Here is a 144,179-nt window from a genome sequence, read left to right on the forward strand (position 1 = left end):
CAACAACTTAACACGAGCAAAATGTACTTATCCTGAGAACTTAAAATAATATTTACATTATGCGGGGAAATGGACGATACAATTAACTAAATTTTGAACACCAATCTTAGTGGAAAAAGATTTCCTTTTCAGAAATCCATTAAATTTAACAAAATCAACAAACAAGATGAAACAAATTAAATTAGAGTTTACTAAACTAATGCTTTGCAAAGAACATATTCAAAAAACATTCTACAAGTACATTATTATAAACCATTAAAAATATAATTATTGATTAAAACGCAAAAAAAACTGGCAAGGTGATTTGGTTATGGACTAAAGTTATTCTTTGAGGTGAGAACTGAGTTGGGATTTGGAAGAGCTACGCTGCCATTCTAAACAAGACTGTCCCATGTGACTTTTGGGTCATTTTTACTTTTTTGCTGGAAACACTCTTTTTTAGTGTTAAGTTTCGAATAAAAACACAAACAAGTATACTTTGTTCTGAACTAATACGAAATTTTCATCAAGGTGGTTGTCTCTATGTTGATGTTTCTACGCAAGAATGTCACACTAGAGAAAATTCTATTAAAAATGCAAATTTCATCAAAAAATTCTCTTAAGATAAGTTAAAACTGTTGAATATAATGTTATCCACTGAAAAAAAAAACACTAAAATTGAGGGCGGAGGAGGAGCGAGAAGCCTTGAGTGTTTTATTCAGAGAAATTTTCACAAACATTTTTCGGTAGGCACTACTTAAAGGATCCATTCTCAACTATACATTTTTATAAACAAAGAGGAACGTATTTCCCAAATTAAGGCTTAACTTGAGTTTTTAGGAAAAAAATGAATTATGCGAGCTTTTAAAATGATAGAAAAATTGTAGCCGTGTGACAGTTTTTCGTAGAACTAGCATCGGCATGTGCTCTGATTCTACGCAAAAGTGTCACACGGGGCGTTTTTGGCTCTAATTTGCTGTTTTTTGTAGGAAATGTTATTTTCTTTTGTCAGAAAACATTGGAAACTGATTAACTTGAACTGTTCACTAAGAAAAAACTTACGGTGAATTGTTAGTTTGAGAGAAAAATTTAAAATATAGCTGAAATTTCAATCGCGTTTTTCTCGTTTGCACGTTTATTCACATGTGACAATCTTGCCTAGAACGGCAGTACGGTTGTTAGTTCTTTTTAAGACTTCTGGAAGACTGATGTAGGATAATGGTCCAACGTAGGAGATTCTGCGTTGACCGGAAAGATGTTGAACAGTGACTTGGATGTAAATGATGTGCCTTACGAGTAATTTTAGAGCAAATAGCGGCGCTTTACATTTAATTTTGGATTTTAGCTGTGGAGTTCAAATTAACGAACACGTACATTAATGTATGCAAGCTGCACAACTTAGATGAAGGCAAACATTATAAGATGTATTTAAATAAAGTAAGAAAGTTTGATAGAGGAAAGGTAATTTAAAAATAATTCTAAAAATAGACAAGAAGAGACAGAGATGCCTCCCCCACACTGCGATAAGGTAGTTAAACTGGGAGTGAATGAATGCAAAGTTAAATTTCATAAGAACATGACGCGATACAAAGTTCCTAATTCTCCAAAAAAAGCCGCTTAAGAACGATGTTTTTTTTTTATCCTGTTGTTGATATGAACCCCATCAACAACATAATCAACCCCAAGTATTTAAAGTTGTCAACTTTTTCTATTGTAGAATTTGCAAAAGAAAGGTGACTACTGCTAGAGACAACACTTCTGGACGAGCGAAAGATCATGTACTTAGTTTTCGACAAGTTTATAGTAAGAAGCATACTATTGAAATATTTCTGAAGAATTTCTGAATCTATTTCCATTTTAATATTTGGCCAATTTTCAGGATAAGCGAAGCAGTGTTATCCGCAAACAGTCTGTGAATGCCGTTTAATGGCAGATTGTTTAAATCGCTTATGTATAATGAGAACTACAATGGCCTAACATTACTGCCTTGTGGTACATCCACATCGAGGGGTTCTAAGAAGCTTTCTGTTTGATCAACGGAAGTGAATTGTCTAAGCAAAACTTCGTATACCATAACGATCAAGTTTTTTGAGCAGGACTTCGTGATTAAAAGTATCAATGGTTTTTTAAATTCTAAAAAAAAATCCTCCAACGAGTATTTTCGTGTCAATATGTTTTATGGCAGAATTAATCATTTCACACATAGCAATAGCAGCCGACTTTGAAGGCGTATTCCAAGTTATATAAAATATTATTTTCATTTATTGATTGGTTTAGTCTGCTCATTAGAAACAATTAATTTACATTATCATTTTACTAAATACGCTAAGCATTGAATTTGGACAGTAATTGCTGATATATGTGGTATCAAATGATTTAAAGAAGGGACCAACTTTTACTATTTTTAATATTTCTGGATAAATTTCCGTTTCCAGAATATCATTGAATGCTCAGAATGTATACTTGAAAATTCTAAAATATTAGATTTCAGCTGGCTGCTAGGTATTTTATCAGCACCACTTTTCTTCTTATTTTTTAAAGATTAGTTTATGAGAACAACTTCGTTACTACTTGCAGGACGCATAGCGATGGTGTTTGTAATTCTAATTATAAATGACAAAATATCAAAAGATGGATCGACTTAAATACTATTGGCCAGATTCTTTCCTATGTTTGTAAAGAAGGAATTAAAGTGTTGACAAATAGCTTTTTTATTGATTGTTCATATTCAAGTTCATATTCAAGGTCTCGTGTTTTCCTTAGAAGTTCCCAAAAGAGTGTTTGTATTTCTTCATAGTTTGGCATGTCGTCATAATCTTTCTTAGCTTTTTTCTTGCAAATTTCGACCTGCTTAGAAGGTCAAAGGACATTCGAGGACAACATTTTCCTTCAAAAGTAACAATTTTATTATTTTTTTCTTGAACATTTAAGTAGAAGAGAGTGCAATGAACAGAGGAAATATTTTCTTAACAGGAATTTGAATCGCTTACTGCGCGTTTACTGATGCCCAATGGGTAATAACCTAATTAAATTTTATCAATCTTACGGTACTTTTTTCCCATGTGTTACTTCCGTTTGGGTGCATTTTTTTCCTTTCTTTTTTTCCGCCGATCGACTTTCTGATTGACTGACGAGCACGCTCATTGTGGAAGACCAAGTGCGTGTTTTCATTCACTTCATTCACACAGAATGGTCGAAAAATCCATTTGAATCTTCGTTGAGTAGAGAAACGTCATGCTTCGGAATCTAAAGGCCAATTTAAATATCATAGTTATACTCAATAAGTCCTTGTTTTTTCTCCCACAACTGCAATGGATCTTTGATCATGACTTAAATAGCTACCTGCCGACAAACGCCTCAACTGAAGCCGAAATTTCTCTAACTGAAATGCTTTTTTCCGCTGGCTTGCATCAAATATGCTCCATACCAAACAACAATATGCGCCTGTTGGACCTTGCTTTCTGCAATGATCCTGGTAATGTGATAATGTTCGAATCTCCGGTCTCGATTATTCCTACCGACCGTCATCACAAGCCGTACGTATTATGTGTGGAAGTTCACTCCAATTCTTCGCCGACCGATTGCACAGGAAGATTTGACTTCGTCTTAGACTACAGTAAATGTAACTTCGGCCTGATTGCTGCTGCGTTTGACTCCACAAACTGGGAATTCATCGGTGCTAACGACAACGTCAATGTTGCAGTCGATGCATTCTACAGAAAACTCCACTCCGTTTTGAAACAATACGTTCCTTTGAAGAGCTCTCCGAGACCCCAGTCATTTAAACACGCATGGTGGAACTCTGATCTCAAACGATTACGGAACCATCTTCGTAAGGCCCGCAAGTGTTATACTAAGAATCGTACCGAAGATCAAAGACGCCGTTTGAGGTCTTTGGAACGAGATTTTAAAGAACTGAACGACAATCTTTATCGTCAACACATCAGCCGCCTTCAACAGAACCTGAAACGCGATCCTTCGTCGTTTTGAAAACACTTTAAAAGCAAGAGAAGACATGCAACTATTCCTGTGGACATCAGTTTTAATGGCGTAGCTGCAAGTAACTTGACGGAATCTACGAATATGTTTGCTGACTTTTTTCAAAGCGTTTTTAGTTCTGCCGACTATGAAACAGATAGCAACTATCTAGCCTCTATACAATCTCACGACGTCAACTTACCTATGCCATCCCTCACTGAACAGGAAGTTTTCGAAAGATTATCGACAGTCGACCCATCTAAAGGTACTGGACCAGACGATATACCTCCATCAGTACTAAAAAATTGCGCTGCATCTCTAGCTGCACCGATTTGTCACCTGTTTAATCGCTCACTCAGAGAAAGGACATTTCCTAACGCCTGGCGTATTGCGGCTATCACTCCGATTTACAAATCAGGAAACGCACATTGTGTAGAAAACTACAGACCGATTTCGATACTCTGTGCAATTTCCATAATCTTCGAAGTTTTGATGCATGAACGTATGTATGCTGCCATCAAATCCTTCATCGCTGACTCGCAACATGGTTTCGTTAAAAAAAGGTCAACTGTCACCAACTTAATGTGCTACGTGAGCTCGCTGAACAACAATTTGGAAAAAGGATGTCAAATAGATTCGGTTTACATCGACCTTGCGAAGGCTTTTGATCGGGTCCCGCACAAAATACTGATTGCAAAGATGGATAGACTTGGCTTTCCATCCTGGTCGCTTGAATGGACTGCGTCGTATCTTGCTAACCGTCAGGCGTACACAAAAATAAAAAATTCACGCTCGAGGAAATTTGACACGCCGTCTGGAGTACCGCAAGGTAGTCACCTTGGACCTTTATTATTTATTATTTTTGTAAATGACTTGTGTGCAACGCTTCAATCTGACACGCTTATGTATGCCGACGATCTGAAACTCTATAGGAAAGTGATTAGCGAATTTGATTGCCTCGCCCTACAAACTGACATCGCCAAACTAGAGGACTGGTGCCACTCAAATGGAATGGCGGCGAACGCAAAAAAATGTAAAGTGGTTAATTTCTCACGTTCACGTAATATTGTTCATTACAACTATCAACTTTCTGGAGTGAGCTTGGAGAACGTGAAGTCTATTGTTGATTTAGGTGTTAAAGTGGATAGCCGACTCACATTTTCTGAGCACATTGCGCTTACTGCTGCAAAAGGTTTCGCAGCTCTTGGATTTTTGCGCCGAAACACTTCTGATTTCGACGATATCTATGCCCTTAAAGCCATCTGTAGGATAAATATGTTGAGTAAAATTGAGTATCTCAGAGTCAAAGAAAAAATTCGTTTAGAGTAAACTATGCTTGATAATGAGTATTCTTGGCAAAGCATGTAAATATCGTGTGTAGAGATTTTGGAAAAGCAACCGAAACGAAAAACGATATAAACCGTTTTCAGGCAGTCTATTAGCGAATTTTGGCGGTAACTGACGCGAGTGTTTGGATCTAATGGATTATCCGGAAGATTCCAACTAAAAATACGACATTGGCGCAGTCGTGATCCCTCTGATCACTTCAATGTTTCCGGATAAATCAAAGTAAGCAAAGTGATAAGTGTGAGAAGTGCAATTATTAATTCGGTCTCTGGAAAGTGTTTGTTTCTGCAGAATACGATGTAAATGTGCAATGAAAATTCTAACAAAATGGTGGAATCTAAGAAGCCTATTTCGTTGTAAAGAAGGACTTCGATGAGAAGGCGAAGATCCTTATTGAGTAAATGAGTTTTAAAAATTTATGTTATTGGGGCTTCGATGGGAAGGCGAAGCTCCAAGAAAAGTAATTTGTATGCAAAAAAAAAAAAAAAAATTAAAAAAAATACAAAAGAAAAGAAACATTGGGAATAAAATTGAATGGACTTCGATGGGAAGGCGAAGCTCCGATAAAAGTTGTTTGTATGCAAAAAAAAAATAACTAAATATAAAACAAAAAGAAAACATTGAAAATATAATTGAATGGACTTCGATGGGAAGGCGGAGTTCAAAGTAAAAAAAAAGAAAAAAAAACTTCGATGAGAAGGCGAAGTTGATTTATTAAATAAAATTAGAATTTCGATGAGAAGGCGAAGTTCTTGTAAAACGAAATAAATATTTGGAATAAAAAAAAAATCAGCATTCAAGATAAAAAAAAATGAAAGGCTTCTTAGGTTTCACAAAATAACCAAAGAAACGAAATTAAGAAATTAAACTTGGATATAAAACACTTAAATGTTTGAAATTAATCTAGTTTTCTCAGAAACAGATATTTGTTTTAATTTAAATTGAAATGAAATACAGGCGAGCAAAATTTAAAAAAAATCATACAATCATTGAAAATCGAAAAAAGTTCAGAACATTCTTGAAAAAATGTGAAAAAAGATCTTATTAAATTTCTTAACAAAATGGAAGAAATAGAAAGTTAAAGGAAGAACCATTGATTATCTAAACTGATTTTTTATAATTATTTCAACATTTTTTTTTCTATTTCTGAAGAAAAGTTTGGTTAGGTAGTTAAAAAGGCAAGCTTTATAATAATGAGTTGCGGTATTTTACGTGGAAAAGTGTTAACATAGAACTCATGATTGTATTAATTGAACCATTTAAAAGAATGGAAAGAGGGTCCTGTGAGATAACGTTCCATTTGAATTAAAAAAAAAAAAAAAGATTGGAAAAGAATTTTTTTAAGGTAAATAAAGATTATAACTGAGCTTAGTAAGCTTTGTGATCGAAAAATTGAAATAGTATTTAATAAATGGGATTCTAGTGTTCTTAACAACATATTCGAGGTTTCTAAAACCAAAGAAAACTAAAACTAAAGAAAAAAACAATTAAAAAAATTTAAAAAAATAGGACATCGGTTCCGGCAACATTTCTGTTCAAAAACTTTTGGAACTTGCTTCATGGCAAAAAAAAAGCAAAGAATTAATGAAATCATTTTTTTCAGAATTTATTATATCATTTAGCGGATGTCTTAATCAAAGTGGAAAATGATTCAAGTATAATAATTTTAAAACTTTGATTAGAGTTTGTTGAATGTTGGTTCGTTATTTAGAGTATCGTGGAACTTGTCAAAAGATTAATAGAAACTCATGGTTTCCGAAGCATCATTTCAATGATTTATCTTAAGAAAATCGTATAAAAAAGAATTTACTCTGTCAAGCCATGTGTTTTGAACGGCGATTGTTTCATATATAAAATAACATTAAAAAGAGTCGATTAAAATAAACTATAGGTATTTTTGAAGTTCTGATATTTGAATTCCAAAAAAAAAAACGACCTAGAGAGTAGAGGAGGAGGAGATTGTAGGATAAATATGTTGAGTAAAATTGAGTATCTCAGAGTCAAAGAAAAAATTCGTTTAGAGTAAACTATGCTTGATAATGAGTATTCTTGGCAAAGCATGTAAATATCGTGTGTAGAGATTTTAGAAAAGCAACCGAAACGAAAAACGATATAAACCGTTTTCAGGCAGTCTATTAGCGAATTTTGGCGGTAACTGACGCGAGTGTTTGGATCTAATGGATTATCCAGAAGATTCCAACTAAAAATACGACACCATCTACTGCTCTTCAGTGCGTAGCATCATGGAGTACGCTGTGCAGGTTTGGGCTCCTTCTCAGAACACCCAATCCTACCGCCTCGAACGAGTTCAGCGAAGTTTCGTTAGATACGCTTTACGACAGCTTCCTTGGAATGATCCACATCGACTACCACCGTACGAACAAAGATGCAGCCTGATGAATTTAGCGACACTCGAAAAGCGTCGAGCCGAGTTGCAGCAAACTTTAACTTTCGATACCCTAACCTGCCGAATTGATTCATCATATATTCTCCAACGTGTCAACATGTACGTCTCGACCCGAACACTTCGACAACGCCAGTTTCTCTGGATCCCCTATCACCGTACTGCATATGGCCGAAATCACCCGTTGGATAAATGTTGTGAACGTTTCAATTCTGTATACCATCTGTTTGATTTTAACATGTGTAAACGTAGTTTTAAAATAGCTATAAGTAGTGTTCCTTAATCTTAAGATACAAAGTCTGTAAGGTCCATTCACCAAAGACAAATCAATAAACAATAACTTTTTTTTTATTTTTTTTTAATTTTTTTTTTTTTATGTTTCCTTTGGAGGCGAAGCCGAATTTCGTTTCTGAAGTCAGGGTACAGGTTTTCTACACAATGTTGGCAAACTTTCTGATGGTTAAAGATTATTTCGGTATCGAATTCAAATTCGCCGTATTCAAATACGGCAAATGTGCCGTCATCACTGTTTTGAGAAAAACGCGTTCAGAGTTAGACAGTTTCGTAAGCTCCCAGCGGAAAACTTATTTTGTTTTCCTTATTTTTCTAGCGTTATTCAGTTAGCGTTGTAAAATCAAAATGTAGGTTTCCGTACATACCTTATCATCCAGCTCATGACTCCATTTGTTTACATTTGGCGTATTGGCCCTATTAAAAAATCTCCATCGATTTCTTATTTAGAACAGTAAAAACTTGTTGAGAATAATTCAAATCATTAACACGGGAATGCGTACTACCCAGCAAACATGAAATCCGCCATGTTTGTGAATTTTGAGATGATTTTGCTCTCGCGCGGGCTTCAAGTGAGAAAACCATCGTCATGTTCTCTCTGCAACCGGCATAATCTTGCGCTCTCTTGCATTCTTCCAAAAGGTACGAATAAAGTGTCGGTTAACGCCCAATTGATATATTTTTTTGTTTTTTTTTGTTTATAAAATTATTTTGAATTTGTTTATTTTTGTCTCTTTGGTTTTTTGTTTATCATATTTGTTTTTTCATCATTTTTTAATTTTAATCATTTAAGAAAATGTATGATATTTTTGACATTGTGTAAATTGTGTAATTTCTGTCATTTCTGTCATTTTTGTCATTTTTGTCATTTTTGTCAGTTTTGTCATTTTTGTCATTTTTGTCATTTTTGTCATTTTTGTCATTTTTGTCATTTTTGTCATTTTTGTCATTTTTGTCATTTTTGTCATTTTTGTCATTGTTGTCATTTTTGTCATTTTTGTCATTTTTGTCATTTTTGTCATTTTTGTCATTTCTGTCATTTTTGTCATTTTTGTCTTTTTGTCATTTTTGTCATTTTTGTCATTTTTGTCATTTTTGTCATTTTTGTCATTTTTGTCATTTTTGTCATTTTTGTCATTTTTGTCATTTTTGTCATTTTTGTCATTTTTGTCATTTTTGTTATTTTTGTCATTTTTGTCATTTTTGTCATTTTTGTCATTTTTGTCATTTTTGTCATTTTTGTCATTTTTGTCATTTTTGTCATTTTTGTCATTTTTGTCATTTTTGTCATTTTTGTCATTTTTGTCATTTTTGTCATTTTTGTCATTTTTGTCATTTTTGTCATTTTTGTCATTTTTGTCATTTTTGTCATTTTTGTCATTTTTGTCATTTTTGTCATTCTTGTCATTTTTGTCATTTTTGTCATTTTTGTCATTTTTGTCATTTTTGTCATTTTTGTCATTTTTGTCATTTTTGTCATTTTTGTCATTTTTGTCATTTTTGTCATTTTTGTCATTTTTGTCATTTTTGTCATTTTTGTCATTTTTGTCATTTTTGTCATTTTTGTCATTTTTGTCATTTTTGTCATTTTTGACATTTTTGTCATTTTTGTCATTTTTGTCATTTTTGTCATTTTTGTCATTTTTGACATTTTTGACATTTTTGTCATTTTTGTCATTTTTGTCATTTTTGTCATTTTTGTCATTTTTGTCATTTTTGTCATTTTTGTCATTTTTGTCATTTTTGTCATTTTTGTCATTTTTGTCATTTTTGTCATTTTTGTCATTTTTGTCATTTTTGTCATTTTTGTCATTTTTGTCATTTTTGTCATTTTTGTCATTTTTGTCATTTTTGTCATTTTTGTCATTTTTGTCATTTTTGTCATTTTTGTCATTTTTGTCATTTTTGTCATTTTTGTCATTTTTGTCATTTTTGTCATTTTTGTCATTTTTGTCATTTTTGTCATTTTTGTCAATTTTGGCATTTTTGTCATTGTTGTCATTTTTGTCATTTTTGTCATTTTTGTCATTTTTGTCATTTTTGTCATTTTTGTCATTTTTGTCATTTTTGTCATTTTTGTCATTTTTGTCATTTTTGTCATTTTTGTCATTTTTGTCATTTTTGTCATTTTCGTCATTTTTGTCATTTTTGTTATTTTTGTCATTTTTGTTATTTTTGTCATTTTTGTCATTTTCGTCATTTTTGTCATTTTTGTCATTTTTGTCATTTTTGTCATTTTTGTCATTTTTGTCTTTTTGTCATTTTTGTCATTTTTGTCATTTTTGTCATTTTTGTCATTTTTGTCATTTTTTTTTATTTTTGTCATTTTGGTTTATTTTTTCATTTTTGTTATCTTTTCGTTTTTGTTATTTTTGAAGAACAGTCGATGAGATTAGTGAATGATGTTTCTTTTGTTGGAAGGGTATGGTTGAAAATTCCGCGGCATTTGACTAAATGATACACATTGCATAATACGATGGTTTTGCAAGTCATTCAGGATTTAGAATAAATTTTCCAAAATTTATTTCGCTGACCACATTTATTTTAATGCGCTGTCAATCTTCGCAGTTGAAACCGAAGTTTATCATCATCATCATCAATGTGAAAGCAGCTTTCGAATCGTAAACCCAAAATTAATTTATACAAGCCCCCACACAGTTGCGGTTCGACTAGAATAGTGAAGAGAAAGACAGAACCGTCCGGTGGAAGTAAAACCACAAATTGCGGCAGGACCAGGTTCGGTGATGACTCCTCGGGGCGTGACGTGTGCCTCAGCGCTGAATGGAATCGAAAATGGTGCCTCTCGCGAGCCGCCGCCGGGCGATTCACAAGGGCGTAACAAAAACCTCGCGGCAGGCAGTCAAGCATCTTCGATGAACGGCGGCCATCGCGGGATCGTCGAAGCAATTGATTCCTTTTTAATGGCCCTGCAGCAGCTTTTGGCTTTTCCCATGAAACTCGCGCTTTTCCCGTCGAGTGCTTCCTCTCGCTGCTGGAGTGGCAATCGAGGCGGAAAATTTAGCTTCTTGCCCTCGGCTGCCTGGCGGAGAGAAGTGAGGTTAGGTCCTGTAGGAGGTTCTTTCTGTTGCCGCCGCTGAGAATAATAATATTTCGATTCTGGTAATAAATCGTGCATGACAAGATTTCCATCTGCGGGTGGTGGTTTCGCTGGCTTGTTTTCTGAGCGGCTTGTGGCTCCTACGAATAAATGTGGGAGGGCCAGGCCCCCCTCCTCGTGACAAGTATTCAAATAGGACAACTTCATTATGAAAGGGACAGCCTTTTGAGAGCAGAGAAGTGAATTCAATTTCTACGGTTTCCATTTTGTGAGCAGCGTTTTGATATGAAAAATATGGGTCGTCATTATACTGATGAGATTATGCCGGAACGTAGTCGTTTGGTTTTGCTTGAATTAAGCATTTTTGTTTCCACTTGATATTCAAATTTAACCGCGCAATCGAATGTATTCCATTCCAAGGAAAACATAATTGCTATGATTTAGCGAAGCTCGTCAAGCTTGATTTGTGAAATGATCTTGAAATCAAAAAAAAAAAATTGTTGAATAATATGTCACAATTCGTGGATTTCATGTAGATATTATAGAGATCCTCAAATTGATAAAATAACATCGAGACATAACCAGCAAAACTGTTTTTTGTACCTTTTGCGCTCAGACTAAAAAAAACGCGTTGTTTAACGTGTTTATGCTCGTGTTGCTTTAATGCGAATCGATTTGTTTTTTGCTTTTATCGCCCTCCCAGAGAATATAAATCAAAAATAATTTGCAGTGCTTCAGTGCCCGCCCTCTTATACATGTTATGTTTCAAAATGGGTGCTCAAATCGGGCAACAAATCTTACATCTTATGTGTGTTTACACATTTTATTTTTTAATTCGGTTCGTTTATGACTTCAAAATGCCTTTGATAAAAGTGGGATAAATCGAATTTGAAGGTATGATCACTGCATATTTGAAAATCACAAATAAAGGAGTGGAGTTTGAGTTGTGTTAATAAACTGAGTCAATTTGGGGCCACTTTTTCAACATTACTGTATCAGTCGATAGGAAATTTAAACATTTTAATTTTCATCATCATCACCACCCTAGTGTTATTGTGATTGTAATTGTGAATTTTATGTCGTTTTCACCTGGTAGCCAAGATGATATATTCAATTCGATATTATAAAATAAAGTTGTGTGTATTTAAAAAAAAATACGGGAACTTTATTGTCACCATGTATACCCAAAAACCAATGCAGTTTAAATTTCAGCGTTAGAACAATCTACCTTTAAAAATTCGTCTAAAATTGCTCACTAGAAACACCAATCATTGACATTTTTTAGTCATGATATTTAAAAAAAATCCCTATGTGCAATATAGCTGCAAACTTCAGCTTACTTAGGCAATCAGTTATTTATTTTAAGCATTTTTACTTTGGAAAAACTTAAATTAAGGGTTTATAACTTATTTGATCGACCAATGGGGTTTTCCACATTATATAATAAATATCTAGAAATTTCTGATATTCTTGGTTTTTTTTACAGATTGGCACTTAAAAATGGACGTTTCAAACCTTTATGCCGTTCAACAGAACGCCATGCCAAGACACGAATGCCAAAAACTAGTTAAAGTGTCTATAATTAGAAAAAAAAAAGAATTCTATGTTAATTAGAAAAATGCATTTTTTTTGGGAGCTGAGGTTTGAGAATAAAATTTTATGGGATGCATTGGCTTAAACTTTGACAAATGACAATTTCAAAAATTTTTAATAACAAATTTTGGAAAACCTCGACGAAGCATTGAACCATTCTTTGTCCATAGAAATAAATTTTGAACTTTTTACGATATGGGCGTAACTAAACATTGAATTCAGACCATAATTTGCTTATGAAAGTTTTAAGGGGACCGCAATTTATTTCAGGAGTCAAATTTTGGGTCTTTATTTTGGCAAAATGAGTCGCCTATATCAACCCTCTAGAGTTTAGAAAATTCTTGACGACTTGAAAAAAAGCATAAGTACAGGAGCTAAGCAAGTTGACTTTCAGTACTTTTTTGGTTTCAGTTTTCACATACACTAGCCATTTTTTTTTACAAATTTTGAAACATATCAAGACTGAATTATAGTTATCTATATCTATATATATATATATATAAAAAGCAATTTCTGTATGTTTGTTTGTTTGTTTGTTTGTTTGTTTGTTTGTTTGTTTGTTTGTCCTCTATAGACTCAGCCATCTTAAGTGCTAGAGAGCTAAAATTTGGCATGGATGCTCATTAGAACCAGGAAGGATGAAAAATCTTTTTAGATTTTCGGATGGCCCCTTCTGAAGGGGGTCGTCCATAGAAGACAAATATTGTTTTCGCGATATTGACGTTACTTTTCGTCGGATCGTGTTGGAAATTTGCACATGAATGTTTTGAAAGACGAGCAATCGATTTCTGGTGTTAAATTTTGTGTAAGGGGTCAGCCAAAGGGGTCGTCCATATAAACTGTTCACTGTTTTTTGCGATATTGATGTTATTATACATCGTATTCAGATGAAAATTGGTACACGAGAGTTTTGAGTGACGTGCAATCGATTTGAGGTATCAAATTCAGTGTAAGGGGCCGTCAAAAGGGGTCGCCCATATTAAATTTTCAGTTACTTAGTGATATTGACGTTTTTATACATCCGATTGGGACGAAAATTTGCACATAGGAGTTTTTAGGGACAAACAATTGATTTCACTTATCCAAACTAAAATCAGGGGTCGACCAAATGGGTCGTCCATATTAACTATTCACTGTTGATGCGATATTGTCGCTATTATACCCCGGATTCAGACGAAAATTGATACACGAGAGTTTTGAGAGATGAGCAATGGATTCCAGGTTTTAAATTCACGTACAGGGCCGGCAAAGGGGGTCGTCCATATAAACCTTTTAATATTTTTGCAATATCGTCGTTATTATACATCGGATTGGGATGAAAATTTGCACACGGTAGTTTTCAGGGACGGGCAATCGATTCCAGAATTCAAATGTTTTGCCAGGGGTCCACAAAAGGGGTCGTCCATGTAAATTAATTTTTCACTGTTTTAGCAATATTGACGTTATTATACAATGGATTGCTTTGAAAATTTGCACACAGGAATTTTGAGGGACGGGTAATCGATTTCAGATATCAAAGATTGTATAAGAGGCCACCGAAAGGTGTTTAACTTTTTGGCAATAATTGCGTTGTTATGCAACGATCGAGTTGAAATTCATACACGTGGGTGTTTGGACGGTCAATTGATCCCTGATTTCAAATTTAGTAGCAGACGACAGAAAAAGTTATCTTCAATATTTTTGCAATTATTACTTAACAATGAATTCGGAAGTGCCTCTGGAAAATGCTTGACAAATGACTTTCATAGAAACAGTTCATGACATATTCCAAGTTAAAAGCGAAACGGAGTTCGTATGGGATCAGCTAGTATTTTTATAAAATTATTGTTTAAATTCTTCCACAAATCACTGAGATATTTCAACTTTTATGAAAAATGAACATTGTGCATATTTTTAGTTTGTTGTAGTTGTTTCCTAACCACTTCCTTAGAAGAAGTTTATGTTTCATCTCTCTTACTTTACTGAAGATATTTTTTTTTTCATCTGAAAAAAAAAACAATCCAGAATGTTGGTAACTCTTAGACATAAACTGTCAATAACTTTTCGAGATCGAAAAACACATAGATCAAGGATCTCTAAGGCCACACAATTGTCGATTTTTCGATATTAGCTCCATTTTCAGTTTTCTTATGTTTTTAAGCTTCTTCCAGCTGTAGCTTTTGATAACTACTAGTCGAAAAATTTCATAAGTATGGTTTGTTAGATTAACATGTTTTGAAACATTCTGCCCAAAAAGTTAGTAAAAATTATGGCAATATGTTTCAGGGAATTAAAAAAAGGGGTTATCAATACTAACGTTACCATCCACACGATTGAAATTAAAAATAAAATCGCATGGGAGTTTTGAAGAACGAGCGATTGATTTTAAATGACAAATTTTGGGTCAGCGGTGTTATGTCGGGTATTTCGGGGTATGAAGCACGCACAACTCACTCGGATTGCCGTCGTACAAAACTGAATCTTTAATCGTCTCACACTTGGAACATGGTCAATTGTATAATCAAGGTATGTCAAATGGTTTTACATGATTGTATGAGTCTTCGGGCATAGTGTACGACACTACCAACGGTCGACGATATAATTCAGAAAAAAAACAACGTTCGTGAGAGTTTTGAAGGTCAGAAATTGGTATTAATTATCAAATTTTGAGTTACAGAACGGCCGAAGAGGTATTTCAGGTTAATTATTTAGTGATTTGTGCATTTATTCCGTAGGATTTGATGAGACGATAAATTGATACTTGATAACAATTTTTGTGTAAAGGTCGAGAAAAGCAGTCATCAATGGTTATTCAGAAAAGTCAGCTTAAATTACCGGATGGAGATACAAAATAACATGCACATGCAAACTATTTTGCATGGAAAAACTCCCCGATACCGACACATATTTCAAATATTTTTTCCTAGACATGCCGCTTACCTTTGCTTTTCTTAATTCAGGTTCCGAAAAACGAAGAATTTTGTCAAAAACATAATCACCCTCACTCAACGAGACGCTTTTGAGGGAGTTTCTCATTTGACTCAGTTTGCGTTTAATTTATCAACATGCATAAGTCTCAAACCTGTTTTGGTATACAAACAGAAGTCTGAATCCACTTTTCCATAAGCAACAAGTAAAAGTCTCAATCCTTTTTTACATTAGCTATAAGAAGTCTAATTCCATTTCAGCAAAATCAACAAGCGGAAGTCTCAATCCGTTATTTCATTTTTAACAGACAGAAGTCTCAATCCATTTTTATAATTTTAACAAGTAAAAGTTGTATTTTTATTTTAAAAAGGCTGAAGCCTCAATTAATTTTAAATAGTCTGAAGCCTCAATTCGATATCCAATTTTCAAAAAACAGAAAAAACAGTTACATTCCTCAATCACATTTAAGCAAACAAAAATCTCGATCCGTTAAAAAAAAACAAAAAGTGTAAAGTCACTTTATATAATCAACAAGCACTCAAACCATTGTCACGTTATCAAAAATCAAAAGTCTCAATCCGTTTTTTATATATTCAACAGATAGAAGTCTCAATTCACTTCACCATTTTCAGAATAAAGAATTCTTGCTTCGCTTTTCCATTTTCAACATTTAAGTCGCCGCCGGTCGTGGCCTAGAGGATAGCGTTCCAGTCTTCTAAGCCAGAGTCCATGAGATCGAATCCCGATATAGTACTCTTTCTGTGGTCTGATTGTTTTAGCATTTGTAAGATGCTAGCCATAATTCCTTGAAAAATGTACGCCTTGGAGTTAAGTAAATTAGATCTCTTCAAAGAAACATGAAGTTTCACTGAGATCCTATATGTGTGTGTTCATTTAAAATTAAAAAAAAAAAAGTGGTCACAACTTTTATTCGTAATAGGAAGTCCCATCGCAATCAGCTACAGTTGAGTGTGCGTTTGACGGTATGCATTAGATAGTCCAAAATTAAGGGTATGTTTCGGAATCAAAACCTTCGAAGGCTGAAATCGTTCCTTGGGCTGCAAGAAGGCCTCATGCCATGTTCGGAGGTTCGGATGTTGTTTAGAATCTTGGAAGCGTACCTTTTAATATTCGCAGCTCAAAGCTAAAAATAAAGTTTACTTGTAAGATAAGGAAGGGATAAGATAAGGAATACAAATTTTCTTACATTTGTGTTACACCGAACTATCAGCGCCTTTCCGATTTCGATATAGAAATGATGGTTTAGGAACTGTGGTCTATTTGGAAGCAATTTAAGTTCAAAAATTCAATTCTTGACCACATTTATGTGAAATCTAACCTGTATTCTACGAAGAGATATTCAGCTATTTCTTGGTGTACAGGTGGCGATATTAACTGCGTACTATCTATATTTTTATAAGTATATAAATCAAATAATCTGTGCCAAATATTTTAAGTAATACCTACTTTTTAAGGAGAGATACTATAGTTGTAACAAACTTAACTAAACGTTGTTAGGTATAAGATTTTCCTCGTGGCGCTTTATAATTTCTGCTTAACAATGGTTTCTTCGATTCCGTTTTCGTTCTGCCCAGCTGTCATCGAATTATGAGTCGTTTCCAACGATGACAGGGATGCCAGAACATGCCAAATTCCAGCTCATTTAGTTAGCTCTAAGGGGTCGCTTACAGACCTTCAAGTTTGTATGAATATTTTATTACATCATTTATTCTTGCGAACCTGCAAAATTAACTTTTTTTTTTTGGATCTTACTTGTCTTAAAACTGTTTGACAAGCAATTACCAGTTTCATGGACACTTTTTCTGTTATTGGATTTTTGGTCCAAAAACAAAATAGTTTAGACGATAGCCAGTCAATTTATCCACTGAAGAGGAGCGAATGCCATACCCAAGTAACCAAAAGTTCCATAAAACAGTCTCTTAAAAGCTTACTCAGCCCTGCTTGAGCGCTGTATAGCATTCTATTCAGCTGAAAATTTAAGTTCTTATCCACACTTTTAAGTTCTATAATCAAAGCTGAGTAGAAGGCTATTCAGCCTTTGCAGGAAACCATCAATAAAACAGAAAAGGAAAAAAAATAACGCTTTCATGTATATTTACTTAATTTGGAATCTACCATGTTCTCAAATCTGTGTGTAGGACTATTTTACATACCTCCTCTCTTTAAATGAATTTCATACTTACTTTTACAATGTGTATATGCTAGTAGATTTGAACCTGGACCTTTGTGGTGAGAACTGAACACGCTACCTCTGTACCATGGGCAATGCTTATATTGAAGTGATTTTAAACATCAATTTAAAGTTGATTCATGTTATCACCTTTTCACAGTAGGCACAGTAGGCTCGCACGATTCGAAAACAAACGTAAGTTTTTCAAAGTTTGGTTTTGTTTTTGTGTGATATGTGTGCCTTACTTTTTCCTTAAAATTCTAATTGGAAAAATAATAACTCCAAGCGGTGAATCAACAAGTTCTTTTAAGAAACATCCGACAATGAAGTGCTGCGGAATCTTCAACAAGAGAAAATGAAAGCCAAATTGAGCTCGTGAAAAAGTACGATTTTTTGAAGGAGTTTTATTTTGTACTGCTTCACTAACGATAATTTTGAAAATTTTAGATACTTGATGGGAGCAAACAATCGCAAGTCTTCAAAATGTATCTGAAAAAAAATAAGGACGCATTAATTTCGGTTGCTCTTAGCGGAAACACAAATGCACGAAGAGATTGATGATTTGAGTGTTTCCGGTCGCAAGAAACTACCTTCGGTGCCAACTAGTGACGACCTTACTCTAGGTGCTGGGGAAGCCGTTCTGCTTCTACTGTGTCAGCTCTTCGTCCAAGGAGAAAATCAAAAACAGAATTCTACGCTTTTCACGACAGAAAATTTGCGCATTAAATATTGAGAAAAGTGTCCATAAATGAGTTCCCCTTTGATACCAGCTGTTTGTTGTGTTTAATATATTAGTTGCTGTATGTGTCGATGCGGTTGATGTGAAAGTTGCTTTCATCGAAGAGGAAAATAAGAAAAGTCGGAATTGCTGTGGAAAACGTAAAAACTTTGAAATGTAGTAAGATTGTGAATATAATTTAAATTTATAAGTTATGAAAACAAAATTTATTTTTTTTGTTTGTTTGGCTCAAAAACTAAACTATGGATTATTAATGTTCAAAAACTTTAGAATTGATGGAAAGCTGGTGCAGAAACTTATTTTGGATTTAGTAAAGTTTTCCCTTAGTATCATTTACTTATGTACCTGGACTTTTCCATTCCAATGTTCTTCTCCTAACATCAATTTTGTTCCAATCGCCGACGGAGACAGTAAAACAAGCCATTCTTTTATTTTTTTTTTAAATAATTTATACGTTTGCATTAAAGTTCTTTAGAAGTTCCTCATGGAACCAAAAGGTTCGTAACAAGTTCTGCAACGAACCGAAAAGTTCGTAAGAAGTTCTTCATGGAACCAAAAAATTCGTAAGAAGTTCGTAACGAAGCACGATAGTCCAAATTGAATCCTGGATTTTTAAAGGTACTTGGAACGCACAAAATTGTTCTATGCTACTTTTTTAGACTTTTTATGTTCGTTCAGAAGTCCGATTCAAGCACTTATTTTCAATTCTCTCGAGGACCTTTTACTCAGCCAAATGTGAACTTTTAATGCACAAGATTAAGTATCTATGCGACTTTTGGTTACTTGGGATAGTAGCTCGAAACGTATGGACAACTGGTAATTTGTTTTGATTATTTTTAAAACTCTCCGAAAAACGTCGATTACTTCGAAGTATTTTTCTGTTATTTTAATTGCTGAAGCATAAATAAAAGATGGTATCGGTGGTCTCACACGAGGTTCACTCGTTTGAAAAAAGCACGAAATTATTAGAGCCTTACATGCTGCACGATTGGAAATACCCAAACTTGTGATTTGAACAATAAAAGTAGACTGCTCCACCCAATTTAAGTTTAATTTTGGCAAAAAACTGGCATCTGGTGACTCTGAACTTTTTTATGCAAATGCTATAGATTCTAATCAGGGTTGCTAGCGATTTTTCGAATTGAAATTCCAAAGTTTTTCCCGGTTTTCCCGGTTTTTTCCCGGTTTTTTTCAGTTATAAATGATGATTTTTCCATTTAATACACTGTTTTTTTTTAATATAAAATCATGATGAATTAAAAAAATATTGCAAAGGGTCTCAAATTTCTAACAATTGTATCCCAAAACTTGTATAACGGTTAGAAATCATGACAAATACTTTGGCTTCTTCTAACACGTAGTCTTTTCGTATCAATTTTTTTCTTGATTTTTCAAAACGAATCTAAAGACATTGGCCTCTATTCGTTGTTTTGCTTCTTAATTTCAATAGTTTTGCAAAAAAATGAGGTCAATTGATCTTGAAACCATAATGTAGCACTTTTGAGCCACTGTGAAATTTTCTAGACTGTTTATAGAGTTCTAGAAAAAAAATCGTATAGTTTGAATAAAAATATGTAAAGAAATACATCGAAACATAATATCAAATCAGCTTGTCAACTTGAATGGGGATTTGTCTTATAATACTTAAAATCATTACATTGCAGGAAAATATTTAGTTATTATCTGAATGCGGTTAAATTTTTTGTGCACATCCAAAGACATGTTTAAAAAAAATTGTTTTTTTTTTCTCAATACAAAACAATTAATAACTTTAGTAGTTCCCTAGTCATTTGAACTAAAGATTCGTGAAAATATAGAAAATCGTGTTAAGACAAAACTGAACTTTAATCGTTTGAATGTGAGATATTATTCTGTATCAGGGTAAAGACATTAGATTTCGGCAGGAGCTTGTTTTCGATACAATTTTTACATAAAACATATAAACGGGAAAAAATGTTCAGTTCCTTGGACTCTCACTTATCCAGTTTGACAGTGTTAGTTTTGTCGATAATAGTTTTATTATTAAATTTTCAACATTGGAGTTCTGCTTGTAAGTTTAGCACACTTGCGGAGAGCGAAAAAATTAGATGTTTCATATTGCCCCGCAAATTGTTAAAAAAGCAATTCAAACTTTGTTTGTTTACTAATGAACGAAAATAAGCTTTTATGACATTAATCTATATCAAGACTGCCAAAAACATTCTTAAATTTAGAAATAATTTTTAAAATATTTTTGAAATTCCGAGAAAAAATTTCCAACATGACAATTTTCCCGATGAGGTGCCAAAATTCCCGGTTTTTTCCCGGTTTCCCGGTGACGAGATGAAATTCCAAAGTTTTTCCCGGTTTTCCCGGTTTTCCCGGTTCGCTAGCCACCCTGTCTAATGAAAAAAAAAAAAAATTCTTCAGAACATTTCAAGACTTTAAAATGAATAAGTTTCATGTTTAAATAATATTTCAGTAAATTGGCCAGCAAAATCTTTCAGTGTTGCTAGTTTCTTTTCATAAAAAAATCAAGCTCTGTTTGGGGCGTAATAACTTTTTCCAAGCTACTTGTATCGCTTCGCCGTTTTCGGCAAAGTTCTAGTCAGAGAATTTTCCAGTAAACTCCATAGGTATTTCGGGGGAATATGCACCTGCTAAGGGAAATGACCGAGTGTGCGGAATACATAAGCTAAACACCCGAATATATTGCAACATGTGCCTCGTTTTTCTATCTTCCACTCATATTCTGTCAATAATATTACTTTTTATTGTAAATACTATGAAAATATCCGATTATTTACAAACGCCTTTAAAAGCAACCTTTAAAATCATTGGATGTTAAACACCCCAGTGTAGGCAAATGATGCTCCAAAACTTTGGATCAAAACGACTCAAAAACAACACAATATTCACAGTGAAAATAAATTATTTCTGTTATTTGATTCGGAAAAAAATGGAAAAAATATCTTTTTCCAAGTTTATCTACACATAAAAACAAGTGGTTTGTTAACATTTCTCAGTGAAAAAATGATTAATTTTGAAATTTTTGACTTTATTTTGAACTGTGTCAGTTTCAACCGATTTTTTCTGCTGCTTTTGGCGACCAATTTAGTGAACCGATTCGATTTTCAGTGCAAGTTTTTCACTCAAATCCGATCGAAAGTTATAATTATCATGCATTCTATTGATAATTTAGGACTAAGCAAAGAAGAAGAATGATATATCATTTCGATAATCCGTCTGTATGCATGGAAAACTGCCCTCCAAAATTCAGAATAAAACACGTGGTTTTGTTTAAATCTTACCGAACAGCACCTTGAGAGTAGGGCGATTTGTCCATAAACTCATGGGGGCATTTTGATCGGATATTAAAAATTTAATATATCTTCAGTTTACCATAAAACAAAAATCTACCACAGTTTTTCATCAGTTGATAGTTCAAATATTTTAATTGAACAATTAATAAAATCAATGGTGAGGATGTTTTAAGCAATCATCTTGGTGTAAAAGCCTATTTTATTGATCACTTTTTACAACTTAAGTGCTGGATAGCCACCACAAAATTTAATTTGGTTATTATTCGTGTTTTAATGAATCTGGTAATCATTTTTTTTTAAAAATTACAAGGTATTGGTTTTAAGAACACATTTGTGTAAAAAGAATCCACTAAAAACTTCGCAAATCTCCTAAATTTATCAAAATATAGTCGTTGGCGTTTTACCCCGCAAGGGCATTATGGACAGAAGTACCCTACATTCAAGGAATATTTAAATAAGGTAGTGTCCAAAGCCATATTGGATTTTTTTTGTGACGTCACAAAAACGATTGTATCGAAAATTTATGTGAGAATGGTTGGAATTTCGAAGAAAAACACGTTTTAGAACGAAATCAAATTCCAATTTCATTTTGATTCTGTTGTAAGGCCTCTATTTCACTAAGTCATAAAGTTTTTTGGTCCTGCATTATGTTTTTTTTTCTTAATTTACTTATGAATGCAATGTCACCTTGAAGCTAAAACGTGATAAAATTAAGAATATATCAGCTTCGAGAAGGTCTAGCTGGTAGATAATGAGTGTTCAACTGATGGTAATGATTTTTATCCAACCGGATTACCATATACAAGTATTATTTAGAACAATTAACATCAATTCATGAGTGTTAACTCAGTTTACTAAAATGCCAATGAAAGATTGTGGTTATGTATGAAAACTTGTGTTTTTATCACTTTATTTAAAAAAAACAGCTTAAACTGCACTGACTTGAACATTTTCATGGAGGACTTCGAACTTATTTTAAAGTTTTGCAAATTTCAGTGTTGAAAATCCACAATTTTTTAGAACTTCGAAGGTCTTTTTTAAAGAAGAGTTATTTGAAAATGCAACTTTTTTTGCACCCATCTTGAAGAGTAAGAATCCTTCTACAATAACATGTTTTCAAAGTGGAAAATTTCCAGCAGATTCTTCGAATTATCATCGAAGAAGAAAAGTTTCCTAGTAAATTAACAGATTTTTCGTGATTGTGACGTCTCAGCCTGTACCAATACTAGAAGTTGCATAAAAATAAAAAGTTGCAAAACCACACACCCTGTCCAAAGTTTGTCCTACATGTGTCGTAATAAATTTCGTAGAATCCAATTTTAATTATGTACAATTTCGATTTTTTTTTGTTTTTTTTCCTTCATCCCTATTTATATTTGCAAAAATAATGGCGTGTCTGCAGAGCAAAAATGAAATTTATCCTCAAGTAAAAACCGGATCACAACTAGGACAGGTTAGGAAAGTAGATATAGTTGTTCAAAAATTCATCCAATATTAGAGCCCGACCATCTGTTTCGTCGTTTTTATTCGTGGAAGCTATGCTAGTTAAATTTAGTCCTCGTACGTCAATGTGCTAACATAGTTATTCAGCGGGTTTTATTTTCTTTTGCCTTGAGGTCAGCAATCTTGACTTTAGCCTGGTGGTAGGAGCTTATTTTCGAGTACAGGATAGCAACGTGAAAGTGATACATTTTGTTCATTGCATAAAACTAAAGCCATTTGTTATTTCTCTTCGAAGTCAATTTGAATGCCAGAAAATTTTACAGTTAGTTAATATTGGAATTTTATTTGTAAAGCGTAAGAACGAAATATTCGAGAAAAACCATAAAAGTGATAATCTCCAAACCAATTTTTGCGTATATCCATACAAAATTTCAAATCAGACACTATTTCCTAAACCTCATTCTGAAAATCGGCAAAAATTCTTTCGTTCGTTTTGACAGAAAAAGAAGCTTTTTGAACTGCAGAGTTTTTTAAATCCAAAAAAAAAAAATTGTAACTCTATATACCCTATTGTATACTTCAAACACAGCATTTAAAAACACCAATAAAACCTAATAACTCAAATGACGATCACAGTTTAAAATTTCTGTCTTTAATCTAGTACTTCAATTAAGGTTGCACTTTTGACATTTTAGAACATTTCTACCTGTTTGAAATTAAAAATGAAATCGTTGCTCTTAAATATTTTTCATTTCATCCTAAAATTGATAACTCAATGACAAATTTTGAAGTTCAGAACAGAAAAATATGGCTCACGGTTAGATCTAGTCGAAATTTACCCAAAAGAGTTTTTTATCTTAATTTTCAGAATAATTCCGACAATTAAAAGTGAAAAATATCCTCCAATAAACATTCAGCTGAAGAAAATCGACCCAAGCCTATTGGAAGTCATGAAGAAATTTCCTTTCCCGGCTTCAAATGAAACGGAATGCCAAGTACCGGCCAAGTTGACACGGACAAATGGCCCCTATTTGAACCTCTCCGTAGTAGGTGGGTGGATGGGCTAGATTTTTTTTTCCATCGCTCCACAATGTTGCTGCTGCAAACTTCAGTTTCATTGAAATGTGTTCACTTTTTGTGGACTTTCCTTGGTTCGTTCGTTCATTCGTTGGTTCTCAGCAGATGTAACTTCTGTCCGTTCGAAGTTTGTGTTTTTTTTTTGCTTCCACCCCCACGTTTGACTTCTTCCGGTTGGGGACAAACAAAAGTGTCGAGTGGCCGGCACACAACCACCAAGCGTAATTCATTTCGCTAACAATGTCGATTACATTGAGGGGTGGTGTGGGGGGATGATTGAGGGAGAAAGTGGGGGGAGGTGTCGAGGCTGATAAGTTGAAGAAATAACCAAACGTTGGTCCTTCTGAGGATGGCAATAGCCTTCCGAAGGGTGGGAAAACGTGAGTCGATGGGACTTTGCGCCATACATTGAATAACAGATAGCAGATTCTACTTTAGATAAGAGTTCTTTCGAAGCAGGTGGAAGATGGGCACTTTTCATTGAAAGTCCACTTTTATTCAAACGAAAACAACAACCTGACATCAATTGGTTAGATGTCCTGTTGAATATTGTCTTTGGATGGAATCTGAAATGCATGAATAATTCAACTTTAAATTAAGGTTCAAATTGCTTTAACAAAAATGAATAACAAGTCTCAAAAGTAGATCATCCATTTATCGCATCGATGAAATTCTAACCTTCTAATTAATCAACAAACATAGTCTGGGACCTTTTCTTTCGCCAAATTATTCTCTAGGAATCGCTTTTCAAAACGGTCAACAACTTCTGCGTTAAGCAGATAATAAAAACGACCCGCACCGTTTAAAGGAAGATTTTTTGGAATGAGCAAAAACGAAAAAAAAACAGTCAGAAAACAATTTTCCACTTCCTTCGTTGGTTGTTCGGAATTTAGAAACTTCTTCGGCAGTATTTTCTTTGGTTCCGGAGCTTTTTTTCGCCCCACCTTGGCATTAGTACTTTGCGAAAAATAAAAAGGCGTCCTACCCCAGTGAACTTAATTAATTACGGTTGGGACCAGTTTTTTCTTCCTACTCTGCTGCTAAGCTTCCCTTCTCGACGATGCCATCACACCCAGACTGAATGAGCTGGTTTCGTTTCTTAAAGGCCGCAAATCTTTTGTCTTTGCTTGCCTCCCTGCTGTAGCATTTCATCGGATTTCAGTTGAATGCACGTAAACCTCGCTGCTGGGAGAGATAGAAAAAAAAGTAAACATAATGAAGATCCGCACCCAGCTTTTTTTTTTTAGTTTCTCTTACTGTTATGGTAAACACTAAAGCCACATGGCCTGAGGAATGCGTTAAGTGAACCAACAGTTGAAGGGGGTTGGTCATAGAATGTTACGCGTAGCAAAGTTTTAAAAATGTTTCGTTAAATAAGAGCAAAAAATCTTTTTTCAAGAAACGATGGAATTTTCATTTCGGATATTACTCTCTGGAGCCATCCTATTTTTTTTTTAATTTTGAGGGAAATTTCACTATCAATAAATATAAAAATGAATTTCCGTTTGTCTGTCTGTCTGTTCCCTATAGACTCGAAAACTACTGAACCAATTTGCGTGAAACTTGGCATATGAAGGTATTCAAGGCCGGAAAAGGTTTCTATAATTGTTAGGGTTCCCTTCCTTTTCCTGGAAGGGGAGAGGGGGTCTTTCATATAAAAGTAATAAGTCTTCATAACTTGAGAACTGATAAAGCAAATCAAACCAAACTTGGCATGGGTGGGTACTTGAGTACGAGGAATGTTTCTAAGAATACCTAAGGTACCCCAACCTCCTTCCAGTGGGGGAATTGGAAAGGGGAAGGGGGCCTACCATACATTTTTTTACATAACTGGAGAACTAATCAAGCTAATGGAACCAAATTTGGTATGGGAGAGTAGTGGAATACCAGAAATGGTTCTATTATTATTTCAGACCCCTCCCTCCTTCCAGTGGAGATACAGGAAGGAAAGAGGGGGGGGGGGCTTTTAAACCTATGGCGTGGGAAGGTATTTGACACGAGAAATGTTTCTATGATATTTTGAGAACGCTCCGTTCTTCCAGTTGGAAAACTTTAAACGAAGAGGGTGCTCCATACAATTTTTTCATCATTCGGGAACTTACCCAGAAAACGAAACAAAATTTGGCTTTGGAGGATATTAGAGCACAAGGAATGTTTCTGTGAATATTATGTCCTACTGCCTCCTTCTATTGGGGTGACAGGAAGGGGAGAGTGGGCTCCTTTACATTTTTTTGCATAACTCGAGAACTTATCGAGCAAATGGCAAAAACCTTGGCATGGGAGAGCATTTGGATACGTAAAATATTTATTTGCTGATTTGAGAGTTCTTTCTCCTTCAATTGGGGATACAGTTAAGGAAAACGAGAGCTCACACACGACTGTTAGCATAAGCCAAGAACTTATCTAACAAATGAAACCAAATATGACATGGGAACAATCATTCAATCGAGCAAATGGAACAGAATTTGGCATAGAAGAGTATTTGAATACACGGAATGTTTGATGTTGATCCCCTACTTCCAGGCAGGTGTTGTGGCCATGAAAAGCCATTGGTGGACTGTGGGTGCGGCGCTTGGCAAAACGACCACTGGTGGGACTCATTCCCCTCGTGGGAGCGAGCCTCTCCTAGACAACCCCTGGTGGCTGTCTCACCAGTGGAGGTGGACTGTACCTGGAGGCCAAGGCCGCGTCGATGTGAGCGCTTGGGAAAACAACCACTGATGGCCCGTTCCCCTCGTGGGATTGGACCTTGAGAGACAACCACGCATGGTTGCCCCATCAGTGGAGGCAGGTCCTCTTGACGCTGCCTGGCGGCCAAGGCTCGGGGGGGGATCTCGGTCGCCTAGTTAACCGAGATCCAAACTCTTTCAGATGGAGGGCTCTGAAAAGAGCCGATTGTGGCAGCTGGACCCGGGAGCAAGGCGTCGAAGCGAAGCAACGGAGAAAGGAGGCAATAGTATCGGCTTACACACTATTTATTTCTCTATTTACTTTTCTACTATTTACATTTTATATACAACTCTGCACTATTTACACTTCCGCCGTTCTCGGCGATTTGATTACGACTGACTCGAGGCGCATTGAAGAATGCGCCCTTAAATAGGCTGAAGAGCAAGCACAAAAGCACGTGCTTGCGCTAGATGGAACCGCGTAGAACCTTCTCGACGCCTTCAGCGAGAGCAGCCATCTGGCTCTCTCAGTGTGGTACTCTCGCGCTCTCATTCCAACTTTCAGTCCGCTCGTCGGACTGAACAGCAGGAAGAGGGGCTCCGATACAAATTTTATAGCATAACTTGACAACTAATAAAGCAAACGAGACCAAATTTGGCACGAGAGGGTGTCCGAGCACAAAACATGTTTTTCCGATGGTTTAACACCCCTCCATCCATTCAGTGAAACGATAAAAAGTGGGATGAGGGTCACTCATACAATTTTTTAAATTAAAAAACAAACATTTAAATGATTTTTAAATTGAATTTAAAAATTATGTGCAAATAAATAAAAAGTTGAATAACTTGGAACCACAAATTTAAATAAATATTAGAAGGTGTAGCAAAGCACACCGGGTCAGCTAGTTACTTATAAATCGAAATAAAAAATATTTTGATTTTTACAGATATAAAGTTTGGAGATCATGTGAGGCACTTTCAAATGGAATACAAAATCTGCAAAATATAAATATAATTTTATACCTAGAACAAGTAAAAAAAAATGCATTGATTAGTAGACACTTGATATTTGCGTTAAAATATTAACTGTTAATACCAAATATATTGATCCATATTCACAAAATACAAAATTGACTAAAATTATTGGAGATTAAAAAGTGTTTAAATTACCAATTGAAATGACATAAGTCTCAAAATTTTCGATCGCTCCACTTTTTTGTGATTTATTTTCTGAATTAAAATTTGGCAAAATCAACTGTACAATCAAGTATTGAAAAAGTTTAAAATGTCTACAAATATATTTGTCAGTTTTCCCAGTTCCGCCTTTAGATGGCCATTATATTTTTTCTTTTCTACCTAACCTACGATCATTTTTTTTCTAAACAGAACTATTCCATAATAGTGGTTAGTTTTAGATCTAGCTGCCATTAGCTGTTTTAGATCGGAATTGCATGGACCAAGGATTTCTGACGCTATCGAAATGATAGTTTTTAGAAAAATAAGCCAATTTCCAGTTTCCTCATGTTTTTAGGTGTTAGTTTTGACAACAAACAGTGGCCATGAGTATGAATAGTTATATTTACATAATTTGAAACATTCTGCTTGAAAAAAAAGGTAAAATGATGACATGCTTTGATTTTATGCTCAATTTATCCAACAGGTTGCCAGAATGTCCGGTTTATCCGGGTTTGGCCGGATATTTAATACTAAATTTGGGAACAGTCCGGCCCAGCCCGGTTGCCCGGATTTATTTACTTTATTTGGCAAATTATCAAAAACAAAATTCAATAAACACCTCCCAAACGAATTTTTTTTTTACCAAATTTTATATAAATAATAATGAAAGGTTTTTTGGAAGCTTAAACTACGGTCCAAAATCTATCGATGAGTTTTGATATAAAAATTTTTTTGATAAAATTTGCCCGAATATTGGCCGGATTTATAGTCGTCAATTTGAAATCAAATGCTCAGATTTTGCAAGTTTATGTATAAAAATTGCTCGGTCTGTCCGGCTCAGATACGTGCTGAAAAACTCTGACAACCTTATTTTAGAGGGTTAATTCATTTCAAATTTTTGATGTTTTTTTTCATGAGGTAACAAACTATAAACAGACATGTATAACATGGAAAGGCAATAAAATTTTTCTTCAATTATTTTTCCGTTAATGTTTATCTTTGCCTGTTAAAAATAATTTAAATTGAAAATTTAAAATCTCTGAATTGAAGGGATTCAATTGGTTTTTATTGTTATAATTTTTAAGTAAAGTTAAAGTAAAATAAAAGTAAAAACTTCATGATGCACTTTTGATTTTAAGTACCGATTTTGACAGAAAGCATCTCTAATTCCCACTTTTTTCTTACTAAAAGACAACAAAACTCATTAAACCATTTCAACTAAGAAGATGCATTTAAATTTTAGAATCGCATTACACATTTTCCCGTTTTAAATCTACAATATTTTTTTCGGCAATTGCTCTTATGATCTTGGAGTGATTTTTGACTAACTTGGATTGTCAATATTAAGGTTGCCAACATTTTTTCAACACCTATCCGGGCCGGACAAATCCGGGCTATCTTATCTAAAAATCTGGCAAAATCTGGGTATTTGAATTCAAAATTGACAACTAAAAATCCAGGCAATATTTGGGCAAATTTGGTGTAAAAGATACTCAACAAAAAAGAGGAAAGAGGGGAAAAAATACATCGACAGATTTCAAATCGTATTTTAGGCTTCTAAAAAACTTTCATGTTTTTTTTAATAAAACTTGCTAAAAAATTTCGTTTTGGAGGCAATAATAAAAAACTGGGCAATCTGGCAACCTTATTAGTATTGTTAAAAGGTCATACAGGAATAATTAAAATTTTTAAGACAAATCCAGTTTCAGATTACACAAAAAAAGTTAATTATTTCAATCGTATTAAAAGATTACGATTAACTAGATCAAGATAACAACATTTTCGATGCATATGTTTTAATAAGGAATTTAGAAAGATTTTGGCATCAAATAAACGCATATTTTATCAGATTTTAGTGCTATGGCTAGTGAAAATTTAAAATTTTACCTTTTGTTACTGAAATCAGTCACTGATTGCTGATAAACTAAAAAACTTAAACAAGAACTAAAAACTGATTTGAAACTTTTTTTACTATCGGTTATTTTATGAAGGATACAGATTTTGTCTATACTTCATAGTTTCAGAGAAAGTTTAGAGAATAACTGAAACCCTACATATTTTTTAGAAATTAAAATTTAATAGGTACAACTATTTCTGACATCACAAAAGAGCGCATTAAAGTTTATCATATTGAAGATATAAATTTTTTAACACCTTTGTTGAAGACTGCAGAACATTATTTCGGTTTCAATTTTTTTTGATTTTTTTTCAAATTCCTAGATTTTCGTAGAACAGAAAGAATTCGAATTGAAAACTTATGTAAATTTTTCTGAATTCATAATTTCTCGCTGTCATCGAAAAAGTTTATTTGATTTAATTGAAATCCCTTTTTTCCATACCATTGTTATATTTAATAGTTTTTTTTCAAAAATGTGCACAAATTAATAAAATAAATTTTTACATATTTCCAATTGCTAGTCTTGAACCTGAATCGCTCTCGAATCAGTCAAAATCAAATCTTAAATTTTTTGCACCTCGAAAAAATGTGTTTTTTGCTTTGTGCTAACAGAAATTGATGATTCATTTTATGATTTTTAACTTACATAAGGCAACAAAATTCAATTTTTTCCGAGGCGCAAAGATATATTTAAGAGTAAATTTTAAAAACTTCTGGGGCGCTGCTGATTAGAAATATTTGTTAAGTTTTTTCTATCAGCTCTTGTTTTTGAGATAATGTTTGAAAAAGGTGTAAATGAATTGATTGAATTTGGGAACTTTTCTGAAAAATCTGAATAACACCAATATTTTGAAAATAATTTTTTGACTCAATAATCAACATTTCTGAAGACCGCAAGTTATTTTGTTTACTGAAAAAAATAATTAAAATTCTCGTTAATATTTTCCAAATCTGAAATTCTTAAACCGAATAATTTCTCAGTTTTCAACCAAGTTGTTGAATAATTAAATATCTTCAAATACTCATTTATGAAAGATAAAAGATGTCAGAAAAAATTGTAACCTTATCTTTTTAAATTTTGAAAAATTGCAGAACTTGTTATTTTATAGCATTGCACAATGTGAAAAGTGTGTATAAACCTCGAAAAATTCAATATCTTCCCTTCTACATGAACCACATTCATGAAAATATATTTTTTTAAGTGAAAATGTCCAGAGTATCGATTGGACATAGTTTCAGATGCCGAACGAGTTTACGAACGGATAAATAGTGCCTTTTCAATCCCTAATTCCCTAAAATTTAGTTAACATTCTATAAAAACACTGATTTGAACTAAAAAATTTTGAACATAAATAGACCTATCTTGTGCAATTTTTCCCGACAAATCGAATGAAGACTATTTGAGCCATCGCAAGCCTTGGAAAATGGAGCTTCGGCTGTTTTCACCCACTATTTCCCTACATTTTTTTCAAATAATTCAGAAAAAAAACAAGTTCTGACTTGAAAATTTTGAACCAAATGAGACTTATCTTGTGTGGTTTTTACGAGGAATCAAACGAAGGCTATTTGAGCCACCGCACGCATCGCAAACTGGAGTTATGGCTGTTTTGGAACGATGTGGTACTATCTCGTGTGATTTTATCCGAGGAATCAAATGAAGGCACTATGAGCCATCGCACGCATCGTTAAATGGAGGTATGGCCTAAATATTTCAAAAATTTAGGGGAATTTAGGGTAAAAACGTCCATAACTCCACTTTCAGATGCGTGCGGTTTCTCAAACAGCCTTCATTCGATTTATCGAAAAAAAATCGCATAACATATGTCTCAATTGGTTCAAAATTTTGTATTCCGAACATGCTTTTTCTGAAATATTTGAAAAAATGTTGGGGAATGGAGTTAAAAACAGCCATAACTTCATTTTCCAATGCAGGCGGTGGCTTAAAACAGTCTTCATGCGATTACTCGAAAAAAATTCACACAAGAAAGGACTATTTTTCATAAAAGTTTTCTTGTCCAAATCAGTGTTTTCTTGCATTGTTTACAAAATAAAGGGAATCAGGGGTTAAAAAGGCACTATATATCCTTTCATAAGCTCGTGCGGCGTCTGAAACTATGTCCTATCGATTCTCCGGACATTTTAACTGAAGAACAATATATTTTCATGGATTTGGTTCTTGTAGAAGGGAAGATATTGAATTTCTTCGTGGTTTAGACACTTTTTCCCCATTGTGCGTTGTATTCTGACACAAACTTATCCCGACAAATCTGAATCCTTGATTGAATGAAAGATAGTAATTTGATTTAAAATCAGCTTTGAATTTCATGTAGGTTTTTTAGTTAATCAGTTATCGAAGATGATCCATTTTTACTAAAACTCACCAATTTCAAAATTTCTACACGCCATATCTCCAAAACTAGAGGGTTATAAACAAAATATTAAGTTTTTTAAAGTTGAGGCACAAATTGGAAAACTGTTGCTATTGACCGAGTGGATTTTAGGAATGATGTCCATCAAGTTATGTCTTGAGACGGAAAACTTTGTATATAAAAATAAATAACATGCCTCATTATCAGTTTTTTTTAACAAATTGTTACGTATTCCACCGATAAACCTCCTACTGAAATGGTCAATTTGCTCAACGCAGCCTCTCCCCACGACCTGGAAAATTCCCTGGTGTCTCTGGGCCAGGTCGTTGACGAAAGCTTTGATGCTTTTTTAAGTGAAGTAACGTTACAAATAATTAATTACGGTCAGCCGGCCAGCCAGCAGCCGAGAGCCATACCGGGGAATGGGACATCGAATAATGTCAACGATCAGAAGAACGACCCTTGGGGAGAAAAGAAACATTCCGCCCCGGGAGTCATTCCGGATTCGGGGAATGGGGGGATGCTGCCAAGATTTCTCTGACTCCCACCCTTCTTGAAGCCGCCAGATTTGTCACCCTCACTCGAGCTGCCCTATTTTACAACCGAGCTAATTTGGTTATAATTTGTGAAAGTTTTCCACCATCCTCTGATGGTGGGTGAGTCCACTTTTTCAGGAAAGGTTCCACCAGAAGATTTTTAGCGCTTTTATTTACTTTCTCTCTGTTAGTCTCCGACAACATTTGCGCTCTGCTGATTTCTCGGGAATGACGAAAAATTAAGTATTCCCAAGGATTTACCAGCTGACGGTTTTCGCCAACTTTATTATGCCGTTTTATTTAAAACTTAGCCCAGAACCGATTTACATAACATCTCGGTAGCTGGGTTCTTTGTATTGTAGTAAGACTTTCGGTTTTATTTTTTTGTTAGTGTTCTTTTCTTGATTGGAAAATTTCTAAGATTTTCATAGGTTCTTGAACGTTTCGTTTCGGTTAACAAAAAATGTGTATAAACAAGTTTTTCCATAACCCATGAGACGGGGATTCCTGCGGACCAAATTTTAAGTAAAGTGGTTAAACTAAACTTACAAAAATGGGGTGACTCGGAATAGTTTTCAGCAGGGATGATAACTGTCCGAATGTCATTTGATATTTTCCCAAAGGTTAGAGTGACATTTATCAGTGCGAAAACTACTTTTGCAGTCATGTCCATTTTGGATTTTGTGAATGTCATCGCTAAGAAATTCCCTCGAAAAAATGTCAAATAACATTTAGGATTTTTTTAAAGTTTTATTAGTGACACTTTACCATCCTTATGGCATTCGTGTCGAGACAAACATTTGGTATGAATGTCACAATTTTCATCGAGACTGAGATAGTCATGGAAAAAATGTTATGCTAAGCAGATGAAAACCGGTCGTTACTTCGATGACACTAATATTGGTAAATTTTATGGCGACATTTAACATTTTGGATGTCACAGAATCATATTCGAAACAAAGAGCTTTCTATTCATGTGTCGCAAGTTTAAATCTGATCATTTAAATTTTTCGGATTTAGGAACCAGCCAGATTGGCCGTGGCCAATGAACTTCATGACCATGGATGGCAAAACTCCTCAGATCGGCTTGTCCAGTGAGTGCAATTTTTTTCGTCTGCTCCCCTTAAGCTGTACGGGCAGAGATAACAACACATAAGAGTATTCACATCTGCTGATGAAGAGAGTGCTCTTCTACGAGAAAATCTATTGCGCATTGTGTTGAAGGGAAATCTGAGAGCCAACACAGTATTTTTTGGTGCGTTCACGAGAAAAGACACTGTTCTCCGAACCAGATGTCCCAGAGGTGTCCTGATTTTTCAGGATTTGTCGTGATTTTTTGGTTTTCAAAAACTTTCGAATTGTCCCGTTTCTTGAAAACAAAAAATCTAAATTATAATTGAATGTGTAATTAAATGATGAGAGCATCAAACGATCTGTAATAAAACTCTTAAACCGATGGTTATCTTCTGTTCAGATTATATTCAAACTATGTTTTTCGATATAAGCTGCAAGTCAGCTAGGAAGTTGATCTCTTCTGTTGCAAGAATTAAGGCGTCTTCAGCACCGCTATTTCGCCTTCATTTATGCAATGTAAGAAGAGCTGCATTTTATTTTCATGTATCTACTGGAGTCCTAAAAAATAATATTTTTTTTCATCACGGTATCTTTTTTAACGAAACAATCTGGCAACGCAACAGCCGGGAAAAAATTGTTATTAATTTGTTCTGTGGTAGGGTTCTAAATAAATTTTATTTTCATTTACACTGAGGTGTATGAATAAAACACTAGGGCGCTCTTGGCTAGAATTCTTTTCTCCCACTCAGATGCGAAAGCTCTCATATTTGCCGTCCGAGTCGCTTACAGCAGTTACAGCTCGTGTAAACTCGGATAAAGAGTGGAGGGAGCACGATCAGCGAAAGAGTATTACACTCGAAAGCCTAACGGAAAACAGTGTTGTTTTCTCCCTGCTCTTTGTTGTTTGGGATGAGCCGGGAGGGAACCATGTTCATGACTGTCAAAATCTTGTCATTTTTTTTTTCAATTTTTCCATGACAGTCACGCAATTTAAAATTCAAAAATGTCATTCCGACAGTCAGAGGACCAACAGAATCTTCGACTGTTACAATTAAAAAATGTTATCGAGATGAACAATTCGATGACATTTTTCTGAGCGACTGTCATAGCAAAACTAAGTGACATTTTCTTCAGTCGTTTAGCATTTTTGGATGACCCAATGTGAATGAAATCTTTTTGAATGTCATTGGAAAATGTTATGCGACTGTTACGATCCCGACTGTCTTTTGGATGACATTAGCATAACTGGTTTCCAGACTATTTTCATATCTTTTTAAAAATGTGCTCATTCAGGACAATATGTGTTTTAGAAATTGTAATTTTTTCAACAAGACTAAAGCGGTGTAATAAAAAAAAGAAGTAAGGAATTTTTCTATGAGTTTTTAAACAGCTATTTTTGTTTAACCTGTTGATACTCCGGTTTGTTTCGGAGAAATTCCCGGACCCTATCCTTCGCGGCTTCGTTTGAAAACTAAAACAGATTGTTTTGGTTTTGTTCTCTTTCGTTAATTTGCATATTGAGATCACGCTAACCTTTGGCTACCCCTTAACGAATACTTTTGACCCGTTATCCAATAAGACTGGAAGAACTCCTTTTCTCGGGTAGATCCCCACTACCCTTTACTCAGTGGTACTCAGTGTAATAACGCCTGTAGCGGGTTAAAATTACCCCTTATTCCAAACGCTTGCGTGTGGAGGGAAAATGCTTGAGCTTTCAAAAATTTGTTTGCTTGGTACAAATTAAAACAACATCATAAGTTTTCATTTTATTTATTGAAATTTCAATATGATCTGCAATGATTTTTTTTCAATAATTTTTTGCATTGTTCGTTTAAATTTAGCAGAAGTCTTTCAGTTTTTCGTCGATAATTCATCTCAGGGCTCAATGAGGAATCCGAGAACGGTAATTTGATAAATCCAGTGCATTTAATGTTCCTGAAATAAAATCCAAATTAATATTCAATAGTAATGAAAAATCACGAAACATACCATCCATTATTCCATGCACAGCCATTTTGGTTTTGAGTTGAATCCTCCGGATGTCACTTTCCTTGGATTCATCTGAAACTGGGCTCTGCTGCAGCATAATGCTATGACCTGAATGAAAATAATATTAGATTAATGTATTTAAAGCAATACAAATTTGTATTAATAATCTTACCACAATCTTTCTACAAAACAGTTCGACAAACGCAAAAAATATCAAATGACAATTGTCTTAAGTTCTGAGTGCGATTACCCTTTTTGAAGCGTTCTCTACTTGATCGAAATAAGGGGTAATATTGATCCGTTAAAATGGCCCTTTATTTGGCAGATAATGGAGGTTCTCTATAACGGGTCAATTTTACGCCTACTACGGCTTACGGCTACCCCTTGCCAAAAGTTAGCGTGATCAATAGCGGTTGACGGTTGGTGATGACCAATGATGATGACAACAATACAAATGTTGTCATCATGCACGCTAAACTCAGCCAACACAGCTTGTGGTTATGAATTACCCTGCAGTGTTGGCAGTTTATTCTGGGTGGTTAGCCCAGAATGTGATGGTTATAGAGGAATGATTCAGAGTTTATAATCACTTAGGATAAGCGACAAGATTGAAATCGCTATATCTCAAAGTTAGCTTGTAATGACTTGACAAACTGAAATGAATAAACGGTATCTCCTTTCCTAACCAAATCCTCGTTGATAAATCATTGAATTCAACATAACCATTTATAAAACTTTCCGACATGACTTTTCATTAAAGCAGTGTTTAAAACAACCAATGTCATGGTTTAAAATTTTAAAATTTGCTCACGCAGTTGTCGTGATTTTACGATTCTTATGAATCTCAATACAGAGATTTACTCAAACACGTCTTCCACTCACAAGAGTAGATCAATGACTGATTTTGTTTTGTTTGTTTTGCCTTGTGTTGCCAAAATAACACACGTTGCCATCAAGGATGGAAATATTCATTCACCAACATGAAAGCTAATGATTCTCAATTGTCGCTTCTTCTACGATGGTAGCATCGACGATGCAAATGTTACCACCAGTCGAACACTTATTGGTCGGATTGAAAATCCCGAACGATTGAACTATGACAAGCTTCGGATAAACGAACCGAACACAACACATTCTCCACAGAAAATTGGATCGCTTTTTATTTTCACCACGGACGTTCGAATTGATTCGTAAATGATTTACAAACACAATCACCAAACGATTGCAATCGCGATTGTATTGGCAAATGTTTCGCAAAGGAATTTGGGGTGTGAACTTTTTCCAATTCCGATTGCTTTGATTGGCAGTTTGAACTGAACGAATTCACCACCGAGGGCAAATTGATCGATGCGATTTTTTCCATGCTTGGTTGCCATAGACATTTGTTTTATTTTAATTATCTTTAGTGTTGCCGAATACAACTTTTATTTTATTTAATTTTTCATTAAATTTGATTTATTTTCTGAATATCCTTCATCTCATCCCTACAGCAGTGATTCAAGGCACTTATTAATCTTGAATGAAAATTCTTTTTTATGCAAATCAGTGTTGAAATCAGTATCGAAAAGTACATTCCACGACCTACTGTATCATTCTTTTTCAGTCGTTGACATGGTCACCCACATAATGTATATTGTTGACATGTCCTTCTTTGAAGATTAATTCATAAATTTTCAAGGAAAATTTTTGAATTTGCATAAAATTGTGTAAGGTACACCGGGGTAAGTGTGGACGGATTTTCATATAGTTCAACTTAGAAGAATCATTGAAAATCAGGAATGGATCAATCTTGATAAAATTACGTTCAATGTGATGCAGAACATGTTGTTTAAAAACTCTGAAGAGATGAGTTTGATAGACGCAAAGCGAGAAAAGTTATCATGTAAATTGTTATGGACTGCTGGTCAAGGTTGCCGAAATCACAGAAAAATCTGTAATTTTACAGAACTTTGTGCTAATTTTCATCACAGAATCTGTGTAACAGAACACAGAATTTTAACAATATTCACAGATTTCACAGATTTTTATAATTTTTTACGTGTTTCCAAAATTTCAATTTTTTAAGCAAATATAAATTTCAAATTTCTTACACTCAGAAAAATACTATTATGTATGCCATAAGATTCTCTTATGAAGTGGCGCCATAAGAAAAATTAATGAAATTCATAAGATTGTCTTATGACGCGAATGAATTCTGAAGATGAACGCCTACTTCAAAGAGAGGTTGTTGCTTTTCATAAGAGATTTTTATGGAAACAGTAAATCACTTTCTAATAAGAAAAATTCTCGATATTTCATGCTGAAAACATTCACTTTATTGTTTGCCAAATTTGTTTAAAATTAAATCCTTCATGGTCACTATCAGCAGCGCATCAACAGACAGCTCCATCAAAGTTTTTTTTGCCGCATTTTAATCTTCGAACTTTCGTTTTTTGCCGATCAGCTTGCTGAAAAGTAAACAAATAATGTATTTTAGTTTACTAATATATTCAACGTTCACACCAAAAGCATCAAATCGAACTTACCATTCCGGAGATAACAATAACATTTAACATTGAAGAAAAACTATAATAACTATGAACTGGGGATTGCTTCGTACTGTTAGATAATGAAAAAAAAACTGATGCTATGAATGAATGTGTTCATCATTTTTTCACAATGCCGTTTCTTCTATTTTTCATAAGAACATCGTATGAAAATTGAAAGAATTTCATAAGACTCTTATGAAAAATTAGTTTGGACGCAAAAAAGTGGTTCATAAGATGTATCTTATGAAATTTATAATAAAATTTCCTCTGAGTGTAGTACAGATTGTAAAAAGATTTGTAGGGTAATTGATTATGCTTAACCTAAAATGTAAAAAGAATCCAATTTATCATGAATTTTCAATGAAACTCAAGACAATAGCGTCACAGAAAACCATCACAGAATTTTTGGTAAAATCACAGAAATTCAGATTTTTTTTCGCCGTTTTTCTCGGCAACCTTCAGGTATCAGAAAAGGGGTGGCTCCATAGCGGCACGTTATCCAAACAGACGGGAAAATTGTGCCTGGCCTTTTTATCTTATGGATTTCATCATATAACTGAGAAAAGCAAAACCCATACTAGGTAGACATTTCGAAATAAACATAAAAACTAAAGCAAGGAGCACTATCCACAGAAGGATTTGTGAGCATAAAAGCTTTTTTCCACAATGGGTAGAACTAATATAGCGTATAATGCATAAAGCATAATTCGTTACGAAGAAATTACAATTTGTTTTTATTTATTTTATTTATTTATTTATAGATACATATTTAAATTCATTTAGGACTTCATTTGAACAGCATAATAACTTAAAAACTTCTTTATTCATCCTCAAGGTAATTTTTTTTCATTTATTTTCACTTGCAAAAAGTTTAATGTAAACTCTTCCGAAAGAATAAAATATTTTATTGTTTTGAGTCTCTAGAATTTTTGCCGATTCATTATCGATTGAAAGCACTATCCTTTATTTGCCATTTAGAAGAGGGATGATTTTCTTCACCCTCCAGAATTTTGTATTTATGTTGGATTAATTTAGTTTAGCAATACTTTTCAAGAGAATTTCTGCACCGTTGTGGCTGCCTAAATTCAGGTCATTCGACACTGTCATTAACCCTTTTCGTGGTGGAGACACGGGTGTGTATGGAAGGACACACAGATCGCTAAATCTGCCGCTGCCGATTTTTAGGATGTCCAACGACCGTTTGAGCCAATTTAGGCTTTCCACGTCCGCAGCGTGGAACCATGCAATCCCCGACAATGAGCCACAACTATAGAAACGTGGTTGGTGATGCTCATCAGGAACCTCTTGTTGGTAATTGACGAGAACTGATTTGAGTTCTTCAAAGTAGTCTTCAGGGTTACCTCCAGGTCAACGGAAAGGGCCATCCGCTGCCGTTTGTCGGAATTTTCCGCCGGAGAAATGGCAGACCGTTTCTTTGTTGCCGATGACGGGCTTGACAAGAGGGTGTTCTCCAACTCGGAGTCTGTTAAGTGTAATAGAAAGGGACCAGTGTTTAGTAAATGAAATTTCTTCGAGAAATGAAATTTAACTTACTTTTGATTAATTGAGATTAGAAATAAAAGACAGAAAAAAAGTGAGGTAACTTACCAGAGCTGTTCGCCATTTCGAATATGTTTGGCATATCGAGTTCGTGGTTGTTTGAGGTAAATAGCAAGCGACTACACCGTAACACTAGAACCGAAAAAGTGATTACGTGAGGTCAGTCACCTTTTGATGGTTTCACTTGGATACATCCACTATGAAAAACTAGAACTAAACATATGACTATAACGAAAATTGGCGGGAAGACTGTGACACTGACAGAATAACGTACAACAATTGTAGAGGCCTTTGTATTGGCCCTTTTATGATATTCATTTCCAATATACATATACCTAGTAAAGGCTTTCAGAAATCCAATTTACAGATATGTCTAGTTGTGGTAAATTAAATTAGAAGTACACTACATTTCCATGCATTGTGCACTTGGCTATTTTTGTTTACAATAAACTGCGTTTGTGTTAGCCATTTAGGCTTTAAGCATTAAGCTAGAAAGATGTTTGTGTTGCAGAATCTAGGATTTAGTGTTAGTGCCGTGATGCACTCATATAGCATTTAGCCATACTTACACAAATATTTTAAAAGTATTAGTACAACCGACTTACACATACAATCAGCTTGGACCACTAGGGCAAGTTCAATCTTGCGCGAATATAGATGAGATTATTTTGTTTTGACCACATAAACTTGGGAACGCATATAATTATACTTACACTGACGAGTGTTGGTACTCACTAATCATACAAACCATATAACGCATCACATAATATCATTCAACCAATTAAAACATAAACACAGATATGTCGTACAGGATCAAGGGTATTTCTAAAAGAAATCTACCGTATCCACCGCATTTTTTCCGAGGCATTTAAAATGCAACACCTCAACCGGCTAGGTATCGAATTGAAACCCTTTCATGAACTGCTCGAAAAACAAATAAACTTGTAGTTGTACCGGGACTCATTAAGAATAAAATTTGTAGTACACACACTACGACGAGCCTGGTCCACTAGGACACTGTGATCGTATACTAGAGCATATTTCTAGTCACTCATTCGATCACCATTTAAGCCATTCGCACTATAAACAATTGCATTACTACGAGTAACTTTCACAAGTGCTTGCCATGTCACTGCATATTTCCAGCGACCAGAATCGATATTAGATAGTATTTCTAACGCTTGGATCTTCCATTTCACGATACAATGCAAATTTGCACATCAAACAGTGGAATAAACATAACTTGATGGTCGTTGTGATACGGCACAACGCAAACAGGCACATTTTTTGGGACACTCAATTTGAAAGTGATATCATGCACACAAAAAAGAACGTCGGCTGGACCCACTAACACAAGCGCAACCCGGAATTTCTTGCAGACTTTGCGAATTAAATTATTATTTTCCTCCCCAAATTAATATAAAAGATATAACCATATAACACTTCACGCTGTAAATGGAGTATCGCAAACAGAACTATACTGATAGGGGCTTCTTTTCGGACACTTTTTACAATTTTACCGCTCTGCGACCCGACTTTTTTGTCAATTTAATGAGCTTGTTAAAAGAAGAACGTGTGACCTGCTCGATGTATACGAAAACTCTTCTCAAAACAACCATCAAAGAGTTTTTGGTAAAATCACAGAAATTCAAATTTTTTTTCGCCGTTTTTCTCGGCAACCTTGCTGCTGGTGTCTTCTCTTACCCCACTTTGTGGGATAAGTGTGAACGGTAGATTTTCTTTTTGACTTCTCAGGAAACAAATTGTGTTTTCTTGATTGAATACGTTAATTTATTGCTACGTCCGAAATTTTGAATAATGTTCAAAATACTATTAAATGCATCTTTCAATGATTATTGTGTGTAATTTATGTTGCAACACTCGAGATCCGATTTTATCGAAAATATATACTAATTCCAGAACAAACAAGTACTTTACCCAATTTTTCATGATCCGAATTCAAATTTAGCTAAATTGTATTGGATGAAGGACAAAAAATTGAAAAAAATGTGTAAACATTAACTGCATTTTTCTAACTGTTTGTTTCGAACGTATGTAAGGATTGTTTCAATGTAGAGTTTTTCGTCAAGAGCCAGCTAGTTTACGAGAAATTTGCGATTGAAAAAGATGGACATAAACTCAACATCGTTGTTGAGAATAGAAAATTCCCAAAAAGTCACTTTAAACATCCGCTATTGTCGGAATCGTATCTTTTTCACAGTTATTGGGTAGACTACACGCAAATTTAACATTCTGCATTAAAAATTTGAATGAATGTGTTTTTCAATAGCCATCGTCCACACTTGACCCGGTTCGTCTTATACAAATCGTCGCAAAACTCGATTTTTGCTGCACTCGACGTTATTAACCAACGCGGCAAGCAACGTTGGATAATTTTACAAATCGTGCTGAAAAAATGCACTTTTTGCAATTTGATGCATAAATAACTATTATGCAAAAAGTCTCAAAAAGCGGATTTTTTCAGCACGAGTCGTACATTTATTCAACGAAGCTTGCCGACACTATGATGCTTGTTATTTTTTGTTCCAAAGTTTGGTTTGGAAAAGGCCTACAATAACAATGTCAGAAAGTAGTACCTACTTTCGATACAGTTTTCAAAACAGTGTCGAAAAGTGCTTCTTTTCGACTCTGTTTTGATTTGGAAGGAAAAAACTATAATCTGTTTATTCAGGTTAAAATACTGGGTACTGAAGGGTTTTTTTGTGGTATAGCAAAAAATCGTGTTTGCAACTCGATGCATTTTTTTTCAACTCTCGACTTAATTATCCAATCCATTGGTCGAATACCACTTTTCGTTACATCTCTGGTTAAAACTCAGGTGTATGGTTTTGGGAAAAATTAATTTGGAAAATGGCAGCCAAACCCTTCTTGAAAAAGTTTTTCTTGTGGCTCTGTTTGGCAGTACCTATTAAACTATCTTAAAACTTTAGTTTTAGGCATACAAGAAATAAAAAATTTAAGCTTTCACTTACTGCATCATTGATATTATTGAAGGTTCTGCTTTCCATCAAACAAAAAAAAAATCACCATTAGTATCATCGAATATCGAACGATGAACGATCTTCAGAGTTCTCGTCCACACAAACCAGAAACTTGTTCAGGAAGATGTGCCTCCATCTCATTCATATCCATGGAGGAAGAATTTTTGCTTTTATTATTTTTACTTCTCACAACCTAGTGCCGATTTTCCATTGAAATCGATATCGAAAACCAAAGATTTTCTCCCGGTAGATTCAACCGAAAAACGAAGCCCTGAAAAGAAGTCGAAAATCTCTCCTGGGCGAAGCGTGTGTAAAAGTCGAGGCTTGAAGAATGCCGAGGCTGAATTTTTAATCCATCAATCAAAAGGTTGATACAATATTTACCTTAACTTGCTGGGGGAAAACTGAGCAGGGGAGGTTGAAGTTCCAATAAAAGAATGAGAACAGAAGCACGAAAAATAGGTACTGGAATCGTCTGCCTTCACATATATCTTGGCCAAAGTCAGCCATCACACCGATGCTCATTTGATATTCATATCCAAATATACGACGTCATGAGGGAGTTTGGCTTGAAGTTGTTTTTTTTTTGTTGCTGTTATTGAGCGAAGACTGCTCCAAACTTGCCATTCTGGGAAAAAGGTAAAACAAGCTTCTTGAGACCGCTATTTATGACTCACAAACCCAACCAAAGCTCGCTGAAGGTAAGATAAAAAACGGGTTTAACTGGGTCACAATCGAAATTTAAAATTCATTGGCGATATTTCACAATCATTGAGCACCCACGATTGGGAAAACTTATAAGGATTATGACGTACATGAAGGTTTGAAATCTGCTGATCACAGGTGAACGTAAATGATAAAAATTTAATCCATCTATTTTTGCCATTTTCGTCATCCTCGAGGTACACTGTTCCAATAAATCGCAAGAGAATTTGCGAAACGAGTAGGAACTTCCCTAAGGCCCAAACAGCAACTAAGCATAAACAATATATTTCTATGCTTTATTCGTACCTTTCATGACTAGGTGTTTGACTAGACATCAAGTGTACTTTATAAATATAAAGCCAGCCAGCCGGTCGTGGTGAAATACTCGAAAATATCCTCCTACCAAAAGCCTTAAGTCAAGATAGCTTATTCAAAGACAAGAGAGAAGAAAAAAAAACCGCTGAATAACTATGTTAGCACGTTGACGTACGAGGACTAAATTTAACTAGCATAGCTTCCACGAATAAAAACCACGAAACAGATGGTCGGACTCTAATGTTGGATGAATTTTTGAACAACTATATCTACTTTGCTTCTTGTCCAAGTTGTGATCCGGTTTTTTTTCTTGAGAATAAATATAATTTCTGCCTTGCAGACACGCCATTATTTCTGCAAATAAAAATAGAGAAGGAAGAGAAAATAAAGCACATAAATTTAAAATTATACATAGGTAGTTTAATAGGATTCATACAATGTTTATGTTGTTGTATATTTTGTAGGCCCAACTTTAGTTTATGTTTTTCAAAAGAAGACATCTGACTCTGAATATCTGGTAACCCTAACATGTTTTGCAAATGATAGAGAATTTAGAGAAGATAATTTTATCAGAACAAGTAAATGCTCTACAATCAATAACTTTCATGTTAAAATCATTTTTCTGTAAATTTGACGGAAAATTTATCAGCATTGCTAGTCTCTTTTCATGAAAAAAAACTCTGTTTATAGCGATTTAACTATTTTCTCACAGTTCCCATCGCTTTGCCGTCTTCGGCAAAGTTGAAGCCAAAGAATTTTCCAGTATTACATTTTTTCCAGTAGTATATTGGAATTACACTTGCATTGCGTGAGAACAAAATATTCAAGAGAAACAAAAAAAGTGACATTTTTCGACCGTGACCGAACAAATTTTCGTGTTTTTCCATTCATAATTTCCAATCAAAACCCGGGTACCCAAATTGCTCTTTAAAAATCTCAAAAAGTTTTGTCATTCTTAAAGTAAAAGTAAACATTTAATCTGGGCCGGATTAAGTCAACGTAAGGGCAATTTTTCTTGATTAAAAAAACTACCGATAGATATTAAAACGTTTTTTTTTTTTTTTACCATTGGGAAATATCATTAAGCCTACAGACAAAGAATCTAAAATTAAAAAAAATACAACGAAATTAAATTCAAATTCCATGGAAGAACAAACAGATAAACAGTTCAATTCAAACCTAAAATCGGATTTTATTAATTTTTAACTACAAAATTGAGAATCAAAGTTATAATTAGAATAAAGCAGGAATTGCAAAATATATTGTTCAATTTTAAATGTTTATCTCACATTCATATCTTTGAAACACAAAAAAGTCGTGTTCATGTTATGTGTTGAAATTGTTGAAATGTAATGCGGATAAAAACATTAAATAAAAAATATTAAATTATTTCATAAAAAAAGATGAAGAAGCTTTTGTCAAAATTTTTCTAAAAGTGACAATAGTTGCCATCGAAAACAAAAATTCAGTATGGAAATTAAATGATCATATGAGAGCGTTCTATGATAATAATTTTCGAATGTTCATTTATAAAATGGTATGCTGAATTCAGGTTACTTCCTTTAGTAGAGGATAACTCAAAAAACAGTACATCAAAATCAAAAGTATGACCATTGGACTAATTCAGTTGGAAAACTTTCAATAAGAATTGAGTCAACTACAGATTTTTTTTTCCAAAATTAAAAAAAAGTTTGCTGTGTTTAAATCAACGCAGATTTCAATAGTGATAGGAAAACTAATATTAATTTCGCATAATTCGCCCCATACTCATGTTTATAAAGAAAGGATTCTAGAATTCTTGTTTTTATTAATTGAATTCCCAAAAAAACACGAGAAAACGTTCAATTCAAAAGGATTCAAAATGTTTTAATTCACATTCTCCATTTTTTCGATTTTCTACAATTTTTCCTTCAAAAACAAATGTTTTTTTTTCACAAATCTAAGATAAAATTAATCCACACCCCGGTCAAGCCTTTACAATTTTTTTTTATCGTTGTCATTTTTGTCATTTTGGTCATTTTTGTCATTTTTTTTCATTTTTGTCATTTTTGTCATTTTTGTCATTTTTGTCATTTTTGTCATTTTTGTCATTTTTGTCATTTTTGTCATTTTTGTCATTTTTGTCATTTTTGTCATTTTTGTCATTTTTGTCATTTTTGTCATTTTTGTCATTTTTGTCATTTTTGTCATTTTTGTCATTTTTGTCATTTTTGTCATTTTTGTCATTTTTGTAATTTTTGTCATTTTTGTAATTTTTGTAATTTTTGTAATTTTTGTAATTTTTGTAATTTTTGTAATTTTTGTAATTTTTGTAATTTTTGTAATTTTTGTAATTTTTGTAATTTTTGTAATTTTTGTCATTTTTGTCATTTTTGTCATTTTTGTCATTTTTGTCATTTTTGTCATTTTTGTCATTTTTGTCATTTTTGTCATTTTTGTCATTTTTGTCATTTTTGTCATTTTTGTCATTTTTGTCATTTTTGTCATTTTTGTCATTTTTGTCATTTTTGTCATTTTTGTCATTTTTGTCATTTTTGTCATTTTTGTCATTTTTGTCATTTTTGTCATTTTTGTCATTTTTGTCATTTTTGTCATTTTTGTCATTTTTGTCATTTTTGTCATTTTTGTCATTTTTGTCATTTTTGTCATTTTTGTCATTTTTGTCATTTTTGTCATTTTTGTAATTTTTGTAATTTTTGTAATTTTTGTCATTTTTGTCATTTTTGTCATTTTTGTCATTTTTGTCATTTTTGTCATTTTTGTCATTTTTGTCATTTTTGTCATTTTTGTCATTTTTGTCATTTTTGTCATTTTTGTCATTTTTGTCATTTTTGTCATTTTTGTCATTTTTGTCATTTTTGTCATTTTTGTCATTTTTGTCATTTTTGTCATTTTTGTCATTTTTGTCATTTTTGTCATTTTTGTCATTTTTGTCATTTTTGTCATTTTTGTCATTTTTGTCATTTTTGTCATTTTTGTCATTTTTGTCATTTTTGTCATTTTTGTCATTTTTGTCATTTTTGTCATTTTTGTCATTTTTGTCATTTTTGTCATTTTTGTCATTTTTGTCATTTTTGTCATTTTTGTCATTTTTGTCATTTTTGTCATTTTTGTCATTTTTGTCATTTTTGTCATTTTTGTCATTTTTGTCATTTTTGTCATTTTTGTCATTTTTGTCATTTTTGTCATTTTTGTCATTTTTGTCATTTTTGTCATTTTTGTCATTTTTGTCATTTTTGTCATTTTTGTCATTTTTGTCATTTTTGTCATTTTTGTCATTTTTGTCATTTTTGTCATTTTTGTCATTTTTGTCATTTTTGTCATTTTTGTCATTTTTGTCATTTTTGTCATTTTTGTCATTTTTGTCATTTTTGTCATTTTTGTCATTTTTGTCATTTTTGTCATTTTTGTCATTTTTGTCATTTTTGTCATTTTTGTCATTTTTGTCATTTTTGTCATTTTTGTCATTTTTGTCATTTTTGTCATTTTTGTCATTTTTGTCATTTTTGTCATTTTTGTCATTTTTGTCATTTTTGTCATTTTTGTCATTTTTGTCATTTTTGTCATTTTTGTCATTTTTGTCATTTTTGTCATTTTTGTCATTTTTGTCATTTTTGTCATTTTTGTCATTTTTGTCATTTTTGTCATTTTTGTCATTTTTGTCATTTTTGTCATTTTTGTCATTTTTGTCATTTTTGTCATTTTTGTCATTTTTGTCATTTTTGTCATTTTTGTCATTTTTGTCATTTTTGTCATTTTTGTCATTTTTGTCATTTTTGTCATTTTTGTCATTTTTGTCATTTTTGTCATTTTTGTCATTTTTGTCATTTTTGTCATTTTTGTCATTTTTGTCATTTTTGTCATTTTTGTCATTTTTGTCATTTTTGTCATTTTTGTCATTTTTGTCATTTTTGTCATTTTTGTCATTTTTGTCATTTTTGTCATTTTTGTCATTTTTGTCATTTTTGTCATTTTTGTCATTTTTGTCATTTTTGTCATTTTTGTCATTTTTGTCATTTTTGTCATTTTTGTCATTTTTGTCATTTTTGTCATTTTTGTCATTTTTGTCATTTTTTTTTAACGAATAGTCACCGTTGATTATTATTTTTATGAAAGTTTAATGGCATTGCGGTGAACTTGATACTATGAAAATTCTTGATAGAAGAATTAAAGATTGAAATTAAATGACGGATAGACAAAGCGGATGCTTAATAGAAGAAAATTGAAAGATGTTGAAAATGAGCCAAGAGCATATTTTATGGAAAGCTTCAAAGGTGCGTTCTAGACCCTTTGTCCCACATCAATTGAATGGCTGAGAGAAGTAATAGCGAGAGGCGCAATTACGTTCACCCATACATCCAACCCGATGGATTGGTAAAGCACGTGCTTCCCAATCGGACTTTTTGTCATTTTTGTCATTTTTGTCATTTTTGTCATTTTTGTCATTTTTGTCATTTTTGTCATTTTTGTCATTTTTGTCATTTTTGTCATTTTTGTCATTTTTGTCATTTTTGTCATTTTTGTCATTTTTGTCATTTTTGTCATTTTTGTCATTTTTGTCATTTTTGTCATTTTTGTCATTTTTGTCATTTTTGTCATTTTTGTCATTTTTGTCATTTTTGTCATTTTTGTCATTTTTATCATTTTTGTCATTTTTGTCATTTTTGTCATTTTTGTCATTTTTGTCATTTTTGTCATTTTTGTCATTTTTGTCATTTTTGTCATTTTTGTCATTTTTGTCATTTTTGTCATTTTTGTCATTTTTGTCATTTTTGTCATTTTTGTCATTTTTGTCATGTTTGTCATTTTTGTCATTTTTGTCATTTTTGTCATTTTTGTCATTTTTGTCATTTTTGTCATTTTTGTCATTTTTGTCATTTTTATAATTTTTATAATTTTTGTCATTTTTGTCATTGTTGTCATTTTTGTCATTTTTGTCATTTTTGTCGTTTTTGTCATTTTTGTCATTTTTGTCATTTTTGTCATTTTTGTCATTTTTGTCATTTTTGTCATTTTTGTCATTTTTGTCATTTTTGTCATTTTTGTAATTTTTGTAATTTTTGTAATTTTTGTAATTTTTGTAATTTTTGTAATTTTTGTCATTTTTGTAATTTTTGTAATTTTTGTAATTTTTGTAATTTTTGTAATTTTTGTAATTTTTGTAATTTTTGTAATTTTTGTAATTTTTGTAATTTTTGTAATTTTTGTAATTTTTGTAATTTTTGTAATTTTTGTAATTTTTGTAATTTTTGTAATTTTTGTAATTTTTGTAATTTTTGTAATTTTTGTAATTTTTGTAATTTTTGTAATTTTTGTAATTTTTGTAATTTTTGTAATTTTTGTAATTTTTGTAATTTTTGTAATTTTTGTAATTTTTGTAATTTTTGTCATATTTGTCATATTTGTCATATTTGTCATTTTTGTCATTTTTGTCATTTTTGTCATTTTTGTCATTTTTGTCATTTTTGTCATTTTTGTCATTTTTGTCATTTTTGTCATTTTTGTCATTTTTGTCATTTTTGTCATTTTTGTCATTTTTGTCATTTTTGTCATTTTTGTCATTTTTGTCATTTTTGTCATTTTTGTCATTTTTGTCATTTTTGTCATTTTTGTCATTTTTGTCATTTTTGTCATTTTTGTCATTTTTGTCATTTTTGTCATTTTTGTCATTTTTGTCATTTTTGTCATTTTTGTCATTTTTGTCATTTTTGTCATTTTTGTCATTTTTGTCATTTTTGTCATTTTTGTCATTTTTGTCATTTTTGTCATTTTTGTCATTTTTGTCATTTTTGTCATTTTTGTCATTTTTGTCATTTTTGTCATTTTTGTCATTTTTGTCATTTTTGTCATTTTTGTCATTTTTGTCATTTTTGTCATTTTTGTCATTTTTGTCATTTTTGTCATTTTTGTCATTTTTGTCATTTTTGTCATTTTTGTCATTTTTGTCATTTTTGTCATTTTTGTCATTTTTGTCATTTTTGTCATTTTTGTCATTTTTGTCATTTTTGTCATTTTTGTCATTTTTGTCATTTTTGTCATTTTTGTCATTTTTGTCATTTTTGTCATTTTTGTCATTTTTGTCATTTTTGTCATTTTTGTCATTTTTGTCATTTTTGTCATTTTTGTCATTTTTGTCATTTTTGTCATTTTTGTAATTTTTGTCATTTTTGTCATTTTTGTCATTTTTGTCATTTTTGTCATTTTTGTCATTTTTGTCATTTTTGTCATTTTTGTCATTTTTGTCATTTTTGTCATTTTTGTCATTTTTGTCATTTTTGTCATTTTTGTCATTTTTGTCATTTTTGTCATTTTTGTCATTTTTGTCATTTTTGTCATTTTTGTCATTTTTGTCATTTTTGTCATTTTTGTCATTTTTGTCATTTTTGTCATTTTTGTCATTTTTGTCATTTTTGTCATTTTTGTCATTTTTGTCATTTTTGTCATTTTTGTCATTTTTGTCATTTTTGTCATTTTTGTCATTTTTGTCATTTTTGTCATTTTTGTCATTTTTGTCATTTTTGTCATTTTTGTCATTTTTGTCATTTTTGTCATTTTTGTCATTTTTGTCATTTTTGTCATTTTTGTCATTTTTGTTATTTTTGTCATTTTTGTTATTTTTGTTATTTTTGTTATTTTTGTCATTTTTGTCATTTTTGTCATTTTTGTCATTTTTGTCATTTTTGTCATTTTTGTCATTTTTGTCATTTTTGTCATTTTTGTCATTTTTGTCATTTTTGTCATTTTTGTCATTTTTGTCATTTTTATCATTTTTGTCATTTTTGTCATTTTTGTCATTTTTGTCATTTTTGTCATTTTTGTCATTTTTGTCATTTTTGTCATTTTTGTCATTTTTGTCATTTTTGTCATTTTTGTCATTTTTGTCATTTTTGTCATTTTTGTCATTTTTGTCATTTTTGTCATTTTTGTCATTTTTGTCATTTTTGTCATTTTTGTCATTTTTGTCATTTTTGTCATTTTTGTCATTTTTGTCATTTTTGTCATTTTTGTCATTTTTGTCATTTTTGTCATTTTTGTCATTTTTGTCATTTTTGTCATTTTTGTCATTTTTGTCATTTTTGTCATTTTTGTCATTTTTGTCATTTTTGTCATTTTTGTCATTTTTGTCATTTTTGTCATTTTTGTCATTTTTGTCATTTTTGTCATTTTTGTCATTTTTGTCATTTTTGTCATTTTTGTCATTTTTGTCATTTTTGTCATTTTTGTCATTTTTGTCATTTTTGTCATTTTTGTCATTTTTGTTATTTTTGTCATTTTTGTCATTTTTGTCATTTTTGTTATTTTTGTCATTTTTGTCATTTTTGCCATTTTTGTCATTTTTGCCATTTTTGTCATTTTTGTCTTTTTTTCATTTTTGTCATTTTTGTCATTTTTGTCATTTTTGTCATTTTTGTCATTTTTGTCATTTTTGTCATTTTTGTCATTTTTGTCATTTTTGTCATTTTTGTCATTTTTGTCATTTTTGTGATTTTTGTCATTTTTGTCATTTTTGTCATTTTTGTCATTTTTGTCATTTTTGTCATTTTTGTCATTTTTGTCATTTTTGTCATTTTTGTCATTTTTGTCATTTTTGTCATTTTTGTCATTTTTGTCATTTTTGTCATTTTTGTCATTTTTGTCATTTTTGTCATTTTTGTCATTTTTGTCATTTTTGTCATTTTTGTCATTTTTGTCATTTTTGTCATTTTTGTCATTTTTGTCATTTTTGTCATTTTTGTCATTTTTGTCATTTTTGTCATTTTTGTTATTCAAACCAACCATTTATTCAAATAATAACCTGGACTTAAGGTTTGTACCTCAAGAATTTGTATGTTGAAAATCATTCTTTTTAAATTTATTAATAATTGTGCATTTTAAATCTCAATCTTAAACTTATTGTTCAAAGACTTAAATTGAAGATTAGGTACATTGAAAAGTTTTGCTTTGAGGTAGGATTCAAAGTTTTTACTGTTAAGAATCATAAATTATTCGTGTGTAAGGTAAATACATTTCTTTTGCTCACGCCATTAAAAGAGTCGGATTGAAATGTTATATTTTTACTTAATCTCTTTACGTGATCCAGATTTTGTTTTATTCCTCAACTCTACAAGTAAAATTCATGATTGACATCAACCAAAGTTCAACCAGATAGATATAAAACGATTTATTTCGTATATTTCAACGTGCATCTTAAACCTGTCAAAATATTTCTTTTTAGTTTGTAGTGCCATTCAAAAGACATAGCTTATTTTTACGTCTCCAGAGGTCTACCGATAAGAGTGGCTCCAGAGAGTTGACTTTTCATATAAGGCGTCAGTACATAATATGAACTTGCTCTTTCGAATGACTTGTTTCCCCAACCAAATCATGTAACCAAAATCCCGTGCAGAGATTATACTTTAAAAAAAAATAGATAGATAGACAGATAGACAGAAATTCATTTTTAAACCTAGGTATAGATTTCATATTGGTTTAGATTTTTGATAAAAGTTTTTTTTATCTTCTTTTATAGTTTTAACAAGATTTCAAAACCAAAATGTTAGTTCAAATTTATCCAGTTACTTACTTACTCTTTAATGTCCGGAAAACTCCCTTTTCTACGCCAGAAACAAAACAAGAAAAACTTTTCTCAACCTGTTGCAGAAATCGCTCCTCACTTTCTTTCCTCTCCCACCGCTCTTAAACAAACGAAATTTTCGATTTACTTTTCTTACCCCCCCATCGAAAAACCTCTGGGAAAGAAAACTTTCCACAATCTCTCATTACCGAGCAGCGAAGACACACAATGTTGGCGCACATTCCCGGAAACATTCACACGCACACTTTCTCTACCAGCACACACACACACATAAAACCCAACGCCAAAAAGAAAAGGACTTACAGCTTCCAGACGCAATTTCACTCACGATTTCCTTCGCAAATAGCCTCTTTTTTGTGTCGTCGGCCCTCTAATAAGGTTTTTACGTCGTCGTCGTTGTTGTTGTTTTAAAAACTTTCCGTTCTCTGCTCTCGTGGGGAAAACTATGCGGCAAATAAATATAACTGCGAGGAATTGTTCTTTTACTTTCGGTAGGGACCCACTCATTTTATTACTCCTGAAGGATCTTTGGAAAAGAAGTTTTGTTAAAAGACAAACCACACCGAAAAGTGAGGGAGTATCATTTCTGTTGCTTGTTTGGTAAATTCAGGAGTAATATCGGATCAAAAGTCAGGCAGCAAAAGGACAACAGAATTTTTTTCCGCTTGGTGTTGTAGGATTGAAATGTTAGCAGTAGCTGACTGAAAAAAAAACTTTGAAACAATGTTGTGCTGCCGAGAAATTATTTGAAGTTTTTTTGGCCGTGTGCTTCCAATTTCGAAGGAAGCACGGAAAGTACGAAAAACATGAAAAATGGCTAGTTGAGGTTGATTCATCAGGTGTTAATCCTTACCTCATCAATGCTTCAGATTTAAAATAATACAAAAACGGCACGGGGGAAGCAACGTTTGCTGATTTTCTTAAATATGCCTTATTTAAAAAACGTTTATAAGATTTATAGTGTAAATTCTTTGATCGCTTTGAATAATTTAATCTATCAATTTTTTTTTCAATTTCAGGTAATATTCGTTATATGATCGATGATGTTTCTACGGTACGTTTTTTTGATACATAACGTTTTAATTATTTTTGATTTTTTTTAATTTCCCATGAATCCAATTTAATAAATGTATATTAGACATGTCGCTACTAAAAAAACCCATAAAGTTTAATTTTTAAAATAAATTATTCGAAAATGCCCGTGCATCTAATTTAATATTTTAATGTTCTATGTTTTCAGGCATTTCCTTCAAACCTAGAAAATTTGAATTTTTTTATTGGTATGGACTAGCGATAAAATAAAGGCTTCTCAAACATTCTTTTGAATAAAAATGGAAAGAAATCGGTAGAATAAGACGCATTATATTTCGTTTCTTAAGGATTACAAAAACATTAACAAACTTTTTTTTCAAACCTTATTATAGAGTCAACTTTGAATAGAGTTCAGTCTATACATCTATGAACATTCTTCATTCTTCTGTATTGATTGATTAGCCCAGGGTTCAAACAGTTGGTTCTGTATTTATTCATCGTTCATTTTTTATAATTATCAAAGAAAAGGAAATCAGATGAATTTTCACTTTTACAACCTTTAATTCATAAAAAACAAGAATTTGAAAGACTTATAGATCAGGAGGTGAAACTTGTGGACTTAAAAACATGAAAATAAACCATAATAAAAGCTTTTTAAATAAGTTTTTACTAACTGTGAAATTTTATCAGACCACTCATTTTTGCCATAACATTCTTAGTCATCAACCTTATAATTTTTTTTATTACTTTAAATAGTTTCTAAGTTTTGTATTATATTCGAAGATTGCTATTCGATAGACTTTTTTTCATAATAATCAACACTAGCAATAATTATAACTAAAAAAGAAAGATGTAGGTTTTTTATGTCATCCAAGAACCACGTGCTTGTGCTCCGTGCTACAAACAGTAGAAGGAAAAAAAATCCACATTCCACTTTCAAGTTTATAATTTTCAGCAGGACTTATATGAGAGTTTATATAGGAAAAATTTAATAAGTAGGTTTAATTTATTTTGCACAAGTAAAATGTTAAAAAGACTTAATTTTCAATCAAATTTAAGGAAATAGCGTCACAGAAATCCATGACAGAAATTTTGGGTGAAATCAAAGAAAGTTAATTTTTTTTCGCTTAAACATAGAATTTTTATTCGGATACCTTGGTTCAGAGTAAATTTAAATCCAAAACATGAGAAAGTTTTAAATTGCCAAGCGGCCGTTTTTGATCACCTTACAAGTTTGTTTAATTTAACTCGTCCATTCGTTCTTTGTTTGATTTCAATTTTTTTTTTCGTTCGGTAGTGCTGTTCTGTTTTATCCGGAATTTAAAAGTTTTCCAAAAGCCTAAAATCTTATGATGTGTTTTGATGAAAAAAATATATTTTCAAATGTTTTTTAATTTGTTGTTGTTGAATAATTCCGTGGTTAAGACCAAATTTGTCCGGATTTTGGCGGGTTTTTGGGTTGAAAATTTTGAAATCAGATGACCGAATTTTGCCAGGTTCTTAGATAAAATAGACCGGATTCGCGCGGTCCGGATATGTCTGGAAAATATTCTGGCTACCTTAATTGCTATGAACCAAAAAAAAAAAAATTTATGTTGGCTTATATAAACTTAAAAAAAAATGTTGCAAATTTGGAGGAAAAAAACACCAAAAAAACATTATATGGATGATATTATATTTTCTGTATAGAATCAATGAATTTTAATTGAAGCTAGATTTAGGTTTTTCCAGTGTAAGTCAGTGAAACTTGAGAAAAGCGTCACGTATTCAAATTTTACAGTCGTCATGCTCTTTAAGTAAGGAACCAAAAATGGATGAAAGAGAATAAGAAAAAATAGGAGTTGAATAATATCGAAAAAAGATTTTATAAGAAGCGCTTTCACCAAACATGGAACAACCATTTTGAAGAAGTAGAATAGGAGAGGGTTGAGTCTATCACAAAAATTTTGTCAGAGAAAAAGCGGAACATTTTGAGAAAAAAGCGGGTCATGTCCCGCTTTTGCGGGATGGATGGCAACCCTGCTTTAAGCATTATATTAAATTATATGTCATCATCATTCAGACAATACATTTCAATACAAAACCAAAATAGTAAAAAATCTTTGGAAGAGAACATCCTTATTTCTCGAAGTCGAATTTTAATTGCGATTCTTAAATAAACGATTTAAGACGTTAAGTCGAATTTTAAAAAAAGTTGAAAATTACTAATTATTTTATTTTTACTATTTAAACTCAAAGCGAGAAAAATGTGCTAAACCGTTGATTCAAGTATCGCAATGGACTCATGCAACAGCAAAACGATGAAAATCCGACTATTAAACGATAAAGGAAGATATTCTCTTTCAAAGAGTCTTCAAATGTGTGAACTAGTATTGAAAATTAACAATGGTGGTTAATCTCTTCATAAAACTAACAAACTTTTGATTTTTTTTCTTGAGTTTAAAAAATAACGTAATTTCCGTAATTTCATAATCAAATATTCAATATTTGAACAATGCAATCATTTTTTTTTTCGCACCAATTTGAGAAAAATAATTTTTACTAAAAAATCCCGAACGCCTCTAGATAAAAGTTTTCTCGCTGAGAAAAAAATGTGCGCATTTTAATTTCATACAAATGCTTTGCGTACATTTTCCATGTATAATTCATTCAAAAAAGTTAGAGCCAGAACACTGTTTTTTTTAACAAACCCTAACCTTTCAACATTCAAAAATTCATTACTCGCGTACGAAATGTCACATGTAAGTGGTGAATCACTAAGATTTTTCCAATATTCTCTAAATTTTATAGGTTATTCTGTTATACTTTTCATAAGGAGTGCATTTGAAAAAAAAATGCAACACTTTTTTTTTCTTAGCGTTCCACCACACTCTCCCATACCAAAAAGCTCATTTGAGCCCCCTGGTAATGGGAGCTATCAGTTCTCAGCATGCCTGGGAGCAAACAAGAAAATAACATTAAAAACTCAAACGCGGTCAAACTTTAATCATGCTGAGAACGTAAAAAATAGTATTAACTACGAGGAAGTATGAAAAAACAAAAGAGAATTTTACTCAATGAATCTCAGTGGAAGAATATTCCTTTGAAGAGATCCATTACTTTGTTTTGTGAATAACTTTTGATTTCAGGGATGTAAATTGATGAAATTTTCAGTGAAGTAGTGTAATGCATACGTATGCAAAATTTGGTGACAAGTGGTTTTTGAGATAGCGTCTATTACTGAAGTTATTGACAAATTTTTTAGGGCAGGATGGGCAGAAAAATTCAGAAATATCCCAGTGGAAGACCCAAAAACTGCTGGAAATCAACTATTCGACCAAAATTCATATGGTAAATCGTTTAATTAGTCCTTGAGGACCCTATAGTGAGCTAAAATTTGAATAAAAGTGAAGAATATCGATTCCATGAAGTGAATAGAGTGTGAGAAGTTTTTTCAAGCTCATATGCATAAATATGCATAGAGGAAGTGATAACAATGTCAAGTTTTTCAAAACGGTCGGTCTAGCTGACTTAAAAATAGGCTTGATTTCATTTCTACAAGGTAGAAAAGCTGCCCACCGGTGAAAAAAACAAAATATGGTGGTCAAATTGTGCGCTAAACATTTGGACTGCTGGTGAGGGTATTTTTTGGAAAACTTAATAATTGACAGCAAAACGAACTATTTAGTGGTCACCTGGCTAGTTTCCAATCAAAAACTTTTCGTTAACAAGTCTCGCCTATATATCCCGGAGATAAACAAGGAGAAAAAAATTTCAAATTTAATGTCTAATACTTGAGGAGACAAGCGATTGGCGAAACTGCTAATTACTCATTCATAACTGCAGTTCTGAACTTACTTTTTCATAACGATTGACACGATTAATGATTAAAAATACAAAAAAGACTGTCTCCAATTGCGACCGTTGGAGGCATCCTGCTTCTCTATTTGGACAATTTTTCCAAATGAACCATCTGGTTTTGAACAATCTGGTTGTGTTGCATATCACAGAGAGAACAACAAGGCTGTTTTCTCATTTGAATTCCACGTGGGAGAACAGATTTTCAAACATGGCGGACTTTTTTTTATCATATCCGATTTATACCGACTTAAAGTAACTATTATAACGATCGTTTACTTATTGGGTAGTAATCGCGATTCGCATTAACTTTGTTAACGATTTGAGCTGTCATTTCTAATACGATTTTATGATTGTCATCCGCTGCAATTGTAACACTCCAAGTGTCATTACACTATACATGATCCAGTGACTATCAGTCAAACAGAAGATTGCATACATTGCGTTTGTGCATAAAATAAAAAAAGGGATGTTACCTTCATATTTAACCCAGGATTAACAGTACGAAAATGACATACACAGTCATCACACAAGACGAGCACACGATTTTAGACTGCCAAATTTCAAGAAAGAAATGACAAAAGATCTGTTTTCTACATTGGTTTAAGAATGTACAACACAACTTAATTTTCTTTAAACAATTGAAGATATTCTTTGTAAAGCCAAAGCATTTCAATCGTATATTAATTTTGGAATAGTGTTGAAATCTGGCGTGTTACCAGATAATCTGTACAGTGATGGGCAGACGCGGGAGTTGAAAGACGATCAAGTAATTCAAAAAATTACCAAAAATTTAGAAACAATTATTTTAAGGATAAACTGTCCCTCTCACTTCTTAAAAAGCGTATGGGCTATAGAAAGGACCCCAATAGGCCTGTGGGGCCTTCACAAGCAAACAAATTATAATCCCTTAGTTCAAGAATTTTTTTCAAATATTATATGGGAGCCCCTTCCATTCTCCCCACTGGAAGAAGGGAAGGGTGCTAAACCATCATTAAAACATTCCTCATACCCAAATACATTGTCATACCTAATTTGGTCCATTGGCATGATCAGTTATCTTGTAATGCAAACATGTTACTTTTGTTTGGTGGATCCCATCCCTTCTTTCAGTGAGGTAAAAGTAGCCATAAAGAGAGCCTTCCCCAGCCTTCCATGCCCCCACCAGCCAAGTTTCACGAAATAAATATTTCGTGAAAACATGAGCAATTCAACAGGATGACATTTAGAAGCAAATCAATCAACCAACAGCTTCTCGATTAGTTAATTTTTTCCAATATGTTTTTATTCTAAGACTTTTTCTTAAATAACAAGCTTTCTGTATTGCTGCAGTATCTGCCTTAGACCTCACAGAATCCGTAGTCGGCGTTTTACGGTCTTCATTGTTGCCGTCTGTAGTGTATTTAGCCGCAATGCTCAACGGATTTAACGAGGGTTTCTTCCACCGGAAAATCTGGAAGCAGTAAAACCGCCACTCCTGGGCCCAGAAAATCATCGTCTTCACTTCAAGAACAACCGGGTAGTAGTGTTTCCTTTTTCCCTGTTCGCGTCAAGAGGGGTCCTTCCAACAATGCAGCATTAAATTTGTACTGCTGCTGCTGCTTTGGGTTGGTTAAATCGTTTTGAAAAAGTGGGGTGAAAGCTGATGAAAATTTTCTTCTGCTGGTGCTAAAATAAGGCCAATTTATGGCTTTCTTTCAGGTTGAAAAATTTACGTTGAAAGTTTAGTTAATCACAGTTGCCGCAACTGAAGCGCGTGAATGAATCATAAAACTTTCGAATTGTTGGTAGATTAGTGGTGATTTAGGAATATGAAAGTCACAATTTTTAAGGGATCATGAAAATTATTTGAACAGTTTGCCAAGCTTAAAATTGCTCAGATTTAAGCTGGAGAAAATCGTTCAGAGAAAAAAAACTGTTATTAAACCATCTGCACGTAAGATTGCCGATCAACAAGTCAAGACGTCTTTCATCTTGTTTAACAAATAGGGACGAGTTGTTTGTAAACATACTCTACCGTTGCTCGTTTGTTGGTCTGAGTCTGAAACTCACAAACTGGTGAAAAAGAAAAACAAAATCGAGGCAAAGAAGAGACCGGCTAAGTACTTCTGTACGTTGCTTTCATCACTTGCGGTTTTTGTTGCTCAGTTCGCGTTTGTTTTCGCTCGATGTTTTGCTAATTTTGAGAAGAAAGAAGAAATGTAAGATTTTATTTTCCCGTTCAGGGGCGTTTTTTTGGCGTCGGAGAATCCAAACATGTTAATTAAAATCACTAAATTTTGGACGATGACGATCACTCTGTGGGGGGTATTGCATTTCAATCTTCTCGGAATTGGGAGATGTTGGAAATTTGAACGGTTATTTGTTGACGAGTGTTCAATTTTTCTACCTTCTTGAGTAAGCTAGATGAATTTTCTCTATTCAAATAATTGTAAATTTCTCAATAGAACTCTCAAGTGACATATTAAAAGTCTACAAGATTGATTCAGCACAAACTACTTCCACTTCCAAGTACCTAGATTGAATTTTCTTTCGGAATGGTTTCCGGCTAATGACTAATGGGAGTAGCTTTTGGTTTTGGTATATCGTACAGATTTGGGGATAATTTTCATTGCTTTTTCCCTCAGTTAACGAACCGCAACGAGAGACCAAAAAAGCGCTTCATATTTTATACGTCACTCTACTAAGTAGAGCCCCAGAATACTGACGGGAAAACAAGGACAAGATTGAAATTGGTCCACAATGATGAGATGTGTTCCTTGGGAGATTTTCCCACACAAAACCTTTCGCCCACATTTTGAAATACAAAGATTTGCATGTGGGAGCGCCCTTCATTTGTCAAACCTCAAAAGAAGAGCAAAAAAAAAAATGGAAAGGAGCCCTCGGGATAATGTAGTATTTTTTATTCCTTGCTCACGAATATGTCGTACCTTCTTGGTAGTCGAGGTGTATATTCAAGTAGGAGGACAGGAGGCTTACGTAAATTGAATTCTTCCTGGTTTTGGACAAGATTTACGAAGTGTGGAGGAGTGCGCTTTAAAGTGCTAAGGACGGATGTTTGTGGTTTTAGGCTTCCGGTTCACTCACGAATATTGTTCTGACAGATTTGGAGTGGTATTTTTGTGGTGTTCGATACAGTTGATGTAGAAAAATGTAGGCCCTCAGGGCCAAAGGGGTATAAGTAAGGTTTCAAATTTTTTTTAGCTGATATCTGGACCGGACAAATCCGGGCTATTTTATCTAAAAACCTGGCAAAATACGGATATTTGATTTTAAAATTATCGACAAAAATCCTGACAATATCCGGACAAATTTGGTCGAGATCTAGGAATTACATAAAACAAATCAAGAAAAAAATTAGAAAATATTTTTTATTAAAATTTTGTAGCCGACTTTAAATCTTACGTCAAGGAACCTTCAATGCTTATTTTTATGAAACTTGTTTAACAAAATTTTGTTTTGGACACATATTAAAAAAAATTCTCAACACAATTTGTTTTCTTTTAGTTTGATTTGAGAATGAAACTAAACCCGGGCAAAATGCAGGCTTTTTCAATTCAATCCGGGCAACCAGGCCGGACCGGACTTTTTCCAAACCTTATATTAAATATTCGGGCAAACTTGGATGAAACTGGGAAATCTGGCAAACCAAGGTATAAGTGACAAAATGATCAATTTCGAGTTTATGAAGCCAAACGATTTTCTATAGTTCAAAGTTTATTTGGTTGTTTTTTTAAGATTTTAAGAATTTTATTTAGAAACATACTTTTACGTTCGAATGATCTAAAATATATGGAGAATGGCATAACAGAACGACTTTAAAGTGTGTTCTCTCGAAATAAACTTTCATGTACTTGGCTCCAAGGGCCACAATGCATAGGGGAGAACGAGAATACTCGATCCCCTTTTCTAATTTTCAGCATATCTTTTTGGAAAAATTTATCAACTCGCCGTCTTTTTTATTTTCTGACAGCGTGTAATTTCAAGTTTATATGCTTCAAAAGTTAGAACGATACATGAACCCATAGATGAACTAGAAGTATTTTCGTTAGACGAAAAAAATTGTGATATTTTTTATGTTAAAGGATACTTGATCTTTTACTCAAAGAGACATGATCCTTCATTCAGAGAGCCCTGATCCTAGAAAAAAATTCAGCATAATCCATAGAAAAAAGGCCCGTTGAGAATTTTTTTTCCATATTAGTTCTCATTTAACACTTTGTAGGTATCAGAAGAAGTGAATTATAAAAATTTGTCTACTACCCTAAAGTCATGCATACTTTAAGGTACAATTTTCTAGTTTCCAGATCAATACAGTATTTTGAATACTATTTATTAGATAATTACTGGATAAACATTATGTTCAAGCCAATTAGCATTAGCTTGAAAAATGTAGTAGAAGGCTTCTCTAAAGAACATTCTAGAAATTTCCATCGTTTTATAACTTATGTGCTATGGAATATTCTGGAATTTTCATTCCATTTGATTCTAATATTCTCTTGGAGGGTGTAACGGTCCGTAGTAGGCAAAGTGGTAATGTCCGTAGAATCTCCAATTCATAATTTTAACGTGTATCATTTCAGCCTTAATGAGTGTGGATCTTTGTGTACTGGGATGGAAAATTTCGGTAAAATGGAAATTCCACCCAACAGGACTACAGAATGCAAGGCGGTTAATCTACTGTCTTCATCAAAATTATACCCATTTAATTGTCCACGGAAAAATTACGCGCGGGTCATCTATCGAGTGCCTGGTGAACCTGGAAGATACTGGCCTAGCTAATCGGATCCAAATTGAGCCCCAATTCCGAGGTAGTTTACTGGCGGTAGCTCGTGTGCAGGTGCAAGGACTATTTTATCGGTAAGTTTCCATCTTAGTTACCTTAGGGATATTCTCATTAAGCATTGTGTATGTTCACTTTATGTTGCGGAATTCTACGGATATTACCACGGCGACTAAGTTCGAGTACCAACGCTAAACACCCTCATTTCGCCAACACCACTTTGTGTAGTTTCCTTTGGAAGCCCACCCCTGGGAAGAAAGTCCGGGTTTTAAGCGACTTCAGCACATCAACTTTTATAGTTGTTGGCGCTTAAGTGCTGTAGTTGAGCTACGCAATTTTGCTAAGAAAAATTTCATTTCCTTTAGCACAAAGTGGGATTCAATCCTGGTTAAAATCAGTGGGTGTTGATTTTTCTGGAAGTTTATCGTCTTGTTTCGGCTTCGAATACCGAAGGAAAGCGAGACGGTACATTTGGCGCCCAACGAGTAGGCTTAGTTTGGATTTGTTTTCTTATAAGTAAAGTTTATTTTTTTATAGCGATTCAAATTTGAAATTCCAATAAGATTTGGTTTTTGATTCCGTTTCACATTTTTGCTCTAAAAAGAGCTTTATTTCAGTATCAGCTGTTATAGTGTTGAAGCGGAGAAGCTGAGCGTAAGGCTTCAAATTCTAATTGAGATATTCATTTCGTTCCACATATTACTCAGTTATACCACGAGAATAGTTCCGACATCATAGATCAGAGCTGATCAGGGAGAGTGAGTACCAACATATTGAGGTGGTTCATCGACTGTAAACACCTTCAGTTCAGTTCATTCCTGATCGCGTTCCGGTAAAGTCATCGCTCGACTCGTAGTTGTTAACGTGTTCGGTAAGATCGGTTTGATTGGTGATTATTTTATACGTTGCTGGAAATATTAGTGTATTTTGGAATATATTTTGATGATATCTTCGGTATATGTGATCTAGAAATAATTTTTGGTATTCAAAAGGTGTTTTTTTTAAATGTTGGTGTAGTTTTAGAAAAAAAAAACTGGTGAAAAAGAATTGGAAGAATTGGTGTGTGAGTGTGTGTTGAGGGTGTGTATTTTACAGTAACAAAGGGTGTTATTTTGGAATTTTTCTTTCCAGTTCCTAATTGCAATAATTTAGCTCATTGTTGAATTTTGGACTGTGATTAAAAAAAGTGCAACATTCGGGTACAGATTTATCACATTGGATCTAAACTTGGAGGTTCTGCCTGGTAAGTAATCAAACAAACATTAACTTGCTGTTTTTGCCGGTAGCATTATTCTTCCGACTTTCTTTTTTTTATTCTTCACCCATTGCACAAATACAGTTGAATAAAATCAACATGTCGATGGTGGTTGCAGATTTATTTCCTGAGCAGATCGATTACGAATGCTCTATCAGGAAAATTTCTAAATCGTTTAATGACGGATTGCGAATGAAAATTTTAAACCAAACGCTTATCAAGGAACAAAACGGCGATATAATTACTCCCAAAGCAGAGGATTTTGAGAAAGAAATCTGTATTTTACGTCAATATTTAGAGGATCTGATTCCTTGTTTAGATGAAGCGGTGGTTCTAAAGGATTTTGCGAAAGTTAAACCCTTTGTTTCCCAACTTTACCATTTACAACAGCGCGCTTCTAGAATCCTTTCCGACGACGACGTTTTAGTTCGCGATAGAGAAACGTTGTCCATTCAAATAAGTTGCCTTGCAGAGGACTTAGAACAGAGTTTTCCTGCGGAATTCGGTGCTAGTGCGTTAGATTTGAGTGATTCAGTTACAGTAGCGGACGAAAAGCTAGACAGAACGGTAGGTGATTTGGAAAAGCGCGTTAATCTTTTAATGAATAAATTTAATGATGACATTGTAGTGGAAGATGGTGATGAATTACCTCCTTACGATACTGTTCTCAGAACTCCGCTTCGTAATAATGGTGCTATCAGGAAAACAAGATTCTGTGCCAATTCTACGACATACGATAGAACGAGTGATAAACAAGATCAGGGTAGCTTTTTAACCGATGGATTGCGAGGTAGGAATGCTGCTTTCGTTGGGGGAGAAAATCAATCTCTTGTGACTGGGGAGGTGAGTAGGAACGAAGTCAATTCGCTTACTCAGAACTCGCAACTCCATTAACAACATCGAGAGCTTTCTAAGTCGTGAGGGCAGTCGTCCCCAAAGAAATGACGTTTCGCTGTCAAGTAATTCGGTTTCCTATCAATCGAGGTCTAATGGTAAACCTGTACACCAATGAAAATTGAGTTTTTCCGGAGAAGGGGGGTTAAGCGCAAATGATTTTCTGGACTCCGTTTCCATATTGCAAAATGCAGAAAAAGTCTCTGATCAGGATATGTTGTCCTCAGTTTTCCATCTCTTGCAAGGAGCTGCCTTGAGATGGTATCGCGAGAAATATTATGGTTTTCGTTCGTGGAGAGATTTCCAAAAAAAATTTAGAGATCAATATCTTCCGCCGCACTATGATGAGTTACTCCTCCAAGAAATAGATACGCGATTGCAAGCGAAGAAGAGTCGTTTGCATCATACAATTCGGCAATGTCTTTATTATTTCGGTGGATTTCGGTTCCTTTCAGTGAAGTTCAACAGTTGTTTTACTTGCGCAAAAACCTTAACCAATTTTACTTTGAGAAAGTAGTTACGCATGATCCAAGAACTGTTCAGGAATTGGTAGATCTTTGCAGGAAAATTGAGTCTGCTAAGTTTTTAATGGATAGGCGAAAGTTCGTCCGAAGAATGCCATTTTCGTGTTTACTTGAACCTTCTCTTTCGGCTCCTAGTCGTTCTCGAGCGTTGAATGTACTTGACGAGCATGTCAAAGAAAGTTTGGATGAAGGAAATACAGCAGTTAACTATGAATTAGATTATTTGAGGCATGCAAAGCACACCTCACTTAAGGTCGATAAAGCTACTTCTACTTCGTCAGGTGCCGAACAGCCTTCAGTTAGGATCCGAAATTGCTGGAACTGTGGGTCCAACGAGCACTTTTTGCAGCAATGTCCTCTTCCTCGCGAGTGTCTCATTTGCTACAAATGTGGTCAAAAAGACACTACGGTCAAGAATTGTCCCAATAAAGAACAGCATCGGTCGGACCCGGGAAACGAGCAAGCGAAATTGCAGTAACTGAGGATTGCTGTAGTTTCGCTTGTGAGCCTTTTCCCCACCATAATTCCTCGGATTATCACATTCCAGCTTCTTATTCCGTTGAACAAGTTCCAACTTTTAGCAACTCGCTACCGGTTTCGAAATCAGTTTTCCAGAATACAGATAACGAAAACATCGATTGTGACTTAGACTCATTGAGTGATGATTCCTGTATATCCATTCCCCAATTTTTGTATGAAGTGCCGGATTCTGGAGTATGTTCTATTTCGATTGGGGCAAACGGGGATGAACGTCCGTATTTATCCGTCAAAGTTTTTGGCAAGTCGTTTTTTGGATTGCTTGATTCGGGTGCTAGCGTGACCATAGCAGGTGCACATGAGGACTGGCGTTTGAAACAGCTTGAACTTCAAGAATTTCCATCAAATTTAGTGGTCGCAACAGCGGATGGTACCAAGCATCGGTCTAGTTCGTTTTTGAATGTTCCATTTGAAGTTGATGGTGTTGTAAGAGTCCTTCCTGTCCACTTGGTTCCATCAATAGCAAAGCCGCTTATACTAGGTATCAATTTTTGGAATGCCTTCGGTATCCGACCGTGTTTTTGTGATACTCTGTCCGTGGAAGATCCTATACCACATTCAGTCAAACCGAAGAATATATCAAAACTACAACAAGGAAATTTAGATCTAACTATCGGCCTTTTCCCTTTCACTGTTGAAGGAAAACTGGGTAGAACTACCATAATTGAGCACGAGATCGATACTGGAGATGCCAGACCGATTAAACAAAGGTACTATCCGGTTTCAAATCATCGCCTTAAATTGATGCACCAAGAGCTGGACAGGATGCTTAGCTTAGGTGTTGTTGAAGCTTCGTCTAGTTCCTGGAATAATCCGATTGTTTGTGTGCCTAAGAAAAATGGCAAAGTTCGACTGTGCCTTGACTCACGTAAACTTAATGAAGTGACCAGAAAAGACGCTTTTCCTCTGCCGTATATCGAAGACATTTTCAGTAAGATTGAAGGAACCAAATATCTTTCGACCATTGACCTGAGTGATAGTTTCTGGCAAATACCTTTGAAGGAGTCGGACCGTTGCAAGACAGCCTTTACCATTCCCGGTAGAGGTTTATTCCAATTTAAGGTCATGGCCTTTGGGCTAACCAATGCACCTGCTTGTATGAGCCGTGCTGTTTCGAAAATCTTAGGTCACGACCTGCAGCCGAAAGTTTGGACCTTTTTGGATGATATCCTTATTGCAACAGAAACATTTGAAGATCATATTCAGATGCTTACTGAGGTTGGTAATCGTCTTAAAAACGCAGGAATAACAGTTAATCGAGAAAAATCTGCCTTTTGCGCTCCCAGTGTAAAATATCTCGGTTATGTGTTGGACAAAGAAGGTGTCCATACAAATCCGGATAAGGTGTCAACGGTTGTTAACTATCCTAAGCCGCGTTCTTTAACGGAAGTGAGACGTTTTTTAGGGATGACTGGGTATTACCGTCGTTTTATACCCCAATACGCTACTGTTTGTACGCCACTTACAAACCTCATCAAGAAGTCCCAGAAATTTACATGGACGGCGGAGGCCGATGACGCTTTTTCACTTTTGAAATCCGCCTTAATATCGTCCGCTGTCTTATCTATCCCGGATTACACTAAGCCATTCCGAATTGAATGTGATGCCAGTGGTTTTGCAATAGGTGCCGTTCTTTGCCAAGGTGTTGGCGATGAGGAACGTGCGGTAGCCTTCATGAGCAAAAAATTGACCGGGGCTCAAAAAAATTACAGTGCGTCCGAAAAAGAGTGCTTGGCGGTCATCAAAGCGATAGAGCACTTTAGACACTATGTAGAGGGCTCGCACTTCACTGTCTGTACAGATCATAAAGCCTTAACGTGCTTAAAGAATCTTAGAGATCCATACGGAAGATTGGCTCCCCAGCAAACATTTATGAAGGTATAACGCAGGGACAACAAAATTATTCAAACAAATATACCAGTTAAAAAGATTGTATTAAACTTACCAAAATAGCATATAGCTACAAAAGTGGAGGCGATATATCTACAATGACAAGATTTCAACGATTCGATTTTCCAACAAAAAGCAAAATAAACAAAAAAAAATTTCCTCCACCGAGATTTGAACTCCAGTCCTCCGAGTTCGCAGTCCGGTATCTTACCACGATGCTAACTCATCAGTTGATATGTTACAGGATATAGCTCTATAGGTGAGATTTTCTTTTTACAAACCGGTCAAAGGAAGAGACCGGAGAGAGTGTCAATTGAAGGACCGCCCATTTATCGTAAATCAGTTCACTCAAATCGTAAATGTCGGATAGCATATTCTCAACTTTTTGGAGACATATTTACGAATTGATTAAACTGCTATCCGATTCATTTTTTTTTGGGCAAAGCTTGTCGTAAATGAATGATAGAAAATCACTCAATACCAACGTGTTTGCGATAGTTATTGAAAATGTCCTAATATTCGATTTGGATTATCATTTCTATTACGATTTCATGTTAGCTGGGTCGTTGGGCGTTACGGTTGGCCGCTTTCGATTTCGATATACAGTATCGGAAGGGTTCCCTTAATGTTGTTCCTGATGCCTTATCGCGTATTCCGGGTAAACCTTCATGCGTTGGTGAGGAATTGTCTGTGGATATGGTTGATTTCGATAAGAAGGATGAATGGTATGAGTCACTATTGTTGAAAGTTCAGAGTTCTCCGGATGACTTCCCACAGTATCGTGTTGATAATGGCCATTTACAACGTTACGAGCCGCTCAAGACCCCAGATACCAGTCTAGCTTGGAAGTTAGTAGTACCGGAAACGAATAGGTCTTCCCTTATACAGCTTTTTCACGATACTACGACTGGTTGTCACCTTGGTATTCGTAAAACAGCACAACGATTATGGCAGAATTATTATTGGCCGGGACTGGCACGGGATGTGAAAAACTATGTTAAAAAGTGTGATGATTGCAAACGTTCTAAACCTACCAACCGGAATGAAGTAGCTCCTATGGGCGCTCAGAAACCCTCCGATTACCCGTTCCAAGTGGTTTCGCTGGATTATATAACACATTTTCCACGCTCAAAAGCAGGACATTCGGTTTTACTCGTGGCTAGCGATTGGTTCACCAAATGGGTAATCGCCAAGCCGTATCGTGCAGCAACCGCCGCGAACGTCGTGTCTTTTTTTCGTGAAGAGATATTATTCAAGTTTGGTACTCCGGAAATCACGATAACGGATAACGGTAAACAGTTTATTTCGCAATGCTTCCTCAATCTTTTAGCTCAGTATAAAATCAAACATTGGAAAAATTCATTTTATCACCCGCAGTTTAATCCTACAGAGCGCACAAATCAAATAATTGGGACCTCTATAAGAAGCCTGCTTCAATCAGACCAGCGAGAATGGGATAAATATTTACAAGAAATTGTTTGTGCCATAAACACCTCGACACATGAATCGACTAAGTTCACCCCTTATTATTTAAACTTTGGCTGTGAAATGAGAACAGATAATTCTTTAAATAAATCAACAGATAATTCGGACCCCATCAAAGCATTAGAAAAATTGAATGAAATTAGAGAGATCGTTAAAACTAATATAGCTAAAGCCTACACTACAAATAAAAATCGATATGATCTCAGGGCTCGACCAACATCGTATGCTGAAGGTGACATAGTTTGGCGTAAAAACTTTGCTTTATCGGATGCTGCTAAGGGATATTCATCAAAATTAGGCCCTTCGTTTATCAAATGCGTGGTTATTAAAAAACTGGGGTCGAGCTCGTATAAGCTCAAGGATCTAGAGAGCCAGAAACTTGGAGTATATAGTACCGAACATATGAAGCGTGATTGATTTGTGGTATTCATAATATTTTTTTTTTCCTATTTAGCCTTGCAGATAATTTTTCATTTTAAATGGTGCAGGGTAAATTTAAGAATTAGGAATAAGATTGAATAGTTTTAGGAATCATTTTTAGTTTCCTTGGTCACAGATAAAATTTAAGTACAATAAGCTAGAATAAAGTAAAAAAAAGCAACGTAATCATAAAACTAAGTTAATTAATTAATAGCATTATTAAAGTTTGGTACTGAACCTTTATGCATCTCGCTGGAGACCTGAGTTTTTTAACGCTGACGGTCAGTAGCTTCTGAAGTGAAATTGAGTTGTAGCTTTCGGGCAATGATCAAATATGACCCCGAGGTGCATTAGGGGTTTGGGGGCCTCCTGTTCAGCCGATTTCTATTTGGAACGGGGAATGAAACAATGCTTTTAAAAAAATCACAATCACTTTAATTGCGGATTTTGTACCCGCGGGATGCTTCTTGCACGTGGTAATGGTTTTTTTTGGTAAAACTGTGTGGCACATCTAAGTATCTAGCTTCCTGTTCAGGAGTGGTGTTCCAAAGAATTCTTAATAAATTGGCAAGGCGCATACATTATAAAAACTTTGTTTTTACATTGTAAAAACCTTGTTTTTATCTTGAACGAGGGGGTAGTGTAACGGTCCGTAGTAGGCAAAGTGGTAATGTCCGTAGAATCTCCAATTCATAATTTTAACGTGTATCATTTCAGCCTTAATGAGTGTGGATCTTTGTGTACTGGGATGGAAAATTTCGGTAAAATGGAAATTCCACCCATAAGGACTACAGAATGCAAGGCGGTTAATCTACTGTCTTCATCAAAATTATACCCATTTAATTGTCCACGGAAAAATTACGCGCGGGTCATCTATCGAGTGCCTGGTGAACCTGGAAGATACTGGCCTAGCTAATCGGATCCAAATTGAGCCCCAATTCCGAGGTAGTTTACTGGCGGTAGCTCGTGTGCAGGTGCAAGGACTATTTTATCGGTAAGTTTCCATCTTAGTTACCTTAGGGATATTCTCATTAAGCATTGTGTATGTTCACTTTATGTTGCGGAATTCTACGGATATTACCACGGCGACTAAGTTCGAGTACCAACGCTAAACACCCTCATTTCGCCAACACCACTTTGTGTAGTTTCCTTTGGAAGCCCACCCCTGGGAAGAAAGTCCGGGTTTTAAGCGACTTCAGCACATCAACTTTTATAGTTGTTGGCGCTTAAGTGCTGTAGTTGAGCTACGCAATTTTGCTAAGAAAAATTTCATTTCCTTTAGCACAAAGTGGGATTCAATCCTGGTTAAAATCAGTGGGTGTTGATTTTTCTGGAAGTTTATCGTCTTGTTTCGGCTTCGAATACCGAAGGAAAGCGAGACGGTACAAGGGTTCCAGAACTTTCCTTCTTATGTACTAGCTAGCTTACCAATTCTTTTTTGTTTATTCGAGACACTTTACCATCTTTGTGGCATTCGTGTCTTGAAATCTAGCTTACGAAGAATATTCCAGAATATTCGAGAAGCTTATAAAAAGAGCTTCGCGTTGCGATGCGAGTCAGTTCCATTCAAGAATCGCGCGCGTTATATAGTCTGTTAACCTTCCAAGTAATGTTTAGTTAAATAATATAAATCTTAGAGAAGAAAATAAAGAGAAAACCTTTATTTGAAGTGTTGTGTCATCCTTCAATACGCCGACTCTAAAATAAACATTAGTTATTGGACACAGAATCAGAATCAGAATCAGAATCAGAATCAGAATCAGAATAAAGAAAATTTTTTTTTTGGACTCTAGGGTAAAAGGTTTTTTTAAAAAAAAAAAGATAAAAAAAAAGTTTTTTTTTTCTTGATTTTTGATGAGAAATTCCTAGGTTTTAACTGGATTTGTCTGGATATTGCCCAGATTTTGGTCAACAATTTAAGTGCCCGGATTTCAACAGGTTTTTAGATAAAATAGCCTTTATTTGCCCGGTCCAGACACGTACTGAAAAAATTCTGGCAATCTAATGTTTATTTCAATTCAATATTTCAGTTGCCAGAACCTGTTTCCTTGGCATTTGGCAAACTTTATAAAAGGGTTTCTTAAGCATTTAAAGAAAATCTCTTGGATCCCTTAAAAAACTAGAAAATCTTCTATTTTTTCTAGTGGGCCTGAAAGTTGAAACGGATGGCGTAAAGCAGGGCCGCACAAATCGCTGAATTAATATTCATATCCATTAAAAAAAGAACAGCACTTCCAAATTATTCAACAAAACTTTTTCCTTATTGCATGATCCTAGGGATCCAGAGGTGCAAAGAGATCCCTTTACGCTACATGCAGTGCCGATTCTTACAGCCCGACGTCAGCCACGAAAGAATCATCTTGCAAAGTTGCAAACTGATTCTTTTCCCCTTACGTGCAGAACGTCGAACGTGTCTGCAAGTAAAAGTCAACCGCGCGATGACTGCACGTTCCGAAAATTACAAAGGATTCTCCGAAGTTAGGAACAGTTGCAAACTTGCAAGCCCGAAGATAAAATCCCTTGAGCCGAACAGAAAGAATCATTTCCGAAGATAGCTACAGTCTGCAAGTTGCAGACTTGCAGCGCGCCGATGTACGTTTGCAAACTTGCAAGTTGCAAGTTACAGAACGGTGGACTCGTTCTTGTGCGGATGGATTCGTTCCACTAACCTAAGCTAAGACCGACCGAACCGAATCCACGGAGGAAGAAAGTGATAGGCCGAAGAACCACCGCCACCGACCATCAATTCAGTTGCCGTTCAGCCATCGAAGCGTGCGCGCGTAGCGTATGTACATGGCTATCAGCATAACGCTCGGCGCGCCGTACTACAAAAGTAAGGACATGATGGAGTTGTTGTTGGTGCCTTCGTGCTCGTTTCGTTTCCTTCTAAGACGGATTCGAAAGGAAGTGGTGCCCAAATTTTATGGTCGAAAGCGTGATATGTTTAACCGTGAAACGACCAGCTTTTTATAAGCAGTTGCGTAATATCTGAAATATATACAACTGTAGAGTAAGATTTTTAAAATTAAAGTTTCTACGAAGATTGCAAGTAATTTTGGCTTTGAAGTCAAAGAAATTTTGTTGGTTTTTTCCTTCTGTTGAAACGAAATTCTGATGAAAATTTGTACCAAAATGAATCATAGATATTTTTCAAAGTATAACTTAAAACGCTTTACAGTCTTCAGCAAAGAAGTAAAACATAATATATAGTCAATGATTGATTTATCATAGAACTGTTTTTTAAAAGCCTTATCAGTAAAACTGGATGCGATAGACAAAATCTCACCAAATATTCGAGTTCAGTACGCCAAAATCATTCAAAACCAGTTATAAAACATTGATAGAAGATTTGAATCAAACAGAGTGTGGAGTTTTTGAGTTCAAGGTTGGAATGACGACGAACAAGCACTGAATTTCTATTGAGTTTTGAACTGAGATGTACAAACTTTCTGTAAAAAACCAAATGAGTGTTGCAGACCACAGAAGAAGACATGACTCCCAAGATTACTTGGTAAAGATGACGTGATTCTTATACATGTCTAAGCAAATGAAACTGAATTCTAAATTTGAAATTTACACAATTTAATCTGTGATCCTACTAATCAAGTGATCCTGCCTTCGGAAAATCGATTGAATTTTCGGGACGTAACTTCAAAGAAGTTTTCGGGACGAAACTTCAAAGAATTTTAACGCAGCACTGTTTTAAAACATCATAGATGATTTTTCAACATAGTTTGGATCAGTTTTATTTAACAACTTTGTGTTCATAAATAACTTGTAAGATGACAAAGTTATAATCAAAACTAATTTGCTTGTATTAGCTTTGATGATTTATATCAATCACCCTGGTATGATAATTGAAAACTAAAATAACAGTTGGGCACCACTTCCTTTCGAATCCGTCTTAGAAGAAAACGAAACGAACACGAAGGCACCAACAACAACAACTCCATCATGTCCTTGCTCTTGTTGTACGGCATGCCGCGCGTTATGCGGATAGCCATGTACATACGCTACGCACGCACGCTTCGATGGCTGAACGGCAACTGAATGGATAGTCGACGGCACCTCGGCCTATCACTTTCTTCCTCCATGGATTCGGTTCGGTCGGTCTTAGGTTAGTGGAACGAATCCAACCACACAAGAACGGGTCCACCGTTCTGTAACTTGCAAGTTTGAAAACGTACATCGCACCATCCCGCTGCATGCAAGCAACTTGCAGACTGTAGCTATCTTCGGAAATGATTCTTTCTGTTCGGCTCAAGGGATTTTATCTTCGGGCTTGCAAGTTTGCAACTGTTCCTAACTTCGGAGAATCGTTTGTAATTTTCGGAACGTGCAGTCAAAGGATTTTACCGCGCGGCTGACTTTTACTTGCAGACACGTTCGACGTTCTGCACATAAGGCAGAAAGAATCAGTTTGCAACTTTGCTAGACGATTCTTTCGTGGCTGACGGCGGGCTGTTAGAGTCAGCTAAAAGTCGTGCGCTGCATGCTACATGTAGGGATCTCTTTGCACCTCTGTAGGGATCATATATCAATTTAAGATACGAGATTTAGTGTGATTTAGATTTCCATGATAAAAGAATGGGGATCATAATACAAAATCTATCGGACATAAAAATGATAAGACAATGAAAAATTATAAATCGAAGATTTGGAACCAGAAATCCAATTTTCAACTTACAGTAGGTATACTAAAATTTACTAGCCTTGCATCTACTGACGTATTTAGGTTATAAAAAAGGTTAATTAGCTTAGGCGAAATTTTAAAAATTAAAAAAAAAATGAAATTTCAATTAAATAAGAATATCTGATAACGAAAAAGTCAAAATTAAGAAACGTCTAATGTAGAACAAATAACAGTAAACCAAATTGAGATAAATTATATAAATAATATGAACATTCTACAAAAATGTTGAATTTTTAGAGCTAAATGTTTCGTCTGTTCAAAATCATTGATTTTTAATGCTTGGGCAGTAAGTAGAGCTCTTCCCGGCTGATTTTCACTAAAAATTAAAATATTTGTTCGGTGACCTTACATTCAAGAATATTTTTTAAAGTTCTATTTGAAACCATACAAAAATATTTATTTCAGGGGCATTCTAATTCCAGTGGAGCTGATTCTCTTGATAACCAATTACAATATAATTAAATTGAACTATCTTTTTGGACAGTTTCATGATATCTACGTCTAATGTTCTATTTTCTTTGAAACCTCATGTTTCTCTGATACTCTCCATCATCTTCGAGAATTTGAGTTGAGTTTGAAGTTTTACAAACATAAAAACACAACGATGTCAGCGTAGAATCGCATAATTGTTTTCGTCGTTATAGATTTTTTTTAGAAATGGTCCAAAATTGGAATATGAAATTATTATTTATTTATTGAGTTGATTGTTTTTTTTTGTTCAAGCTGTGTCCATTAAAAGCTTAGTGGAAGAAAGTGTGAAACTATGATATTTGATAAAATTTCGAGTGGTTTATTCAAACAGGGTCGCAAAACTTTCTCCGGAATGGTCCGAGAGTTTTTTGTTCAAGAACGAGGTTAGGAAAATCAGAGCTTATTGCATAATGTTCAGATAAATATTTTGTTTCATTATTATAGCTTTATTTATTTTCAAAAAATATCTGATAAAACAAATATTATTGTTTTTGAGAGTGAAATATGAACCAAGTGAATAAATTTATTATTGAGATGTATTTTATTCAAAATAGTCAAATATAGTGTTCATAAGATCTCTATTTTTTAATAAGTGAAGCACCAAATGAAAGTGGAAGCAATGAAACGAATACGCTAAAATCCCAACTACTCAAGAGTCAATGAGTTTTTTATTTTAATTAGATAGGCACAATATACATTTTTCGACAAAGTTTATAATTGTTCAATTCAAATAAATAGTGTCATGCAATCGAAATGTTACCATTCTTCATAACACAGATTGATTCAATGTCTATTCGTTAATGTATATGTAATAACTTTAAAAGTAGACATCAAGAACACTTAACAGAAAAAAGATTGAAGTATATACTTATGTTAAATGATTAAATATTGTTATCGTCAATGTTTAAATAGAGTTTTACAGAATTCTTGTTAAGAGTATAATTTCTACCCGGATCGTTTTTTTCGTTTCGTATCATTCTTTAAGGTTTTGTCATTGAGTCAAATAATCACTACAGTGTACTACTATTCACAGTCAGGTTTTAGTGAAAATATAATAATACAAGTTTTTTAACAGTGCTTGAAAAATTTCAAATTTTTAGGACTTGATAACAGCGTACGAAAAAAAGGTTAGGATATTGAAGATCACACTAGTTAAAAGTGTCTCCTGATCACATCCTAGCATCCAAACCTCCCACCAAAATTATTTGCTAGGATGCAGAGGTGACCTCGGTCCTAAAGCGCAAATTTTAATTCTTTCAATCCTTTTTTTACATTTTCTCTCTATCCATTGACTACTAGGACGTGGCCAGCGCCGTTATTGATGTTTGAAGAGAGAGCATCAATTTTGTGCACTGTGAATGTTTTGCCAGTCCCAGGCAATGTGGTACAAAGAAGGTGATGAACAAACACGCACACTATTACAGAATTCGTTATTCAAAAAGTAAAAAGGTAAACAAAAGCCTACGTAACTTGCCAGGATGTTTTTGTATCCTAGGCGAGAATTGTAAACAGCAGTTGGCAATGATTTTTTTTTCTTTAGTTTTAACTGGTACAGCGATGATGGTTGTTTGTTTGAAAATGCAACTGACGTCACGAATCCTCTTGGTTACAATGTTTACAAGAAAAATTTTTTACTAACACTTATCACGGGATTTCCATCGCCACCTGAGATATGTATACAGGTTGAGTCCCAGGTACCATTCTTTTGACCTTTGAACAAAATTGATGGCCTCTGTCAATCACGGAGTAGCAACCATTGGCGATTTGGAACTCGTTCCACTTAGCCACGCCTGCGATCATGGAGTTCGAAATGCAAATATAACAACAATGTTATCCAATTTAAAAAAAATTGTACATATAATGTATTTGAAATGAAAAGTAAAATGTACTCATCCACCAAAAATAATTTTGTTTAAATGAATTTAAACATATTTAAATTTTGTATTTTTATAAAATATTTTATTTTTTTAAACGTATTTCGGATTCAATGATTAAAGGTGGATGTGAGTCAATCAAGCTTAGCTAAGCTAAGCTAAAATCACGAGCTAGTATTTTGAGACAATTAAGCAAATGAAGTCACTATTCTGAAGCGAAAATTTTTTTTTGACGGAATGATTTTCATGAGTATTGATAAAAAACTTCACAAGAAGAAAAGTACGTTTCCTTCACTTATTCGAAAATTGATATGTTTTCGTTGAAATCTAAGTAAACCATCATTTGATTCTGCTAGCATAGGCAACCTTCAGCATGTCAGTATTTTTATTTAAGGCAAATGATCAAAGCTTGTCAAGTTATTGAACAACAAATGCCGACTTGATTGAAATTCGAAAAAAATCCGACTTTTGTGCAGCGTTTGAATGGCCGAGCAAAAACTAGAAAATCGATTTTCTTCAAATTTTGTGCAATGTTTCTTCACACATGTCTACCCATTTGGTGAGAAAATGGTGTTGATCCAAAGCGCTCAGTTCAAATGCGAGCTGTTCAAAGTTGTGGATCACCTGTGCTACCATGGTAAGAAAAGAGTTGATACATGGACCGCTATAATCTATTTGATATAAAAAGTAAATCTATTCAAAGACCCCGTTAGATATTGGCAACACCTCCGAACATTTTGTTTAATATATATATTTGTTTTGTTCTACTTATTACTACAAAAAAACAATTATTATTATAATTAACTTAATTTTTCAGAGGCGAACCAGCCTGCGGCTGAAAACCTCTCAAATGAAGATAAAAAAAAACTTAATTTTTAAGTCATTTTTAGGCCATTTATTAATTTTTTCATCATGTTTAAGTATCCATTTTGCATTTTTTTGTTTCGTTTATCAATTATCATTTTTTATCATTTTTTTTATTGGTTTTTGGTGTGCGTTTTTTTTGTTTGATTTTATATAACTTCTCATCTTTTTTTTCCATTTTTGAGTTCTTTATTTTCGTTGTTGTATTTTATCACCACTAAAGAACGTTAAAATATATTTGTGGTAATCTGTATATTAAAATAAATTTCAGTCTTTTTGTCTGTCTGATCCCTATAGACTTGAAAATTCGAATGAAAAAATGAAGCCCCTACTCATTTTCAGCGGGGGGGGGAAAGGGAAAGGGGACTTCTTTACACCGCTTTCTGATAAAATGACTCGAAACATCTAATATTAACCACTTTCCCTTATGTTTTTAGGTGTAAATGTATAATTCCTAATCTAGCAATCTGCCTTGCAACAAAAAAGTTATATAAACCATACTCATTATTTATATTAAAATGACAGATGAATCGATTGGTGTACTCCAATTTTTGTTTTTACAACGACAAGTGGCTCATTTTGCCTCTTTTCCTCTAACCTTTAATATTTAAGAAAAAAAAAGAGTGTAAAATACAACAATTTTTTTTTCAAAAATGATCATTTATGATAAAAAATTGTTGGATTACTCTCTGTTAGACTTTTTTTTCTGGATTTTTAAAGTTTAGGAGAAAAGAGGAAAAATGAGCCACTTTTCGTTGTAAAAACAAAAATTGGAGTACACCAATCGATTCAGCTGTCATTTTAATATAAATAAGTATGGTTTATATGACTTTTTTGTTGCAAGGCAGATTTCTAGATTAAGAATTATACCTTAACACCCAAAAACATAAGGGAAAGTGGCTAAAATTAGATGTTTCGAGATTTATTCATCCTCAAGCTGATTAAGTCACTTTTTTTACAATCAGATAAACAGAAAAGGCTTAAAAGGCGCATCTTTCTAATTTTTTCCTAAAGTCATTCATAAAACCATACAAAATGTACTAAAAAATCGTAGCAACAAATGAGAAAGCATCATAAAAGGTACAAAAACATCTAAAAATCGGTAAAACTTACTGATGAATAAAATATTGGAAACCGCATAGTTTCTGTTGATGAAAAGCAATATATTTAAAAAAAACAATAACTTGTAACATTCGAGAATGCATCAGAAAATGCCTAGAAACAATTGAATCATGCGAAAAACTAATTGCTGAAATGAATGATGTACACAGCTAAACGCTTAGTTGACGGAAAAATATACATTGTTGAATTGATAATTGATATAGGTGTAAACATGATCGAGGTTCTCCTCGTCGGTTCAACAGTAACTTTCAAACCAATCTCGTTCGTTATAAGGACTTTTTATTCTAATATTTCATGAATTTAGGGAAAATGGGGTCGATTGAGGCTCTTCTCATCAATTAAGCGCTGAACGGTACTGCAGTAAGTTTTACTCCTGATTCCATGTTTTCACCCAATGATTTTTTGAAGGAATTGCATGAAAAAGTAGAAATTGGGATGTCTAAGGCTTCTTTCATCAACTAAGCGCAAAACGGTGTTCATCATTCAAGTAAACATTGAGTTTTACCCCTGATTCCATGCAGATGCACAGCTCTCTTGCATTTTCGTTTGTAACAATGATTTTTTAAAGTTATCGTTGGAATTTAGTTGAAAAAGTGACCTTTGAGGCTTCCTTCGTCAACTAAACGTTTGCACTGATATTTTATACAAAATTTGGGAACAGCCCGGTCCGGCCCGATTGCCCGGATTTCATTTGAAAAGCCCGGATTTTGCTCTGGTTTATTTTCATTCTCATTCTCAAATTAAACTTAAAAAAAAAAAAGTTCTGTTGTATTTTTTGTTTTATTTATTCAACCAAAACGAAACTTTTGGAGCAAGTTTCATAAAAATAATCATGGAATGCTTTTTGGAAGCCTAAAATACGATTCAAAATTATTAATGAATGAATTGAGGGGAAATCGAAGGGAAGGACCTTTCTCGTAAACTGAATGTTTTTGTTTACAATCGGAGAATCGGAGTGATTGGGGCATTTTTCGTAAACTGAGCACTATGCAGTGTACACTATTCGATACAGCGACAAATTTTACACCAATTCACTTAGTTTTTGCATTTGATATGAGAACTTCTCGGTTGTATTAGTGAAATGCATGCACAATTTTTTTTAAATAAAGTTAAGAGGATGAATAAATCTACCAAAATTGATTATTTATAAATAAAAATTGTTGGATTACACTTTGTTTGATTGCATTTCTAAGAAAAATATTCAGAAAGTTCAGGGGAAAAGAGGCATAATGAGCCACTTGTCATAGAAAAAAAAAACAAAAATTGGAGTATACCAATTGATTCAGCTGAAATTTTTATATAAATAAATATGAAAGGTAGATTGCTACAAACAGAATTTCACCTTTACAAGCAAAAAAAGGGGAAGTAGGGAAATTGAGGCGTTCAGAGTAATTTTATCCGAAAGTGTTGTACGCCATTTGACTCCTTCCGTTTTTTGCATAAGATATTATACTTTTCCAGAATTTAGTAGGTGCAGTTTGGGCGATCGTCACAGGAATAGGTAGGGGAAAACTGTACAAGACGCACCAGCGAGGTAAGATGGCCCACGTCATTCTTTCTCAAAAATATACTAACCTATGGCTTCGAATGATGTTTTTCTTCACTCATTTTTTAGATGAACAGTTCACAAAAACGACTTTTTTTCTAAGAAACAAAAGGATTAATGGAATCAGCGTCAAAACTGTTATTTTTCATGGTTAACATTTAAGGTTTTATGTAGAGTGTCCATTTCCCGACCATTTTTCCGTTCCCGGGAATCGGGAAATCTGGCGGCCTGGTTCCCGGGAATTCCCGGGATCCCGGGAGATATTCAAAAACATGTAAAATATATGCACTTTGATTCAAATACATCTAATCAAACCATTCGTGCATACAAGCCCCCAACCTATTCAAAATGTACTCTTCATGTTTTTTAAACTTATTTTTAATCAAATTCATCAAACTGCTTTCGACAACGATACATCAAAATCACTCAAATGAACTAAAAAATAACCTGAATAAGAGGTTAAAAAAAATCTTTTAATTTGTTTGATTTATTCAACCTTTTATCAATTTTCTGAACGCTTTACATATTTTCTCTTCATATAAAAAAAAATGTCTTTTCCATTTTTAAGTTCTGAAATTCATCTGGATATCAAAGCCAGAGGGAAACAAGAGCATAAATGTTACTTTCGAAAAAACACAATCTGCCTACCTTCTGCTCGATTTTTCATATATTTTTCGAAATGTTGTGGGTTTGCGTTCAATGAAAACGGTGTGGAAATACATATGTATAATCTTTTTAAACTTATCTATTTGAGAAAAAAAAATTGCATCGAATGGCTGCAAAATGTCTAAAAGAACAATAGAATGGTTCCGGAGGCTATCAGGCTTTTCCAGTGAAAAACATTCATATATGTCGGGAATTCCCGGGAATGAAACTATGATTCCCGGGAATCGGGAATTCCCGAATTTTTCAAATATCCCGGGAATTCCCGACCGGGAAATCCCGGGACGGACACTCTAGTTTTATGATAAACTGGCCTGGACAATCTGATGATACTACAGCTTATCGTGTTTCTACTAGCATGCACTTTCGGAAGACTATGAACATTTGATTGTATTTAACTAACTTCATACAAATTTTTACTAAAATAAATAATTTCAAAATTGGGGCAGAATGCCCACAAGACCACGTGTTTTAGGCTCAAATTTTGAATGCTGTTAACTTTTGAGAAAACCCAAACATCAAAACAAAATGCCAATCCTTTTATTTGCTGAGTCCCAAATTACGATGTAAATGCATAATTATAACGAATTTCGTCCTTGTTCGAGTTAAAAAAGTGCACCCTTATTCTACTCGAAAAAATATCTGCCGCCATGTTTGCCGTGATACCATTCAAGAAATTGAATTTCGTTGCCTACCTGAAGGCGTTTTACCTATAAGGCTATAAAAAAGTGTATTTTGAAATGCTAAGTTTTCGATAAGTTTTGCATTAGTAAATGATTTTTTTCCAAAGTATGATTAGTTTACAAGATTACGATGAACATGTAATTAAACATTATATGTTTCAATCCTAGTGAAGTAGACAATGTGCAACTCGAGACCCCATACACCCAACCTTCGGGTAGTGGTCATATCACCTCTTGTCTGCAACTCCGATTCTCTACCTCCCCGTGGTACTAGCTGGGGTGCGAGCAACCTTAGCGGAGATCGGGTACCCAACCCCGGTGGATGCTTTGGTCGCATGCAGAATGAGTTAGGGGGCTTCGCACGCGTCTGTTCTCCATGTTAGGGGCGGCGTGCGGAGTGCAACAACGTCCTGGTGGTGTTCGGGACTCAAAACAGCAACATCACGACGGTCCTCCTGCGAGATAGTGGGGTTAGCTGCGGGCCTTGCGAGCCTGTGACTACTAAAAAACATAAGCAACGAATAACGAACAACAAATTTCGGATGGAAATCGGCAAAGACCCACGCGACGAAAAGGGACTAGCGATTGGAAACTTGGAACATGGAACTGCCGATCTCTAAATTTTGTGGGCAGTACCCACGTGCTCTCCAACGAATTGAAGAGCCGCAAATTCGACATCGTAGCGCTGCAGGAGGTATGCTGGAAGGGCTCCACGGTACGAACGTACCCAGATGGTCGTGCCATCTACCAGAGCTGCGGCAACACACACGAGCTTGGAACAGCTTTTATAGTGATGGGAAAGATGCAAAAGCGCGTGATCGGGTGGTGGCCGATCAACTCACGAATGTGCCGGTTGAGAATCAAGGGCCGGTTCTTCAACATCAGCATCATCAACGTGCACAGCCCTCACCTCGGAAGTACCGGTGACGACAAAGACGAATTCTACGCGCAGCTGGAGCGTGAATACGACCGTTGCCCAAAACATGATATCAAGATCGTCATCGGGGATTTCAATGCTCAGGTCGGCCAGGAGGAGGAATTTAAACCGACAATTGGAAGGTTCAGCGCGCACCAGCTGACCAACGAAAACGGCCTCAGACTCATTGATTTCGCCGCCTCCAAACGAATGGCCGTACGTAGTACCTTTTTTCAGCACCGCCTCCCACACAAGTACACCTGGAGATCACCGTACCAAACGGAATCACAGATCGACCACGTTTTGATCGACAGCCGGCACTTTTCGGACATCATCGACGTCAGATCCTGTCGGGGCGCCAACATCGAGTCGGATCATTATCTGGTGATGGTGAAGATGCGCCCAAAACTCTCCGTAGTGAACAACACGCGAAACCGGCGCCCGCCTCGGTTAAATATCGCGCGACTGAAGCAACCTGAGGTCGCGGCAGACTACGCGCAATCGGTCGAAGCAGCGCTGCCGGCAGAGGGCGAGCTTGACGAAGCCCCTCTCGAGGACTGTTGGGATACCATCAAAACAGCCATCAACAGTGCTGCGGAGAACGTCATCGGTTATGTGGAGCGATCTCGACGGAACGACTGGTTCGACGAGGAGTGTAGGAGGGTGATGGACGAAGAGAATGCCGCGCGGGCGGCAGTAGTGCAAAGAGGCACCCGTCGAAATGTGGAAAATCACCGACAGCGGAAGAGGCAGCGAGTTCGACTTTTCCAGGAGAAAAAGCGCCGCCTAGAGGAGGAGGAGCTCGAGGAGCTGGAGCAGCTGCATCGTTCCCAAGAAACACGAAAGTTCTATCAGAAACTCAACGCATCCCGCAAAGGCTTCGTGCCGCAAGCCGAAATGTGCCGGGATAAGGACGGGGGTATCCTGACGGACAATCGTGAGGTGATCAAAAGGTGGAAGCAGCACTTCGATGAACACCTGAACGGCGCACATGCAGGAGATCAAGACGGTGGGGGAAGGTACATCGCCGGCGTAGCCAACGACGAAGAGGAGCCACTCCCAACGATGAGTGAAGTTAAGGAAGCCATTCGCCAGCTGAATAGAAACAAGTCGGCTGGGAAGGATGGCATCGCAGCTGAACTCATCAAAATGGGCCCGGACAGGTTGGCCGATTGCCTACACCGGTTGATAATCCGGATCTGGGACATAGAACAGCTACCGGAGGAGTGGAAGGAAGGGGTAATATGCCCCATCTACAAGAAGGGCGACAAATTGGACTGTGAGAACTACCGAGCGATCACTGTCCTCAATGCCGCCTACAAAGTGTTGTCCCGAATCCTACTCCGCCGCCTCACGCCACAAGCAAACAGATTCGTGGGAAGTCATCAGGCCGGCTTCATGGAGGGACGGTCTACGACGGACCAGATATTCACATTGCGGCAAATCCTCCAAAAATGCCGTGAACACCAAGTCCCTACGCATCATCTATTCATCGACTTCAAAGCCGCATACGACACGATCGACCGTAACGAGCTATGGAAAATCATGGACGAGAACGGCTTTTCCGGGAAGCTGATCAGACTGATCAAGGCGACGATGGATGGAACGCAGTGCTGTGTGCGGATTTCGGGTGAATTGTCGAGTTCATTCGAATCGCGCAGGGGGCTTCGACAAGGTGATGGTCTATCCTGCATGATGTTCAACGTGGCGCTAGAAGGTGTTATTCGACGAGCGGTGGGCGAAATGCGGGGCACGATTTTCAACAGATCCAGTCAACTTATCTGCTTTGCCGATGACATTGATATAGTCGGCAGATCATCTGCGGCGGTGGAGGAGATCTACCGCAAACTGAAACGCGAAGCAGGAAGGATTGGGTTGATGATTAATACGTCCAAGACGAAGTACATGCTGGCCTGCGGATCCGAGACCGACCGAACCCGCTTGTCCAGTAATAACAAGGTCACGATCGACGGCGACGAGCTGGAGATAGTCGAAGACTTTGTCTATCTCGGCTCACTGGTGACCGCAGACAATGACACCAGCCGTGAGATCCGGAGGCGAATTATCAGCGGAAGTCGTGCCTACTATGGACTCCACAAGCAACTGCGGTCGAGAAGACTTTGCCCTCGCACGAAGTGTAACCTGTATATGACGCTTATTAGACCGGTTGTTCTCTACGGGCACGAGACATGGATATTGCTCGAGGAGGACCTGCGTACACTCGGGGTATTCGAGCGACGAGTGTTAAGAACCATCTTTGGCGGCGTACAGGAGAACGGAGTGTGGAGGCGAAGGATGAACCACGAGCTCGCGCGACTCTACGGCGAACCCAGTATCCAGAAGGTGGTGAAAGCTGGCCGGATACGCTGGGCGGGACATGTTGCGAGAATGCCGGACGACTGTCCTGCAAAACAGGTGTTCGCTACGAATCCGGTAGGAACAAGACGAGCGGGGGCGCAACGAGCGAGGTGGTTAGACCAAGTGGAGCGTGATCTGGCGAACGTGGGGTGCCCGAGAAATTGGAGAACGGTTGCCATGGACCGAGTGAATTTTAGGAATTATGTTCGTCAAGTTATGTCGTGAGACGGAATACTATGTAAATAAAAAAAATAAAATAAATATGTTTCAATCATTAAATTCCTTATAATCATTGTTTCATTTCTTACCACCTTTTCGATATGGTGCATTCTGTCCACTAGTTTTGGCGTTCTACCCCGCGGTTTGTTTTTTAGCTGTTTCAATTTTTTACAAAAAAATCATTAAAATCATGTTTTTATCATATTTTTTTATTTTTGATAATACGTAAATCTAATCTCTGTATCGTCATAAACTTTCAATTTGGTTCTAAGATGATTGAAAGCGCTGTAAATAGCGATTTTGCTTAACTGGTGCGTCTTATACAGTTCTCCCCTATCTTTTTTGATCAAAAAATCCCCACTTTGCATTGGGGCGATCGAGAGGGGTGTTAGGACTCCCTTTCAAGTTTTATAATAACTCGATAACTAACCAAGCAAATTGAATTAAATTTGGCATGGAATGGAATTTTAATACGAGAAACATTTGAATTTGAAACAATTCCTTCCTGGCAGTAGGAAGGATAGGATTAGGAATGTAGGAAGGAAGGAGAAGGGTTTGCGTACAACTTTTTTGCATAATCTGAAAGTTTATCCTACAAATGTCATAAGTCATATTCGGATATGACTCTATGTTTATTTGACCCACCACCCTTCTTCCAGTAAGTAAAAACATAGGAAGAGGGAGTTTGACCCAATACAATATTGTTAGCACAAGTTCTCAATTTATGCTAACAAAGCCAACAAATGGAATAAAAATGGAATCAAGTATGGCATGGAGAGGTATTTGGGTTCAAGATATGTTTAAACGATTGTTATTTATATGATTTTAAGACTGAGTCGATTTGGAGTCATTTTTGAATTTCTCAAACCCTGAGGCTCGAAAAGTTGAGTTTAGGTTCAAAACTCATCCATGATATTTTGCAGAATTTTAAAGTAACGTTCACATGAGAAAATTCTAACTTTTATGTTTGTAAGGGAAAATGGAATATTTTTTTTCTCGGAAAAATCAAAATCATTTTTGTTTCTTCTGTGGAACCGAGCCTTGAATTGGGTTTTGAGCCAATTTATAAATTCTTTACAGGAAAATTTACGCTAAATAACTTTGTCGAAAACCGTAACCTCGGATCTTTTAAGGCATAAAAGTAATTAGCTTTTAAAGAGGGGTATGTCTTTTGGCATTGAAAATCAATCAATTGAACTGACATTACTGCTTGTGGCTATTTTAGAGCCCCTTAATCGAAGGAAATCACAGTTTTATAGGAGGATGTGATACTTTTCGGAGGAAATTGCATTCAATTTCACTTGAAGCTCATAACTGTACAATAATAATGTGTCCATTCTCCGAACGAATGCTTCTCAATGAATCATTCAATTCGTACCCTTTCTGTAGCCTTAGCCTGCCAAAACAACCACATCGTCATTAACACCCACCGATATGACAGATCGAACAGCAAATCACCATTATCCTGATTGGCAAAAATATGCGTCCGGTCTGTATGTGTGCATATGTTTGTCCGTGTGCCTCTACATTAGCTTCCCTTTCTCACATTTGTTCTTTCGATGCGGTCTTTCGTCTTTCCCCAAGGCGAGGCAACCGGCGCGGCCCAAGAGACCGACATGCATCATCGCATTTGCCTCAACAGGACCCCCAGCTGGTGTCTCCAGGCTGTGGACCACCCGCTGCCAACGGATAAAATTGATTTCCGGAAACCCCACTGTGAGGTTTTCCGGTTCCGTTCATGCCGTTCCTCGATGGCTGCCTTTCCGAGATAAAGTGGTACCTGATCTGATACTTATGATGGCTACATACAACCCGTTTAAATAAATCAGTCCTTTTAAACTTTGTCTTTCTTCCTAAAGTTTCTCAAACATTTAAGTTTCACTCAATTTAATGAATTTCAAAAACGGTTTGAAAAAGAGAAATTCTCGAATCGAAAATTTCAACATTTTCACTGGTTGAATGAATAAAGTTAAAGACACTCTCCTAATAATGATATCAATTTCGGACCCAGTTATTACACAAGCTGTCAACCTCATCGATTTGTATCATCTTTCGGTCGATTTTGGTTTTCCTTCTGTTCGTCTCAATGTCTTGATAAGATATAGTTTGGGTCAGCCGGTCCAACGACCGTCATACATATGATGAGACACAAGGGAAAACGTATCTGGGAGGGATCCCGCAAGATCCTATTAATTAGTTTAATCATAACGGTAGGTTTGATTACATTTCCCTGTCACTGACATAACCGTTAATATATTGTCTAATTATTTTGACAAACAACATCTCGTAATCAGCCAAATTGAACGATGGCATACGGAAAGGGTTTAATTCTAGATATTACCTGTGTATTTTCATAAAAATACGATTTATTTTTCAAATTTACAGCTCCACATAATAACTTTTTAATTTTCTATCTTAATTTAAATTAACTACCAATTGATATTTTTCTCAAATGCGTTTGGAAACCGGACCAGATAGGAGTTGAAATTTTCGTCGAAATAATTGAAACCCTCGAAACCCGTTCCCTGAAAGCAGCGGGAAACTTTGTTTCTAATCGCATTAGAAGCCCGCTTTCGAGTGGGGTTTAATTTTGTGGAATTGTATCTTCCAGATAATTTGATTATGTTCGCGGAGTATGGGCGGAAGCCACGAATAAGATGGAACCATGGCCAGGTGTTCTCGCTGCCAGTGGGCTGGAAATTAATCGTAAATATTCCGCGGAATGCCTTCTAGCGAACTTAGGATGAACGGGTGAAATTGAACGTGAAAATACTTTAAACTTCTTTCGGAATTTCGAAAACGTTCCACAAGTTTGATTGCTTAGCAGAGATTTTCAATTTTAAAACAAATTTTGAAAAACTGATAATGTTTCTGAAAATTTAAAATAATCCTCTCAAAGTCCATATTTTTTGGGAGTTTTTCGTCTGTAGCGAAGACTTTATGAATAGACACATTCCACGCGCTCGTAGGTGATTTTTATCCTTTTTTGATAAAAAAAATACTCAAACTCTTCAAATATTTTTAGCAATGCAAATCACACAAAACCAACGCTGTTTAAAAGAGATAATTATTAAACATATTATTTTCAATTTTGAATATCAAACTTTCGATGGAAAAAGTGTAAATTTTGTCTACTTTTATTAAATAGTTCATTTGAAATAAATGGCAGGGTTAGATTAAGCCCTCGGAGGGGCCGGGGCAATTCGTCTTGGGAAACCGTAAAAAAATTTAAACAATCTAAGAATTAAACTTTCAGAAAGCGCTTATAAGTACACATATATATAAATGCATTTTTGTCTGTCTTGATAGGAGAAGTCTTTTAATGCCGAGGAAGGTTCCTTCCTCCCATACATTTTTTTTTTGCAAAATTCGAGAACTAATAAAGCAAATGGAACCAAATTTTACATGGGTGGTTATTTGGATACGAGAAATGTGTCTACGATTATTTGGGACTCCACCCTCTTAGATTGGAAAGATACAAGGGGTTCTTCTATACAATTCAATGCATTATTCGATAACTAATCATGCAAATGAAAACAAATTTTACATAGGAAGGTATAAGGCTACGAGTCTAGTTTCTACGATGATGGAGACCCATCTGTCCTTCCTCTGGAGAGATAAGAAGGAGGGAGGAGTCTTCCATACAATTTCATGTATTGCTCGAGAACTAATCGAATTTAAAAAACAAATCTATCATGAAAATATGTTCGAGCACGAGATATGTTTTTTTAAATGTTTCGAGACCTCTCCCTCTCTCCAACGGTTCCATGCAATATTTTTGGATCACTCGAGAACTGATTATTCAAATTTAATAGCAGAGGGTATTTCAGTTTAAAAATTCTATAATTTTTTAAGGCTTTTTCCTCCTTTTAATGATTGAATAGGAAGGGGATTTCGAATACCATTATTTTTTTTAAATTCGAGTGCTTATCTAGCAGATGGTAACAAATTGGGAAGAGTGTTTAAATACAAGAAATACTTCTAAGATGATTTGGAAGGTGAGAGGCCTAACGTTTGTTTTAATAAATTGAAGAGTTCATCAAATTAATTTAACCAAATTTTACTGGTGAGGGTATCAGGTCCATGCGAAGGACCCGCCCATGGGGGAAGGGTGGGTTTTCAAAATTTTAATTTAGCTAAAAATAGTAACAATACCAAGAAAAAACAAAAATAAGAAAATTTATTTTCCTACTCTACCATTTTCTTACTCATGAATACCGCACAAACTCTAATAATAATAAACTCTACTGATAAAATTAATCAAAATATTTAAAACAAATCATAATGAAAGTTTTAAATCAATGCTTTTCCGGTAAATCATTGATAAATTTTTCAAAGTGATGTTCCTCATTCTGAACTAGAAATTTTCTTCAAAATAAATTTCAAACAGTCTTATCTTCAAATTTGGAACATACATTTCCAAATCACAGATTAAAACAAATCTGAACTCTAAAGTAAACGTCAGATAACGTTAAAAAATAGTCATGATTAAAATTTGTTAGGGAGATAATTATAACTGTTATTAATTATTCATCTTTTTTTACATTTCTTCATTTTCATTTCAAGGGTTGATTGAAAAATTCCTCTGTAGTATTTTGAGTTTGAAAAAGATATTAATCATGACTTGAAATGGGAATTTTTTATTCAAAAAAAATCCATTTTGAACTAAGAAGGATTTATTCAAAAGTTGATGATTTAATTCAATAGAAATAGAAGAAGGAGTTTAATATTATTCCAAGAGTGCCAGTGATCTAAGTCAGAGATAAAACCTTTTTTTAAATTAAAATTCTTCAAGTCATCAAAATAACAGGCCAAAAATGTTATTTTCGAAGTTCTAAATATTAACTTTATAAATCATGTTCAATTAAACTGACAAAGTACATGTTGGGAAATGGATAAGTTCGTGAATGATCAATAGGAAAAAAATAAAAATAGGGTTGTTTTTTATTGGAAGCACAAAGCAAATACATATTAAATAAGCATTTCACATTCAAACTTAGCTTTAAAGTTGCTACTTCGAATCATTTTTCGATCTTTTCAATGATTTATAAAAAAATCATAATCATTTCAAAAAGCATGGTTTTGTATTACAAAAATAAATAACAAGTTTATAAATTCGCAATCGAAGATTTCAAACTTTCAATTGAAACATTGGGTCCTGGAAAGAACAGAATTAAAGACTATGTTTATTCTTATTCAAAATTTAGCCTTCAAGGCTTAAGTTTCTAGAACAAAAAAAAAACAGAATTTAAAAATGATAATTGATTTGACACTTTTATTTTAAAACGTTATGTTGTTGATTTAAAGTCTTGTGAAAAGGTATGGAAATTTCTAAAATAACTATTTTTATAAGTTATTTCAATAACAAAAGCTGGTAGAAAAATTGCGTATTTAGATTCAGGGCATCTAAGTTAGTAAAAATGCCTTTCAAGTTAATTGCATGACGGAAGAATGAAAATTTTTTGGACTTGTGTAATTCATCCAAAACCAAATTAAACGTGAAATTGAGCATTTAAAAGAACAAGAATTAAAAAATAAAATTGAAACTTAATTGATTTCTTGGAGAATATCTCATATCAGCGTACCATTTGTAATGACATATGCAATTTTTTAATCGAAATTTTTGTAATAAATTAGTGGACATGAGTTAAAAATCTTTTTATTTATTCGGTCTGAATAAGTGCGGAAAAAATTCTGGCATCCTTACTCAAAACACATAAAAAAAGACAAAACAAAATAATTAACTTTAATAAGGAAACAAAATAATAAATACAATTTAAAACGAACAATACAAGATTTTCAAATAAAATAAAATTAACGTTTAATTTTTCAAAGATTGTTGTTGTAGAAATTCTGTTGATGGCAATTGCAATTAGTTGTAAACCGTCCCAAATGCTGAAAAAATATTTTGTCTTATATGGATTAGTGTTCATTTCATATACAAACGAGATGAAAATTATTGAAATGATTACAAAATAAAAGTAAAACTAGGATTGTGGAGATGCGTTTCTTTTTTTTTGTTTATTCACAAATGGCTTTATTAAGGCATGGGTGCGTTTCTTGCACAAACGTTTTTTTTCCGATTATAGTTGTTTTAAAACCTTCATGTAATTCGCGACTTATATCAACGATGCAGTTGGCGGACAGTCATTGAAAAAATTATCCTGTATAACTGTGATCGATGTTTACTCTTGGGCTCGAACTCACGGACATCGGCTCAGGAAGCAACTGACTTGCTAATTGAGCTATATCACAAGCCCCAATGTAATGTCGATCAAGACACAAAATAAGTTTCGCTGGATTTCTGATTTCTGTGTGGAAATACCTCATTTTCATCCACAGATATCTTCAAAAATGATTGACGTCAGAAGCGAAACATTTTTTAGCATTTGTGCTTCCACGGATAATAATTCACTTTTTCATTCTTTCATTTTTTATGAGTACTATTCGTATAGTACTGTTATTGTCCTTGTTTCTTCCTTCAATGGTTCCAGTCGCCTCTGCGTTCAATACTGCGCAGTGGGCCCGGCCTAGATAAGATAAATAGTAAATGTATTTTTACTATTCACCGGAATGCTGACAAGATCTGGCCACGTCATATAAAATTTGACGTTGTATTTTAGATAATCTTGATAAGTGCTTGCTGAATGTTGCAAGAAAGCCAAATTGATACCTTTTTTAGAGGGATCATTTTTAGGGTATGAACTATGAAAAGGGAAAGTTTGAACAATTTTTTACTTTCCCGTTCTTTTACACAAATTCACTGGCACCATCGTAAATTTTTCATGGTGTTATATTTTGTTTATTTTTCCTGCTCTGTCTTTTATTTATTTTACTAGCTGACCCGGCTTTGCTACACCTTGCAAAAATCAATGGAATATGTGAAAATAATTTAAATTTATTTGTACATAATTTTGAATAATATTTTGATATCTTAACAATGATAGCTGAAAGTAGAAATATAAATTGCAATACAAAGAATATCATATTTTTGGATTTTATCTTTTAAAACATTATCAGAAATTTGATTTTTAATCCTCGTTTTAAATCTTAAATTAAAAATTGCTCAATTTGTCTTTTTCCTCCAAAGTGGGGAGAGGAAAATAAATCTCACATTCGGCCCTCTGGATGATAAATTTAAGTTTTGAACAAAAAATGAAGTCCCCTCCCATCTCTACACTGTATGGAATTCATCAAACGAAAAGTTGGGAGCTTTTCTCATACTTGAATACATTTGTCTGTTTAATTTGGTTCCATTTGCGGAACTCCCCTCCCCTTGCTATCTCTCCAGTGAAAGGAAGGAGAAGTCTTAAACAATCATAAATAAAAATATGTAATAAAAACCTTCTGTTAAATTCTGTAAATAAAAAAATTAAGCGGAAAATTATATGGGAGAACCCCTCTTGCCTTCTCATCTTCTCGAAGAAAAGAGGGAAGGATTTAAAATCATCGCGTAAACATTTTTCGTTCCAAAATACTTTCCTATGTCAAATTTGGATTCAATTGCATGATAAGTTATCGAATTAGGCAAAAAATTGTATGGAAGACCCCCTCCCTCCTTTATATCTCTTCAATGGAAGGAAAAGGAGTTCCTAATAATCAAAGAAACATTTCTCGTATATAATAAATCACCCATGTCATACTTGGTTCAATTTGCTTGATAAGTTTTGGGATTGCGCAAAATTGTATGGGAGCCCCTCTCCCTTTTTCTATATCCATTGTCTCAACCTGTCATGTTTTAAGCCAATCGGTTCAATAGTTTCCGAGTCTATAGAGAACTGACAGACACACAGAATTCATTTTTATATATTAAGATTCTATAACGTATATGAAACGTATAACAAAGTTGTTGAAAATTATACTTACAAAAATGTTTGTGGTGTCTCAAATATTAATAATAAATCATTTCTCATGCTCCTATCTTTTTTCATGTGAAATTCGGTCCCATTTTTTTTAAATAAACTTTCGAGTAGGAAAAAATGTATGGGAGCCTCCCTCCTGCCTTCTTTTTTCCCCAATGAAAGAATAGAGGGGTTTCAAGTGATCATATAGCCATGCCAAATTTGGTTCGATTTGCTTGATGAGTTTTGAATTTCGCAAAAAAAAAATCTTTAGAAGCCTCTTCCTTTTTCCTATCTTCCAACTGAAAGGTACCAAATATTAATAGGTACCTTTTTTGTTTATGCAGGATACATTGTATGGAAGTCAACTCCTTTCTTCCTTTCTTCACCATTGAAGAAGAGAGTAGTCTATAAGAATCACAGAAATATTTTTCGTTTTCGTTTTACTCCCACATGCTAAATTTGGTTCCATCATTTTGATTGGTTTTCGAGTTATGTAAAAAAACTTACAGGAGTCCCACTAGGGTCTAACACTTTAAAAAAATCGATTTTTTTATTTTTTATTTTTTTATTGTTAAACATTTCAAGAATGTTGTGTCAAATTTTCGAGTCAATTGAAGCAAAACTGTAGAAGTTATAGGCCTTTATCTCCTCCTATCTAATACTGCAAGAAAGCAAGAACAGAAACTTCAAACGCGTTTTTCTCGAAAGCACATTTTTAAAGTCCGTGGACATCGTCATTTGAATACTACTTATCCGATTCTTTTCAAATTTGGAACATATTTTCTACATATAAAATACCAGGTCCCAACGTTTTTCGTTTTCGATTTTTTTACTTTGGGGAGATTTTACAGGTGAAAAATGGCGGATTTTTAAGTGAAAAATCGTAGTTTTACTTCAAACAGCCACAAAAATTTCATAAAAATATTTTTAAGTTAAATAAAAACGTTGGGGTCCAGAAAAACATCTATTAAAAATATTTTGTTCTGATTTTTTGACTTCAGATGATTCTGTGCTGAGATACAGTGTCCACCGCAAATCCTGTTTTCTAAAAGGCATCCTCGAAAGTGCTCCGTCACCGGCTCATTTTTCAATATTTTTCTACGAAAAAATTACTAAATGTTCTTTTAACAATGCTATGTATAATGCAAAAAATTTGAATACATTTGTTTGAACGATAGCTCTAGAAAAAAATCGTTGAAATTGTGTTTTTTTTTACCCGTTAGACCCTACCCCCCCCCCCCCCCCTTAAACAATCACAGAAATATTTACCAGAATACCCTCCCATGCCAATTTTGGTACCATTTGCTCGATTAGATCTCGAGTTATGCAAACATTAGTTTTCTATTTGAGAGTCCCCCTCCCTTCTGTGACGGGGAAGGGGATTTTTTCCAAACTATAATAGATACCTTCTCCGGCCTCCAATATCTCCACCAGCCAGGATTCATGTAAATCGGTTCCGTAGTTTCCGAGTCTATAGGGAACAGACAGACAGACAAACAGACAGAAATCCAGATTTTATTGAGTTCTATCTTATTCAATATGGTTTTGTTTCGTTTTACCTTTTTTTTTAAATTTGATCTTGTTCAATCCTTTTTTGTTCTGTTTTATCAAGTTTAGTATGTTTTATTTTGTTGAGTGAAGGCACAATTTTCATGTATGTTTAGATAATGTAACGTTATTAAGCTTACCCCCATTTTGATACCTGTGACTTGTTTCATAAAGTTTTATAAAGTTGTATCTTGTTCTTACTAGTTCTATTTTCATTCGCCTTGTTGTGCTTTGTTTTTAATAGTTTGATTTTTTTTATGTTCTACTGCATATGAACTATCTTGTTTTTTTGTTATTCCATATTTAAACACAATTCTGTTTAGATGAATCTTGTTTTTTCGGGATTTTGTTTTATAGTAATTTCTTGAGATTTTTTTTTCAATTATATATACAAGATGTGCCATCAGGATGTATCCGATTTCAACGTCGAATAGCTCCACAATTTTTCATTCGATTATCAAAAGTTAACAAGAATCAGTCAGGGTATTTTTGGCATTTATTCCAAATCATCTTGAGAATTCAACGTTGATTATTTTAATGACCACCTCCTTATTTAGGTTTCATAGTTCGTCATTGTTTTTCAGTTTGCTGGCGTGAATTTTACTTTTTCAATATACCCACTGAAAAAAGTTAAAGGTATCGTTAAATTTGGAGAACGAGGTGACAAGCTAAAATCACCATTTATTGAGACCCACTTCCATCTGTACCGTTGAGCCGTCAACACGTACGCCGGAGCATCGTATCGTTGCTGTGTACCTGCAGGAACATTTTACATTATTTATTTTTTCCTTACCTGTATTTCAATCAGCACTTTTCAGTGCTAAAATTATTTTCATTTTCTTTTATTCATATTTTCTCTTTTCTTTCCAGCATGAGGAAGTCATCGGCCGGCTCAAGGGCCGGAAGAAAACGGATTGCTGAACCTAATCCAGGGCCATCTGCCAAAAAAGTTGAAATTTCCAATTCATTCGATGTCCTTCATAACATCGGTGATGAGGAAATATTCATATTTAATTCTGATAAGAGTACTAAGAAACCTTCTCCTTCTTATACTCTTAAAAACGAAAAGGTTCCACCAATTACGGTCACGATTCCTAACTTCAATGCCTTTCGAAAAGAAATCGTCACTTCCGTCAAGGATGTGAAGATTTCTTTTCAGATCGGTAGAAGGGGAACTGCTCGTATATTGGCGGAATCTTTTAATGATTTTCAAAAATTTTTAACTTATTTGAATAATAAAAAACACCAATTTTTTACGTACGACACTAGAAGTGATCGTCCTTTTAAAGTTGTACTTCGGGGTCTCACCGGCGATCAGACACCGGATGAGATCACAACTGAATTAAATTCTTTGTTAGGTTTTTCTCCGATTCAAGTAATTCAAATGAGGAAAAGAACCAACACGAATAATACCAGTAGTGTTGGTTTTGCTCCTGAACTTTATTTGATCCATTTTAAAAAGGATCAGGTTGATAATTTGCAAATTCTTGAAAAGGCTCGTCTTATGTTTCATTGTCGAGTAAAATTTGAACCTTTTCGTAAAACTACTACCAATTTTTTACAAAATATTACGCAATGTCGTCGTTGTCAAGCTTTTTGTCACGGCACTAAAAATTGTAGAATGAATGCCAGATGCATGTTTTGCGGCTCATTCGATCATGAAAAATCTAAATGCATTTTTGGTGGTGATAAGCCAAAAACAGAATTTTTTAAGTGTGCGAATTGCGCAGGTAATCATTCCTCGAATTCTCTAGACTGTCCCATCAGGGCAAAAATTATTGCTTCTAGGAAAAATCCCAAAGTTTCCAGAAAAGTTTCTTCTCCTCCTTCCTCTTTTTCGTCTTCACACGTCGGGCCGGCAAACAACCTGCCTGTTCGCATTCAGCCTCGGTCTACATTGGAATCACGGCTGGGTAATACCCGAAGTGATTTTAATGTTACCTGTGCTGAATCTGCGCCCCAGACTCGTTGTTTATCGTTCTCAGAGGTGGTTGAAAATGGGTTTCCCTCTTCAGGTTTAACTAATAAAAATGGGAAAAAACCAAGTCTCAACGTTCACGCGAAGGCTTGGGAAAATCCCCGAAATTCAAATACTTGTTCTTCTCCTTCATTTTCTGATCCTAACAATTTTGTTGATTTGGGTGAGATTACTGAGGAAAAATTAAAATTTTTGCATCAAAATTTAATGGAAATGATGCAACTTATGTTGAAAGCAAATTCAATGTTTGAAGCTTTCCAAACTTCTTTTAATTATGCTAACAAAATTATTATGACTTTACGATTCCCTCATGGATCCAAATAGATGTTTAAATATTATGAATTGGAACGCTAGATCTTTGCTGGCTAACCAAGATGAATTCTTTTTATTTTTGAAAACTCAAAACATACATATTGCTGCCATCACTGAAACTTTTTCAAAGCCAGACAATAACTTGAAAAGCAATGCTTCCTTTAAAATTTTACGGAATGATCGACTTGATCGACAAGGTGGGGGTGTAGCTATTGTCATCAATAGTCGTCTCAAATTTAGACTTCTTCCTTCTTTCAATACAAGAGTCTTAGAAACAATTGGAATTGAATTAGAAACTTCTATGGGAAAAATTATAATTGTTGCCGCATACTTGCCTTTTCAGTGCAGCGGTGAACAGAAAAATTTTTTGAAGGGAGATTTACAAAAACTCACCAGAAATAAATCTAATTTTTTTATTATTGGTGACTTTAATGCAAAACACCGATCTTGGAATAATATTTCATCAAATTCTAATGGGAATATTTTGTTTAATGATTGTTCTGCAGGTTATTATACTGTTGAATATCCTAATGGGCATACTTGTTTTTCTTCAATTAGAAATCCCTCCACAATTGATTTGGTTCTAACGCATGGGTGGCCAAACCATGGCCCGCGGGCCACATGTGGCCCGCGACCAACTTTTTGAGGCCCGCGTAGCTTTTTTTTGGAAAGGCCGTGGTCTAAGAATTTAACGTTTTTCTTGGAAAAATATATCTGAATCTAAACTTACTAAATTGAAAACAGAGATTGTTGTTTTAAGCCATTTTCCATACATTTTTCGAATATTTGTCAATTTCTTTTGAACGTAAAAGTATGAGGATATAATTAAAAAAATCTAAAAACTTTACCTAATGTAATTTGAATGATCGAGAATCGTTTGGCATTATGAATTTTGCACTTATACCCCTTTGGCTCTGAGGCCCCTAATTTTACCAAAAAGTATACCGTCACTGAATAAAAAAGCAACTAAAATTACAATTTTCAAATTATCAAAATTGTACGGTATTTGACACATTATCTGTGAATTCCATTACACATTTTCCAATGTTTTCCGATTGGAATTTGTTGACTATATATCATTGGTATGAAGAGCATTCAAGCGGACTCTAGTTTTTATATTGAGAAGTTTGGATAGCCTCAGAAAGGTAGTAAGATCGTATTAAAATCATTGAAAAATCGTAAAAAAAATCACCAAATCATTTCGACATTATAATGTAGGTAACTTTTACAAATATTGTAAAATGTCGAAAGCTTCATGAGAAAATTTTCCCATTTGGTATTATTTGCTAGGTTTTATGAAAATTTAATCAACTCCAAATATATTTTAATTGGCATCTTGCTTTGTATTGCATTGATGAACAAATACATCAATAATGAAAAACTAATCAGAATTAACAGTTGGGTAGTAGAATTCAACTAGATCCGGTTTGGTACTGACAAATCTCCCAAAAGCACGATTTTTTATCAATTTTTTTACCTACAAAAAGTTCTATGATTATCAAAGAATCAAATTTGTATGCGTCTTGTTTTAAGAAAGTTTTCCAAATACACTTGTCAAAGCGAGATACTGGAAAATTTTAAAATAGTTGAATTGAGTTGAGGTTGAGGTCCGTACTTTGAAAAATCAATATTATTTATGATATAACTAGAGTTCGTTGAAAAAGTATTCTTTTAAATGTCAAAAGCATGGGAACGTTACTTTATTTAAAAAATTCCATTCCGCGGTTTTTAAAATTTGTCGATCGAATTTTTCTAAGAAGAACGGTGAACTTGAAATCTTTGAAAAAGGCGATCATTTCTTAAATATTTGAAGACCATAAAATTGACTTAATGTCACGCCATTTAACATTTTTGGGATGAATAAACCAAGGAGGTTTTAATTGCTTTGAAAAGATTTACTGGAACATAAGTTTCGAGGGATAATTTATTTCGTATTGCGTAATATTTTCACTATTTTTCAAATGGAGCAAAACTTCTAAAAATATGCAATAACAAAAATGACTTATTAAGATGAATCTATACTAAGGTTGCAAGAATTTTTTCAGGCCGGACAAATCCGAGCTATTTTATCTAAAAACCTGGCATAGTCCGGGCATCTGATTTTAAAATTGTTTACCAAAAAAACCGGCAAATTTGATCAATACACAGGAACCACTCAACAAAAATCGAGAAAAAAAACTTTTCATGGTTTGTTAAATAAAACTTGCTCAAAAAAATCTCGTTTTGGAGGCATACATAAGAAAAAATTACAATACAATTTTTTTTGTTCGATTCGAAAAAAGGAGAGAAAATCCGGGCATTTTGAAATGAAATTCGGGCAACTGACCGAATCGAACTTTGCCCAAATTTTTTATTAAATATCCGGGAAAACCCGGATTAAATCGGGTAATCAGGCAAGTTTTATCTAAAATTTATGTAATCAAAGCAAAAGTTTTTATTTGTATAGTGTTTTTGAAAAAAAACTTTTATTTTTTGTTATATTTCGAATATTCCAGAAACATGTTTTTTTTGGCCCGCGCGCCAGTCTCATTTCAGAAATTTGGCCCGCCTGTTGAAAATATTGGCCACCCATGTTCTAACGGATTTAGGCGAGCATTGTAGTCAATTAGTTACTCACGCGGACCTCGATTCAGACCACCTTCCAGTAACCTTCTCTTTATCCCAAAGTCCCATTGAAAACCCTTTAAAATCAACTTTTAATTTTCAAAAGGCTAACTGGGAGCGATATATGAATTTTATTGAACGTAATTTAGATGTAAACGTTCCACTGAATTCAATAGAAGATATTGATTTGGCTGTAGAAAATTTGACAACTTCAATAGTCAATGCTAGAGCCGCTTCAATACCTAAAGTTAAACATAAATTTAATCAACCTTTAATTGATGATGATCTTCAGTTTTTGATACGATTATTGAAAAACATTCGTCGACGCCAATATCAACGTACTAGGGATCCTTATTTAAAATTTATTTATTGCGACCTTCAAAAAGAGATCAAACGTCGTTTAAATTTCATTCGTAATGAAAATTTTGCTAAAGCAGTAGAGGACATAAAACCCTACTCAAAGCCATTTTGGAAATTAACTAAAATTCTGAAAAAGCCCCAGAAGCCAATTCCTACTTTGAAAGATGGGGATAAACTTCTTTTAACTAATTCAGAAAAAGCTCAAAAATTAGCCCAACAATTTGAGTCTGCTCATGATTTTAATTTAAACGTTGTTAGTCCTATTGACGCTCAAATTTCCCTAGAATTTGATGATATTCTTTCAAAGCAAAATGTGTTTGAAAGTTCTTGTGAGACAAATATTGATGAACTTAAATTGATTTTCAAAAAATTTAAAAATATGAAAGCTCCGGGGGAAGATGGGATTTTCTATATTCTTATTAAAAAGTTGCCTGAAAGCACTTTAAATTTTTTAGTTAAAATCTTCAACAAATGTTTTCACTTGGCTTATTTTCCCAATAAATGGAAAAATGCCAAAGTAACTCCAATTTTGAAACCTGGAAAAAGTGCTTCAGAGCCTTCAAGTTATCGACCAATTAGTTTGCTTCCTTCTTTAAGTAAACTATTTGAGAGAGTTATTTTGAATAGAATGATGATTCACATTAATCAGAATTCTATTTTCCCTGATGAACAATTTGGTTTCCGTCATGGACATTCTACTACACATCAACTTTTGAGTGTAACTAATATGATTAACGCTAGCAAATCTGAAGGTTATTCAACTGGTGTAGCTCTTCTTGACATTGAAAAAGCTTTTGACAGTGTTTGGCACAAAGGTTTAGTAGCTAAATTAGCTCGATTTGATTTTCCTGTATATCTCATCAAAACTATTCAAAATTATTTGGCTAGCCGAACCTTACAAGTAAGCTATCAAAATTCATGCTCTGAAAGGACACCCATTAGAGCTGGGGTCCCTCAGGGCAGTATACTTGGGCCAATTTTATACAATATTTTTACTTCTGATCTTCCTGATGTCCCAGAAGGAAAAGGTAGAAGATTATTTGCTGACGATACTTTGCTTTCAGCCAAAGGTCGAAATTTACGGGTGGTACGCAGTAGATTGCAACAAAATTTAAATTCCTTTTTGAATTACTTGAAAATGTGGAAAATTTCTCCTAACGCTTCCAAAACTCAACTTATTTTATTTCCCCATAAGCCAAGAGCAAATTTTTTAAAACCTAATGAAAATCATTCCATAACTTTTAATGGGGTTTCATTAGAATGGTCTGATCACGTGAAGTACTTGGGACTCACACTTGATCGGAATCTTACTTTTAAAAATCACATTGAAGATATTCAATCTAAATGTAATAAATACACTAAATCTCTATATTCTCTCATCAACAGGAAATCCAGGTTGTGTCTGCGAAACAAGATGTTAATCTACAAACAGGTCTTTCGACCAGCGATAATGTATGCAGTTCCGATTTGGTCTAGCTGCTGCGCGACGAGGAAGAAAGCCATCCAGAGGATTCAGAACAAGGTTCTGAAAATGATTTTGCGGCTTCCACCTTGGCACAGCACAGAAGATCTTCATCGGATTTCAGGCATAGAATCGATCGAAGAGATGGCCAACAAAATCATCTCCAACTTCAGAGGCAAATCGATGCAGTCTTCCATCGCAGAGATTCGTTCTCTTTACAATTAAGTTAGTTTTTAGGATTTAGGATTAAGTTTATACATCTTTTTTTTTTGCTTAACAGGATATTCTCCTATAAATCAAATTATTTATTGCTAAAGCAAATTTAAATCAAATAAACAATGTTTAAAATTAACTGTATCAAAGAGTTGAACTGATCATAATTGATCTGAACACTTTAATTTAACTTTAATAATGTAACTTAAATGTAATGATTAAAAGACTAATAAAGACATATTAAAAAAAAAAAAAAAAACATTTATTGAGACAGCAGCTTTTACGATAATCACGCACAGTATTCACAACGGAACGATCGTTTCCACTAAAAATTCAGCGCGGATTTTTGATCTGTACTGACTCATTTTTAAAATAGCGTTGAATGACGTTTCGAAACTTTTTCATCTGTCGAAATCGACCAAAAATGGCGGAGTAATTCGACAATCAAATCGAATACATCTTGATGGCGCAACCTGTACAGGTTCCATTTTTTTTTGATGATTTTTAGGCTTCGAGCGCCTTGAGACACCCCTAAAACAATTTATATTAAGTTCAAATTTAGCACAGGCCAGTTTTAAAGGTACACCAACAAAATGTTGTCGAATCGTATGGTTTTCGATATTCGATGTTGCTATTTCCGCAGCAATTCCAATGTATGTACAGTACATACATATGTCAAGCGTTCTTTGAAGGATTTTTTTTTAATTTCAGTTATTTATTTAAAATAACTTTGGAAATATTATACCTTCCCCGGCAGAATAGTAATTGTTTGTCTCCCTGATGGCACATGAATAAATTGATCGATGGGATTTTCAATTATCTGATGAAATATTTTAAACACTTTTCCGACTTTAGAAGAAAGTAATTCAAAGCTCTTCAGAATAGTTTATTCGCAATTCTTAAAATATTCTGTACATTTTCATTAATTTTTATTTTATTCAGTTATTTCGACTGATTCAAATCAAAGTAAAATAGGCATCATTTGAAAAATGATAATTTATTTGATTTCATAACTCATTTTTAAACGTTGAAGCAATTATCCAAAAATACGAAGATTCATCATCAGAAATTACGATATCACCCGCAACCCGACATCTTCCTAATTTCAAACTAACGACTTTAGAAGAACACTCTCTTCCCGGAAAGAGGAAAGTGCTTAACCTCTCTAATTAATATCTTTCACTTCGAGAATGACACTGAAGCATCCTTGTGGCCACTCACTTTTGCCGTCATTGTGAGCTTTCCTTCGGAGGAGGAAAACCCGGAAGAGCACCGCAATTCAACTAAGCTGTTCAACAAAAAGAATTCAGTCACGTCAACAACCCTTTCATCATCACACTCTCTCTCGGAGAATTTCTAGAAAGCAACAGGCGGTCACAGTTTTCCCGCCGGTTAAGAACTTCTAGGGGGAAGGATTCGTCGCCAGCACTGAAAAAGCCTCATCGATCTTCAAAAAGCAGCACAGTAACGGTTTCCTGCCTGGCACGGGTTTCCCATTAAACGATTCTTACTGTAAGGAGCAGCAGGAATCGGAATGACCGAAGGGGGTTGAAGAACAGTATCAAGATTTTATCCTGCAGTCAGACCCGGAGAACCAGGATCAGGAGCAGTTGGGGTGAATCTCGGTGAAAACCATTCATCAGAAGTCTGCCACCACAGTAAGAGGTTTTGTGCTGACATTTTCTTTAGCCGGTCTCTCAGGCTAGGGAAAGCACTTTCGCACATCACAAATTCCGGGCCACCTTCTTGGGCAATCCGGAAGAAAGATCCACACTTTCTTCTCTAGCCTGGAGCGGAGAGAAACCTTCAGTATGATTAATGACCACCCGAAAATGGTAACCAGGAAGCTGGACCCGAAAGATAGTGGGTTCTGAGATAATTTACTGTTAATGGTAAAAGGTTCTCAAAATTTTTGATTGATTGATTAAAGGTCTTAAGTTCACCTTTAAATAAAAATGAGAGCCGAGAAATTTTTGAGAAAATTTTAAAAATTAAACGTTGATTTAATTCAAATTTGGCTATCACTGTGCGAAAACACTGTTTCCATTTGGCGCGAACGTTGGAAGTTATGAATGAAAACAGTGCTGGTGATGCTAGAGATTTCTTCAAGTGGTTCATGTGTTTTTCTATCTTTTCAAAAACAAACGCAAGAGACTGTCTTTGCAGCTCTTAACCCTGTTGACTGTCGCCGGTTCTTGGTCAGGTCATTTGCATTCTCTTTGGCCCTCTGCTCTGCCGTGATATGACAAAGTGACGAACATCCATTTTTGTCGGTTTTCACTTTTTAACGTCATTTTATACAGTTTTCTAAAAGCTTTCAAATGCTCTGAAAAGTTTTTCGATATTCCATATAGTTTTCGAGTAAATTCAGAAAAACGAAGTGACGAATGTGCCATTTTGACGCAGATGTGACTAATATCCATTAATCCATGGGAGAGATACGGAAAACTCTAGAAGTTCTAATAAATTTGAAGCGATTTTCATAAAATTTAGGACATATACCTATCTTGACATGATGACATTTTAAAAGAAAAGACAACCCTCCTACCTTAATAAATAGGGGGGGAGGGGGGGGGGAGGGGGGGTCCCATATAATTTTTTTTTAATTTTTTTTAAGGCGATCATTTTTTCTTTTATCAAATTTCATATGTAAATTTATACAAATTTATATATTTTCAGAAATAGGTTTTTACATTTTTCAGCAAATCAATTTCACGCAGAAATACTTTGAGTGTGAAGTTATTTGATGATGGAATAAAAGAAGGAAATTTGCAAAACTCAATACATGTTTTAAATTTTATTTTCTTAATGAGTTTTTTTTATGGAAAATATAAAATATAGTGAAATGAAGGGTTAAAATTATTCGTTAGTGCGCAATGATCTCATAAGGAAAACATTGTCAGTTTTAAATTAAAATGAAATTGAGTGCATTAATTACGATAAATTTGTTTATTGAATAAAAGACCAATTTTAATCAGTTAAAATTCTTCGAAATACATTCTTTCGTCGAGCATCTCTCAAAATTCTTTGTAGTTAAGTGTAGGACTCATCGCCTTGGCATATTTTTTTCGCGCTTCTGCAGCCTGTTTTATTTTGTTGGTTTAGGTACGTTCGCAGCTGGTGGAAATTCAAACAAATTTTAAGTAGGTATAGTTATTTTGTTCTTATCGATGAAATATTTCATTTCTCATTTATTGTTACTTATATCTCTTCAAACTCTCCGATATCTTAAAAAATACTCACCTCCTCGGTCGAATATGCTTGAATAAGTTCCAATTCGCTGGCTATTTTAATCAAATAGCTAAAAGTTGTTCAATTTCTTTGATTCGGAAGTTTGCATAAGCCTTCTAACTACCATAGTTAGTAGAACATTAGTCACTTCGGCGTATAATCGTTAAAAAAAACTTACGTTTTTACGCCGAAGTGACTAATGTGTTTTTAAAACTTATGTTGACAAAATAAGGATGTTTAATCTGAAAGGCTATGTTTTAGATACATTTTAGAACAGATTGAACAGATTATATTTTGTTAAAAGTCTTGGAGTAATGAATATTAAGCTCAAAGAGAAAATCACTTTTATTGAAGAAAACGCAAAATGGTCTATTCGTCACTTCGTCATATCACGGCAGTGCTGGGATGCTTGAGACGATGGCTTACGACATGAATTGATTCTGTGTCAAATCGATTGCTGTTTAAGCTTTGACATTTTCATTACTTACCATACCGGAGGCTGACAAAGAAGATTTACGGCGGAATCGTGGGGCTTCGTCATCGTAAGAGGTTGAAGCAATAAGTTAAATATTTTCAATGAATGAAAAATTGAATATGCCGTACCGTTAGAATTTTCGTTAAACGGATTGTTTAAATTTTTCATAGGTTTACTAAAAAACAAGATCAATTCAAAAATTGAGATTCAATTGAATAAAAAATAAGTGAAACGTTATTATTTTGCAAGCACCTGTTTAATAGTTAAAAATTTCATGATCTGAATATTTTATCGCCGTCAATTGAAATGGAACCTGAAAAGGACAGAAGGTGCAAACAAAATGTTTATTATTAAAATTCAGATATATAGGATAGGGTGGAAATGGATGAGTGGTAAAAATTTCATGATCGATTTTTTAAAAACGGACATAGGCATTTTGTAGATTGGCTGCAAAAACTGACCTCTGCCAAATTTAAGCTTAATCGGACTTTATTTAGGGGAGCCTCAAAGCGCTCAAAGTTTCGGTTTTTCGAACATAAAATCACCAAAGGGGGGGGTCAAAGGAAATCGGAAAAAAACGAAATTTTCATTTTGATGCCAAACCAAATGACTAATAAAAAAAATCGTCGAAATATGGTGTTATCTTGAAAAAAAAAAAACTGGTGGTCAAAAATTGAATTAAAAAAAAAACATCAAAAGGCTAACAAATCTACATTAATGAGGCAAATGTACATCGTTTTTTTAAGGACGTAAGCAAGTTTTCAAGTGAGGTCAAGCGCAACTAACTTTCCGTTAAATATAATATATTTATTAAGGGAATATGTGTGGAATAAGGAATGTGAATTTGAGAAACTTCAGGCATAAGCCTTTCGAATAATTTCAAAGGCTGGTGCAAATTTTGGATTGGATATAGATTAACATAACTAAATAAATAAAAAAAAATTGGTAACTAAATACTATAAATTGAATATGCTAATACATTTCCAACGAGCACCGAAGGGACATGCCCCGCTTTTTTTAAGAAAATGTCCAGCTGTCCCGTTGTTTTTCTCAAAATATCTGATTCTGAGAAAATATTTGTAGTAGACTCAACCCTCTCTGATTCTACCTTTTCTAAATAGTTGGTCCGTGCTTGATGAAAACGCTGCTTAAAAAATCTATCTTCGATCATTTTTAACTCCTGTCATTTTTTTCTTATCTTTTTCATCCATTTATCGTTTTGAAAACAAGAAATTTTCTTACCTAGCCTCAATTTAAGTTAATTGGTTTAACACAGAAAATCGTTCAAATATGTTTTGTTTTTTTGTTTTTTTTCCTCAAAATTAGCAGCATTTTTCAATGTTAATATTACACAAGAATTAACAACTCGTTTAGTCCTTAGCATTTAAGGTTGCCAGAATATTCACCAGACATATCTGGACCGGGTAAATCCGGACAATTTTATCTAAAAATCTGGCAAAATCTAGGCATTTGATTTCAAAATTTTTAAACCAAAAATCCGGGAAACATCTGGGAAAATAAGGTCAAATCCCCGTAACTATCCAATTAAAAATCAAAAAGAATTCATTTTAAAATATTTTTACATCAAAATACATCAGCAGATTTTAAATCATACTTTTTGCTTCCCAAAAACTGTTCATGATTATTCAGATTAAACTCGCTAATAAAAGTCGTTTTTGAGCGCGAAAATTAAAAATTATAGTAACGAAATTCAATTTTTTTTTGTTTAGTTTTGGAAATAAAGTGAATAACAGAACTTCTCCTAAATTTTGTGTCAAATATCCGGACAAGTCAAGGTCGTAAAACCGGGAAATCAGACAAGCATATTTTGGCATCACCGTAAGAATCTTGTTCGGTTAAGCGTTCTTTGAACGCGTTCTAGCGATGTTAATATTTCTCAATCGATGAAAATATTCTTTAAATTGCTTCCTAAAACCGATGGGTTCAGAAGTTTCTAAGAAATTCTAGCAGAAGCCCTTGAATATAAATTGCTATACATATATTCATCGCTAAATCAATGAGATGTAATAAAAAAATCACTCATCACAGTCAACTCGTATCGCGTCATAATCTTCCACAAACTTGTTTGTCATTGTATAAACTACAGTTCCTGAAATTCTGAGCATTCTAGCATACTGGAAACATATTTTAGAATAAAAAGAGTGAAAGTATGTCAATTTTTCATAAATTTTGCCGAAAATCTCCATTCAAATTTCATGTCCTTTGCGCCAGCTCGTGCTTCTGCCAAATGACCTGAAACTTTCAGAAAGTCATTTTTCACCTTAATGCACTTATCTTAAGGGTGCCGCGTTGAAAAAAATGTTGTAAAAATCATTCCATACTAACTTGGACCAGTCTCATGTATACAAATGGTAAAAAAATAGTTTTTTTAAGAATTTCTAAAATGTCGCACTTTTAACAGCAATGTCCCGCTTTTTTTCTCGAAATGTCCCGATTTTTTTTTTAAAGTATCTGGCAAGCCTATTAAGTTATTCAAAATTAATTCTCAAATTTCAAACAGAAACATATTGACAAATTGATAAAGATTTTTTTTAAACTATTTTGACCTTTTTTTCACTCCCAATATTACAGACAACCGGTCATTATCCTTGACATTTTCCGTACACAAATAATTCCTAAAAATAATTAGCTTAAACGCGACACAATATTTTCATTGAATCATTACTCTGACCAAAAACACCTACTTATAATACTTATCCTAACCTAATAGGTTATTTGGCAGGTTTTGATTTTCCGTTTTGCCTGAAGTAAATACAAAATCGTGGTTTTATAACAAACTCCTAGGGCGAAATTTCATTAAAACTTTCTCCAGATTAACGTCTAATCATTACAACCGTGCAAGCCATTTGTTTAGAGTAAATCTATCAATTCAAAAATATGTGAGACTGTGAGAATGGATATGAAGATATTGATCATGTGATATGGTACTGTACAAAGTATTCTGTTTAACGAGATGTTTTGAGAAGCTCTCAATCGTTTGGAACACCATTACTTGATATTCTGGGTCAGAAAGACATGCTATCAATGTAACTTATATTTGAATCCATAAAAAAATGTGGGTTTACTACTTTGAATATCCGGACGAGAATTCAGACACCAGATGATAAAACGACGGATACGCTGGGCGGGACATGTTGCGAGAATGCCGGACGACTGTCCTGCAAAACAGGTGTTCGCTACGAATCCGGTAGGAACAAGACGAGCGGGGGCGCAACGAGCGAGGTGGTTAGACCAAGTGGAGCGTGATCTGGCGAACGTGGGGTGCCCGAGAAATTGGAGAACGGTTGCCATGAACCGAGTGAATTTTAGGAATTATGTTCGTCAAGTTATGTCGTGAGACGGAATACTATGTAAATAAAATAAATGATAAAACGACACCGATTGGATTGGAGGAAATGCAAAAAAGTGAACTATAAAATTAAGACATTACAGAACCAATCGAAAACAAAAACAGAAGAAAATAATTTTGGTTTTATATCATGTATAAGTACAATTAATTATGAGTCAAACAAAGCGGTCGGCTCAAAATGATATGATATCAAGAGCCTTAGTTTAAGTATTTTATCATTAATAAAGGGGAAAAAAATCCTAACCTCAAACACAATTTTGTTTTTCAATGAAGAAAATAAATTCAAAACAGTTTTGCAGGTTTTCAAACTTATGAAACTTTTCCTAGAACTAGAAACAAAAAATTATCAACAAGAATACTGAACCATAAGAGCAACCAACGTTTTCGAAAATCTCTTCAGAATTGATGAACCTGTAGACTAAGTCGAGTTGTTGTCTTTTTTGAATTTCTCAAACCCTGGGATCTTAATAACTTCGTTTTGGTTCAAGACTCATCCAAGGTTTTAGACGAATTTCAGTAAAATTGGAAAACCGTTGCTCACCAATGTCGATGCATATTTGCAGCGGTCATTTTTCACTTTACCAAAAAAACTGCAGCCAATTTAAATCACTTAGAGCCCTCATTAATAACTTTAAACTTTTTGAAGAATATGCTTTAATTTCCGTTGTCATCTCACATTTTGAGCCCTCAGATTTCAAACAATAATCATATTTCATCATACGCATTTGGGGCTTGTGATATAGCTCAGTTGGCTAGTCCGTTGTCTCCTGAGCCGATGTCCGCGAGTTCGAGCCCAAGAGTAAATATCGAACACAGTTGTACCGGATGATTTTTTCAATAACTGTCCGCTAACTGCAACGTTGATATAAAATCTCGAATGCCATAAAGATGTTTAAACGACTATAATCGGAACAAAAAAATCATACGCATTCCTTTGTGGTTTTATTATTTTTTTTTTCAGAATTTAGCTCAAATTTTGCTCTCTTTTGCAGATTTTTTCAACTATTATTTGTTTTCAAAGATCTTTGAACTTTGCAGTGTCAATGTAATTTAAAGGACAATTTATTTTGTTCAAATATTATGACTCACAATAACTGATTTTTCTGGATCATCATACTTAAAATGGTTATCAGATTGGTGATTGAACATGCCGTAACACAAATGTTGAGTAAATCTCGTTTTTGGGTTATCATCTTGACCAGAAAATCGAAAATATCTATGTGTAAGGTATATGTATCTTAAAATATATTACCCTTGATCAGCTCTTGAGTGTCAATAGGAAACTTTTAGAAGGTTGGCGGCTTGTTACTTTTATTCGTGTACATCCAAATAAAATCATTACTTTTTCTATGGATGCACCCTGAAAGCCCAGGAAAAAATCCTTAATCAGACTTTCAGTGTCAATTTTACAATCCTCGCTTAAAACCGCTTTATCTCTCTTTTTTCTTAGCCGATTTTTACAATTTATAGTTTTGGAAACCTTGTAACGTACCTCAAATATGTTACTCAGACATAATTCACCTTAAACACTTCAATTTTACGTAATTCAAAGCCTAAGAATCTGATAAAACATGCTTCGGGAAAGAGACTGTAGATTAGCTATGGAATGCTCGAAAAAAAATTCACGTAGTGTAAAAAAAATCTGAAGTTAGAAGCTATACGTTGAGGTTTTTTTTATGAATTTTTGAAAGATTATGACTACAAAAAATGTAAAAAATAGTTTAAAACCGTACTTTTCAATCAATGAACCGTCAAAATTGTTTTAATCACACCAGATAAATTAGAAAAAAAGAATTGAAACGGAATGCTTTTTATTATGAATTATGAAGTTTTAACGAATTTTCTTAAAAAGAGCCTTTGGAAGAAACTTTAATTTTGATTGTTTTTTTTTTCAATGTTTAAATTACTGGGAATATAATAATTTATAATTACTTAGTATATTTGTGAATCTACAAACCATTTTTTTTTTTGTTTTTTTTGTTATTTGTTTTGATTTTAGTCGATTAACATCTTTTTGGCATTCGCGACTTTATATCAACGTTGCAGTTGACGAACTGCTTTGAATAACTTATATAGTATAACTGTGTTCGGTGTTTTCTCTTGAGCTAGAACTTGCAGACATCGGCCCAGGAGGCAACTGACTTACCAACTGTTTGCTTTATAGCAAACCACAAACTAAAAATATAAATTTTGCAACTACGCACTGAAATATTTGTGTTTCGTTACGAAGTTTGGTTTTGAAAAGACTGCCTTTCATTCCGAATAAAAAAATGTCGAAAAGTAGTACTTTTCGATTCAGTTTTCAAAACAGTGTTCTAAATAGCTTTTTTTTCGGCACTGTTTTGAGAAACAAAAAACTAAAATCTGTTTCTTTTCGATGTTTGACATAATCATCCGACTCAGCTTGTTGGATCAATTTACAACTTGTGCTGAAATAAATCACTTTTTGCAACTTTTTGCATAAATAACTATTATAACTTTTTTTGCAACTCCGTACTAAAATGTTTAATTTTCGCTACGAAGTTTGGGTTTGAAAAGACCTGCTTTTTGAACCGAAAAATCAGTTTTGAAAACTAGTATCGTCGTGCAGGATGACTATGGACCAAAATGAAAAATTTTTGTTTTTGAAAAATCTTCATAATTATCAGAGATATCGTTTTTAAATTTCTACACATGATAGCCTGCATATCATTTCTTCTTTTGCTTTGAAAATTTTGTCTCATAAATATTCTGTTTTAATTCTTAAAATCGTTAAAGTTCATTGTCATAATGACAATCAAAGTACATTCCATACATTTTGACGTAGAATTACGTCTTACGGCAACACTATAGGGGGGCAAATTGAAATTCGCGAACCGATCTCGCGTCACGAAAAACGCCTCTTTCAAAGACATCTCTCTTAAAAGACATACCAAGCCTGCTCAACGTTGATTGGCTATTCGAAAATGGAAAAAAAATTAGACGCCCCGCCCCTTCATGAGTTTTGTTATTTCCAGCCTACGAAAGGTATAAAACAAGGGGTCAACTGACGGTTTGGTTCATTGTATCAGAGAAATTGAAACTAGTGACACGGGCAGTAGCAGAGCTGACCAACAGCGGCGGAAGTAAGTTGTGTTGTGACAGCTCAGAACCTCACAAACCCACCTCACTAACCCATCACATACACACACACACACACACACACACACACACACACACACACACACACACACACACACACACACACACACACACACACACACACACACACACACACACACACACACACACACACACACACACACACACACACACACACACACACACACACACACACACACACACACACACACACACACACACACACACACACACACACACACACACACACACACAGCCGCAACCCCCTTACCACCTTCACCCACCACACTCCCCATCCCCACCCTTCGCTTAGCACCCACCATCGCACACCACCCGCACGTAACACACCACCCACCCATCAAATACCACCACCACCCGCACGTAACACACCACCCGCCCATCAAATACCACCACCACCCACCCATCGCACACCACCCACCCTGCACACACCACCCACCCATCGCACACCACCCACCCTGCACACATCACCCACCCATCACACACCACCCACCCATCACACACCACCCACCCATCACACACCACCCACCCATCACACACCACCAACACAACACTCTCGTCATCCAAAAAAAGAAAAGTCAAGCGCAACTCTCTTTAAGATTTTGGCCCTGAAAAGGGCCTTTTTTGTTTTTTGAAGATATGAAAACATGGTCAATCTAACGCTTCCTCGGGAATCTCGTGTTTAAGCAACAGTTTAAGCTAGTGATTGCTATGTGATCTTAAGGGAAATGAAAACATGATACTGATTCCAATCCAACGAGACGCATGAGACTAAAAACAGTTTGAGAGCTTTTGCCCTGAGTCAAGCGTTTAGATCAAAGCAGTCATGTAGGCTTTTCTCGCAAGCGTTTGATACAAAGCTCATGTGTTTATCACATTATTTGCATCACTGCCGGGCGCATAATTTCGACGACATCGGCCTTGTTTCTGCTTATACTTATATTTAATTCGCCTTTTGTTATGCAGTTGAAAAAGCTGCATACTATCTTTATGGGTCGATTTAGACCATTAATAGTTATTAAAACGACAATTTATGGAAGAATGATTTTTTTCGAAGTTAAGTTCCTTTAAAAAATTCGACATACTTTATTCTAGAATGCTTATTTGAAACGAAAAACACATTGACTCGGGATAGGCTGTAGTAATTCTACGTGAACTTCTCGGTCGTTTCATATATACAACCACTGTAACTTTTTTTCATGTGTAAACTAACACCAGCAAATTTTATGGCTCTTTTTCCGATAAATACGTTCATTAGGATCTGCTTAACCAAAATCAGTGTTTTTACTACAAATTGGATGAATATGTCAAAGTTATTCTAATTTTTTGAAGCAGTGTCCAAAATGTTCAAATGGGGGTGAAAATGGGCCATGCTAAGATCGCGGTTTCCACAGCCTTGAATTTACTATTTGAGCACCAGAAACCATAAATATTTAATTAATTGTTTTGCAGCAATCGGAGGAAACGTTAGTTGGCATTTTTCAACACGAGTTATAGAATGGTGGGACCTACATAACATTTCTTTTATATGTCTCCCTCTGAACTCAACACATCTTTTACAGCCTTTAGACGTTCCTTTTTATCGTCCCATGAAGCGAAATAGGAGATAAGTACTTCAAACTTATAAAGAAAAAAGCATGTTTTCAGCAACAACTCTAAAAAAGTCACATTTTCCAGTATGTTAAGGACCTTGAAGAAAAGTCTTAAGGGAATTTAAAAAGAAGACTTGATTTTAGGTTTTAAAAAAGTGGTATCTTTCAACAAGTTTGGAACCACTTCTAAGATGAATTTGTATGCGCCGAATTGAACTGAAAAATAGAAGATACCTTCCAGAATTTTATCAACACTAAACAAGCCATTTTTGTAGAAGGTTCCACGAAGCAAAGGGAGAAGTTTAATATCTCAGCCAGCCAGCAAAAACGAACAAGAAAAATAACAAGCGTAAGAAAGGAACATCTAAATAATAATAAACGTTATTTTTAACTATCAGCTTTTCTTTATAATGAATTAGGATAAGGCAATGCAATCAAAATTCATTAAAAATGATGTTCGGATTAGTCCAACGTTTTGATTCTGATTAGCATCAGCATCAGGGAATTCTAAATTTTTTTTATTGTAACTAAATTATACAAAAAATATAAAAATTGGTAAATTCAACTTACAATCGAATCGTTTTTGTATGCTTTTTGTGAAATATTTCTGTCAACCTTTTTCTCAATTTTTCCCCTTTTTTCCTGTTTGTTTACACTGTAAAATTTGACAAATTAGTGTTAAACTTAAAAATGATTGATTTTTTTTGTTAATTACACTTATCGCTTTTTTTAGATTTTCAAAGTTGTAACTTGTCACTACTGTTCACAGTGCAAACCAACAGGAAAAAGGGGGAAAACAGAGAAAAGATAGACAGTCAGCATAATTTTTTTTTGCATATTTTAGTTACAATAAAACAATTTGAGAATTCACCGACGATGATACAGTCTGCGTTGGTTTCCTGATCTTTATATTTTCTGAATAGGGTAGGCGTGCTAACTATACTAATCAGCATCGAAATGTCGGACTAATCAGAACATCGTTTTTGAATTAACTTTGACTGCCTTGCCGAGCAATAACAGCATCATAAATACAGACGACATCTCTAAAACCCGCAATTAGGATAAGTTTCAAAATATTTATGTATCGAAAAACTGTTTTTTCAGACAAATAAATATCAACAAGGACAGGCGTGAGAAAAATTTAAAAAAAGTCATCCATATACCACGTTAACAAATTATTACAGGAAACACATGTTTACCAGCAATTCAGATAAAAATACAACGGTTTTGATTATGACATAGAGAACAATTAATGATTTTATCTGCTCCTGTTTAATGAATAACCTGGGTCGAAGTAAAGGAACTAACTGATTTTATAATATCTATGATCAGCATCAAATGAAACTGTTAACCAAAATCCATGATATGACTTGACATTTTTTTAATTTTCGGTAAAATATTTTCTTGAATCAGGTAACTATTACACAGGTGGCCCATAGTCTCCCTCTCTAAAGGGTGAGAATGAGCCAATTTTCTTTGTTTTGTAACTCTGCTTTCATTTATTTTCTAAATAAGCTTAATTTTTTTTTTCAATTCATACATTTTTCATTTTTTTACAGTCCTTCCATTATTTGTTCATACTTGTTGACTTTCACGCTCTATTTTATCCATGTTGTTGTTACTCTTTACAAAACCCTTCAGAATTACTTCAAAGCTGTGAAAAACTCCCAGCAGAGCTTCTGCAACCGAACGTGTTTTCTCGACAACAGCACTTTCATTTTAAACTACCACATTTCTCAGCTTTGTTGTTTACCTCTACCCGTTCATTTTTACCACCTCACAAAAGGTGTCGCCAACTAAAATCTAACGACGATTGGGCGCTGAATTTTCAAAGCAATATCAATATTGAGAGTGACAGACCCGATTTTCATTTCCCATCAGGTACGTTTTCGGAAAACCTTTTTCCGTTACTCTCTGTTGAAGGAATTGATGTTTTTTTCTTGTGCTGAAGGCAACCGGGAAAACAAACTGTTGGTTGTTGCTTTTTTCACTTGATATTTTATGCATGATATGAGGGGTTGAACTACGGGGAAAAACAAGATCAAATTCAGAAAAATGGTTATTGCTAACGATTAGAGGATGGTGTGAGGAAAAATGCGATAATGTTTAGCTTCAGTTAACATTATCACAAAATGTTCTGTTGAAAATAAATTTTTCTACGGAAATCTGTTTTACGTCCAGTGTCATCTCAATCAAATAAATGCAACCGCACTTAAAGTGTGTGACTGTCAGTTGACATCTTGCAGCATTTAAATTTCCAGTTCCAGAAGAGCGCATCCAATGACATTATCAAGAAAGAAAAAAGCAACAGACCGACAACAACAAAAGTGAGCAGAAAAATCACACCATTGAGGAACGGCAAAGCAAACTTGGAAACTGAAAAACGAGGAAAAATCCGGCTGAAGTGTGACAGTCATTTGTCCTTCTCTGTCAGCTGGTTGTCGTTTTCTGGAAATTTATCCATACGCCTGGAGTCGAAAACCATTTGCAGTTCCTTGTTGTTGTTGTTTTTGTTTTATTTTCTATTATTGTTGGTGCTTTTGTTCAGTAGTTGTTAGGAATGTTGTTGATGATTTTTTTTCTCTCTTTATAGTCTTCTACGTTCTATTGTGTCGTGTGGATATGCAAGTGGGAAAACCTTTTCGCCGTTCGGATCGGTGATTCTCGCTTGATAGATTTTTGCCTTTCCAGCCGGCTTTTCCCATGTTTATAGCTGTCATGGTTGGGCTTCAAGAAGAAGGTAGTGTGTTAGGATGGCGACTTATGTTCGTAAAGCTTCAGGAAATAGCACAAACATTAAAGAGCACCTCAAGCAAATTGGAAAAGAGTTGTAAAAAACGAAAACTTTCATCTTCAATCGGAAACAGAGTTCATTTTTTTGACCAATAAAACCAACGAAAGAGATATGGAAATAATTTAGTATCTTTTTTGGTGTCTTTTTTGTGGAATTTTGGTGTCTTGATAGCATTTTTGATTCGATTATTGATGCCATTTATAGTGTCATTTTGATGTAATTTTTTGTATCATTTTTCTATAGTTACCGTGTTACTTTGATATCATTTTTGTGTTATTATTATTATTATTATAATTTATTAGAGACCTTTTAACCACCCGGGTCATTCGGGTCTGATTTTTGTGTTATTGTTTTCTTATTGATTCTTTGCGGCAAAAAAAAAACAATTTATCACGATGACTAACGCAATTTTGTATTATTCTGATTTCAATTTTTGGAGCATTTTTGTTGCCCTTTTTGTGTAATTTTTATGCCATTTTTTGTATTTTGTTTATGTTTTTTATGTGTATCATTTTCGTGTAATTTTGTGTAACTTTTTTTGCTGATTTTTGTGACATTAAAGGTGTCATTTTGGTACAATTTTTGTATCAAGTTGGTTTGATTTTGACATTTTTGTACAATTTCTGTGCAATTTTTGTATCTTTTTTGTGCAATTTTCAAGTCATATTTGAGTAATTTTTGTGTCATTTCTGTGGCATATATGGTTTAATTTAAGAGGTAGTTTTAGAACCATTTATCATTTCTGTTTCAGTTTCATTTTAGTTATGCTTGGTTTTTGATTTTGTTATATTTGTCTGATTTCAATGAAATTTTTGTGTAACTAATGTGTGATAACTGTATTGGTTTTTTTTTGTCATTTTGGTGCCATTTTTGTATTTTTTGTGGTGGTAATATTCGATCATTTTTGACACTAATGACACATATTTATGACTTGTATTTGCCATTTCTGTGTGCCATTTTTGTGAATTTTGTTTCAGTTTTGTGACATTTTGGCATCATTTCTGTGTCATATCGGATTCTTTTTTTCCAATCTTTTTGAAAGTTTTTTGTAACTTTTGTGTCACTATTGTGTCTTTTTTAGCAGTTTTTGTGTCATTTTTGTGCATTTTTGAGATACTTTCATGTTACTTTCGTATATTTTTGGCAATGTTTGTAAATTTTTGTCATTTTGTAATTTTTTTAATTTTTGTAATTTTTGTAATTTTTGAAATTTTTGTAATTATTGTAATTTTTGTCATTTTTGATATTTTTGTAATTTTTTTTATTTTCTTAATTTTTTTAATTTTTGTTACTTTTTTATTTTTTGTAACTCATTTAATTTTTGTAATTTTTGTTATTGAAAATAATGCAATATTTTGTTTAGTGAAAAACTTTTGATACATTGATGGGAATTGGTGAAAATTTAGTGACGCTTCCTAGTAAAGTAATGTGTACGTGTACAAAATTTGGTGACAATTTGTCAAGTGGTTTTTGAGATAGCGTCCAATATTGAAGTTCATTGATAATTTTTTTTGGGTAAAATCGAGAAAAATCCAGAAAAGTTCCAGTCAGAAAACCAAAAATAGCTGAAAATCAACTATTCGACCAAAATTTACATGACGTTTGATGATCGTTTGAGAAGTCTTAAAAGAACCAGAAGTGAGCTAAAATTTGAATAAAAGTGAAGATAATTGATTCCATGGAGTGAGAGAGTTGTGAAAAAAAATTTCAAACTCAATCTGAAAATATGAATAGAGGAAATGATAAAAAAAGTCATTTTTTTTGACTGGTTCGTCTAGCTGACTTATAAATAGAGCTTCATTTCTACAAGGCAAAAAAGCCGCCCACCGGTAAAATAAACAAAATCAGTTGGTCAAATCGTGCGCAAAATATTTGGACTGGTTGTGAGGATATATTTTGAAAAAAAATATTATGGATTTGTCAATTCGTCCATTTTGTCAGAAAAAGGAACTCTTAGTGGTCACCTGGCAGGACTCCAGTCAGAAACTTTTCGTTTACAAGTCTCGCCTGTGTTTTCCGGAGATAAAGTAGAAGAAAAAAGAAAATTTGATGTACTTGAGGATGCCAACGATCTGTGGAAAATGTAAGTTACTTAGTTTTTCATATCGATTGACACGATCAATGGTTAAAATCCAAAAAAAACCGCCTTCAAATGCGACAGTTTTCTCTAAAAAGCACTTCAACAGCTCCCACAAAGTTTAAACTCTGTTTGAGATGGATCTGGAATCGTGCCTTTAGGCAAAAACGGTGGTGGAGTGATAAAAAATCAAATATGTTTTAATTGTTCTGAAGAACGACAAATGGCTAAATAGTTTTTAAGTTATTCTGAAGGTCAAGCTTCAGGAAACAGAAAACGCAATCAAAAATAGTCTTGATTTGAAAAAAGGGTGGTACATAGTAAGTATTATAGAACGTGCTGCCCAAAAATTAAAGTCGAAAATTTTCTTCATTCGACTCACTCGACGCTATCTCAAAATCCACTTGACAAAAAATCACAAAAATTGGCACATGTAAGCATTGCGTTACCAAATTAGTTAAAATTTCACCAATTTCCATCCATGCATTCAAAAATTTTTCACAAAACAAAGTGTTGTATTTTTTTGAATACATTTATTATTGTGTCAGTTTTTTTTGGTGATTTTTGTGTCATTTTTGGCATCATTTTGGTACCATTTCTGTATCAATTTTTTCAAGTTTTTGACATTTTTGTATCATTTTTGAACCATTTCTGTTTTATTTTTGTGCTATATTTGTGCAATTTTTCAGTCATTTTTGTGTCAGGTGTAGTTTTTTTTTGTTTCGATTATAGTCGTTTTACCATGTTTATGGCATTCGCGACTTTATCAACGGTGCAGTTGGCGGATCGTTATTGAAAAACTTATCCGGTACAACTGTGTTCGATGTTTGCTCTTGGGCTCGAACTCGCGGACATCGGCTCAGGAGACAACAGACTTGCCAACTGAGCTATATCACAAGCCCTAGTCAGGTGTAGTGTTGGAACCATTTTGTTCAAGTATTTTTTTTGAATTGTGTTATTTTTGTGTTATTATTGTGTAAGTTTTCTTTCAGTTTTGTGCCATTTTGGTACAATTTCTTAGTCATTTTATTGACATTTATGTGCCATTTTTGTATTTCTTGTAGCAATTTTCGATCATTTTTGTGTCACTTTTGGAACAAATTTTTACCATTTATTTGCCATTTTTGGGTCATTTTGGTACCACTTCTGTGTACCATATTATAAACAGTTTTTTCAGTTTTGATTAACTTTTAATGTTATTTGAATGTTATTGCTGTGTCATTTTAAATTCATTTCTTTGCCATTTTTGGGTGATTTTAGTGTCATGGGTGTGAAATTTTTGTGATTTATTTTTGTCATTGTTATATAATTTTTGTGACATTTTGTACAATTTTTTGTCATTTTTTGGAACTTTTGAGAATATTTTGTTTATTTTTTAAGTTATTTTGTGTTGTTTTTGGTTTGTTTGGAACTTATTCTGTGTTGTGTTGGTGTCATTTTTGTTCCATTCTTGAAACTTTTGATTTTCTTTTTTAAAATATTGTGTCACAGTTGTGTCCCTTTTGAAAAGTGTTTGTGCAAATTCAGCCAATGTATGCTTCATTATTGATACATTTTACTGTCATTCAGAATTTTTTTTGCCTTTTTTGTTATTTTGGACATTCTTGTCATTTTTGTCATTTTTGTAATTATTGTAATTTTTGTATTTTTTGTAATGTTTGTAGTTTCTGTAATTTTTGTAATTTTTGTAATTTTTATAATTTTTGTGTTTTTTGTAATTTTTGTAATTTTTGTAGTTTTTGTAATTTTTGTAATTTTTGTAATTTTTGTAATTTTTGTAATTTTTGTAATTTTTGTAATTTTTGTAATTTTTGTAATTTTTGTAATTTTTGTAATTTTTGTAATTTTTGTAATTTTTGTAATTTTTGTAATTTTTGTAATTTTTGTAATTTTTGTAATTTTTGTAATTTTTGTAATTTTTGTAATTTTTGTAATTTTTGTAATTTTTGTAATTTTTGTAATTTTTGTAATTTTTGTAATTTTTGTAATTTTTGTAATTTTTGTAATTTTTGTAATTTTTTGTAATTTTTGTCATTTTTGTAATTTTTGTAATTTTTGTAATTTTTGTAATTTTTGTAATTTTTGTAATTTTTGTAATTTTTGTAATTTTTGTAATTTTTGTAATTTTTGTAATATTTGTATTTTTTGTCATTTTTGTAATTTTTGTAATTTTTGTAATTTTTGTAATTTTTGTAAATTTTGTAATTTTTGTAATTTTTGTAATTTTTGTAATTTTTGTAATTTTTGTAATTTTCGTAATTTTTGTAATTTTTGTAATTTTTGTAATTTTTGTAATTTTTGTAATTTTTGTCATTTTTGTCATTTTTGTAATTTTTGTAATTTTTGTAATTTTTGTAATTTTTGTAATTTTTGTCATTTTTGTAATTTTTGTAATTTTTGTAATTTTTGTGATTTTTGTAATTTTTGTAATTTTTGTAATTTTTGTAATTTTCGTAATTTTTGTTATTTTTTTTTTTTTTTGTAATTTTTGTAATTTTTGTAATTTTTGTAATTTTTGTAATTTTTGTCATTTTTGTAATTTTTGTAATTTTTGTAATTTTTGTTATTTTTGTAATTTTTGCTATTTTTTGTAATTTTTGTAATTTTTGTAATTTTTGTAATTTTTGACATTTTTGTCATTTTTGTCATTTTTGTCATTTTTATCATTTTTATCATTTTTATCATGTTTATCATTTTTGTCATTTTTGCCATTTTTGTCATTTTTGTCATTTTTGTCATTTTTATCATTTTTGTCATTTTTGTCATTTTTGTCATTTTTGTCATTTTTGTCATTTTTGTCATTTTTGTCATTTTTGTCATTTTTGTCATTTTTGTCATTTTTGTCATTTTTGTCATTTTTGTCATTTTTGTCATTTTTGTCATTTTTGTCATTTTTGTCATTTTTGTCATTTTTGTAATTTTTGTCATTTTTGTAGTTTTTGTAATTTTTGTCATTTTTGTCATTTTTGTCATTTTTGTCTTTTTTGTCATTTTTGTCATTTTTGTCATTTTTGTCATTTTTGTCATTTTTGTCATTTTTGTCATTTTTGTCATTTTTGTCATTTTTGTCATTTTTGTGATTTTTGTCATTTTTGTCATTTTTGTCATTTTTGTCATTTTTGTCATTTTTGTCATTTTTGTCATTTTTGTCATTTTTGTCATTTTTGTCATTTTTGTCATTTTTGTCATTTTTATCATTTTTGTCATTTTTGTCATTTTTGTCATTTTTGTCATTTTTGTCATTTTTGTCATTTTTGTCATTTTTGTCATTTTTGTCATTTTTGTCATTTTTGTCATTTTTTGTCATTTTTTGTCATTTTTGTCATTTTTTGTCATTTTTGTCATTTTTGTCATTTTTGTCATTTTTGTCATTTTTGTCATTTTTGTCATTTTTGTCATTGTTGTCATTTTTGTTCATTTTTTGTCATTTTTTGTCTTTTTTGTCATTTTTGTCATTTTTGTCATTTTTGTCATTTTTGTCATTTTTGTCATTTTTGTCATTTTTGTCATTTTTGTCATTTTTGTCATTTTTGTCATTTTTGTCATTTTTGTCATTTTTGTCATTTTTGTCATTTTTGTCATTTTTGTCATTTTTGTCATTTTTGTCATTTTTGTCATTTTTGTCATTTTTGTCATTTTTGTCATTTTTATCATTTTTGTCATTTTTGTCATTTTTGTCATTTTTGTCATTTTTGTCATTTTTGTCATTTTTGTCATTTTTGTCATTTTTGTCATTTTTGTCATTTTTGTCATTTTTGTCATTTTTTGTCATTTTTGTAATTTTTGTCATTTTTGTCATTTTTTGTCATTTTTGTCATTTTTGTCATTTTTGTCATTTTTGTCATTTTTGTCATTTTTGTCATTGTTGTCATTTTTGTCATTTTTTGTCATTTTTTGTCATTTTTTGTCATTTTTGTCATTTTTGTCATTTTTGTCATTTTTGTCATTTTTGTCATTTTTGTCATTTTTGTCATTTTTGTCATTTCTGTCATTTTTGTCATTTTTGTCATTTCTATCATTTTTGTCATTTTTGTCATTTTTGTCATTTTTGTCATTTTTGTCATTTTTTGTCATTTTTTGTCATTTTTTTACATTTTTTGTCATTTTTGTCATTTTTGTCATTTTTGTCATTTTTGTCATTTTTTGTCATTTTTGTCATTTTTGTCATTTTTATCATTTTTGTCATTTTTGTCATTTTTGTCATTTTTGTCATTTTTGTCATTTTTGTCATTTTTGTCATTTTTGTCATTTTTTGTCATTTTTTGTCATTTTTGTCATTTTTTGTCATTTTGTCATTTTTGTCATTTTTGTCATTTTTGTCATTTTTGTCATTTTTGTCATTTTTGTCATTTTTGTCATTTTTGTCATTTTTGTCATTTTTGTCATTTTTGTCATTTTTGTCATTTTTGTCATTTTTGTCATTTTTGTCATTTTTGTCATTTTTGTCATTTTTGTCATTTTTGTCATTTTTGTCATTTTTGTCATTTTTGTCATTTTTGTCATTTTTGTCATTTTTGTCATTTTTGTCATTTTTGTCATTTTTGTCATTTTTGTCATTTTTGTCATTTTTGTCATTTTTGTCATTTTTGTCATTTTTGTCATTTTTGTCATTTTTGTCATTTTTGTCATTTTTGTCATTTTTGTCATTTTTGTCATTTTTGTCATTTTTGTCATTTTTGTCATTTTTGTCATTTTTGTCATTTTTGTCATTTTTGTCATTTTTGTCATTTTTGTCATTTTTGTCATTTTTGTCATTTTTGTCATTTTTGTCATTTTTGTCATTTTTGTCATTTTTGTCATTTTTGTCATTTTTGTCATTTTTGTCATTTTTGTCATTTTTGTCATTTTTGTCATTTTTGTCATTTTTGTCATTTTTGTCATTTTTGTCATTTTTGTCATTTTTGTCATTTTTGTCATTTTTGTCATTTTTGTCATTTTTGTCATTTTTGTCATTTTTGTCATTTTTGTCATTTTTGTCATTTTTGTCATTTTTGTCATTTTTGTCATTTTTGTCATTTTTGTCATTTTTGTCATTTTTGTAATTTTTGTCATTTCTGTCATTTTTGTCATTTTTGTCATTTTTGTCATTTCTATCATTTTTGTCGTTTTTGTCATTTTTGTCATTTTTTTTCATTTTTGTCATTTTTTGATATTTCTTCCTTTAACGAGAATTTTACATTTCATATCCAAGCTTATTCAGTAATGTTTGGATTTGTTTAATTTTCATTTGTGGATTCCTTTTGTTGACCTAGCGGTATTTCTTATTTGAAAATTTTCCGGATTTCGTAGACTCAACTCATTCAGCTCAGATATGTATATTTAGGTTTCGTAAAATTCGCTGCTATGAACGAAAATTGCGCCCGACGATTCCACGAAACTGCAGATTTTATTCACATCCAACCAGTTGTGGAGGATATCGTCCCAGGAAAGAGAAAACAAATAATCTACACATTCCTTCTCTCGAGTGATGTGGCTTTTGTACAATATTCAGCAGCTCATATTCAGCCACAGACTTGGAACCGGAAATACTCATTCAAATTTTGTTTATGTTGCTAAATTTTAATGAAGTTCCCCAAATTTGGCGGATTGAAGAACACAAAATATTTTTCACATTTGAGTTACTCTTTTCCGTTAGTCTGTTGCCATAATTTTGAATTAAATTAAGATTCTGATTCAGTAGAATCAATTGTTGATTTACACCTATAAGAAAGTAGAATGGAAAACAGGCATTAATTTTCCTTCCTGCATTGGTCGCCATTATTAATCATGAGTTTTCTCTCTTCTGTTACTCATAAATTTATGTTTTCAATTTGCACTCATGAATATTAAGCTAGATTTGTTGGGGCTGCACATAACAGTGCAGTGTGATGCCATTTTGCACCCACTAGAAGCACTTTTAGTAGCTTGATCGAGCACTTTCAACGAATGGCACTATATCATAATAGTTGGAACGAAGACGAGAGTCGGTGACAAAAATATGGGTCATATTAAATTTCATTACCGGGCGTTTATCCAGAGCGTGAATAAACGTGACATGTTGTGAGCCACGCCGCTTACTTGCTGCATCCCCCTTTCAGAACTCGGTGAAATGGAGAAATTCTTCACCGTTATCGGTGCTCAGCCAAACTGCTTCAACCGCGTTTAAAAAAAAATAATGCAGACGTTCATAGTTATATATGTACATGCATTCACTCGAGAGGACGAAATTCCACAGTGAAAGTTGTGGGCGGGAATTGTGAAAACTCGCGGGACAGAAACATGCATGTTTTCAACAGGACAAAAAAAAAGTTGAAATGAAAACGTGTATTAATCATATCATTATACTTTACCAACCTACATGGAAGGTTATGAAATGTGGAGACAAAAATCAGGTATTGTACTTACTCGCAATGATTACTGGTAATGGAATCATTGGGTAGCACGTGGGATTTACCTTGTGAGTTGCTTGAAACTCAGGACCCATTAAAATCAGTTTTGCTTTATATTTGAAACTTTATCCAGATATCCATCCTAACACTAGAGCAGTCAACTCCAGTCGAGAACTTTTACTTTCATCATTAAAATAATTATTCTCTCAGCTTTGCAACACCTGGTGATAGATAAGTGCAGTTAAGTGCAGCTCTCAGTGCAGCTTATATTTAAACTCAATTTCCCCAGGTTTATGTTGAGTGATTATGATGCTACGAAAGGTTTTCTTCTACTTTTATAGATATTCAAAGCCATTTTCACATCACATTTAAAGGAAGCCAGAACTTATATGTATAAGTGGGTTTCTGAATTTTTATTGACTATAGTTACAGTGTCAGCAAGAGAAACTTTATATAGTTTCAAAATTTGATGAGAAAGGCCCGTCTTCCTACACTTAGAAACGTTGATTAGGTTGTTCAGAAATGTAGTAAAAATTTTTTTGTTTAATAATATTTTGAGCAGATGTTTATGTCTAATTCAAAAATTTGGACTATTATTTTCAAATGAGAAATTCTTATTAAAAGAAGAAATATCATAAATGACAAAAATGACAAAAATGACAAAAATGACAAAAATGACAAAAATGACAAAAATGACAAAAATGACAAAAATGACAAAAATGACAAAAATGACAAAAATGACAAAAATGACAAAAATGACAAAAATGACAAAAATGACAAAAATGACAAAAATGACAAAAATGACAAAAATGACAAAAATGACAAAAATGACAAAAATGACAAAAATGACAAAAATGACAAAAATGACAAAAATTAAAAAAATGACATAAATGACAAAAATGACAAAAATGACAAAAATGACAAAAATGACAAAAATGACAAAAATGACAAAAATTACAAAAATGACAAAAATGACAAAAATGACAAAAATGACAAAAATGACAAAAATGACAAAAATGACAAAAATGACAAAAATGACAAAAATGACAAAAACGACAAAAATGACAAAAATGACAAAAATGACAAACATGACAAAAATGACAAAAATAACAAAAATGAGAAAAATGACAAAGATTGTTAAAATTGTTAAAACTTGTTAAAACTTGTTAAAAATTGTTAAAAATTGTCAAAAATTGTTAAAAATTGTTAAAAGTTGTTAAAAATTGTTAAAAATTGTTAAAAAGTGTTAAAAATGGTTAAAAATTGTCAAAAATGATAAAAAGTGGTTTCACTCAATCCAGATAGAAAGTTATTATTATTTAGTATTTGAATGATAATTTAGGACTAAGCAAAGAAGAAGATCTATCATTATCGATCTGTTTTCATGGAAAACTGCACTCCAAAATCAAGAGTAAACACGATGTTTTCTTTACAACTTATCGAGCACCAGAGGAGGACGATTTGTCCAAAATTCTCTGGAGGCCTTTTGATCGGATATTTCAAGCATAATAAATGTTCAGTTTATCATGAAATTACAATTTACAGCAGTTTCTCATCAACTGATAATAAGAATAAATTGTGTGCAATGGTGAGGATGTTTTGTGTAATAATCTTGGCGTGAAAGCCTATTTCATTTGCTATTTTTTTTACAACTTAAGTGATGAATAACCACCATTAAATTTAATTTGATTGTTATTCACGATTCCCTGAATATCTAGCAATTATTTTTATTGCAATTATAAGATATAGACTTTCTGAACATATTTGTGTAAGTAGAATTTACTTTATAATTCAAAAATCTCCAAAGTCTATCAAACTATAGTCGTTGGCGTTAAACCCCACGAAGGCATTTTGGAAAGAATCACCCTATCCTAAATAGATAAAAGCTTGGGACAGCAGTTTTATTATTTTTAAATTTTTCCTCTCTCTCCGCATCTAAATTATAGAATCAATATGTTCAAATCTGAGGAAAATCGATTTTTTCGTTATGCACTGAGCACAACTACTCCGAGGTTTTATATTTTATTTCGAAATAAAATTATAAGAAATCAAAATCTCAAGAATTGTAATTTACACATTTTATCCACAATATGTTAAAATACGGCTCAGCGAATTTCTGAAATTTCTCGTTGTGTGTTTTTCGCGATTTTTAATATGATAAAATTACCACAAAGAATTAAAAAATTGGGTAGTTTCCATTGGGTTACATATTGTTAATAGAATAAATTGTTTATCAGCTGTTTAATTTATTTCTATTTTTTCCACGATCTGCAACTGTTTTCCTATGTATATATTCTAAGAATTTTATCTACATTTTTTTTTCCTTGATGAATTTAAAAACTGATGTGATATTTACTACAATATTACAATTTATGTATTAGGCCGGAACAGATATCATTTTTTTTCTCATTTTTTTTTCTTCTGTCACCCCCTCCGCCCTCTCCTCCGAAATTTCCAAAAAAAAACCCGAAGGGGGAAATAAATAAAGTTTGAAGTATTTTATGGAAATTTCGGAAAATTTATCAAATAGCCTTAAGTTTACAAGAGCAAAAAACAAATTTTGGAAGATGTGAGTTTGTCCAATTATAGCTTTCATGCAATTCATTATAATTTATTAGTTTTTGCATTATTTTTTATTATCCCTCCCTAGCGATGATCCTACTCCGAGTGACAAAAGAAGAATTTGAAATTTGTTCCGGCCTTGTTGTGTTTTGTTATCTAAGCGTCCGTTGCCGTTATTGCCAAATTTAAAGGTTTTTTTAGAGAAACAAGATTCGAATAGAAATATTTTAGAAGAAAAACATTAAAAATGGCGTGAAATTGTTGTTCGTTGTCGATGATTTCTTTATCAAATCTTTTAAATCATAATTCGAGCTTTAATTCCAACGCTCTAACATTGTAAAAAAAACAGTTTAATGAAATTTTGTACATTTATTATCTACCTTAAACAGCTTTATTCAATATCGGCAGCGGCAGCATTATAAATTTTCAAATAATACTGAAGAGACCAACTAGTTGAAAAAAATGGTCAGATTGTTACCTGTATGCTGATTTTACCGTTACGTTTTCGTTGATTTGATATGTATGTAGAGGAGATTAGGGCATAACAAGCACCCAAGTCAAGAAAAGCTCCCCTTTTTAAGCCCTCCAAAGCTGTTCGCAAAATATCCGTTTCGGGGAAATTTTACTAGCAGTTTGTTGTTTATTTTCGTGGCCGCAAATATTGACCGATTTGGTGACATAAGATTCATTATGTAGGTAGTTTATTATAGTTTTTTTTTTTAATTTTAAATAAAGTGAATTTTTTCTTCCAGGTTGTCTTAAGTTGGTTCCGAGTGAAAAAAAATGCCCAAAAACAATTTTATTTTTAAATTCTTATAATTTCTGACAGCTTTGCAGTGTTTAAGTGCTACTTTTATTTTGGGAATTGTTCGAAATACATCTATCCGACGATGAATAAATATGTGTTTGACCAAAGAATATTATGACCTGTATCCCGGATTTTCCGACATAAAAAAAATTTACTTAAAACAAAAACATACAATTTTGTCTTTGTTTCACTGTTTCTTATTTTTCAATGAACCGATTTTCTAAAATAAAATTTTAGTTTTTCTCGTTAATTTTATTATTACCATCAAAGAACATACTTGGTCTTTAAGAATTCTTAGCTCATCAGTATGTTGTATTGATGATCAAAATGCTTTGAATCTGCGCTCCGGGTCATATCGACCCGAACAGCTTTGAAGGGTTAAACAAAAAAACGCAATTTCAAAAATATTTTTTTTGCCGATACACTTCAGAAGTTCGTAGAACTATCATCAATCAAAAAAGTAATCTTAATCAAGTGACTTTTTTTTCAAAGAGATTGAAAAATTACAATTTTTGAGCATAAGCAAATAAGCTTTCAGGAAGGATGAATTATCTTTATCAAAAATAAACACACTGTTACATGATGCACACATAATTCTAACGTTTCACTTTCATTAACGTTTTGATTATTTAATTTAATGTCAAATCTCATGCTCTTGGTGATTAGGGACATAAAGAGCACCATTAGTTTTGGCGGATTATGTACCTTCTGTCGAAAAATCCTAAAGCTTATTCAAGTCTTTATACAAACCCCGTTCGATTTTGGCAACACGTCCGAACATTCATTGTTGCCAAAATCAAACGGTTTTATTCTCAACTTTTTCCACTTACATATTTCTCAAAAAAAAAAAACTATTTTTTATATCTTTGACATTATTTCCAGTCAATTTTTGGTTATTTTGAGTCCTTTTTGTTTGTTCTGTTTATAATGTTAGTTTTTTAGGTCATATTTAATATTATTGTCATTCTCCATCATTTTTTAGTTATTTTTGTCATTTTAAGTGTTTATTTATTTTATTTTATTTTAAGTATTTTTTTTATTTATGAAATTTTCATAATTTTTATTATTTTCGGGTATTTTTTTAATTGTTTTTTAAATTTTAGTTTTTGTCGCAGGATTCTATCAACATTAAAGAACGTAAAAACGTATTTTTGATGTGTGTCCAAATTACATTAATCCTTTTATAGAGAAAACTAAATGGCAATGTCGCTTCAAAAATCGTTTGATTTTAACACATGTGCCGAAATTAGCATGAAACACTGAATCGAAACAGTTGTCCGCTTAGAGAAGCCTAGAATGGGATTGTTAATGTAAGCTCAACTAGATAAAATATCTGGTTCCTCTGGCTTGTCCAAAGCTGTTAGTACGTTTGTTTAGTGAAAAGAATGAAGGTAAAATGAACTAAATAGTTAAATTTGCCTACACAACGAAATTTAATAAATGTAGTCCGTCCATCCTACTACGATGTAGGTTGATATATTTTTGAGGTCATTTACGATTGCGCCCTTCTGAGGATGAGGTACTTCAAAAGTTGATTTGGCTTGTTCAAATGATGTTTAAATGATGGCATTTAAAATTTTACACAGGTTTCTGGAATTTTATTTTTCGAGCTCGTACATCCCTTCGTTATTTCGACTGTCTCTGTTAAACAATTATATAGAATTTTTCAACTACTTGAAGTGTTTAAATTCATTTATTTATTTACTTATGAGCGCATATACCATTGCGTCCTTTTGAAAAATTGTACAATTGAAAACAGCTATCTCGAAACTGTGCCATCTATTGCGCCGTTGAAAAGTTACAAATCAAGCAATAGATGGCACTGTAATTCTTCAATTTTAAACGGCTTCTTTAAAAGAATGCATTTAAAATTTTACACAAGTGTCTGAAATTTTTTGTTCGAGCTTGTACATCTGTTCATCATCGCTCACATATTATAAGTGTTTTGAGGCTGAGTCATTCGGCGGAAAGTCATGAGGCCGAAAGCCGACGAACGTTAGGCCGAATGGGTTATCTCGAGGAATAACGCAAATCCGAATGGACGCAAGGCCGAAAAGATGTTAGGCCGAATGGTCGTTAGGCTTATAAGACATATTAAAGCTTGTTGGGGCGAATGGCATTTGGCCAAATGGTCATCAGGCCGAATGGTCGTTAGGCCGAATGGTCGCAAAGCCGAATGACGGTTAGGTCCAATGATCGCAAACCCGAATGGTTGAATCCGACCTTGCGTCCATTCGGCTTGATGACAATTTGGCCTAACTACCTTACCCCTTCTTGCATGCCAAAAAGCGATAATATGTCTTATAGGCCTACCATAAATTCGGCCCAACGAACATTCAACCTAACAACCATTCGGCCTAGTGGCCATTTGGCCTAACGAACTTGTAACATCCATTCGGCTTCACAACCATTCAGCCTATGACCTTTCGGCCTAACGAACTTTTGACCTTACGAACCTTCGGCCTATCGTCCATTCGGTCTGATGACCATTCGGCCTAACATCCATTCGTCCTAACATCCATTCGGCCAAAAATTATTCGACCAACTAATATTCGGCCAAATAACCTTCGGCCTATTGTCTCGTTCGGCCGAGAATTCGTCGGCCTTCGGTCGAATGTCCGGTCCCCACGGGTTTTGTATAGTTAAATAGGCGTTTTTATTAAGGTGCCCTGTAGCTTTTTCACATGCGTCAGAACGCTTCAAAATGTTGTCCAGAATTGTTATTCAGTTAGAAATATTTTACGCACTAATGTTTGTGTGGTTTGGCCGTGTTGCCAGAATTATGACCATTTTATTTTAAATTTTCACCTTTTCATACAAAGCTCTATACAATTTTGAAGGTATTTGATTCAAGATTCGGGGATGGTAGCTAGGTTTCGTGAAAGGTGGGAAATAAAGGTAACCGTTGTTTAAAAACTTGTTCGGATCTTGTCCGAATTTTTTTTGGATATAATCGACAAATGAAATCAAATTCAGTCATTATTATAAATATTTTTCTTGTGTCCGTGCGTCCGTGCGTCCATCCACGATATTTTTGAACAAGTTTAACAAAAAAAAGTATTTTGCCACCTTTCCTCTTCCAGTTGTTGTATAATACAATTGTCTAGGAAGCTGTCTAAAGTCTGAATTGGCGTTAGATTTTTCGTCCATTACCACGCTATCCAACTTTGTCAACAATATAGTTTACAATTTTTAAAATCTTGTTTTCGCGTAAGGTTTTGCTTATTGATGCGGTTTGGGGTCACTATCTTCGAATAAGTCGATTATCCGGATCGTTGTTTAGCTTCATGCGCGGCTCCAGACGATATTCCTCACTTTTTTGCGGCATCTCAAACTGAGAGGTTGGAGTTGCGCTGTTCGTCACTACGGCTCATGGTTTTCGATGTCCCCCAGATCCTGGCTTTTTAGTTGTCGACACACATTCCCAGAACCCTTTAATTACTTTGGTGACGGTTGATTCAGCTACACTTGAGGATTTTGCTATTTCTGCGTGCAAAGAGTTTGGATTCTGACGACGCATGTAATAATTTTTTATTCGTAGCTACTCTTTCTTGGACGCCATTTTAAAAACGAAAGATCTAATGTCAAAATCCAACACAGACACCAACAAAATTCAGGGTGTTCAGATTTTTTATATGAATTTTTAAAAGAAAATACGGCAAATTCCTGTTAACTACTTTTTGATCTGAAAACCCTTTTATTATCAACTTAGCATTGTAAGCAAGGATAAATGTCTCTTTGTTGTTGACCAAGAATTGTATCATCGAAATGGCAAAAAATTGGTACGGCGGCCAAAACTTAGAGCAGTGAGAACTTTACTGACATTTTCTCATATTTATGAAAGTTCCACAGAGAATACATATTTTTGTTGAGCTCTAAGCAAGTTAGCAAGTAAATTTTTCAAAAGATGAACTATGGTGGACTTAACAGGATGGTTGGAATGTTGAAAAAAAACTTCAACCATGCCTTAGGTGCCAAAGTCGGGTACATTTACCCCACTAATTAAAAAACAGATATTTTTTTTATAATCAATCTTCAAAGAGACTCAATAAATTACCACACAGCACACGACACAGTTTTTTCGAGCAAAACAGACAAATTGTTTTTTTGTCAGGAATTTTGGCCAACATTGGCTTCAAATCCCAAATTTTTACCAGCATTGAAATTTTTCTTTGAACGATGTGTTTCCAGATGGAAAATTGAGTTATTCAAAAAAATATTTGAAAAATCAGTGTAAAACATCAATTCCCATTAAAAACTCATAAAAGGAAAGACCATAAAACGAGCATCGTCATACCAATTGAAAGCTTCCAGGAGGAAATTCGATCAGATTTAACGATTCTCTTCCAAACATAACTGTCCAAATACAATATTTTACGAGCTTTGACTAATTGCAATTTTCGGAAATCTCTCCAATGGGAGCTTCTAAGAAAATGGCCCTCAGTTTGGCTCCCAAACATAAATATTCGTTTGGTACCGGTTCAATAAGATTTTTTCTAAAAAATAGATAGGAAAATGAAACGACAAGCATTGATAGCTCCATATCAGAAGCTTCCCACTTGATAATATCGAACATATTTTTTCTTGTCTGATTCTGTTCTGTTGTTTGCCTACGTTTCCGATATGTTTTATGGCTCAATATTTCTTGATCAAGATTCTCCCTCCTCGTTTCCGTTTCCTTCGTCCTCCCTTCCCGACTAACCTAATCGCAATCAAACATTATCGCAGATATACAACTTTTTTTCTCTTCTTTTTGTTGAACTGATAAAACACGTTTCCATTTGCGTGGGTGACGTCATAGATTTATAGGTTATTTTTACCCACCAAAGTAAATATACTGCATCGAAGGTTTGATAATGTGTAGCGCGATTAGCAGGTGCGGAGGTCGCTAAATATAGCGACTGCCTGATTTATGTTTGTGGTTCTGCAAATAAACTGAGGCATTAATCATGAAAATGCATACGATAAATTTGGGCAAAATCGATTCCATTTTGTTTGTTTTCGAGAATTTTTTAAGAAAATTTTTCGAGAAAATTGACAAAATTGATAAAATTGACAAAATTGACAAAATTGACAAAATTGACAAAATTGACAAAATTGACAAAATTGACGGACAAAATTGACAAAATTGACTTAAAATTCAAAATAAAATTTAAAATAAATTAAAATTATTCAAATGTAAAAGATTAATTTTTCAAAGAATTAAAAAATTTTATCTTAAAAATCACTTTTTACTTGAAGATCTCTATCATTGCGCCATCTTATTGAAAATTGTTGAAGCTCACACCGAAGACATAAACCTCGACTGAGAGGAGACTCAGAGCTCTTTTGAATTTCCCAAAAATCATCTCCGACTTAAAGTAACTCAATCCGTTATCGTAGCTCACGCTTCTTTCGGAGAGCCACTTTCTCTCCGAATTTTCCGGCCCCAAAAGTCGAAAGAAAAACAAACCACCCACCACCCGCTTTTGCCGGCTACAGCAGACAGTCGGCAGCAACTGGTAGCTGCCGGAATGTGTGTTCCATTCGGGTCGGTTTAGCATCAGGTTTTTGGAATCGATTTTCCAGCTTCGAATCGACAAAGAAAACCGAAGGAAAGCCGAGAACCGTCTCACGAGAACCATTTTTCACAAACGAGGAGCGGTATTATTCCTTGGCTTTGCTACATTTTTTTCCCACTTTGTCCGACATAGGTTGTTGTCTTCTTGGCTTTCTGGCGCAAAGAAAATTGAAATAAGGAAAAGTTGAAAGAAAAAGCCGTACATCACGTGAAGGTGGACTGCTGGATCTGCTGCCTTAGCTTGGGTTCGTTACTTGGTTGATTGCCTCGCCGGAAGTCGCTTTTCGGAACAATTGTAATGATAAATGGACCCAGCTAGCATTCTACCTGTCAAATAAATTCCGGGGGATTGTGTCCTCGTGGAACTGCAATGGGGAAAAAATGTGGTTGGTTAATTAGGAAAATTTATGCCGATTGAGGTCTTGTGATTAGAAATGGCCGTTAAGAAGTGTAGTCGTAACAAATGTTTTCTAGTCATTTGTTATTTTTTTTTACCAAATATGTACTGCATTCTGCTCTGAAAATACGAGTAGTATTTTTAACTAAATTCGTCTTAGCCGCTTTAGGCTTAACAGACTGAGTAGATGTGAGCAAATTTAGATAAAATATTCAATGATAATACTATTTAAAGTGAATAAAACAATATGGCTGCAGAGGATTGTCTGCATAACAATGAGTATAATGTTTTAAACTCGAGATACTACGCCAATGTCAAACCGCTTATCAAACTTTGATTAAGCCTGACTTATGCATGAGGCAAAGATAAACAACAAATGCTTATGTTTATTATCAGAAAAGAAACAAAAAATGGTTGAATTCTTTGTAAATTTCACAACGTATTTTTCAATAGATTTTTAAGCAAAATGAAAATAAAAATAATTATAAAACGGTCGAAGAAACCATAAATGATTAAAAATAACTTTTGAAACTTTTGAAAAATAGAAATTTTTATAAAATATTCTTTCAATAATCTTTGTTTTCAAAAAAAAGATATTCATACATATTATTGGAATTTTTTATATAAAATAACAAAAATGACAAAAAGACAAAAATGACAAAAATGACAAAAATGACAAAAATGACAAAAATGACAAAAATGACAAAAATGACAAAAAATGACAAAAATGACAAAAATGACAAAAATGACAAAAATGACAAAAATGACAAAAATGACAAAAATGACAAAAATGACAAAAATGACAAAAATGACAAAAATGACAAAAATGACAAAAATGACAAAAATGACAAAAATGACAAAAATGACAAAAATGACAAAAATGACAAAAATGACAAAAATGACAAAAATGACAAAAATGACAAAAATGACAAAAATGACAAAAATGACAAAAATGACAAAAATGACAAAAATGACAAAAATGACAAAAATGACAAAAATGACAAAAATGACAAAAATGACAAAAATGACAAAAATGACAAAAATGACAAAAATGACAAAAATGACAAAAATGACAAAAATGACAAAAATGACAAAAATGACAAAAATGACAAAAATGACAAAAATGACAAAAATGACAAAAATGACAAAAATGACAAAAATGACAAAAATGACAAAAATGACAAAAATGACAAAAATGACAAAAATGACAAAAATGACAAAAATGACAAAAATGACAAAAATGACAAAAATGACAAAAATGACAAAAATGACAAAAATGACAAAAATGACAAAAATGACAAAAATGACAAAAATGACAAAAATGACAAAAATGACAAAAATGACAAAAATGACAAAAATGACAAAAATGACAAAAATGACAAAAATGACAAAAATGACAAAAATGACAAAAATGACAAAAATGACAAAAATGACAAAAATGACAAAAATGACAAAAATGACAAAAATGACAAAAATGACAAAAATGACAAAAATGACAAAAATGACAAAAATGACAAAAATGACAAAAATGACAAAAATGACAAAAATGACAAAAATGACAAAAATGACAAAAATGACAAAAATGACAAAAATGACAAAAATGACAAAAATGACAAAAATGACAAAAATGACAAAAATGACAAAAATGACAAAAATGACAAAAATGACAAAAATGACAAAAATGACAAAAATGACAAAAATGACAAAAATGACAAAAATGACAAAAATGACAAAAATGACAAAAATGACAAAAATGACAAAAATGACAAAAATGACAAAAATGACAAAAATGACAAAAATGACAAAAATGACAAAAATGACAAAAATGACAAAAATGACAAAAATGACAAAAATGACAAAAATGACAAAAATGACAAAAATGACAAAAATGACAAAAATGACAAAAATGACAAAAATGACAAAAATGACAAAAATGACAAAAATGACAAAAATGACAAAAATGACAAAAATGACAAAAATGACAAAAATGACAAAAATGACAAAAATGACAAAAATGACAAAAATGACAAAAATGACAAAAATGACAAAAATGACAAAAATGACAAAAATGACAAAAATGACAAAAATGACAAAAATGACAAAAATGACAAAAATGACAAAAATGACAAAAATGACAAAAATGACAAAAATGACAAAAATGACAAAAATGACAAAAATGACAAAAATGACAAAAATGACAAAAATGACAAAAATGACAAAAATGACAAAAATGACAAAAATGACAAAAATGACAAAAATGACAAAAATGACAAAAATGACAAAAATGACAAAAATGACAAAAATGACAAAAATGACAAAAATGACAAAAATGACAAAAATGACAAAAATGACAAAAATGACAAAAATGACAAAAATGACAAAAATGACAAAAATGACAAAAATGACAAAAATGACAAAAATGACAAAAATGACAAAAATGACAAAAATGACAAAAATGACAAAAATGACAAAAATGACAAAAATGACAAAAATGACAAAAATGACAAAAATGACAAAAATGACAAAAATGACAAAAATGACAAAAATGACAAAAATGACAAAAATGACAAAAATGACAAAAATGACAAAAATGACAAAAATGACAAAAATGACAAAAATGACAAAAATGACAAAAATGACAAAAATGACAAAAATGACAAAAATGACAAAAATGACAAAAATGACAAAAATGACAAAAATGACAAAAATGACAAAAATGACAAAAATGACAAAAATGACAAAAATGACAAAAATGACAAAAATGACAAAAATGACAAAAATGACAAAAATGACAAAAATGACAAAAATGACAAAAATGACAAAAATGACAAAAATGACAAAAATGACAAAAATGACAAAAATGACAAAAATGACAAAAATGACAAAAATGACAAAAATGACAAAAATGACAAAAATGACAAAAATGACAAAAATGACAAAAATGACAAAAATGACAAAAATGACATAAATGACAAAAATGACAAAAATGACAAAAATGACAAAAATGACAAAAATGACAAAAATGACAAAAATGACAAAAATGACAAAAATGACAAAAATGACAAAAATGACAAAAATGACAAAAATGACAAAAATGACAACAATGACAAAAATGACAAAAAAGACAAAAATGACAAAAATGACAAAAATGACAAAAATTACAAAAATTACAAAAAAGACAAAAATGGACAAAAATGACAAAAATGACAAAAATGACAAAAATGACAAAAATGACAAAAATGACAAAAATGACAAAAATGACAAAAATGACAAAAATGACAAAAATGACAAAAATGACAAAAATGACAAAAATGACAAAAATGACAAAAATGACAAAAATGACAAAAATGACAAAAATGACAAAAATGACAAAAATGACAAAAATGACAAAAATGACAAAAATGACAAAAATGACAAAAATGACAAAAATGACAAAAATGACAAAAATGACAAAAATGACAAAAATGACAAAAATGACAAAAAAGACAAAAATGACAAAAATGACTAAAATGACTAAAATGATAAAAATGATTGAAAAGATTAAAAATAACAAAATTGACAAAATATTAAAAATCAATAATATGTACAGAAATGACGAAATTTGCCGATTTTACAAAATTTCAAACTAGGAATTTGTTTATTAATTTAAAAAAATTACATAATTGAAAAAAATCACAAATAAGACATTAATGATCTAACTGGCGAAATTGAAGAAATAGACAAAATTCTGTCAATTTTTAAATTTTTCCAATTTTATCAATTCAATTTATAAGATTTTTTGCAATTTTGTCATTTATTCATTTTTATCATTTTTGTTAAATTCAACAGTTTAGTAATAGTTGTTATTTTTGTTAATATTGATCATATCACTAAAAATCGCTGGAAGCTTTGTTATGGAGTTTTTAATTTTTAAGTTTATATACCTCCTATAACAGTTTTTGGTTGTTTTTGCTGCCAAAAATAGCAATTAAAATTTTGAAAGCGATCTATTTAGTCCTGAATTAGCGCAACAAGTTTTAATTTTGTATGGAAATTTGTATGGAAAAACAAAATTTTCCATTCAAAATTCGCCAGAGACATACAGAAAGTTCACTAAAATTTTAATTTAGATGACAAATATTCTTTGATTCTTACTGTACAATTCATGTGGACAAATCACAATCCTTACTTTTACCCCAGAAAAGATATTCGTTGTAATACAGTTTTTTCACAATTAATATTTTGATTTTTTTGCTTTTTTGACTGCTTATTTGGAAGCTGTGTACCCGTAGTATGAGAATAAAAAATCTCTAAAAACTGGTATGCATTGCCATATAACTTACTAATTTATATCAAATTGCAAAAACGTTTAATAAATTTATAAAATTTTTGAAATTTTTCTCAGTGGATTCAGATGTTTAATCTTGAAAAAGTTATAACTTTTTACATGAACTGCTTAGCAGCTTGTCAATAGAAAAAAATTAAGTTTAGGAAAAGTCAAAATCAAAAACCTAAGACCAACTTCATTTCAAGCTTATTTGAATTGTCTTGATGATTAAAAATGCGAGAATTTCTTCTTCCAAACAAATTTCCACATAAAATTGAAACATTGCTACACCCAAAATTCAGCCTCTGTGCCAATGGCGTGTAGTCAATTACATAGCATCATTGGTACAAGAAGATAACGCGATCGGTGCTGATTCGATTTGCTCCCACCGGCATTAATCTCCCAAGTTAACCGAATTGCGTATGTCTGAAAGAAACAAAATAAAAACGCTTTCACGTCCCTCCCTATCGCATCACAAGACGAAGAAGGATGGAAATAAATACCGGCCAACATCAGGCAGCCAGCAGGCGGCGGCAACGCTATTCAAACCGTATTGAGCACATCTCTCAGATTCCCCCTTTTTTTCCTCTCGTTTTGACAGATTTAAGCTTTTTTCCTTAGATTTAAGCTTTCGTCTCCTATGCTCTCAAGACAAAAAAAGCTTAAATCTGAGGAAAAAAAGCTTAAAAACGAGATTCACGACCACTTATTTAAAAGATGTTGGTCACACGATACATAGACAAATCGTGTAAAGTTGCCGCCGCCTGGCAGCCAGCGAACCGAGCACTGTGCATGTGAATGTAGCAAAAGAAACAACAAAAACATCCTTCTAATTCAATCCCTTCAATCCACCGGCAAACAACCACGGCCAAGCTGTGCGTGTGTATGCAGTAAAAGCAACAAAAAAAACATTGCTTCAATTCAATCCATGGGCAAACAACCCAGGCGGCGGCAACTTTACACGATTTGTCTATGTATCGTGTGAATCGTGTGACCAACATCTTTTAAATAAGTGATCGTGAATCTCGTTTTTAAGCTTTTTTTCCTCAGATTTAAGCTTTTTTCCCTTGAGAGCATAGGAGACGAAAGCTTAAATCTAAGGAAAAAAGCTTAAATCTGTCAAAACGAGAGGAAAAAAGGGGAAATCTGAGAGATGTGCTCCATACGGTTTGAATAGCGTTGCCGCCGCCTGAAAAATCCAGGCGAATTGACGTTCTCTCCCCTTGCAACTCTCTATTATTGTTTACATTTGCCACGCGGTTCGTCAGTCAGAATCAATCGCCGCGGTGTAAACATCGAGTAGTTCGATCGTCGCCAGTGTAGTTCAACAGTTTTTCTCAAACTTTCACTGCTTTTTGCAAGAAAGCGGCTTATATTACGTTGTTTCTTTAGCTATTTTTTTCCTCACAACGATGGGGCAGAGGACAGCGATTGGCAAATTATGCTACACATGGTTCTGAAAATATTTTCTCCAGTGGCCCACTGTATGATGTAACAGAAGTCTGAACAGAGCATGAATATATAGTTTCGAATCAATCAATTTAGATTTTATTGAAAAAAACTGATATAAAATTTTAATGTTGTTTTATATAAAGAATCTTTATAAGAACTTTTTTATCAATACGTGTTTAGATTTTCAGCAAATAATTTTAAACCAAACTTGGAATTTTTAATGTGGTATCCACATGCTTTTGAGACATTTAATCCGCTAAATAACTTTGAATTCAAACTAAGAATTGTATTTTTCAAGTCAAATTCTGTCAGTTCTGACTCTGCCGGAAATTTAATTGTGAAGCTGAACATTGAATCAGGATTTGTCACCAATTGTATATAAACGATCAGGTTGTTAGAAAATCGGTTACCTAGTTGTGAAATGAAATACAACGAAGTAAAGTAAAAGTTGGATGTTTTTTTAGAGTAGCATTTTTTCCTACCGGAAGATACGAGATAACGTTCAAAACTTTCATTGTACTCCAACATGTTTATACATCGTCGGATAGCTGTATTCTTGAAAATTCCAAAAAATTAACATCAACAAATCAACATTCTTGTAGGTATATTTCTCAACAAACTTTGTTATACGTCTAATATACATTATATGATCATCGCATAAAACTCTTAAAGTTCTTCCAAAGTGGAAGCAATATACATACATATTTTAAATTTTCTCCTAAGCGATAAGATTTATACAAATTGGACGATACCTTACACCTTATTCATACATCCTGAAAGTATGTGAGAGAGCGCAAGTTTTGCTCTCAATGCATGCAAATCGTTGCCAGGGACAATATTTGCTTCTCTCATTGGACAATTATTCCAAATAAACCATCTGATTTCAAGCGATCTGTTTGCACTGCTTATCGCAGAGAGAATAACAATATTGTTTTCTCACTTGATTCCCGCGCAGGAAAACAAATTTGCAAACGTGGCGGACTTTTTATCATAACCGACTTATACCGACGTTAAATAACCATCTTTTACGAACCACTTTTAGTCGTACCTAATACGACTTTTACGATTTTACGAGCATTTTCATTGTAATGGGTAATGAATTATCCATTTGACTGAGTCGATTTGGGGTCATTTTTAAATTTCTCAAATCCTGAGGTCTTAAAAGCTTCGTTTTGGTTCAAAACTCAATCATTATTTTATGTAGAATTTTATAATAACTTTTACGTGAGTACATTTCAACTTTTAGGTTTGTATGGGAAAATTGAATATTTTGTACTGAAAAATCAACATAATTTTTGTTTCTTCTGTGAAACCAAACCTGCTTATGGTTTTTGTGTAAATTATAAAATTTTTCACTGAACAAGTTTGTCGAAGTTTGTAACTTCGTGTTGACAAAAAAAAAGACCATAAGCAGGCTTGTTTCCACAGAAGAAACAAAAATAATGTTGATTTTCCAGTCCAAAATATTCAAATTACCCATACAAACCTAAAATTTCAAATTTACTCATGTAAACATTGCTTTAAAATTCTGCAAAAAAATCATGGATGAATTTTAAAACAAAACGAAATTATTTAGACCCCAGGGTTCGAGAAATTTAAAAATGATCCCAAATCTCTAGGACCCAATATTTTTAAATTTTCACAAATAAATTTTCCTTCAATATTTAAAATAAAACGACTTCGTGCGTTTTCTTCAAGGTGTATCTTTTTTAAACTACTCCGTGATTTACACCAATATTTCACCAGAATTTTTACGACTTCAGTTTGAAATCGTTCTCACCCGTTCTTAACCGCCAAACTTTAACGTTATTTTTCTCCCTTCTATTTCCGTTTATTTACAGGCCATAAATAAGAACGATTAACGGCCGGCTGGATAGACAAGATATCTCGAAAAAAAAACACCAAAACCTGGTCTTAACGTGTCTATCTCCTCCGGACAGCAGCGGCTCGGATCAGACACCCTGAGGTGGGAGGATTAAGATTAATGAGCAATTAACTGGGCCGCGTCAGGCTTAGCAGATAATTGAACTGCAACTCGCTCGAAGGAAATGGCTCACGGCTGCACGAGTCTGAGGAGCATTAGTTCACGAAAATGGCTGATGGACACGAAACCTGTTCTACCGGAAGTTTCCGAACATCCTGATGCTCGGTTGGGCAAGCATGATTGGCTTTACAGAAAAACGTAAGGAGTGTTTTATTTTGGTTTTCCCTTGGATTGTCTCGAGGAAACAGTTCTGAATTTAAAGATTAGGAAACCTTCAACCAATCAATTAAAATCCAAACAATCCCAGTCGAAATTGGTTTAAATTTGTCCCTTGAAACTAAAAGTTTGTGGAAAGTGAGACGAAACCATAAAGAGCCACAAAACCCGAAGCCATCGGCATTAAATGACCAACAAAATGGCCAAGCATCATCATCATCAACACCAGAACATTAACCGGTCCCCGCGGCTCAGTTTCCTGTCCTCCCACTCCCAGTCCCAGTCGTTTATGAGCGAAAGTGGCGAGCTGACGGAAATGATGTCCCTGGATGAGTCGGAGAATCTGCTGAACGAGCGATATGGGAGTGCCGGGGGTGGAATTCAGTTTATCAGCGGCATCGGGCCAGGAATCGGGTACAATGGAGCAGGTGCCGGTCTTCTGGCCACAACTGCCGGTTTTGGGAGCAATGGAGCCGGATCTTCCGGTTCGCCACTGACCTTGCAGCAGCAACAAGCTCAGCTGGCCTTCCTCCAAGCTCAACAGCAGCAATTCTTCCGGCAGCAGCAACTCGAAGAACTTGGCCTAGCCTACGCCGATGGGGGCAGCTTCAACAGTAAGCTTCTTTCGCCGGCAGTCACCATCGTGGAAATGACTGCCGGGGGGCTCCTTCCGAATTCGAGCAGCGGTGCCGGGCTCGGCCTTGGAGACGGTTCCGCCGGCGGTGGTGCAAACATGCGGCGGAAGGGCATGAAAAACAAATCAGCTGCTGCCGCCGCCATTGCCGCTTCCGGGGAGCAGACGTCGTTGAATGCAATTGGTGAGTGATGGAATTTGTTTTTAGATAATTATAAAAGTTTAAAATTTAAATTAGAGATTTGATATGTTTTTATTCGTTTTGAAAAAAAAGAGATATCCTTGTCAATGTGACTCTATTCAGACAATATAATTCGATTCCTTCGATCAAACCCAGGCTTAGGCTTAGGGGTAGGCTTAACATAGGGAAAAACACTCGTTATACAAATACAAAATCAGTGCACCCAAAACTTGGCGAAAATTTTAGTTACTTTCCAAAATATATTTTTCAAACCATTTCTATCGTATGGCACTCATTTTGAAGCCAAGCTTTGTATTTTGGTTTTCTTGGCAGTTGTGCGATCAATGGCTACGTTTTTTTGTTTTTTTAAGCCAAACTGAAACAGAAACGTCAGTAAATGGTTCTTTTTATGGGATTCAACATTTCCTAGCCGAAAATTCAAACCCTTTTTCAAATCTAGCCAATACTAAATATGGAATAAAATTACAGAAAATTTCAAAATTTCTAAATTAAAAATGTCACCAGATTGTATAAAATAGTTTGATTTTTTTTAATGTTTTTTAGGCTGTGTGGATGCGGCATAAAGAATACTGCCACTGGGGTACTGGTCCATGTCGTAAGAGGCAACATATCCTGTATATTTATCAGTTTGCGTGACGTTCGCTACGTATCGCTTGTAGGCAAAGCTGCTATAGTTATTAGCAATCATATTTTGTTTTATATAAATATGCATGTATAATAAAATTATAGGGAAGAATGGGGGTACTTGACCCCTTTTTTTTCTATTTTCATTATATATTTTTTGAACAAATTTAGCAAATTGCCGTCTTTTGCATTTTCGGCGTGTAATTTCAAGATTATTTGCTCCAAAAATAAGAACGATACAGGAAAATTGTTGAAATTTCAGTTAAGTATGTTTAGTGCAAAGGGGAATGAAGCCGGATTCAGGTTTTTGAAACCCTAACCTTTTATCAAAGCATCAAATCAAACTCCTTCGACTAAAGACTGCACTTAAGATGAAAAAAGTTTGGATGCAGGGATTTGTTAGTTCTTGGACCGGTATTCAAAGCTAAATATCATTTTTTTATCATTCAATTGTAATCACATGTATGGCATTCTATCGAAACGCTCGTAAATTGGTTTTTGTTTCGAAGCTTTCAAAAATCGTTTATTTTTAAAAGGATGTAAAATCACTTTTCAAAACTTTTACATGAATATCTGCTAAGGAATTGTTTATTTATGATTTAAGATAAAAAGCTTAAACGTGAATGTATTCTTCGACGGAAAAAAAACCAAACGTTTACAGTTTGCGGTTTACAAATTTGAAATACATTGTATTCGATGAGCACATTTTCATTCGAAAATACCGTATTTTTAATCTTCTTTTTAAAATATGCAGTATGGTTTATGGAAAATTAAACGAGCTTCAAAATGTATCACTTTTCTAACTATTTTTGTGGGTTTAGAAAAAGCAATATAACAATATTTTCTACAACAGATTATAAATACTAAAATGCAAAAAGTTCAGTAATCATCGCAAGTCTTTAAAAAATGTTTTAACTTACTTGAGGTATATACCCGAATAGAAGAGATTGAGCTAATTAGCATAAGCAAATTTTACTATGACATTTTATTTGTGCAGCTCGTTTTATGGCGGTTTTATCATAGCCATGATAAGTGCTTATATTCTTGTTTCGGCTATTTGTTTTCAGGTAGTTTTGAAAACGCTAATAATGCTTCAACTAAACAGACTGTTTTTAGTTGTTTCGAAAGAGTTACGAATGCTATGTTGAAACTTCAATAAAATAATAGCCCTCACTGCTTGAGTGCCATAAAACTAAGTGACAGTTCTCGATCAAGATGTCCAAACAGGACACGCTCAGGTAGAATTGCAAATATTTGTATTGGAATTCCCATTTTTACACATTATCGATAAATTATGT

Source organism: Uranotaenia lowii, chromosome 2, assembly GCF_029784155.1.
Source record: "Uranotaenia lowii strain MFRU-FL chromosome 2, ASM2978415v1, whole genome shotgun sequence".
Taxonomy (NCBI): domain Eukaryota; kingdom Metazoa; phylum Arthropoda; class Insecta; order Diptera; family Culicidae; genus Uranotaenia; species Uranotaenia lowii.